This window comes from Mus musculus, chromosome 5 (assembly GCF_000001635.26).
Source record: "Mus musculus strain C57BL/6J chromosome 5, GRCm38.p6 C57BL/6J".
Lineage (NCBI taxonomy): Eukaryota > Metazoa > Chordata > Mammalia > Rodentia > Muridae > Mus > Mus musculus.
Window position 1 is genome coordinate 108,723,986 of NC_000071.6, and position 118,745 is coordinate 108,842,730.

The 118,745-nt window shown below is 40.1% G+C and overlaps 3 protein-coding genes, 1 long non-coding RNA gene and 2 pseudogenes across 7 annotated transcripts; 3 read left to right on the top strand and 3 right to left on the bottom strand.

Annotated features, from left to right (window-relative positions):
- Nucleotides 1-4,119: 4,119 nt before the first annotated feature.
- On the bottom strand, nt 4,120-51,082 carry Rnf212 (ring finger protein 212). Of its 3 annotated transcripts, XM_006535331.4 has the most exons (13): nt 50,889-51,082; nt 46,566-46,627; nt 36,026-36,100; nt 33,078-33,134; nt 31,839-31,897; nt 25,412-25,464; nt 25,258-25,309; nt 23,430-23,472; nt 21,676-21,739; nt 7,680-7,752; nt 5,829-5,992; nt 5,384-5,492; nt 4,120-4,995 (listed from the first exon to the last, which is right to left on the bottom strand). In XM_006535331.4, the coding sequence occupies exons 1-13, from the start codon at nt 50,995-50,997 to the stop codon at nt 4,968-4,970; spliced, it is 948 nt and encodes a 315-aa protein (XP_006535394.1). In that variant the 5' UTR covers nt 50,998-51,082; the 3' UTR covers nt 4,120-4,967. The 3 variants fall into 3 exon arrangements, with proteins under 3 accessions (XP_006535394.1, XP_006535395.1, NP_001349816.1); NM_001362887.1 differs by lacking the exon at nt 4,120-4,995 and having other exon boundaries at nt 5,317-5,492; nt 50,889-51,042; XM_006535332.3 differs by lacking the exons at nt 31,839-31,897; nt 33,078-33,134; nt 36,026-36,100; nt 46,566-46,627; nt 50,889-51,082 and adding an exon at nt 26,573-27,018 and having other exon boundaries at nt 4,325-4,995.
- Gm46931 lies at nt 36,203-39,225 on the top strand (annotated as a pseudogene).
- 1700047L14Rik (RIKEN cDNA 1700047L14 gene) lies at nt 39,857-44,933 on the top strand. The gene is made up of 3 exons (NR_040691.1): nt 39,857-39,947; nt 43,017-43,150; nt 44,644-44,933. It is a non-coding gene; the product is annotated as an RIKEN cDNA 1700047L14 gene (long non-coding RNA).
- Nucleotides 51,083-53,249: 2,167 nt separating the features above from the next.
- Tmed11 (transmembrane p24 trafficking protein 11) lies at nt 53,250-71,378 on the bottom strand. Its single transcript, NM_026109.2, has 5 exons — nt 71,202-71,378; nt 62,119-62,219; nt 55,831-55,956; nt 54,922-55,068; nt 53,250-53,461 (listed from the first exon to the last, which is right to left on the bottom strand). The coding sequence occupies exons 1-5, from the start codon at nt 71,323-71,325 to the stop codon at nt 53,312-53,314; spliced, it is 648 nt and encodes a 215-aa protein (NP_080385.2). The 5' UTR covers nt 71,326-71,378; the 3' UTR covers nt 53,250-53,311.
- Nucleotides 71,379-73,207: 1,829 nt separating this feature from the next.
- Vmn2r8 (vomeronasal 2, receptor 8) lies at nt 73,208-84,769 on the bottom strand. Of its 2 annotated transcripts, NM_001104620.1 has the most exons (6): nt 84,567-84,769; nt 79,110-79,389; nt 77,705-78,511; nt 76,521-76,745; nt 75,261-75,384; nt 73,208-74,115 (listed from the first exon to the last, which is right to left on the bottom strand). In NM_001104620.1, exons 1-6 carry the CDS (start codon nt 84,767-84,769, stop codon nt 73,208-73,210), a joined length of 2,547 nt encoding a protein of 848 aa, NP_001098090.1. The 2 variants fall into 2 exon arrangements, with proteins under 2 accessions (NP_001098090.1, XP_017176546.1); XM_017321057.1 differs by lacking the exons at nt 75,261-75,384; nt 76,521-76,745 and having other exon boundaries at nt 74,095-74,115.
- On the top strand, nt 97,736-99,138 carry Gm18594 (predicted gene, 18594; annotated as a pseudogene).

A 118,745-nucleotide genomic window follows, 5' to 3' on the forward strand; every position in this document is an offset into this window, starting at 1 on the left:
GAATTTCCTCTTAGTCTGAAAAGAAAACTTGTTCAAAACATCCCTTTGTATTTACAATTGCTTGGGTTTGAAAGAACTTCTGTCCTGTTCAGAGAGGCCACAGCTTTTTAAGTGTTCGTGAGGAACAGGTTTGACACTTCAGGCTGTCTAGCTATCACGGTGATGTCCTAGGAGGCTGGCTAGAGGCCCAGGGTTCCTCTGGGCCTGACCAGGAGAAACACTACTGCTTGGAGAGCCAACTAAGAATGACTCAGACTCAAGGGGGAGTGTCTTGTGGTGACAGGTCAGCAGAGGTGGCTGGAGCAGAGGGCTTTGGGTTATTTGGCTAGAGCCTTATGTTCATCTACTTTCTGAGCTTGAGTCCTGGGTCTTCCTGTCTCTTTTGGGGCTTCTGGATTATTCTTTTAATAAAGTTCTTAGCTTGTGGGTGGGAAGATATATGGGTCCCTACACTGTTATTCTTCATAGTCTGGACTTATGATTTTCTCAATGATAGACCTACAACAGGAACTGCCTGAGTGCTATGGTCAGGAAAAGGCACAAGTTTAGCTAAGGATAAGCACTCTGGTCTCTCCAGAAGCATGCCATTAGTAGTAGATTCTGTGTGCTACTAGGAAACAGTGCTCAGATGTACCACTCATTTTTGAAAGCACACTGTAAGGCAATACCCAACTTTACAGTTTATCCCCAGAATATTTACAGCTAAAAATACACTCTCTGCCAGATGGCAGGCAATTTTGACTCTTAGAGATGGAAAGCCAAGAAAGGGGGAGGTTGAGATTGGACTCAGGATCTGGTCAACTCTGCAAGGGCACATGAGAAGGGACAGTGCTGGTACCATTGGAGAACAGGAATTCTGATATGGGAGCTGGGAGGTTTATGTCCAGAGAGAGTGTCATCTCTAGGATGCCTTTGAGATATGTTTGGGGAAGAAAGTGGGATAGGGCAGTGGAATTAAAGCATCACGGAAGTTCAGAATTATGTACTACTCAGGGAAATGTGAAAGAGGCACAGTATGTGCTGTTTGCAAGGGACATACTTGGATGCTGGTTGTAGTCAATGTGTGCAAGTGCTGCATCCTTTCAAGAGCCTTCTATGGAGACAGACGGGATGGGAACAGACAACTGGCAAAGATGGAGAAACAAACCACAGAGAACCAGTTAGGCCCAGAGAGGGAGAGGGAACCAATGAAAACTAAAGTAGAGGTTAGAGGTCTTAGAAGTTTTTAGTAGGTAGATCTGACTTCAAAACCAAGCATGTGTATTCTAAGCAGACTTAGATGGCAAAACAGTCCTGAGTGCTGCCTGCATGTTCATGTGGAGGCATGTCTACACAAGGTCTCCTACAAGAGTACCTAGAGAAAGCTGCTGGTATGGGAAGGGGACAGAGATGTGATCGGTCACCTACCCGCTGGGCTTGGCCCCTCAGCTGACTCCTTAGTGTAGGTGTGGAGGACTCTTTTGTAGCAGGGCTTTTCTTCACCAAGTCTGGCCACAGCTCTCAACAAGATGGTCTCCCTTGATATTTAGAGAGGCCAGCAGACTGGCGTCATGTCACTGCCTGTCAGCCTTCCCTCTGAACCTTCCTTAGAATCATGTGCTCAGCCCACAGCTCTGCAGCTACTCTTGCCCTCCTGAGCCATTCTCAGCTGGGTGCTCAGGTTCCCCTTGGGTTCCTGCCCACATTTAGGGATGTTATCCATCATAGCCAGCCAGCCTAGCCAGTGGCTCTTACATGGATTGCTGCTCCTCCTCCATACTCAGAACTTCTTTGGCCACTTATTGTTGGCTTTGTTCCCATTGTGCAGAGGTGACAGAGACCCATATCTCTACTGAGTCTGTAGCTGGGTCATCCTAGCCTGTCCTATGTTAAAAGGACACTGTGTAAGCCCTGATCACTCTCTTGTTCGCTATATACCTATGAAATACTTCCTATCTTCTGGGCCTGCTTGTGTGCTCTGCTGCTCCCTCTCCTTCTGTGTGATAGGATCTTACTATGTAGCCTAGACCTCCAAATTGCCCTGCCTCAGACACCTGAGTATTGGGATTAAGGCATGTGCTATTAAGCTTGATTGGAACAGATTATAAAAAAGGTCCACTTATTTTTATTTTATGTGTATAGGTATTTTATGTATGTCTGTACCACACACATGGAGTTCCAGCAGAGGCCAGAAGAAGAGGTAGGATCTCTTGGTACTGGAGTTACAGACTGTTGTGATCTAGCATATGGGTGCTGGGGACCAAACCTGGGGGCTCTGCAACAGCAGCAAGTGCTTTTAACTGAGGCTCCATCTCTCCAGCACCTGGGGCAGATTCTTAATAGGACTATTGCTTGTGACCTGTGGGGGTTCAGCTGTGCCCCCTGCATGCTTGGTAACTTGTTCTCATATGTGCAATGCTGCTCCATATGGTTATGGAAGACAAGCTATTAAGGTGATATCTTTGAATTAAAGCTATATAAACAGCCATGGTGGTACACACATCCTGGGTTACACAGCAAGATCCTGTTTCAAATAACAAACAACAAGGAGGGTGATGTGGAGTATGAACTCAAGCAGAAGGAGGACAATGAAGAAAAGAAGACAGACAGTTATAGTGGGTAAGGGTAAAATATTCACTGAACCTACTGAGTGTGCTATAGTTAAGGAGATATGAGATACAATGCTATTATAAGGCTGATTACCTATTAAATAAGAATCCAGTGTAGAGTATCTAAGGCTGTGGGGACTCTGCTCCATCCCTGAATGTTGAGTTATAGTCTTTAAGGCTCACTGTCCTGCTCTTGCACGTAGAACACTCCTCAGATAGCCCCTAGCTTTTAGGAACACACTTGTTCCCAGTGTGTGCCCCTGGTGTCATTAATAAACTTGGTTCACTTGGGTTTGCCGGTTACTAACACTGGCGAGTAACTGGGGAGCCTTTGCATCTGACCTCATCATTTTCCCCTGTGTGAGTTTTTTCAGTTGCCTGAACCTTTCCCAGTTCTACACTGAATAGACCACTTGTTTTTCTGTGAAATGAATCCAACAGGGACTCAGGGCAGCTCCAGCTTGTGTGGCCCAGCGCCCTCTAGTGCTCACTTCACCCACCACCACTGGCCTCTGACTTCCAAACACCTTGCATCTGAATAACCCACATCTCTACGCTGCCATTGGGAGATGAATGTGGGCTTTTAGTATTGACTAGTGACACCCAGGAGCCCCATCCTGGAGTGCCACAACCTGTGTAAGTAGTAGAATTTGGGCAACTACCTACATGTTTACTTAAGTGAAGGTTACAGGAAAAGAACAACTGGTGTTAATGATAAGAGCTGATGAAAGCACCGACAAGGGTAAACATCTAAACTCCACCAAATGTGCCCTGGAATTAAATGGCTCCCAAAAGCTCAATTGTGACGAAATAAAAATAGTGTCAAATGCTAAAAACCATGGTATCAAAATTTATGTGTGTAATCCAAAGCAATGGAAGAGTTTTAAAATTTTAAAATTGCATCTGAATAATCAGACCTTGTGACCAAGAGCTCCTCTGAGGGAAGAGTGGAGTGGGGTGAGATGGTGGTCTGGCTGCATCTGTTGAGGGAAGAGTGGAGTGGGGTGAGATGGTGGTATGGCTGCATCTGCTGAATTCCTTGGCATGGCTTTCAACACTGAGCAGCACTACGGCCATGAGTGTGCAGCTCCATCTGCTGTGCCCTTTGCACATGTCCACCTGCCCTGTGGGCTATGGTTGGTTCAAGGTTCACACTGAGGTATCATAAACACAGAAGGTTATTTACATTTCACTTTTATCCAACATCTTAGCATTTAGTCATCAGGTATTTATTATATGACAGAGAACATTTGTGTCATAAATATTGGCTTTATAACATTTTATAAATTTCTGGGAGGCACAGAAATGGCTCAGTGATAAGAGTGCTTACTAGCTGGGTATAGTGTGGCCCATGCCTTTAATCCTAGCACTAGGAAAGAAGAGGCAGGCATATCTCTGTGAGTTCCAGGCCAGCCTGGTATACATAGTGAGTTTCAGGATAGCCAGGGCTATGGGAGAGACTCCGTCTAAAAACAAAAACAAAAACAAAAACAAAAATAAAATAAAAAACCAACTAAGCAACCAATCAAACAAACCAATACCCCGCCCCTCAACTATACCAAATAACTAGAAAAAGAATGCTTTTAGCTCAATCATGAGGGGCAGAGCTCAGATGCCAGCATCCATGTTAGGCTGTTCATAAATGTGTATAACTCCACCTCTAAGGGACCCGATGCCCTCTTCTAGACTTGTCAGAGTCCTATTCTTTACACGTACAGATACTCATACAGATACTCATATAAATGAAGTAAACGAATGTAAATATTTTTAAAGGAGAAGAGTATGTGGTATGATCAAAATATATTGCATGAAGTTCACAAAGATTTTATTACAGTATTTTTACAATCAAATTGTGAATGAAAACAACTTAGAACAGGTATGTTACTACAAGATTTCTGAACACTCATCACATATTTCTGGGATCAAGTACATTCCTGGGGGACAACCATGCCTGGGTCATATACACTTCCTGGGACAGCAGAAATGAGGCTTATCCCTGCTCAGCAGCCCAAGCATCATTTCCTGAGGACTGGGAAGATGCAATTCTAGCAACAGCATCCACAGAGGTCACATACCACTGGAGTAGTCCAGTGGGCAGCCTGCCTGCACCTTAGCCTAGCTGCAGAGTGGAAAGTTACTTCTTTCTGCTGTTAATGTCTTCTACAGAACCAGACAAGTTCTCTGACAAACTACAGGCAAATAGAAAGTAAAGAAGTAGAGTGAGCACCACAACCCCCTTCTTAGTTCCTGTGGTGTTGAACTCTGAGAGATGCAAGGACTAGGATTGAGGCACATGCCACTTACCTATGAGTGCCAAATGCCTCCCATAGGAAGGGCCCACTCTCCAACAGAGCAACAGGTCTCATCTGCAACTTGACTTCAGGGCAGAACACAGCTCTGCAGAGATCTGTCCATGATACACAACACCACATAGTAGCTGGCACAAACCCTAAGTGACCAAACTATGCCACTGGAGACTCACAGCACAAGGAAGAAATGGAGATACCCTGAAGTATTGGCTCTCTATGGGGGATGTTATGTGTACCTACATTATGCTGTGGGCACAAGCCCGGCAGATGTGAATACCAGAGAGCTGCATCTTGGGATCCCTGATAGTGAGCCCCAGGTGGCTGCTCACTTTGGTTCCACACCCACATTTAGGAGAGTTTTAAAGTATCAGGAAGGATACAACAGCCAAAAAAACTCCACAAGGCTATCCAGACAGCTGCTTTATCAGAAAGCTACTTTATTTAGTTACATCATCTCTCTAGAGTGAACTCTACCGTGATATTTACCGATGAACGCATGCATGCCAGGGGCTGGCTACAGAGCGTAGATTTGTAGGTGTGGAAGGCAAGAATGGGCTCATCTTCTCAGTATCCATCCCCCTAGGGGATGCTGATCCTGTGGGAAGCATTAAGAGATGTAAAGAGATGTGAGCTTTGACATGACTTCTATACTGCTGAAGAAAACAAGAGTGCAAATATCAAGTAAGAAAAATAAGTTGAAAAAAAAAAAGAGTTCACTGATTTACGTATGTGTTTTTAAAAATTTCATGTCAGGTTAGTTTTTTTCAGAGTACCACTGACTAATGTAAAAATCTGTCATAAAGACAGGAGCCAGTACTGGCAGGAGTGTGAGGTTTCATGTTTGCCCTCACCACATGTATCTACACAAACATCTCATATGTGCACTTTTCTGAGCGAAGTCTTGGGATCAAAAAGCCGACTGAGCACTTGCCTGCACACTGTCTCTGCAGCAGGCCTGAGATACTGATGGGCTGCCGAGGTGGTCCTGTCCATGAACTGCTGACACTGGGGGAAGGCCCTTGTGTTGCTCTGCTGGATAGCTGTGATGCTGGAGGTGGTGACAGCTCCTTGTAGGGCATCTGCAATGGTGGGACTCTAACAAATTAAACAAAAACAAAGTCATAAATGTTGTTTATATCTCTGGAAACATGCTTATCCAAGCACTTACTACTGTGTGGCCTTAAAGGTCATGTGTTGATGAAAAACATGTTCTGAGTACTCAGAATGAATGAGGCCTGCTCTAGGCTGAGGTGGTGGTGAACAGGACCAGTCAGGAGGCTGCTTTTGTTCTGTCAGTGAACTCAGGGCCTTGCTATACAGATGTTGACCAAAGTCTTGCTCTATTATTGCAGCACGCTTCAGCATGTATCTACCTGTTTCTGGAAGCCACCTCACTCCACTTTCCCCAATCACTTCCAACAATTCTAGGCAGCTCTAGCACCTTCTCACTATGTGGTACCATCCTGCTTCTTTAGGCTACCCTGTAGCTCCTCCTCTGCTTCTCTAGTCTCCAAGGGCTACAGGTTCCATTCTTAGCATTCTGAAGGTTCTGGAAACTTCCTTGGCAAGCTTGTCTGGATAATGTTTTTGACTATGGTCTCCAGAAAGATGAGTCTTGACTCATGTGTGCTGCTCCTTCATCCCTGTTGTCCCTTTTTCAAATTCACACATACCAACTTTTCTCTTGCCTATGCATTCTAGATGAGCATGGACTGCAGTAAGCCCAGAGTCCACAGGGTTATTCAGAATAAACCATCAATATTTCTTGCCTTCCACAGAAAACACAAGTCCATGCTTACTTTTCTGTCCTTTCTGTAACAATCTCTAGATAACCACCTCTATTGCTATCTTACCACAGGAGATTCAAACAGAGCCTAGATACTCAGCAACATACTTGCTCTGTGTGTATAACCACACAGTCCAGAGGAGCCAGAAACTGGGTACTAGGATTACAGTAACAACACAATATACTACCAACCAGGGGATACAAAAGCCAGTAGAGCATGAGGTAAGCTTGGTGATTCAAGTTGAGCCAGCATCAAGTGAGGGAGAAAGTTCTCAGGGTAGGCAAAGACTTCTTATTGGGTACATCAAGCAACAGACAAATGCAAATGACCCCAGGACCTAAGGTGCACATATGGCTACATGGTCTAAACAATGTGCCTAGTACTGAAACTGGGGTAGCTGGAGGTGGGCAACAAAATGCATACTTGATCATGGCATTGTAGGATGCTCAAAGGCCTATGAAGCAGCTGAAAGAGGAGGGCTTGCCTTAGGGAAACTGGCCTTTGATGCTCCAAATGTGTGTGAGAGACACAGGGAATTTCCTACCTGTCCATGGAAAAAGGTGTGGCTGAGAGAAAGATATGTCATTAGAATTGGTACACCACAGCTATGGGCCAAACCAGTCTGTGTCTGCTTCTGTGAAGTGTTTTATGGGGATGCAGTCAGTCTGCTAGCTTCTACTCCTCCAGCCACCCTTCTCATTCAAAGGCAAAGCTGAGAAGCTGCATGAAAATTAAGATTATTTACATCTTGGCTTTTACAGGAAACATCTGTGACCCTAGCCTACTCATTGAAAGAGCTACTGTGCATCTATCTATTCACTACTTCTTTTTGAGGTCTCTAAGTCATACCTTGGATTAAAAACACAATCTATAAAGTGCAACATATAATAAAACCTTCTCCAAATATGGACATACAGGATTAAGAGACAACTTGTCAGTTTCAATACTGGCTAGAGGTTTTGTTTGGCTTGTGTTTTGCCCCAATGGGGACTTACCTGCTAGCCTTTGTCATGCTTGCATGGCTGGGTGTCAAGCTAAGATGCTGGGGTCCCCTGCAGGTGACGCTGCCTGTGGAGGGGATAAAGCACACTGTATAGTATTAGTGTGTCACAGTACCAGATCATACCTTCTGGTGCTTCTCTAAAGGCATGGCCATGTTTCCATTGTGAGACCAGTATCAAGTGGCACATGCAACCACAAATCTGTGACTCTAGGCAGTTTTCTGAGTGTGACTATGGTCCATTAAGTACCCCAAGCCCATTTGAGTGCTACAGAAGGGACATGCATCTTTTGTTCTGTCTTTGTACTTATGCCCTTTTCAACAATTCAAATAAATTGGAAGGTTGATGTCAGTTGTTGGGACCAGAACCAATCAGGCCAGCAGAGTTTTAGTCTCACGAAGTTGCCCCTGAGTCATGGTGTCTGTTCTGCTGGCCAGTGGTTGGTCAGGGAGGGCCAGCATGAATACCTGTGGTACATAGGTGATCAGTAAATACTGGAGAGTCACATATGAAGGCCTGGAAAGTACCTCCAGAAGAATGCCCCCTTTGCACTTTAGAAGAATGTACACTCTTCTACTGTCAGGTGATTCTGGTATATGACTTTTTATAAGTTAATTTGGCTAAATTATTCGAGTCTTCCAACTTCTTAGCAATTGCATATTTAGTGTTTTACCAATTATAGGGAATAGAATATTGAAATACCCAAACTGTAGTTGTTAGATTTCTCTTTAATTCATTATATATTTGGGTTTGTTGTTTCTACACAGTAATTGTTTTATCTTCCTATTATAGTAAGCATTTGGCATTATAAAATGTCCCTTTGCTACTAGTAATATTGTTATTTTAAAATTTAGTTTGTCTATTAATAAAAACTACTCTAGTTTCTTTCTGGATGCTGTTTGTATGATGTCTGCTCTGTCAGTTTTCCTTCACCTATTTTTCCTTTGAATTGAATATATTTCTTATAGACAGAATATAAGCAGGATTTTTATGCTAGTCTGACAATTTCTGATTTTTCCCTGGAGCATTTAGTCTATGCCACTGCAGGTAATTTTTGCTGTAGTTAGTGTGTTACGTTGTTTTGTTCTTATTCCTTTGATCTCTTTCCTTGTCAGCTGTTGTTGGAGAAGACAAGCCTCGGAAGGACAGCCTGACAGCTTCTTACAAAGCTAAGCGTGTTCTTTCTATACGACCACCATAACTAGAACCCTTTGTATTTACTTCATAGAGCTATAAAATCCATGCTTACACAATAGCTATAGTAGACAATATCAGCCTTTTAATAGTTGGCAAATTTGAAAACATTCAGGATGTCATTAAGTAAGTAAACGAGAAACTATGATATATATGTATAATGAAATATTATTAAACACTACAAAAATTAGTTGTCAGGTCCTGAAAAGACACAGGAGAACCATAGTGTATAATAGGAAGTCAAAGAAGCCTGTCTGAAAAGACTGCATTCTCGATAACTCTAACTGAATGGATTATGGAAAAGGCAAATCACACACACAGCAAAGCACACTGGGAATACAGATGCTGACAGATGTGCTGGTGTCAACACCTGGCTTTTTAATGGGTGGTGGGGATCAAACTGAGGCTCTCATGCTTCTACAGCAAGCATTCTCACCACTAAACGATTTCTCTAGCCACTGATGCTTATTGTTCTTAGAAATAAGCTAAGATACTGAGAGATGGGAAAATTTTACTATTTGATTAAGACTCTTTCCTGGATATCCTGGCCCACAACTTTGGAGGTGCAAGCCCTCTGCTCCACCAGAGGCCACATCAGCTGCCAGAACCTCAGGTAAGCCCCATCCCTGCCACCCATGGACTACTCCCACTCCCCCATTGTCTGCACAGCCTACCCCAACCACCTCTTTTCTCATCAACATACACCACTCACAACTCCAGTATCAGCTCCCTGTCCCACCAGAGGCCATGCCAGCCACCAGACTCCAATGCCTACCACACACTGCCCCTCCCCCTCCTTGTCAAGAGTATTCTGTCCAACAGTCTTGCTGGTTACAGAGTCCTTATAACTTATTATATGCCATCCTTTCACATGGCTTGGATAGAGATTTATATTGCAGCTTGGTTATACAGTCCAAATTAATTTAAGGAGGACAGAGTTCTCTCACCTACTCAATCAGAGAGCAAAGAATCATTTTTTTTTAGAGTTTAATTACTTTAATTTCTTCAATTTTCTTACAAATTAAAGGTCAAAGTTTAATATACAAGATAATACAGACACATCATGAAACAAATATCTAATGATCCAACCTATTGTGATTTTTTAATTAGGTATTTTCTTCATTTACATTTCCAATGCTATCTCAAAAGTCCCCCATACCCTCCCCCGCCACTCCCCTACCCACCCACTCCCACTTCTTGGCCCTGGTGTTCCCCTGTACTGAGGCATATAAAGTTTGCAAGACCAATGGGCCTCTCTTCCCAATGATGGCCGACTAGGCCATCTTCTGATACATATGCAGCTAGAGATATGAGCTCTGGGGGTTACTGGTTAGTTCATATTGTTGTTCCATCTATAGGGTTGCAGATCCCTTCAGCTCCTTGGGTACTTTCTCTAGTTCCTCCATTAGGGGCCCTGTGATCCATCCAATAGCTGACTGTGAGCATCCACTTCTGTGTTTGCTAGGCCCCGGCATAGCCTCACAAGAGACAGCTATATCTGGGTCCTTTCAGCTAAATCTTGCTAGTGTATGCAATGGTGTCAGCGTTTGGAAGCTGATTATGGATGGATCCCTGGATATGGCAGTCTCTACATGGTCCATCCTTTCGTCTCAGCTCCAAACTTTGTCTCAAAGAATCATTTTTAACTGACTTGTGCACATTCCATACATATACTAATACAGAAACATGTATTACCCCTGAAATCTTTATGTTCACAGAGGAAAAACAACCAGAAAAACAGCTATGACAAGATTCACCCTCAAAGATAGAGGTCTAATGTCCAATGTACACAAAGAACTCAAGAAGTTAGACCCCAGAGAATAAAATAACCCTATTAAAAATGGGGTACAGACTAAACAAAGAATTCTCAACCTAGGAATCTTGAATGGCTGAGGAGCATCTAAAAAAATGTTCATCAGGGAGCATTAGTCACCAGGGAAATGCAAATCGAAACAACCCTGAGATTCCACCTCATACCAGTCTGAGTGGCTAAGATCAAAAACTCAGGTGACAGCAGATTCTGGCAAGGATGTGGAGAAAGAGGAACACTCTTCCATTGTTGGTGGGATTAGAAGTTGGTACAATCACTCTGGAAATCAGTCTGGTGGTTCCTCAGAAAACTGGACATAGTATTACTTGAGGATCCAGCTAAACCACCCCTGGGCATATATCCAGAAGATGCTCTAACATGTAATAAGGACACATGCTTCACTATGTTCATAGCAGCCTTATTTATAATAGCCAGATGCTGGAAAGAACCCAGATGTCGTTCAACAGAAGAATGGATACAGAAGATGTAGTACATTTACACAATGGGGTATGTACTGGCTAGCTTTGTGTCAACTTGACACAGCTGGAGTTATCACAGAGAAAGGAGCTTCAGTTGAGGAAATGCCTCCATGAGATCCAACTGTAAGGCATTTTCTCAATTAGTGATCAAGGGGGAAAGGCCCCTTGTGGGTGGGACCATCTCAGGGCTGGTAGTCTTAGTTCTATAAGAGAGCAGGCTGAGCAAGCCAGGTTAGGCAAGCCAGTACAGAACATCCCTCCATGGCCTCTGCATCAGCTCCTGCTTTCTGACCTGCTTGAGTTCCAGTCCTGACTTCCTTTGGCGATGAACAGTAGCATGGAAGTGTAAGCCAAATAAACCCTTTCCTCCCCAACTTGCTTCTTGGTCATGATGTTTGTGCAGGAATAGAAACCCTGACTAAGACAAATTGGTACCAGCAGAGTGGGGTATTCCTGTGACAACCTGACCATGTTTTGGGGAGGACTGTGGAAGGACTTTGGAACTTTGGGCCAGAAGATCCATTCGGTGTTAAGAACTCTGTCGAATGTTGTGTAGGAGCTTGGAAGATAATGTTGAGAACAGTGCAGAGGATGGAGGCCTGGGTTGTGAAATTTCAGAGGGAAGATTAAAGACTCTTTTCAGAACCATTGCTGTTTTGATTGTGAAGATTCTGTAGTTCTGGTTAGCTGGGGCTGAAGAATCAGCTGTGATTAACAAGATACCAGAACTACCAAAGCAAAAACTTTGCATTACTGGGACTATTGATGCTGGTTAGCTGGAGCTAAGAAATTAGCGGTGATTAAGAAGAGACCAGCATCATTGAGGTGACATCTTCTGGGAAGTGTTTTCTGAAAGCACAAACAGGCTGTGTTCCAGAGATGGCCAAGGTTGTACTCCTGCTGCAGCGGGACTTGGTAATATGTAAGGGTCACCCAGGTGGTACTGGTTTTGAAGGCATGAAAGGGTCACGCAAAGCAGCTGAGGCTCGGCACTGTGAGAGGCCATGGAAGGTCATTGGTGAAGGTGCAGCCTCAGTTGCAATTGAAGGCCCAGGACTGAAGGGGTCATGCAGTATTTTGGAGATGCCAGTACCATGAGATGACCACCAAGAGCAGCAGCAGCAGTGGAGTACAGGCATCTGGAGCCTAGAGGATGACACATGTGCTACAAAGGGCCTGGCTGGAGAAGTGACCCAAGCCCTTGGAGGAGCCCAGAAGATCGTGAGTTGGATCCCAGACATTGGACGGTTAGAGATTGACTTTTGCTTTTGATTGTGACTGTGCCCTGATATTTTCCCTCTTGAAGGAAGAAACTGTTTTAGTGGAGCCCACAGTTAAGAGACTTTTAATTGTAAAAAGACATTGGATTTTAAAAGAGATGGATATTTTAAAGAGATTGAAATTTTAAGCATATGTAAAGACTGTGGGACTTTTAAAGTTATTTAGAATGGGGATGAATAAGATTGTAAGGGTTGAGGCTTACTAGTGATGTGTTTGTGTGTCAAGTTGACAAGGGGTCAATTGTACTGGCTAGCTTTGTGTCAACTTGACACAGCTGGAGTTATCACAGAGAAAGGAGCTTCAGTTGAGGAAATGCCTCCATGAGATCCAACTGTAAGGCATTTTCTCAATTAGTGATCAAGGGGGAAAGGCCCCTTGTGGGTGGGACCATCTCAGGGCTGGTAGTCTTAGTTCTATAAGAGAGCAGGCTGAGCAAGCCAGGTTAGGCAAGCCAGTACAGAACATCCCTCCATGGCCTCTGCATCAGCTCCTGCTTTCTGACCTGCTTGAGTTCCAGTCCTGACTTCCTTTGGCGATGAACAGTAGCATGGAAGTGTAAGCCAAATAAACCCTTTCCTCCCCAACTTGCTTCTTGGTCATGATGTTTGTGCAGGAATAGAAACCCTGACTAAGACAGGGTACTACTCAGCTATTAAAAAAAATGAATTCATGAAGTTCTTAGGCAAATGGATGGAACTAGAAAATATCATCCTGAGTGAGGTAACCCAATCACAAAAGAACACACACAGTATGCACTCACTGATAAGTGGATATTAGCCCAGAAGTTCGGAATACCTAAGATACAATTCACAGACCACATGAAGCTCAAGAAGAAGGAAGACCACAGTGTGGATACTTTAGTCCTTCTTAGATGGGGGAACAGAATGCCCATTGGAGGAAATATAGAGACAAATTTTGAGACAGAAACTGAAGGAAAGGCCATCCAGTGACTGTCCCACTTGGGGATCCATTCCAAATTCAGTTTCTAAACCCATACACTACTGTGGATGCCAACAAGTGCTTACTGAACAGGAGCCTGATATAGCTCTTTCCTGAGAGGCTCTGCCAGTGCCTGACAAATACAGAAGTGGATGCTCACAGCCATCCATTGGACTGAGCACAGGGCCCCCAATGGAGGAGCTAGAGAAAGGACACAAGGAGCTGAAGGGGTTTGCAGCCCCTAAGAGTAACAACAATATGAACCAACCAGTACCCCCAGATTCCCAGGGACTAAACCACCAACCAAAGGGTAAACATGGAGGGACCCAGTCTCCAGCGGCATATATAGCAGAGGACTGCCTTGTAGGACATCAATGAGAGGAGAGGCCCTTGGTCTTGTGAAGGCTTGATGTCCCAGTGTAGGGGGAATGCCAGGATAGGGAAATAGGAGTGGGTGAGTTAGTGAGCAAAGGGAGCGGGGAAGGGATAGGGTAGTTTTCAGAGGGGAAATGAGGAAAGGGGATAAAGTTTGCAATGTAAATAAAGAAAACATCTAAAAAAATTAATCCAGAATTATTCCTGTCTAAAGGAAATGCAGGGACAAAAAGTCGAGTAGAGACTGAAGAAAAGGCCATCCAGAGACTGCCCCACCTAGGGATCCATCCAGAGACTGCCCCACCTAGGGATCCATCCCATATGCAGACATCAAACCCAGACACTATTGATGATGCCAAAGAAGCACTTGCAGATAGGAGCCAGGTGTAGCTGTCCCCTGAGAAGCTCTGCCAGAGCCTGATCAATATAGATGCAGATACAGCCAACCATTATACTGAACATGGGGGCCCCAATGGAGGAGTTAGGGGAAGGACTGAAGGAACTGAAGAGGTTTGCAACCCCATAGGAAGAACAACAATATCAACCAACCAGACTCCCCAGAGCTCCCAGGGATTAAACCACCAACCAAAGAGTACACATGGTGGGACCCATGGCTCCAGCTGCATATGTAGCAGAGGATGGCCTTATCTGACATTAATGGGAGGGGAGGCCCTTGGTCCTGTGGACAAATGGGAGGGCCATGAGGTGGGAGTGTGGGGGGAAGACCCTCATAGAAGCAGGGGGGAAGGGGTGGGGTAGAGAGTTTGTGGAGGGGAAACTGGGAAGTGGGATAACATTTTGAAATATAAATAAATAAAATAACCAATACAAGAAACAGAAGGCAAGATTACCTGCCCTCCCCCCCCCAAAAAAAAAGAAAAAAAAAAAAAAAAGAAAATCAGTGTAATCCACCATATAAACAAACTGAAAGAAACAAAACACATGGTCATTTTATTAGATGCTAGAAAAAGCCCTTGAAAAACTCCAACACCCCTTTATGATAAAAGTCTTAGAGAGATTAGGGATAAAAGGGACATACCTAAACACATAATTACAGCAAGCCACTGGCCAACATCAAATTAAATAGAGAGAAACAATTTTTTACTAAAACCAGGAACAAAACAAGGCTGTCTACTCTCTCCATATCTATTCAATATAGTACTTGAAGTTCTAGTTAGAGCAATAAGATAACTGAAAGAGATCAAGGGGATACAAATTGAAAAGAAAGAAGCCAAAGTATCATTATTTGCAGATATGACAGCATACATAAGTAATCCCCGAAATTCTACCAGGGAACTCCTCCAGCTGATAAACACCTTCAATTCAGTGCCTGGATACAAGATCAACTAAAAAAAAAAAAAATCAGTAGATCTCCTGTACACAAATGGCAAATGGGTTGAGAAAGAAATGGGGGAAACAATATCCTTCACAACTGAAAGAAAAAGTATTGGCTCAGGACCCACAAGACCAAGTCCTTAGCACAAAGGAGATTTATTTGCCCCAGAGGGACAGAGAGACAAAGACAGGAGATAGGGAATGAGGGAGAAGAGGAGGGAACCAGGGAGGAGGGGTATTTGTTTTGGAGGGCGTCTGCCTCTGGATACAGAGGAGATAGACAAGGCGCATAGGAAAATGGAAGTTTATAAAGGTACAGAGGGAAACCCAATGTTTGTATGAGGTGTTTAATTTTAATTGGTCATGTTTATTAGGTGAGCCAAAGGGGGATTTTTATTGCTAGACTTTAATACTTTTATAGCTGGATCTTGGTAGTCAGCATCAGGCAGAGGAAGTAGTTATATAACGGAATAGACCTTGGTGGCTAGCTTTAGGAATGTAATCTAATGGTTTTTAGCAAGGCAGAGTGAATGGGAGAGAAGGGCAAGGCCTGCTAGAGCCATTCTTGGTACCTATGAGCTGTTGCATGAGTATTCATGCAACAACAGCCATAAATAATATAAGTATCTTGTGATAAGTATCTAAGCAAGTGAAAGACTTGTATGACAAAAACTTCTCTGAAGAAAGAAATTGAAGATATCAGAAGATGGAATGATCTCCCATGCTCATGGATCAATAGGATTAACATAGTAAAAATGGCTATTTTACCAAGAGCAGTCTGTTTGGATGGAACCCCTGCTAACCCTCCCCATCCTCACAAGCTGGGGAGCTCCATCTGCTGTCCTTCCCTCAACCCTGCCTGTAGGGAGAAAACTCTAGGCTAACACATCTTCACACCATGCCTCTGCATTTCCAGCAACCCACCCAAGAATGCCCACCCAGGAATTTAGCTTTTGACTGTATATGGGCACAATCCCAGCTGACACATTATTACTCCTTGCCTAAGACCTATAAAATCCCCTTGCATTAGCCCAGGTGCTCAATTTCCCCAGCCCCATTCCTTGGGACTGGTGAACCGGCTCAGAAGCTGCATCTAATAAACACACCTTTACCTACTTTTAATCTGGTCTATACTACATAGGTGGAAAACATAAATCTACAGATTAAATGTAATTCCCATCAAAATTCCAACACGATTCTTTATAGATCTTAAAAGGATAATACTCAACTTCACATAGAAAAACAAAACAAAATCCAGCATAGCTAAAACAATCCTGTACAATAATAGAACTCCTGGAGGTACCACCATCCATGGCTTCAAGCTGTACTACAGAGCTATAGCAATAAAAACTGCGTGGTACTGGCATGAAAAAGACAGGCTGATAAATGAAATCGAGTAGAAGATCCAGACTTAAGTCCACACTCCTATGAGTACCTGAATTTTGATAAAGAAGCTAGAAATACATAATGGAAAAAGGAAAGCATCTTCCACAAATGGTGCTGGTCTATCTCGATGTTAGCACATAGAAAAATGTGAATAGATCCACATCTATCACCCTGCACAAAACGCAAGTCCAAGTGGATCAAAGACTTCAACATAAAACAAGTACACTAAACCTAATAGAAGAGAAAGTGGGGAATAGCCTTGAATGCACTGACACAGGAAACAACATCCTGAACAGAGCACTGACAGTGCAGCCTCTAAGATCAACAATTAATAAACGGGACCTCATAAAACTGAAAAGCTTCTGTTAGGCAAAGGACACTGTCAATAGGACAAAACAGCAGCCTATAGAATGGGAAAGATTTCCACCAACTCCACACCTGACAGAGGGCTAATATCCAAAAGAAATAAAGAACTCAAGAAACTAGACATCAACAAATCAAACAACCATGTTTAAAAATATGGGGTATAGATCTAGATAGAGAATTCTCAACAGAGGAATCTCAAATGGCTGAGAGATTATTACAGAAGTCTTCAACATCCTTAGCCATCAGGAAATGAAAATCAAAACTACTTTGAGATTCCATCTTACACCTGTCAGAATGGCTAAGATGAAAACCACAAGTGACAGCTCACGCTGGTAGGATGTGGAGCAAGAGGAACACTCCTCCATTGCTGCTGGGAGGACAAACTTGTACAGCCATGAAAATCACTATGGCAGTTTCCCAGAAAATTGAGACTCGATCTACCTCAAGACCCTTGGGCATATACCCAAATGACACTCTGTCTTACCATATGGACACTTACTTGCTATGTTCACAACAGCTTTATTCATAAGAACCTGGAAACAACCTTGCCTCATGGAAGAATGGATAAAGAAAATATGGTACATTTATATAATGGAGTATTACTCAGCTATTTAAAACAGTAACATTATGAAATTTGCAGGCAAAGGGATAGAATTAGAAAAAAGATCATTTTGAGTGAAGTAACCCAGGCCCAAAAGTATAAACATAATATGTACTCATTTGTAAATGGACATTAGCTGTTAAATAAGGTTACTCATGCTACAGTCCACAGACCTAGAGAGGGTGAGTAACAAGGAGGGCTCAATTGTGGATGCATAGATCTCTCTGAGAAGGGAAAAGAGAATAGGTTTTGTGGATGGTCTGGGGTAGGTGGAGATGGGAACAGGAGGAATCAGGTAGGGTGAGTGGAAGGCATAGAGGGAGACAGTTCTGGGAGAGACAACTGGAACTGGGGGCATTTGGAGGGTGGTGTGGAAACCTAGTAGAATGGAAACTTCCTGAAATCTATGAGAGTGATCCTAGCAAAAACTCTTAGTAATGGGGGATACAGAGCCTGAGCTAGCCATCCTCTAAAACCCGGCAAGACAGTGGGATTGAGACACCAACCTGGCCACAAAACATTTGACCTACAATCTGTCCCACTTGCAAGCTATGCTGTGGTAATGGTGACTCAGAACTTGTGGGAGTGGCCAACCTATGACTGGTCCAACTTAAGGCCTGTGCCATGAGAGGAAGCTCACACGTGACACTGCCTGGATGACCAGGAATCAGAGGCTAGATAGCCCAGAGGCCTAGGATAGAACCAAATACAATTGGCCAAAATGAATGAATGAATGAATGACATAATTCCTAATGATATTTTTCTATATTCATAGATTGGTGCCTAGCCCAATTATCATCAGAGAGGCATCATCCATCAACTGATGGGAGCAGATGCAAAGACCTGTAGACAAACACTAGTGGAGCCAGAGGAACTCCACAGAAGAGGTTGGGGAAAGAATGCAGGAGCCAGAGGGAACAAGGACACCATGAGAATACTGCCCACAGAATCAATGAAGCAGGGCTCATAGAGGATCACTGAGGCTGAAGCAACAATCATGGACTCTGTGTAGGTCTGAGTTAGGTACTTATGGACTCCTAACAGTAGAATAAGATATAGTGAGAGTTTTGGTTTCTTGAAAAATTCAGTCTTCGTATATTAATATGTTTTTGTTTTTATCCTAGGTGTGGGATATGGGGCTGCTTCAGTTTGTCCAGAGCCATTAACCATGATTGTCTCAAGCTCTAGAAGGGGCATGATTTTTGCCAGCTGCAGATAGTTTTGGGGACTCTGGAGAGTACATGAATGCCAAGGCCTCCAGAGGTGTGATAGGCACGCTGAAGAATAAGGAAGCTGCTGGTGGTCCCTGCTGCTCCTGGTTGTGTTGCTGTAGTTTGACGAGAAGAAGTTGGAGATATCTTGATGATGAAGACTGGACTGGCCCCAAGAAACACAATGTCCCTAATCAGCAGGCAGTAGTCAAAAGAGATCTACATATCCTTTCCCCTCTAACCTTTCTCTTTTACCTAGTGTAGGGATTTGGAAGGGATTAGGGTGAAATAAAGGTTGGAAGGGAGATAAAGGAAAAAAAAAGAGTCCTCCCTGGTCTCACAGCTGCCTTGAATGAAGAACTGCCAGTCAAGCAGCCAGTTGGATGGCCCTTATGTCAGCACTGACTGTTCTAAGCATTTCATGGATGCCTCGTAGAAAATATATGGAAACTATAGCTGCTTGCTGCTGAAGCACAGATCCAACTCTTGAATGCATATCATTGACACAATGATTTCAAACAGCTGTACTAGAGTCTGCTATCACAAATTTCAGTGAAGTTTTCACCCAAGCCAGAGGGAAGCATATTCCCTGGTGACTTAATGGAGGGACTGTGACTATATAAAATGGACAATGCCATAACTGGTGAATGCAGCAGGCTATTTACATGACAGTGGCTGTTATTGTTGCAAACCCCTTTGTGACTATATAAGCAGGTTGTTCAACTCACTTTGGAATCAGCCTGGACATGTTTTTATGCTGTATCTGGGTGTTGAAACATTAGGCCCAATTAGTCTTCCCTCAAGTATTATTCTTGCCTACTTTAGATCTTCATAATTAATATAGCAGGGTGAGCTGGTTAACATTAGAAGGACAAGACAGCAGTGGAACAATAAAGAACAATAACCCAATAAAATAGCTAAAAAACCACACCAACAGTATAAGTAGGACAGAAGAGAATGGTAACTGTGGAAGCAATTTCAGTGGGAGCCATAGGAGCAACTGATAGTAATGGCCAGAGTCATGGCAACAGTGACAGCGACAGTGCTGATAGTGGCAAGAACCATAGCAATACCTATAATGTAAACAGGAGCAACAGCAGAGGCAGCAGAAATGTCATCAACTACTGTCTACAGGCCTTCCAGGAAGCCCTGCTCTGCTTTGCCCCAAAATAAAGGGGCTGGTGGCCATGGGCATCAAGGGATGGTCCTTCCACCTGGTGTATACTGATGCCTGGTTGTTTGATCTGCAAACACAAATCCATTATATGGGAAACATTAATACTGACTACAGCTTGTGGTTCATGTCTGACATGTGTTCTACTTTTGCTATGTGACTGTAACTCTGCTCTGAGAACTCGGCCTTGTGCCCCCTAGTGTCTAGTGGTATCAGTGACAGTGGCAACAGCAATGAGAGGCAATTGAAGTGTTGTGGATACTGGCCAAGCCCCAAGGCTCTCAAACATCCTAGGCCTGAAATCTGGCCTAGAAATCTGGCATCCTAGACACTGAAGCTGTAATAGCAGCCACTGTCAAGGGCTGGGGAATACCAAATTTATAGGTCTACATAATCACTATAACATCTGTCACCTAATACCGATAACAAAGCCTGAGTCCTGCACTTAAATCATAATACTACAGAATGCCACCTGCTCCTGCCTTCAGCTTTGGTGAAGAAGTCAAGGGTTATAAAAGCTCTCAAAGATCAGCACCAGTAGAGTTTCTCACTTACCCACCATTCCCTGACCAGGTAGAGCAAAGGACGCAGAACTGGCTGGTAACGTTTTATGAACCATGTAAATTGCTTTTCTCTGTGTGTATGTACCTAGAGCCCAGAGACCTAATGCTAGGTATCTTCCTATATCATTCTCTATTTCAGTCTTTGAGATATGAATCTTCCCAAGTGGCCAAATCTGAAACTTTACAACTAAGCTGGGCTGGCCGGCTAGTGCGCTCTAGGGATCCCTCTCCCTGCTCCCTCAGTACCAGGCTGTGCACTGTTGTGCCTGGTTTTCATGTGGGTACCTGGGGAACGGAACTTAGGTCCTCATGCTTCTACAGCAAGCACTTGATTCACTGAGATTTCTCTCTACTCACGTAAGTCATTTTTCTATTGTTCCACCTATACAAGGATAGAACAGGGGAGAACTGTGAGGAAAGGCAGTATGTTTTGAACTTTGACCCATTAGGTAATGAGAGCTCCCACACCCAGACAGGAGGAGGGCTGAGTATATTAGAGGACCCATATGAGGAGAACTAGGGTCTGGAAAGATCACTAGACAAGACCCGTCAGGGCAATGGACTAGCAATCTAAGTCAATTACCAGTAAAGAAAGAGACAAGACAACTTTTGGCTAAACCACAGGAGACAGGAAAACAAGGGCAGTTTTTCCCATGGTGCATTATCTTAAGAGTCTCTCCTAAAATGGTTCATAGTACCTCTGCTGAGGCGAACCAAACTCTCAGCCAACCAGTTGTTGTGGATTGCCCTGATGCTAATTCTGCATACCTAAGAGGGGCTGCCTAGGACAGGAGTGAGGAGTGAGTCGCTTACTCAGGTGACTTCTTGTGACCTTTTCCCTATTTTAACTTGTAAAATAAAGGTTAGAGCCGGTGATTGGGCAATGGAAGGGAAGGTGTAGCTGAAAAGTTTTAGGGAGAAGGTGGAGAGAAGAGGAGAGGATAATAGAGGAAGAGGAGGTGGAAGGAAAATGGAGCAGAAGCACGTGGCCTGGAGAAACTGCAGGTTATAAGGGATCTCCTAGCTGGGGAATAGAGTAGTGTAGAGGCAGATCTGCCCAATCTAGGTGCACAGCTTGTATTCATATTCTGTATTCATACTAATTGCATTGTGTTTTCTTTGCACAGGCTTATTTGGGTTGGAGATTTACCACAACAATTAGTGGAGGGCAGCCCTTAAGTAGGTAAGCAATGACAGCTTTGGTGAAATATGACTTTCAGGGAATATATTCGAGTTTGTGCATAAATGTAAAGTAGGCACAGGGACTTTTACTTACCCATGCGTCCATCCTGAGGTGGACTAATCACAGAGATTCTTGAAGGGCCTGCTGACATCTCAGGCTATATATGCAAAGGAAAACAACCAGTAAAATTTCCAAACTGCCACTTGTGAGAGTCCAGTTCTATTTGTAAGGACTCGTCCTGGAGCTCTAGCTCTGAAGTCCTGTCACTTCTAATAAAACCCCCTGCTCCTGGATGATAGCCAGCCCTATAGGCTGAGATAGAACAGGGCAGGGCAGGGCAAAGGATCACCTCTTCTCTCCCAGGCCATGAAATAGTAAACGATTGGGGACTCCACTACATTCTGTTAGAATTATCAGCAGAGGAAAGGACAAGTAATCTCCTGAATGATCTTGGTTGGAGCTGCCTGGCTGAATCCTGCTCAGGTCCCCTTTTCCCAGAGACACCAGGAGCACAGGTAATATCACCGTCTTTGCTTGACCCAGAGAAGACCTTCTGCCTTGCAAAGTTTAAAATGTTTATCTGCCCCTTTTCAGATGTCTGCCATTATGTAGCATGACACTTAGGTTTTAAGTTTCACTCATTGAATTATGATTTTCCAGCTGTAAGGGATCAGCTGTGACTGTTATCTTCAATATCTCTAGCTCACTTCAACAGCTCAGTTGCTAAGAAAGACTGAAACTGAATGACCTGACAAAGAGTCCTTCTTCACCATTAACATGGGAATCTGGAGGACCACAAGTACATGTAAAACCATGAAACAAGACCTCAGATAGAGAGGTAGAAGCAAGTGTCCAGTGTCCAAGGAACTAATACATGTGGCAGGGATCTGTGAACTTCTGGGAGGCCTGAGGTAAGGAGTAGGGGACTAGGGTGGTGCCCAGTGTAGAGTAGGTAGACACTGGAGAAAGTGAGCATATACAAGAGGCAAGCTGAACAGAGGTGCAGTTTATCTTTGTGCCAATGTCCAAGGACCTGAAGCATCTCCTCCTCAAGGCATGGATGCTTCATTCCCTGTTAAACTCCTATTTACTCTGGAATCTATACTCCATCATAAGCAGGTTCAGGCGACTCCCTTAGAAGTGGACATAACTCCTGATGAACAAGTGCACACGTTCGTAGCTACCTTGGATGGCTATTAGAAGAATGGTCTTCATTTACAAAGCTCTTAGAGCAGAGTTAGTTTGGAGGTATATCTATTAAAGGTCCTAGAAGTAACGCACAATAATGAACTCACACCACAGAAAAAGTGCCATCACAGTGCATGTGGTCTCCCTCCTTTGCGCTATCCTACTGTTTACAGCCCACTTGGTAATGACCTAGCCTTGTGAAAGAGTTCTGAGGGCCTCATGTTTGAACAATATGGAATGCACAGAATCAATTTCTGCCTCAATTGGGAAGGTGACCCTTATGGTGCATTCCCAGGTTTGGGTTTCATTTCTTCTGTTCTTGTTTCTCTCCAATTTATAATTGTGGTTTTGTTCTTTGGGTCTACTATTTCTGGCTCACTTATTTTTATGGGCTGATAGGGTTCAGTTTATAGTAAGCAATTATTTCTTTTTAGATTGTGGTCAAGGGAAGGTGAAGCATAGGGTTATGAGCCCTGCCACTTTTGCTTAACTATACAAGGGACCCTGCTGCCCTTCCCATAGGCCTGGCGATGATGATGGAAAGGAATGTTCTTATTTCTAGCTACAACCCACCCATTCACCCTAGGGTCAACACAGTAAACAGCTTTGCTAGACACCACAATGTGCCTTGAGCAATTTGATAGCCCAGGCATACGTACCTTTCTTGCTGGAGGAGTCAGGTCAATGTCCATTGACTCTATTCTGTAAATAGTGCAATATACTGATGAGACTGAAAAATTTACTATAATTTATAAACATCAGTTTAAACATCCCTGCATGTAATAACTCAAAGAGTGAATTTCCCAGCCCTTTCTTGGGGTTGTTAGGGTGTGGTTGGTTATAGGTCTGCTACTTCCTGTGTATTCTACTGGCTGCTCCCTAACTGTAAATTAGGCATAACTTCTCCAGAGCAGAGCTACAGTCCTACCCTCAGTTTGTCTCTTAGTTCTTCAACTCCTGCCTAGTCCCACTGACTAGATACCTATGAACAGGAACATTCCCTTACTGCTGTTAACATACATCACTAGCCCACACATTACAGAATTCATTAGTCAAAAAGCAGACAGGGAAACATCAGCTGGATTTATTTTCAACATGGCTCTCCCCTAGCCTGGCTACCTGATGGTTGCAAACTCAGAGGGAAGAAACACCCTTTCTGAGTTGCTCCAATTTAAATTTGGTTTTCCTGGACTGAGATGTTACTTCAACAGCTTCCAGATTCCTTCCTTCCTCTTGGTCTTCAGTGTCTTCAATACAGATATCTACTCTACATAATATTCTCAATACAGATATCTACTCTACATAATATTCTCAATACAGATATCTACTCTACATAATATTCTCAATACAGATATCTACTCTACATAATATTCTCAATACAGATATCTACTCTACATAATATTCTCAATACAGATATCTACTCTACATAATATTCTCAATACAGATATCTACTCTACATAATATTCTCAATACAGATATCTACTCTACATAATATTCTCAATACAGATATCTACTCTACATAATATTCTCAATACAGATATCTACTCTACATAATATTCTCAATACAGATATCTACTCTACATAATATTCTCAATACATATATCTACTCTACATAATAGTCTCAATACATATATCTACTCTACATAATATTCTCAATACATATATCTACTCTACATAATATTCTCAATACAGATATCTACTCTACATAATATTCTCTTGGTGGTAGCTCCCTCTGTGGCAGCTAGAGACAGTCTGCTTGACTGGCTTGATGATTCTACACCCAACAAGAAAGCATGGATGTGCTATAGTGAACATTTTCCAATCATAAGATGGAACCCACACCAGCCTGCTGCAGACCCATAAACTAAACTCATAGAAAAAGCCTGTTCATAGAACATCCTGAGCCCCACTAAAGGCACAGGCCCATGATGATCTTCTTATTTCTGACTCATGAGAACTAAGGATAGAGACTGCCTTCCAAAATCAGGTCTTAGGACTCTAATGATATGATGAATGTACACTTTCTAAGGAATAGCCAGAGTTTCCCAAGGCTGAGTTGTCCCAAAGGTACTCAGTGACACAAGTTAGCACTCTCAGAGTAGAATGGTATATGAGGCGGAAGAACCATACCATTATACTCACAGACACCAGCCTTCAATTTTAGGCAGGGCAGGGCTTTCTGGGTGGCTCACAGACACATGATCATTCATACTCAACTAATTGTTATGGCTGCAGACTATAACATGGAGTACTATGATTGTCCAGTGAAGATCTAAGTCCTAACTCTGGGACCCAAGCTTCACACTAACGTAAGCTAAGTACCCAGGGTAGCTGGACATGCAATGAACTACCAGGCACTTAGTAGGTGTGATTTGGTGATTTTGAAGGAGAACCACATAGGAGAAGAAATGTACATGTGTCCATAGGTAGAAGTATGGGTTACTCAATTTTTACAAATTCTTACACCATCCCACCAGGCCCACATACCTGTCAGGGAGTGAAGAGTTGGGTGGTAGAAAGAGATATCCATTTGGCTTTGCTAAAGGAAGAAATGATTAAAAAATAGTCTTCACATTAGTGCCTACTTTTTGTGGCTTACCATCAGGTATCTTTGTATTCTTTGTTATATTACTTCACTTACTTGAAACTGAATTTTTGATTTTGTTGAAAGCTGGTTGTTGTGATGATCTCATACTAAATAGATGGAATAAAGGTAGTAGATTAATTAATGAAATTGATTTCTCCTTCACTCATCCCAAAGTATATAAAGGTTTGGAAATAGTTAATTGCATGATTTTCTGCATGTTCTCTTGGCCTACTGCTTTGTTCATTCCCAACTGGAAAGCAAAGTAATACAAATACTGGCCACCATGTACATAACTGGCACTTCTGGTCACAACTATAATAATAATAGGCCATTGGCAAGCTATTTTTTAATTTTATGAAATTCAAACGTGACAGTGAGGGATATTAACCCATTCAGTTTTAACAGCTAAAGGAGAAACGGAGACAAGTAAATGAGGGTTATATTTTTTCCCCAGCAAAGCAAGCCCTGAGTTTCTATGACAGAAGCAACAGAGACAACCTTGTCTGAGGTCTTATGTCTAATATCCCTGCTTACTGTCTGCTGCATGTTAAGTTGTCTGTTCATAGTAGGATGCACCCTGGCTGCCCCAACCTGCTTGACCTAGTCTGGTCAATATGGAACGTTTATGTGAATTTAGAACAAAGCATGTCTGTTTCCATAGTCTTGTAAGACATGTATGAACAATGCAGATGAGATACTGCAGCCTACACACTGGTCTGAAGATTAAGATAGTCTGTGCTTGCAACCAGTCCAATCAGACCAAATAAGCTAAGAATGAACATTAATCAACAACTGTGACTTGGACTTCTGTTCTAAAGTCATATCCTGGAACCTGCAATAGTGTTCATTTCTCTCACCTAGTACCATTTATCTTAATAGCACATGTCCCTGTCTAATATATAACTCCATTTACTGCCTGCCCTCAATCAGAAGCTTCTGGGCACAAGCAGTTAACATGTTTGGCTCACATGAACTTCAGATGTCAAGAATGGTGCCTTTTGTTTTTTCTTTTTTCTTGGATATTTTCTTTACTTACATTCCAAATGTTATCCTCTTTCCAGGTCCCCCAAGCCCTCAGAAACCCCCATCGCATCCCCCATCCCTCTGCTTCTATGAGGGTGTTCCTCCACCCACCTATCCCCTCCCTCCTCCCCTCCCTCAACCCTACACTGGGGCATCGAGCCTTCACATGACCAAGATACCTCCCATTGATACCTGACAAGGCCATCCTCTGCTACATTATGTGGCTGGAGCCCTGGGTCCTTCCATGTGTACTCTTTGGTTGCTGGTTTATTTCCTGGGAACTCTGGTTGGTTGATATTGTTGTTCTTCCTTTGGGGTTACAAACCCGTTCAGCTCCTTCAGTCCTTTCTCTAACTCCTCAAGCATCTGCCTTTGTATTTGTCAGGCTCTGCCAGAGCCTCTCAGGAAAGAGCTATATCAGGCTCCTGTCAGCAAGCACTTCTTGGCATCCACATTAGGGTATGGATTTTGTGACTGTATATGGGATGGATCTCCAGGCGGGGCAGTCACTGGATGGCCTTTCCTTCAGACTCTGCTCCGTATTTGCTCCCCTGAGTATTTTGTTCCCCTTTTGAAGAAGGATGAAAGCACTTACACTTTGGTCTGCTTCTTGAGCTTCATGTGGTCCATGAGTTGTATCTTGGGTATTCCAGGCTAACATTCACTTATCAGTGAGTGAACACTGTGTGTGTTCTTTTGTGATTAGGTTATCTCACTCAGGATGATATTTTCTTTCTTTTTTCCCCCAACTTTTTATTAGATATTTTCTTCACTTACATTTCAAATGCTATCCCAAAAGTCCCCTATACCACCCCCCCACTCCCCTACCCACCCACTCCCACTTCATGGCTCTAGTGACCCCTGTATTGGGGCATATAAAGTTTGCAAGACCAAGGGGCCTCTCTTCCCAACGATGGCCGACTAGGCCATCTTCTGATACATATGCAGCTAGAGACACAAGCTCTGGGGGGTACTGGTTAGTTCATACTGTTGTTCTACCTATATGGTTGCAGACCCCTTCAGCTCCTTGGGTACTTTCTCTAGCGCCTCCATTGGGGACCCTGTGTTCCATCCAGTAGCTGACTGTGAGCATCCACTTCTGTGTTTGCCAGGCACTGGCCTAGCCTCACATGAGACAGCTATATCAGGGTCCTTGCAGCAAAATCTTGCTGACATATGCAATAGTGTCTGTGTTTGGTGGCTGATTATGGGATGGATCCCCGGGTGGGGCAGTCTCTGGATGGTCCATCCTTTTGTCTCAGTTCCAAACTTTGCCTCTGTAACTCCTTCCATGGGTATTTTGTTCCCTGTTCTAAGGAGAAATGAAGTATCCACACTTAGGTCTTCCTTCTTTTTCACTTTCTTGTGTTTTTCAAATTGTATCTTGGATATTCTAAGTTTCTGGACTAATATCCACTTAGCAGTAGGTGCATATCAAGTGAGTTCTTTTGTGATTGGGGTTACCTCACTCAGGATGATACCCTCCAGATCCATCCATTTGCCTAAGAATTTCATGAATTCATTGTTTTTAATTGCTGAGTAGTACTCCATTGTGTAAATGTACCACATTTTCTGTTATCTATTCCTCTGTTGAGGGACATCTGGGTTCTTTCCAGCTTCTGGCTATTATAAATAAGGCTGCTATGAACATAGTGGAACATGAGTCTTTATTACAAGTTGGAACATCTTCTGGATATATGCCCAGGAGAGGAATTGCTGGATCTTCCAGTGGTACTATGTCCAATTTTCTGAGGAACTGTCAGACTGATTTCCAGAGTGGTTGCACCAGCTTGCAATCCCACCAACAATGGAGGAGTGTCCCTCTTTCTCCACATCCTTTCCAGCATCTGCTGTCATCTGAATTTTTGATCTTAGCCATTCTGACTGGTGTGAGGTAGAATCTCAGGGCTGTTTTGATTTGCATTTCTCTGATGATTAAGATGTTGAACATTTTTTCAGGTGCTTCTCAGCCTTTCGGTATTCTTCAGTTGAGAATTCTTTGTTTAGCTCTGTACCCCATTTTTTAATATAGGGTTGTTTGATTCTTTGGAGTCTAACTTCTTGAGTTCTTTGTATACATTGGATATATTAGCCCTCTATCAGATGTAGGTTTGGTAAAGATCTTTTCCAAATCTGTTGGTTGCCATCTTGTCCTATTGACTTTGCCTTACAGAAGCTTTGCAAATGTATGCGATCCCATTTGTCAATTCTTGATCTTAGAGCATAAGCCATTGATGCTTTGTTCAGGAAATTTTCTCCTGTGCCCATGTGCTGGAGGTTTTTCCTCACTTTCTCTTCTATTAGGTTCAATGTGTCTGATTTTATGTGAAGGTCCTTGATCAACTTTGAGTTGAGCTTTGTACAAGGATATAAGAATGTTTCAATTGCATTCTTCTACATAGTGCCTTTCAGATGCCCATGGTGGTTTGAAGAGAGTACTGGATTTCCCAGAACTGGAGTTACAGACAGTTGTAAGCTACTTGATGTGGATTTGGGAACCAAACTATGGCCCACTGAAACAGCCAGCACATGTTCTTAACTTCTGAGCTATCTCCCCCAGTCCCCATTTTTTGAAAATAAGGATAGAGAAAAGAGGTATTTTCTTCAAGATGGAGACAGAGAACTTGGTCAGGAGCTATGATAAGTACTAACACCTGCCTTCCAGTCCCATTCTCAGGCCCAACATGGCCATGCCTTCAGGCCAACTTCAGGTGCTTGGTTGGTTAGGCCATTTGGTGTTCACACACACAAGTAACCAGTGAGGAAACATCAAAGTAACTATTCTACATATAAAAGCTTCATAGGAAATTGCACCATTATCTTAGAAAAACATAGCTACCACTGAATAAAACATGCACCAAGTCTTGTACCATTGTGTTGACTAAACTATGGTGTTATGGATTCCATATCTCATGGACATTAAGTGCAAACAGAGAGTTTCATAACTGGAGTATTACTGAGGCATTTACTAAAACAGACAAGAAATGAAAATTTTAATGTTTGTTATTTTCTAGATGGTTATATACTTCCAGAATGTTATATACTTTTGGTCAGTTGTAGCACTTTGGGTTGTGCTCCATTATGATGCATGTGTGGTTCATCTTAATTGCTAACTTAATAGGATTTAGAATCACCTAATCCTTTGGCATGTCAGTGAGCAAGTTTCTAGACTGGTTACCTGAGTTGGGACAACTCATTCTGAATGTGGGTGTGGTAGCATCCAGTGAGCTAAGAGGGTCTTGGACTGAAAGGAGAAAGCAAGCTGGTCACCAGGATTTACCTGTTTTCTGACTGCAGAAGCAATATGACCAGGTACTACTACCCCCATGCTTTCCTACTGTGAAGGACTGCCACTTCATAATGTGGATAAAAATAAACTTATTTCCTTAAGTAGTATATGCTCACAGCCATGAGAAAAAGAATTAATATTGAAAATTGGTATTGAGAAGTAGAACTGTTACTGTGATAAAGTTGATCATGTGGCTCTTAGGCCTTTAAAACCAGTTTTTAGGGAGAATGTGAAGAGTCTAGAATTTAGGGTTAGAAACTTCTTAGATTATCACAAGCAGAGGTTAATGGGCTAGTCTTCTGGGCCCCAATGGTGGGGAATTGGAAGAAAAAGAACACTGACAGAAATGTAGATAGTGGAGCTCAGTTCATGAGGGCTCAGAGGAGGAGGGCTAGAGGTCATTTGTGTTATGTTCTGGCAAAATGGCTGTATTCTAGCTATGTTCTAAGAACTTCAGTGAGGCTGAATTAAAAGGAATAGACTAATTTGTTTGTGGAGGAAATTCCAAGACAGACTAGTTCCCAGGCTGTGCCATGGTTACTGCTTACTGCTCTTATCTTTTACCCAGGTCTACAGGAAGAAAAGAGCAAGAGTGAAACCAATATAGAAATAAATTGGCCTTTAGCAGGAAAAAGAAGTAGTTTAAAGTTATAGATTGACAAGGTGTGAGTGATGAGAAAGTAGCTGTAATTTTTAAAGAGATTAACATCATTAAAGAGAAAACTTAAACTTTGCACTGAGAAAATGGGACAAGAACTCTGAGGCAAGACTTCCACCATCAAAGGTTCCATTTTGTGAAAGTCAACTACGTCCGAGGGAAGAGTTTCCTTAGGATCACCCTGTAAGGTACCTAGAGGCTGATGCAACTATGGTCCAAGGGGCCAGGCTCAAGCTGGCAGCACAGTTTGTCAGCCTTGTACATGTGGTATTAGTTGTAAGAAATGAAAGATGTATCAATAAGGAAACCACTGAGGATTACGTTAAGATTACAAAAAGTCATTGAGACCAAGCAATGTGTAGTACAGTTGGATTCTATGCAAGGAGGCCATGAGGGGCTACTGTGTGAAGATGTGAAGCTGAAGCACAATGGAGACCCCAGAATGTTGGAGATGCCAGGGTCATGGTACATCAGCAAGGAAAGCTGTAGGCATGGAGTAGAGCCATCCTAAAAGAAGAGCTTTGTGCACTGGCATGGTGGGTTAACAAAGTCCTTTGGAGCTCAGACAAGTCTAACATGATGATTCTAGCTCTGCATAGTGGACATGGACCAATACAATTTGGTATTTTCCTTTCTGGGTATTGGTCTTATTTTTCTTTGCTTTACCCTCATTATTTTCTTCTGGAAAACAAATGTTTAATTTGTGCACTGTATGTATAAGCACATGGTTTATTTTGTAGAGTCTCACAGTTAAGACATGAACTATGACTCAGAAGAGACTCTACACTGATACTTTTGAATAGTGTTGGAACCATTAAAAATTATGCAGACTTTTAAAATTAGATAGTATTTTGCATTATCAGATGGTCATGGTAGAAAGTTATGGCTTTAAAATGATATGTTTAGTTATGAAGTTGACAAAAGGTAGACTAGTGATGTCTAATATTATCAACTTTACAGAATCTATAATTTAATAGGAAACAATCCTCTGACATATCTCTGAGAGAATTTGTAGGTTGAATTAAATGAGGTGGAAAGACCTTAAATTTGGGTAGTACTATTCCATGCGCTGAGGTTTTAGATTTGATAAAAGGGAGAAAGGGAGCTGAGTATTAGCACTCATCTTTCTCTGCATTCTGAATGTAGATATGATATGATCAGCTGCCTCAAGCTATTGTTGTCATGCCTCTCCGACCATGATGTACTGCTGTACCCTTAAATTGGGAGACAAAAATAAACCCTTCCTTTCTCAAGTTGCTATTGCCACAAAAAGGAAAATAAAGCCTACTACAATGGACTCATTCCATGGAAATGTCTTGAAGAACACATGCCATGTCAAGCTCATCCTCCATAGGTGGCTGCCCTGCCATGCACAAAAGAGAATGCAGGCAGCCACCATCTGCATTATGGCCACTGTTTTTACTGGCCCCTTACCAATGCCTCAGGAATCATTTGGAAGCCTCCATAGGAACTCTTCATCTCTGAGGACTGTTCCCATGAGGCACTCTTACCTTTGTAGTTGCTTGATTTGTAGTACTGACTTTCTGAGGGACTCCTCCAACTGAGAAATCTTAATATAAATAAAAAAATAAATAAACTGCATTATTAGACAACTATTCCAAGAGGCAGTTCAGACAACATACTTGATTTGTTTACATTTATAAAATGTGACATTGCAGTAAGTCTGGCTCATCAGGACCTTTGTACAGAGCTGAGTCATGTCAGATCTCTAGAGAAACCAAGCTCTGTCTCTACAAGGCAGTGGATCTAAGCTAGCCAGTAGGAGCCTAGAGCATGTAAGCTCTGCTTGGCGCTCTTTAGAGATTCTGATGTAAAGTTTGAGACATGTCCTCCTAAAGGACATAAAATATCTACACAGAGTTCAGAATGCAGTCTACAACATGTCAGGGTTTAGATCTGGTCTTGTCACAAGGAAATAGGAAACCTCCAGGGGTAGGTTTAAAGTCTCCAATTTTAGAGTGGTGTATGCAAAACCTCTCATTTGCTGAGAGGTTTAAGAAGGTAATACACACCAAATGTCTAACCAAGACTTGAGTGGAGGTAAGAATCCTCAAGGCTGGATTCTGGGTAGCTGTTAGGGTAATGTAGGAGTACTATGGATAGAGTGCTGGTTAACAGAGTGAGGTCAGTGAGTGCACAGAACCTGGGGACCCTACCTGCCTGTCCCATCTATGTACCACGGCAGTGGACTAAACTTGATTGACAGGTTTACAGAATGCTATGGCTTTATAAATAGGCTCATTTGTCAGATAACCTTTGGAGTTTTAAAAAAAGGCTTTTATGTAAAAAACAAGAGGGATGAGCAGAGAAGCCTCTGCACTGCTCTCATGCCCCTGTGGCCCTAGTATGGGCCAGTGTAGCTGAGGGAGCCCAAGTTGCCAGAGTAAGTTGCTTCATGAAGGTTGCCCAAAGCAGTGGAACTCTTTGATCGGTCAGGCAAACAGACTGATGGTCATAAGAAAAAACCACCCCCTCAACTGGAAATGTAAAGGAAAACAAACCTCCCAGGTGCTGGTAAACCCTATTCAGCCTGGACTAAAAGTTGGTCATAGTGGTACATGCTTTTAATCTCTGTACTCAGGAGGCAGAAGCAGGTAAATCCCGGAGTTTGAGGGCAGCCTGGTCTACACAGTGAGGCCTTGTTGAGAGGGGGAGGGCGGGGAACTGAACTATAATATGATACTGAAATTATAAGATCAAACAATTAAAAATTCAGAGTTTGAATTTACCTTTTCTTGATAGAAAGCTACTAACCTCCTCCTGTGTTTTTCTTGAAATTCTGAAATCTGAGAAGACAACATATTTCAGTTGTAGAGGACACAGGGTCATGGCACATTTCTTGTGGAAATAAAAGGCTGTAAGGAACTTTAAGTGCGGGTCACAGCATGTTCTACTTTACATGTACTCCCCCAGTAGACCTGCCATCTCCTCCCACAGGGACAGTCACAGATTCCCTGGGTTTACTGGTGGTTAATGTCTGACAAGACTGAGAAATAGCCTAGATGTTCTGGGAAGAAAAGAATGCCAGAAGGCTGTCAAAAGCAAGGGCAGGTGGGCTTATCCAATACGAACTCTAAACAATAAGGCTCTTTGCCTTCCTGGCTGCCTCCAGTGGTATGCTTACTCTTGAGAACACATGGTCTCATTCTGATAGTAGTGATTACTTGAGGAAGGCCTCCTGCCTGGTGAGTAACCTTAATACTTAGACTAGGGCAGGGTTAAAGAGGTAGAAAGAGTTGAAACAAGGAAACCCAGCATGGTGGTTAGAGCTGGCAGATACCAAGACAGTCCTGTACAGATTGCTAGAGCCAGCTATTTCTGAAGCCACTATCATCCCAGTCTTCACACTCACAGGGAGCCTCATGTACCTTATGTAATTTGAATTGGGTTTTTGAGAATGGCAATGTGAACAAGTGAGCAGTGTTCTGAGGCTAACTCAAAGAGAGCTGGTAGACGGTTTGAAAAAAATGGTATCAACTTTGCTGAGACACCAAACTGTTACTCCCTCATCTAACTCTTCCACCACTAAGTGCTAGTTCCACAGGTACAGGGTGATTGTAGATAAATGATATTTTAAGGTTCTATATATCCCTCTAGGTAACAGCACAGACAAAAGGGCGGTCTTCATTCACCAAACAACTCTCCTTGGACCATAGCTGCATTAGCGTCTGTATCTTCCCCTACATTCTGTTGTGGAAAGCAATAACTCACCACAGAGTGTGCATTTTATCTACTATGAGAGGCTACTTCTAGAGATAGGACCATGTATAGCATGAATCTTCAGGTCAGCAGTGGCAATATCTTCCCTAGACCTGAGCTCTGGCTCTATATTTTTCATGTGGCCCAAGTCTTTGAGTCTCCAAAAGGAACTTTAGCTTTCTGAGACAAAACAGAGACCACAGAATAACTGCTGCGCACATAGACAAGTATAGACTCTTTTGAGGTCATCCTTGCGAGAATCTTCACTGAAGAAACAGTTAATATCCTCCTTCAACTGTGAAAGAAGCTTTTGCCCCTCAAAGTCCATCTTCAAGGGCCTTGTCATGAACCCTCTCCTTGCCTGCCGTAATAGTCCTGATCTTCCAGCTCCTAACACTCATGGGAGAGACTTAGTGATAAACCCTCCTTCCCTGACTTCGGAAACCTGCAGGTGTCATGTTTGAACAGGACAAGGCTATATCTGGGGAATTTGCTTTCTTTTAATCTCTTTCATATGTGTAAGGGACACTGTATTATCCATGTTATAGCTCCATCTAGGGGCCGGGTGGAGCTGGGAATTCTGGCAGTAGACTGATGTTACCAGTTGCTGTTGGCAACTAGAAACCTAACTGCCTGCCTCCTGCCTCCTGCCTTCTTCCTCAGTATACCCTGCACTGGTTCCATGTACTAAGCCACTCCCTCAGAGGCCCAGATTTCTGTAGCATTGTATCCACACCAATCAGGGTGTGGGCTTCCAATGGAGTGGACACTGGAGCCTAGCAAGGCCTGTTGATGGGAAATGCTACCCTTACCAAGACATGGTGATTTTTATATAAGGGCTTTGGTATGAGCACCCTGCAGGCCCATGAATGACTGTCCAGTCTCCACAGTTGCTGATTTGGCAGACACAGTTGTCCCAAGGATAGAGGCAAATGGAAAATAGCACTGTAACCCAGATTTTTGTCATAGAAATGGGCTAAGGCTTCTTAGAGAGACAGACTGGCACTGTCTCTAGATGAGACTAGTCCTGTCTAACAGCCTCTTGTGAGAATAGGAACAAGCTGGACTCTAAGCATCTGTGTCACTGGGTCTTCTGTCTGCCTGGACTTTCCCTGTCTAGGAGTTTTTCTGGTTTATGCTCTAGGGGCTACATTCTAGAGACTGGAGTTCTAGCAGTGGACTCACAAAGGAGACTTTATTAGTAAAACAAAGTAAAAAGGGACTGTGAAAACTGGGAATGGTGGCACACAACTGTACTCCAGCACCTGGGAGGATGAGGTAGCAGAGTTATGAGTTTAAAATAAGCTTGGGTTGTATAGCAATTTCTATGTTAACTTACAACAAATGACACACACACACAAACATACACACACAGAGGGACAGAGAGACATAGAAAAAGAGAACACAAAGGAATTATAAATCTTTAACTTGCATTGAGACTGCAGAAAAGGCCAACACCGAGGACGAGAAAGCCCTATGCTAGACCAGGCCTGCTCAGAGCCAAGAGCAGCACAGCTAAGAAAGAAAGAACAGGAAAATGGGATGAGGGGCAGGGAAGGACAACTTCCCTTCATGTTGAGTATATTGCAGGTAATCCAGGGAATCAAGTCAAATGACATGGAACTTTGGGCTCGGCATAGGGGACACTGACACATGAAGTCAAGTGAGAGTGTCACTGACTGCAGGCAGTAGCATATAGCAAGTGTGTCAATAGGGAGAAGAGTAGGAAGAAAGAGAAAGGCAAGTGTCACAGGAGCACAAACAACACAGATAAGACAGAGAATGTCAGCACTGAAACCTTCTTATGCTCAAATATTTTACAAGTAAGATAGTAAAAAAAAAAAAAACCTCAGAGAGGCAGAAGATATTTTCATACTCACCTCTGCAAGAGACTGGCCCCTAGAATACTTACATCACAGGGTCTCTGGACTAATGTGCTCTGGGCATCACCAACTCAAGCCTCAAACTTCTAACTCACCTGAGAGGTCTCCTGGGAATACTTCTTACATAGACCATCTATGCCCAGAAAGAATGTCTGGATATTGGAGTTTGTCTGAAGAGGAAGCAAATGATTATGTCGAAACTTCTTTTATGATCTACAATTAACTATAAATCTATACATAGCACAAGCAAACAGCAATTCACCCCTGTGAAGATGACCACACCTCTAGGGAACATGCAGGGCAATGGCACATGGCAGCTATTGAGCAACTCTGGACCACATGCCCCTCTATATCCAGTGAAAATATGCTTCAAAACAAAGGCAAAAGGGTGAGTTTTTTTTTTCCCAGACAAATAAAATCCAAAGTAATTCCTTGGGTAGGGAATGATCATTGACAGACAACAGAGTCTGTGAGGCGGTAAAGAGCAAGAGAAGAGGAAGTGTGGGGAGATCCAGGCAAGCATTAGCCATGTGTAGTAGTGTTGTGTTGTCAACTTAGCACAAAGTAAGAGCCACTATTCTAGCTGGGAAGGGAAAGGATGCTGAAAAGGTCAATGGACTGAAACTACCTGAAGTCTTTCCATTGACAGAAAAAAAATCTAACTTAGATGGATCTTTTAAAAAAGATTTTATTTTTAATTTAATTATGTGTATAATGTGTGTGTGTGTAGGTATGTTCATGTGAGAAGATCAACAGAGCCAAACATTAGCTTTCTGAAAATGCTTGTTCATATTTCTCAATACACATTTGGCAAGGCTGTTCAATAAAAAAGAACTCACAATAGCTACTTTCAAAATTAGGGAGAAAAAAAAAAACAGTGGGTGTGGTGACACATGACTTTAATCCCAGCACTCAGTAGGCAGAGGCAGGCAGATCTCTGAGACTTTGAAGCTGGGTCTAAACACTGAGTTACAGAGCAGTCAGAACTGCATAGAAACACTGTCTCAAAAAACCCAAAATCAATAAATAAAGCAAAACAAAACAAACAAATCAAATCAAATACCATTATAGATATTATGAACTGGTTTGTGATAAGTACATAAAAAATGTAATTATACTGAAAATGTAAAACTCTAAGAAAAGCTCCATGGTTTTCAAATTTTAACTATAGAAAATTCATTTAGCCATACTAGTAGACATGGAAGACAGTGATGCTGAGGGTGATTTGAACTGCGAGTGGGGTGCTGCCTCAAGAGTCCCATAGAGTTTGGGACTGGGCAAGTGTTTCAATGACTATGTTAATCTATGTAATGTGCTTATATTTGTGAATTCATTACAACAAACTTACACACACACACACACACACACACACACACACACACACACACACACACACACACACTGTTCTGGATCTTGCTATATAGACAAGACTGGCCTAGAATTCCAGTCTCTGCCTCCAGAGTGCTGAGATTAAAGGTATTGGCTTCTACTCTGTACTCTAAGACCTTTTATGAAGCTATTAACTAAGATTTATTATTACATATTAACTATGAAAAGAAACTTTCAACTTCAGCTTGTATATGAACATGGGTGCAAAAAATCCCAAGAGAAACAATAGCAAATTGAATCTATCTGAAAAAGCTGTAGTATGACACCACAACTTGCCATTATTCCTGGAATCTTTTTTTTTCCATTTTTTTATTAGGTATTTAGCTCATTTACATTTCCAATGCTATACCAAAAGTCCCCCATACCCACCCACCCCCACTCCACTACCCACCCACTCCCCCTTTTTGGCCCTGGCGTTCCCCTGTACTGGGGCATATAAAGTTTGCGTGTCCAATGGGCCTTTCTTTCCAGTGATGGCCGACTAGGCCATCTTTTGATACATATGCAGCTAGAGTCAAGAGCTCCGGGGTACTGGTTAGTTCATAATGTTGTTCCACCTATAGGGTTGCAGATCCCTTTAGCTCCTTTGGTACTTTCTCTAGCTCCTCCATTGGGAGCCCTGTGATCCATCCATTAGCTGACTGTGAGCATCCACTTCTGTGTTTGCTAGGCCCCGGCATAGTCTCACAAGAGACAGCTACATCTGGGTCCTTTCGATAAAATCTTGCTAGTGTATGCAATGGTGTCAGCGTTTGGAAGCTGATTATGGGGTGGATCCCTGGATATGGCAGTCTCTACATGGTCCATCCTTTCATCTCAGCTCCAAACTTTGTCTTTGTAACTTCTTCCATGGGTGTTTTGTTCCCAATTCTAAGGAGGGGCATAGTGTCCACACTTCAGTCTTCATTCTTCTTGAGTTTCATGTGTTTAGCAAATTGTATCTTTATTCCTGGAATCTTATGTGGGTTTTTAGATTTAAAAGTAAATGAAGGGTCAGAGAGTTGGGCACCCATGTTTGGCAGTTCACAAATACCTGTAACTCCTACTCCAGGGAATCCAATTATCTCTGACCACTGTACAGACACATAATTTTTTTTTCAAAAAGGCGAATGTATTCTCCACTACATAATCAAAATATGGTAAAAGAGTATTATCAAGAATTAATCAATATAGTTATGTTGATTATATGCTATTCATGATTTTAAAAATACACTTAGCAAACTAGTATATGCATATTTAGTGAAAGACTAAAACCCTCTCTTTCTAGCCAGCGCTCAGCCATGAGCATCTCCTGGGAGAAGCGGCACCATAAGACTGGGGTGCTGCCTTATGAGATGGGGCTACCACAGTTTGCAGTTTACCACAGAAGCTTAAGTATGAGCTGGGATGGCCTGCTGCCACCACTAAGATTGGCCCTCGCTGCATATACAGTCTGAGTTGGAGGAGGCAATAAGAAGTACTATGCCCTGAGATTGGACGTGGGGAACTTATCCTGGGACTCTGAGTGTTATACTTGCAAAGCAAGGGTCATTGGTGTTGTCTACAACACATTCAATAATGAGCTTGTCCACACCAAGACCCTGGTGAAGAACTGCATTGTGCTTATTGACAGCACACTGTACCGGCAGTGATACAAGTCCTGGGCCACAAGAAGGGGGCCAAGCTGACTCTTGAGGAGGAAGAGATTTTAAACAAAAAATGAGCAAAGAAGATTCAAAAGAAATACGATGAAAGGAAAAAGAATGCCAAAATCAGCAGTCTCTTAGAGGAGCAGTTCTAGCAGGGCAAACTTCTCTTCCGTATTGCCTCAAGACAAGGCCAGTGTGGCAGAGCAGATGGCTATGTGCTAGAAGGCAAGGAGCTGGAGATCTATCTGAGGAAGATCAAAGCCCAGAAAGGCAAATAAACCATCATTCATAGCTCGTGTAAAAAAAAAAAAGACTAAAATTCTGACCATGAAGTTAAGAGAGAAATAAGGGTGCTTGCTGTAGTCTGCATTTCTAAACAGCACTACACAGAGTTCCTGCCAGTGACTGCAGACATTACTTGTGGTTTGAATAGGTTTGGGCTCCACAGATTCATGTGTTTGAATGCTTAGCCCATAGGGAAGGGCACTATTAGGAGGTGTGGCCTTGTTGGAGGAAGTATATCATTGTGGGGGTAGGCTTTGAGGTCTCCTATATTCAAGCTCTACCCAATGTTAATCCAGTCTCCTCCTTGATGTGTTAAAATCATGGCTCAAATCTGAACAGGTCCCTGGTTTGATCCCAGGTTTCAGCACCAAAATGATGTGTTAAAATAGTGGCTCATGGCTGAACACAGCACACTGGGCCCAAGCAGTTCCATGTGTGAGAGGTTTATTGAGGAGGTGGGGAGAGGGTGGTGGCAGAAAGAGAAGGGGAAAAGAGAGAGAGAGGGAGGGGTGTTTTCCTTATTTACATGGAAAATGTGGGAGGTGAGTCAAGCGGATTCTGGGAATAGGGCAGCTGTTGTCTTGGTAACAGGTCTGTAGGTTGCCCTGTCACCTATGTGATGTCATAGGTTTGGGAGGTCCTGATGCCAACACTCCTGCTACCTTCAGATCAAGATGTAGAATTGTCAGTTCCTTCTCCAACACCACATCTGCCTGTATGTTGCCATGCTTCCTGTCTTAATGAGAATAGACCAAACCTCTAAAACTATAAGCCAGCCCAATCAAATATTTGTCTTTATAAGACATGCCTTGGTCATGGTGTCTCTTCACAGTAATAAAACCCAAACTAAGATACTACTGCATAAGCAAATATTCTAGAAGAATAGGACATTTAGCAAAGTCAATGATGTAACACATTTTTACATACTAATAATGAGTGTTTAGATGATATTCAAAGCTGATGTAGTAGCTCTCTAAACCAGCCATCACCTAAAGACAGGGCTATCACAGCTTACAGACCTCCAAGGAGAAACACTTGCAATTTACTGAGAGGTGTGAGAGCACTTGAACAAAACACACACTACATTCATGAGCTAAAATAGTCAATGCTGGGTAGATGTCAATTGTCCCTTAATTTTTATTTATTTTTATTTTTATTTTTGGTACTAAGTACAAATAAAACTGCTAATGAGGGAGGGGAAGGGAAACACATTTTCATAATGAGATTATTTGAAGTAGGAAAACCTACCCTAAATTTTGGCCATATCTTCTAATGGCAGCCCAGATAAAAGAACACAGAAGAAGGAAACTGCTTTTTGCATCCTGGAAAATTCATCTATTATGTTGGTAAGACATTTCTTCACCAGTCCTAGAAGCAGGTTTTTCAGGATTTCTACATAGACTGTTGGCCAGTGTCTCCTCAGGAATCCACCAGGACTATAGAATCAGATTTGGACTGCTGAGAAATCCAGCCTTGTAGACTGAATAACTACCAGATTCTAAGCCTTTCTATTGTGAGATAGCCATTGTTGGAGGCTACTTTTTTTTTCTCCATTTTTTATTAGGTATTTAGCTCATTTACATTTCCAATGCTATACCAAAAGTCCCCCATACCCACCCACCCCCACTCCACTACCCACCCACTCCCCCTTTTTGGCCCTGGCGTTCCCCTGTACTGGGGCATATAAAGTTTGCGTGTCCAATGGGCCTCTCTTTCCAGTGATGGCCAACTAGGCCATCTTTTGATACATATGCAGCTAAAGACAAGAGCTCCGGGGTACTGGTTAGTTCATAATGTTGTTCCACCTATAGGGTTGCAGATCCCTTTAGCTCCTTTGGTACTTTCTCTAGCTCCTCCATTGGGAGCCCTGTGATCCATCCATTAGCTGACTGTGAGCATCCACTTCTGTATTTGCTAGGCCCCGGCATAGTCTCACAAGAGACAGCTACATCTGGGTCCTTTCGATAAAATCTTGCTAGTGAATGCAATGGTGTCAGCGTTTGGAAGCTGATTATGGGGTGGATCCCTGGATATGGCAGTCTCTACATGGTCCATCCTTTCGTCTCAGCTCCAAACTTTGTCTCTGTAACTCCTTCCATGGGTGTTTTGTTCCCACTTCTAAGGAGGGGCATAGTGTCCACACTTCAGTCTTCATTTTTCTTGAGTTTCATGTGTTTAGCAAATTGTATCTTATATCTTGGGTATCCTAGGTTTTGGGCTAATATCCACTTATCAGTGAGTACATATTGTGTGAGTTCCTTTGTGAATGTGTTACCTCACTCAGGATGATGCCCTCCAGGTCCATCCATTTGCCTAGGAATTTCATAAATTCATTCTTTTTAATAGCTGAGTAGTACTCCATTGTGCAGATGTACCACATTTTCTGTATCCATTCCTCTGTTGAGGGGCATCTGGGTTCTTTCCAGCTTCTGGCTATTATAAATAAGGCTGCTATGAACATAGTGGAGCATGTGTCCTTCTTACCAGTTGGGGCATCTTCTGGATATATGCCCAGGAGAGGTATTGCTGGATCCTCCGGTAGTACTATGTCCAATTTTCTGAGGAACCTCCAGACTGATTTCCAGAGTGGTTGTACAAGCCTGCAATCCCACCAACAATGGAGGAGTGTTGTTGGAGGCTACTTTTGACCACAGCTTTCACAGCAAAGCATTCCACCAGTGGAACACTCTGACTGCCACTGTTACTACATCACTGCATAGGTTCCCAGGCAACATCTGGTCCTTTTTTTTTTTTTTCCAAGTCTTGATATGATCTGGAACCTATGAACTAGGAACATAAGGAACATTTTTGGGCCCTCATCATGGTACAATATACAATAGGACCTAGGTAAGACACTGAAGAAATGTTCAGTGGCACAGATACAAAGAACACAGCCTCAGGGGCTCATCTTCAGAAGATCTTTGCTAGACCCTCATTGATGTTTGATGTACTTTTGCCTCTTTATTTTCAGCCATGTTTCTGCCTCTTCTGAAGTTCTGCAAGGTGAAGGAGCACAAGGAGTTTGCCTTACTTTGGTCTTTATCATTACAGACATGACTATATTACCTGGAGTCTAAAAGCCAGAGATTTTCCAATATCATTAAGCATCTACCTCCTTAGAGTTAGTTGCTCTTTTCCACCTCTGCTTGAAAGCCAGTTACACTTCACTTGAAATTCATTATTCCTTGTGGTCCTGCAGGGAGGCAAATGTCAAACAAACACATCCTTCTGCTTTGATATGAGGTCACCAGAGGGTGTCCTCCTAGAGGCCCAGTTGTCCCCCACCCCCTGCATCTCGCAAGCATCTAATACTGCACTGGTATTGTATTTCATGTGTAAACTAGTAATGGTCCATTTTAATGACAAACAAATTTATACATGAATATATATCTGCTTAAAGAGTATCCAGGGTCACCTCTTGAATAGTCTGGCATATTGCTAGAGAAAAATCTGCTTATATAAGAGACTTGAAGAAACCAACTAAACTAGAGACCATCGGAGGGTAGTTCCCTGAAGCTCACTTCCTAGACTTAAGTCTAGGTACAAATGATACACACTGAGTGTTTTACAGAGGCCTTCCCACTGCAGTCCTTGCATTTGTTGAGCATAGTTACACATGTTCAATCAGGGGTAGAATTGCTTGGTCTCTGGTGTATGCTCAAAAAGGAATTTTGGTGGTTGAGTGAAAAGCAGTCTGAAGTGAGAACAATAGAGATGAGAGTTACAGAGAGCTAACCTGAATGCTGTGGGTGAGAGACCATAGCCATCTGAAATATCATTCCAGGCAAAAGTAACAGAAAGACCAGACATGAGATGGAGTTATCCTGCTACAGAGATGCTGACCTGGAGACCAGGAGGTCCCAGAGGTATAGCCACAAGAGTCTTTTAACTTTTTCCTAAACAGTGAGACTTATAAAGGTAAGATATCCCCTAGACACAAGTAGATCACTGGCTACAGAATGGAAAGCAGGAATGATTAGTGCCTGTGGTGGCATATAGCCATGGGCAAAATCATGGGTTCACAAAAGACTGCTGAAGGAGGAGCCCACATTTATGGCTTGGGATGTGATGTGTGGAAGAAAGGCAGAAGGAATCTCTCAACAGTTTGGGCAGCTTCACTGGTTCATTTGCTTGTTTTCTCTTACATAGAACAAAGAAGATACGCTTTCTACAAACAGCCACAGAATAGTCATAATTAGCATGTATTATAACATAATGAAAGGGGCAGAAGAGATGGCTTGTTGGTAAAGAGAACTGGGTGATCTTCCAGAGGACTCAAGTTCAATTCCTGGTACCTCCAGTATGGCTTACAACCCTCTATAATTTCAGTTCTGAGAGATCTGACACCATCTTCTGGCTTCTGTGGGCACCAGGCACATATGTGGTACACAGACATAAGTACAACAACCATACACATAAAATAAGAAAATCAGTAAAAAATAAACCACAATGAAAATCCTGATTAACTTAAAAAAAAATACCCCAACACCAAAGACGCTGGTCACAGTGCTATAACATAAAATTTAAGCATAAAGGTGATGGTGGAGCTAAAGTCTAATCACTTAGAAATTAAAAATATTCCTATCTTGCTTCCTTCACCTCTTCTCCCTGTTACTTCCTTTATTTCACTGTGGCCCAAGCTGATTTTGAACCCACAGCAATCTTCCTGCCTCAGCCCAAGTGTTGATAGCATGCCCAACTCTAAAACTATTCTTTGAAGCAATTTTTTGAGTTAAAATAGAAATAAAGAAAGTCCAGGAAAGGTGGGATTAATTGCTTTTTAAAATCTTTTTTTTTATTAAAGATTAAATGCTCTGGAGGCAGAAGCAGGCAGATATCTGTGAGCTCAAGGCTAGCCTGTTTTACCCAGAGAGATTCTGTCTCAAACACACAAACGTAACAAGGGCACATCACATTCAAGAAACATGACTATTTGATATGAGTGACATCCAAGCAGATCCACTTTAATTCTATTTATAAAATATCTCAGGCTAACTTATTCTTTGGTATAAACTTTCCAATGGTTCCAGGAAAGCAGTCCTTAAGACATCAAAGAGTATAGTGCACAGAAGGAACAAACAGCTTAAATATATTTACTGGTGTGATGAAACACCATGACCAAAAAGCAATTTAGGGATGAAAGGGGTTATTTTGCTTACATTTCCAGGTAACAGTCCATCACTGAGGGAAGTTAGGGCAGGAACTCAAATAGGCAGGAATCTGGAGGCAGGAACTGATGCAGAGGTCATGGAGGGATGGTTACTGAAATGCTTATTATGGCTTGCTCAGTCTGCTTTCTTTTAGAACCCAGGGTCACTATCCTAGGAGCTGTGCCCTCCCCAACAACTGCTAATTAAGAAAATGTACAACAGGTCGTCCTACAGCCTGATCTTATGAAGGCATTTTTTCAGTTTAGGTTCCCTCCTCTCTGAAGACTTACTTGTGTCAAGCTGATATAAACTAGCCAGCACAACTAAGAAAGAAGATACAACTGGTTTAAACATTCAACCCAGAAAGCTGGAGAAAGGTCAGAGGTTCTCTTTCCAGCCTGACCCTGGCCTTTTGTCAGGGAAGGAGTGCTGCAGAGGTTTGTAAACAGTACGATATGACATTTAGTAACCAGTATGTAAGCAGTAGAATACGAAACTGATGTATTTGGAGAAAAATAAGGTACTCCTTATTAAAATTTTAAACAGCTAAATATTTCTCCTTACTTTTCTACCTTTAGGAAGTTATGCTTATTAAAAACTCTTGCAATTGTGGGCAGAAATTGGTAAAAATAATGAGTGTAAGGCAAACAAACAAACAAATGAACAAACAAACATACAAACAAACAAACAAAAAACCAGGAAAAAAAAACCCTCAACAGGCTTTTGGAAAGGATAACAGAGTATCTATCATTAATAGTGTCAGGGATTGGTGCTTGTCCATGGGATGTGTTTCAGTTGGGGCAAGGATTGTAAGCCCTGAAGGAGATAAGAAGTCCACAAGAAGACAGACAGTCAAATAACCTGGACCCTTGGGGCTCTCCGAGACTGAACTACCAACCAAAGAGCATACACAGGTTGGACCTAGGCTTCCTCCCCTAACACACAAATATGTAGCAGATGTTCAGCTTTGTCTTCATGTGGATCCCAAACAACTGGAGCGAGAGGCTATCCCAAAAGTTGTTGCCTGTCTGTGGGATATGCTCTTCTAGCTGGGCTGCCTTGTCTGGCCTCAATGGGAGAGGATGTTCCTACCCTGCAGAGACTTGATGTGCCAGGCTGGGGGGATACCCAGGTGAAGGGTCTCTACCCTCTCAGAGGAGAAGGAGATGGGGAGAAGGATTTTGGGAGGAGATGACTGGGAAGAAGGGCAGTGAGCAGTGTGTAAAATGTATAAAAAACAAAACAAAAACCAGTAAGATATTATGCAGTCCTGTAAAAATATGTACCACAAACAAGATATTATTTGGGAAAAAATCCATAAAAAGAAAATGAAAGACATAAGAAACATAAACTAGGTGCCAACTCCTACATGTTTTCATCTTTGGAACAGGATCTGGGAATTGCCACATTGTCTGTTATGACTTTCTATATTGTCTGAGTTGTTGGATAACTCTGTTGTATTTTTTTTAAATTGTGATGTTTAAAAACAGCAGTTCAAATATACATCTGGAAAACAGACATAGAAGAGACAAATCACTTGATAAGAAGTTTATACCAAGAAATAAATTAATGTGACCTATTTTATAGGTAGAACTAAAGGCACTGGTTTAAGCCCATGGAGCAAATAACTGACTTTAACCTCTATTATGAACAACCCTCTTAATTATTTACCATGACTTTTATGAAAAACCAAATTTGCCTGACTAGGAATTCAGTGTTGTACTAAGTAAATCTAACCTATTTTCATTTCTAATAACATAGTGCAATCCAATTAACTGTGCATAAGGCCAACCTATGGCTAAGAAGGAAAGTATAATGAGGGTTTAAAAGCAAATCCTGATGGTATGGAGGCTCATGCCTGTAATGCCAGCACTCAGTAGGCTAAGGCAGAAGGATATTGTATTTAGGGACATCTTGGATAACACAATAATAAATGCATTTTAATTTCCTTAGCAAAATTAAAAAGAAACAAAAAAAATACAAACAGTAATCAACCAAAACCAAACAACAATAAAACCAAATACAGAACAACAAAACCAAATCCTATTACGCTTTATTACTTACAAGTGCTAATCTAGCAAAAATCAATGAAAATTTTAGATACTAGTTACTAAGAGTTGAATCCCAAATTAAAAGGAAGTAATATTATGATGAATATTCAGATTCTAGAGATTCCAGCTTACATGTTTTGAGAGTAGAACTGTCTGACAAGGAGCTTGACAGATTACGCATTCATTCTTTGTACCTATCAGAGAGAAGCAAATGGTTAGTTACATTACACTGACCAGTGTTGTGAACTATGTATGAACACAGACTTCGTGTTACAATGCAGGATTACACATTGTATAAATGTTTTCATGTTCTCAAATAATGAAGCTGTGGATTCATGAAAAAATTTATACAATAATTTATTTTCCTGCTGTGTAAATGTGTTCCCAAAGAGTGATACACAAGTGTCAGCAATACTTAGATTTTACAATGGAATCCTTTCTTTCTCACCCCACATCCAGGGCATTCAGGTATGAGAATGTATATGTGTTTTCTTCATGCAGGGACTCACATACACTGTGTTCTACTATTAAATGTTAGCAACAGTCCCTAAAAAAACTTTCTTTTTGAGGCTGGGCATGGTGGTATACACCTTTAATCCCAGCACTTGAGAGGCAGAGGCAGAAGGAGCTCTTTGAGATCCTGGTCTATGCAGTGAGCTCCAGAACAACCAAGACTATATACTTTGTCTTCAAAAACAAACAAACAAAAAACCAACCAAACAACAAAAAAACCTTTCTGAGACGGGCTTTTTTAGTTGCCCTGGAGGGTTTTGAACACAATCCTCTTGTTTCTGCCTCTCAACTAGTACAAAGCACACACAACCATCTGGTTTTGTGACATATTAATTTAAAACTTTTAACAATTTAAGATGAAAATAACTATTTTAAGCCTCTATAATACCACTCAAGGTTACCTTTACATCACCACTGAGTTTCTGTTACCTAGAGCCAGTCTCAGCTGAGACCTGTCTACCAGCTAGCATATAACTAATTTGCCTGCTTACACTCTAGTTTTTTGCTGATGATCTAGAAGACTTGCCCATATTTCACTATCTTCCCCCCCATAAAACTGACCACCATCTTGGCTTGAATCTGTGAACTCATTGGCTGGCTCTCAGCACCAAGCAGTCTTGTTATCCCATCATTCATGTGGACCACATCTTGGGTCCCTTAACAGCATTTCTGTTGCTACTAAGCCCTGGACCTCGTTAGTACCCTATGTAAAAATGCAGAATTGTCATAAGAATTTCTTACGATTAAACTTCCTATCTCATACACCACACACACACACACACACAAACACACACACACACACACAAACACACACACACACACACACACACACACACACACACACACACACAGAGCAGGGGGTGTTGAGGGTGACCAAATGTAAGTATGGCAAGGTCAGAAGTCACTTCCAAGAGTCAGCTCTTATAGTAGGTTCTGGGGATTAAACTCAGGTTATCAGGCTCAGCAGCAAAGACTGTTGACTGCTGACACATCATTGCCAGCCTCTCCTTTCTTCTTATAAAGGCATTCAAATACCATTCAAATACCCTCTTCCCCTGCATGTTCCTATGTTACCTTTCTTACTGCATGTTGCTTTATTGTACTATCTTAAATAGGAGCTGCACAGTAAAAGATTACAGAACAGATTCATTAAAACACAAGTATTAGCCAGATGTTGGGGGCGGGGTGTGGGGTGGCATATCCCTTTAATCCCAGCACTTCCAAGGCAGAGGCAGGCAGATATCTAATGAGTTTGAGGCCAGCCTTTTCTACAAAACAAGTTCCAGGACAGCCGGGGCTGCTACATAGAAACCTCATCTCAAACAAAACAAAACAAAACAAAACAAAACAAAACAAAACAAAACAAAAACCCCAAACAACAATACAAAACAAAAACCAAACTGCAAGCATTGTGCTGGGGAAGACTGAGAGGGGGCAGAGAGGAAATCCCTTGTAGTTCACTGCCAAATGGCTCATATTTAATATATACCTGCTTACACATCAACTAAAAATAAATACTACACTGAAAGAGAGGACCTGAATGAACAATCAGCAAAAAGAAAAGAGCCAAAATAAGTGTCTTTCAGTAGGGATTGAAATAATTTATGGCATAGTAACTGAAGGATATTTACAGCCTTAGAAATAAAAGATTATTTGTGTGTATTTGTTTTTTGTTGTTGTCATTTTGTTTCTTGAGACATGGTTTCTTGATGTCTTACAACTCAATATGTAAACCAGTCTGGCCTAGAACTCAGGGATCTCCCGTGTATGGGTCCCAAGAGCTGGGATTAACAGCAAAGGTAGTTTGTGCCCTAGTAAGCAATAAAAAGTTTACTAAATAGTATACATACAATATCATTTTTTGTTTTTAAAATCTGGACTACCACAGGCCAGCAAATTGGCTCATCTTTGGTAAAGACATTTGCTACTAAGTATGATGACATGAGTTCAATCTATGTAACCCATATGGTGGAGGGAGAGAAACAACTCCTACAGACAGTCCTTTGACATCCCCCACAGTGTGTGTGTGTGTGTGTGTGTGTGTGTGTGTGTGTGAGAGAGAGAGAGAGAGAGAGAGAGAGAAATTGCCATCAAGAGCCAGAGAGATGACTCAGCAGTTAAGAACTAGTTGTTCTTTTAGAGGACCTGAGTTCAACTCTCAGGATCCATATGGTAGCTCACAACCTTCTGTATCTCCAATCCTAGGAGAGTCAATGACCTTGCGGATACCTGGCACAAACATGGTGTACAAACATACATGGAAGCAAAACACCCATATGTATAAAAATAAGGAAAGATTTAAGAAATTTGTGTTACCTGAAAAAGTCTGGAAGATACACCAGAGTTTAGCAAGACTGTATGAACATGGATCTAACATGAGCTAAGTTAAGATTCTGTCTAGAACTCCCTATCCTTTTCCTCTGACTTCTTTTGTGTGTCTCTGGTGTTGACATACTTTCTACATGCAGTAACTGTGGTTTTGGAAGAATAACTTCAGGGTACTGGAACCTATGTTGACCTCATGATTCAAGGACCAGAAACACCTGGCTGTGTACCACCCAAAGCCTCAAACTAGTCACACAGAACAGTGTTGGGGGCTTTGTAATTTACAACCATGAAGGTATATATCTTTACTATTCTAACTTTAGGTTATTTTAAGTCATTGGTGACTTCTACCACTGACCCAGTAGATATTTTCAAACACCAATTCTTTGACCTTAGGGGAAAATCTAGGTCATCAAGACCTTTACTTCCTTCTTAATCCAACATCTTTCTTCTGTCTCCTTGCCACCTATAAAATACATTTCCCAAGGAGGTAGTATTTTCCAATTGCCTAATCATTTGGCATTTACTTACATGCTACTGATTCACCATTAATATTCCTGACTCTTTTGAATTCCAGATTTCCCATTCAGGACTACCTCCTGTTTCTTCTCTAGAGAGCTCAAACAAAACAGGGTCTAAGGTGTCAATTCTCAACCTGTGGGTAGTGACCCCTCTGGGGTTACCTAAGACCATATGAAAACACAGATATTTACATTATGGTTCATTGCAGGACTCTAACCCTGAAATAGCAACAAAAATAATTTTATGGTTGGGGATTACAACATGAGGAACTGTATTAAAGGGCTGTAGCATTAGGAAGATTTAAAACTACTGGTCTAAAATGAGCTTACCAGTTTACCCTGGCTGATCTCTGTTCCAGCATCCACCAGCAAAAGAGTTCAGCTCCTTGCTTCCTTGAATTAAGCCCATTTCACCTACCTCTTCTTTCCCAAACCACTTCCTCTTAGAGTATACACCAGAAACCCAGACATTCTACCCCTGGTTGCACACGTGTACCTACACTCAACAAATACATAGCCAGAGTTTTCATAGTAGCAGCATTTGCTACTTACAAATCTGGAAACCACTTATGTTAGCTCAACTAATGAATGAATAAGTTGGCGTGTGATCACACAGTAGAGTTCCATATAAATGTGGCACCTACGTGTACAAAGGTCATACTAAATAATATACATAAAGTCCTAGAGAATTAAGATAAGGCTGGACAACAAAATGAAACCGCAGTCTACAAGAATTTTCCGAGGGCTGGTGGTGTACCTGTCCCTTTACTCGCCAAATTAAATAGGTCGGTCACTTCCCACTGCTTTGTACGCATGCGGCCCCCGGCTCTCTCCCCCCACCCCCCAGGCTTTACTTCAACAACAATATTCACATCTGGTTAACTGACTGCTGCAAACTAGCTTCCCACCAGATGCGAAATATGCAGCTGGCTTTCTGGAGTTCCTGCTTCGTCTCCCTGCAGGGGTTTGGTGGTCATGGAGTTGCACAGACCCACTGAGGTCCCTCGCCTCTGTCCCACCCACGGGAGTGAAGCCACGCTGTGAGCCCGGCCAGCGAGCCTTTTTGGCCCATTTCGCCCGCCCGGAATACGCGGACCTTTGAGGAGGCAGGAGTGGCAGTACACGTGCCCGCAGCTGGTCAGGCTGAAGGACGACTTCCTGTGCGGCGACTGGAAACAGCGATTACAGAACACCCAGCTGGCCATGACCGAGGACCCACGTGAGACTCGCGCGAGGCCAGCGAGGCCACTGAAGTAGGAACGCACGGCTCAGCTTAGAAAGGCAGCTCTGCGCCTGCGTTCATTCCAGCGCATGCGTACAAGGCCGCGCCTTCCCGCCCAAACCGATACAGAACCAATCCTGTGGGGAAGCCAGGGCCAAAAGTACGGAGGCAAAGAAAGGCCGTCGTCTTGGTGGCGGAGGAAAGCTTGGCGATGTGGGGCAAGGACAGTGGCTTGTTGCCCACCACGAAGAAGTTTGTTGCTAAGGAAGCTGGGTGAAGCTGGGTTAGGGTAGTGGATATTGAGGGAGTCTGGTTGGATCAGGCCTCACGGTAGAGACAGGCCCAGGGACATTTGTACACACCATAATGGAGAGGAGAGAAAACCGGGGAACCACAAAAATCAAGAAGAACCATAGGTTCCTAGCAGGGTAGGAGGAAAGGACCACCAGGAGGATGGAGGTGGGCTAGGGGAACTAGAAGTACCCAGGGAACAATGAATGCTTGGGAGGGATTGCATTTGGACATGGGACAGAAGTGTGTCAGAGCAGGACAGAGATTCCTGGTTGTTACTATGTTCACAAGAAAGGGTTTACTTTAGGGAGGGTCATTCTCCCCCCACCCCCCATTTAAAACAACAGATAGTGGAAGGGGCTAATTTTTGGTGATAATTTTATTTCAAAATTAAAATTACTTTAATAGTTGTGTTTCTTACATAATTTTGGATATCTTTTCTCCCTTCTTCGTAAGTGTGCATGGATATGTAGAGGTTGTGTGAGAAAATTCCTGGGCTATTTACTTGTATGGAGAAAAGTTTACTGTCTTTCAAGGAATTAGGAAAAAGTAGAGATTCAGGTGAATGTTTCTTAATGAAATAATTTGAGGAAAGGATGTATTTGATCTGTGCAGTACTGCAGTTGTGCGTTTCATCAGGCCCTTAAAAAATTAGAGGTCCAAATTATGCTGTGGGCATAGCATAGAACCCAGGTTTACAAACTTAGTATGACTAATAAGATACAAAATATCTTCTTTTTATTGAGTGTACATTAAAGTTAGTTTTGTTTCTTTGTGTTGTACTGTCATGTTTATGAGAAAGGGTCTCTGAAGTGGTTTGAGTAAGAATAGTCTCCATAGGCTCATATATTTAAATGCTTAGTCAAGAGGGAGTGGCACTATTTGAAAGGATTATAAGAATTAGGAGGTGTGTGGACACCTCTACCACTTTCAAAAGCCCATGTCAGATCCAGTTCCCCCACCCTTCCAACCCCCACCCCTACCTCCGCCCCACCTATGGATCAAGATATAACTCTCAGCTACTGCTCCTGCCTGCATGCCGCCATGCTCCCCAACATGATGATAATAGATTAAACCTATGTACACAAACTCCCAATTAAATGTGTTCTTTTATAAGAGTTGCCTTGTTCATGGTCTCTTCACATCAATAGAACAGTGACTAACACAGTCTGCTGTCAGTCTGGTCTCTACTTGGGGGCTCTAGGGATCCTCCTGCTTCAGCTTCCTTAGGAGTAGCAGTAGAGGCCCATGTCACATGCTCTGCCTGATAGTATTTTGATATGTCACATTAACTATATAATATATGCCATACATTTATATTTATATATATATTCCTTGTCCCCACCCCCTTTTTGGGGAAAGGTCTTTTGTGTAGTCCTGGAAGTTCTGAAACTTACTCTGTAGACTCACCTGGCCTTGAAATCAGAGATCCACCTGTCTCTGCCTCCCAAGTGATGGGATTATAGGCATTGCCAGCAGCACCACCGCCACCTGGCTCCACAAGGGTTGAAATTGTTACCTTTTGTAAGATCCTTTTTTTTTTTTTCAATATTAAAGGCAGATTTATTGGGAAGCTGGGAAGCTGTTCACTGGCCCCAAGGACTGAGGCCAGGGAAGTTGTCATGGGGATAAGGGGGCAAGGGGAAGAGAAAAAGAGAAGGACCCACTTGCAGAAAGAGAGATAGAGATAGATAGAGAGAGAGAGATAAAGAATATATGTAAAATCCTTTTTAAATGTGTGATGTGACCAAATAACTTCAAATTGCATCTGTAGCTTATTGGTTGTTGCTGATTTATATCAAGTTTAACTTAAAGTGATATGTTTATTTTTACCACATCCAAAAACTACATTATTAAAGTAACATTAAAAAAACCCAGGAATTCCATTTTATAATGTTAACTTCAATATCTAATATCTTTTAAATAAGAAAATAACACATTTATACACGTATTTTGGTTTATTAACTCAAATATTGTACAAGTTATTTGCTTTCACTTACAGTATTTTAAACAAGCTTCTTAGCTATGAAGAAATCTTTAAGGTGTTTCATTTGAAAAATTCCAACTGAGATAAAGATCAATATTTGTGCAAAAGCCCACCATAAAACATTTCTATTGGTATCTTCACTGGTTATACGGAAATTTTCTTCACGGTCCTATTCAGAAAAGGGATAAAAAGTTTAAGTTTCTTAAAGTACTTTGTGTGTGATTTTTGAGGTGAAGATTCCCGAATGTGTTCTTGGTATTTAATTTTATCCATTTGCTATAAAAAGTAGAATATCATTTTCTAAGATGCAATATATTATTTAGCCAATTGTAAGACAATTTAACTAAATATATTCTTTTATTTTGGTGTCCATTGCAGGAATTTGATCTATTACTTTTTATAGTTTTTACCATCAAGGAAAATGAGCTCTATGCCACACACACTTGCCTTATTGAATTACCACACCTCATCATTTTTCAGATAAAGAAACTAAGACTTGGTTATGGCAAAGTAAGTGAGTGGATTTGTATCCATATCTGGCTAGCATCTAGTGAGCACAGAGACTCAGAAAACACTTGATGTCATAAGATTGAAACTGTGAGCCTGATAAGTGGATATTAGCCCAGAAACCTAGAATACCCAAGATACAATTTTCAAAACACACAAAATCAAGAAGAAGGAAGACCAACGTGTGGATACTTCATTCCTCCCTAGAATAGGGAATAAAATATCCATGGAAGGAGTTGCAGAGACAAAGTTTGGAGCTAAGATGAAAGGATGGACCATCCAGAGACCGCCCCACCCGGGGATCCATCCCATAATCAGCCACCAAATGCAGACACTATTGCATACGCCAGCAAGATTTTGCTGAAAGGACCCTGATATAGCTGTCTCCTGTGAGGCTTTGCCAGTGCCTGGCAAATACAGAAGTGGATGCTCACAGTCACTTATAGGATGGAACACAGGGCCCCCTGGAGGAGCTAGAGAAAGTACCCAAGGAGCTGAAGGGGTCTGCAACCCTATAGGTGGAACAACAATAAGAACTAACCAGTACCCCTAGAGCTCATGTCTCTAGCTGCATATGTAGCAGAAGATGGCCTAGTCGGCCATCATTGGGAAGAGAGGCCCCTTGGTCTAGCAAACTTTATATGCCCCAGTACAGGGGAACTCCAGGACCAAGAAGTGGGAGTGGGTGGGTAGGGGAGCGGGGTGGGGGAAAGGTATAGGAGACTTTTGGGATAGCATTTGAAATGTAAATGAAGAAAATATCTAATAAAAAGAAGCTGTGATCCTGAATGTGCACATACTTGGGTCTCTACAAGTGAATGGGACATGTCTGGAAGCATTCCTTTGTTTTATAAACACACATCCTTTGTTATTGGGTGAATGCTTGGCTAGTAACTTTGGAGGACGAAGAGGCAAATGAGCCTCAATTCCCTTTTCTAAAGGAACTTATGGGCCAGCAGAGTGAAGAAAGGTGACTCTCTCTCTAATCCCTTCACATCCACACAGTTCTAGCTTAGAAAGACTGAGGGCAGGCAGTTTGTTCTATCCTTGGTTCAAAGATTTTGTGTTGAGAAATGAAGTTTTGACAAGAAGAGATAAACTAAGTTGAATAGACAGACTGACCCTTTGATAGTCTTGTTCTTTGAGTATTTGCTCCACTTGTTCAATTAGATGTTGAAGCTTGAAGGTTACTTCATTAACTTTATCCTTTGCTTGAACAATAGCTGCATCAAGGTCATGTTCTCCAACTCGAATATCTAAGTGGATGCGCTGTACAAACAGTAAAAAGGGGGGAAACAAACCCTTGCATGTTTGAATTAAATTAGCTGTAGTCTTTTCCTTTCCTTTCTCTTTGTGTTATTGTTTTCTCGGTTTCTCTCACTTACTCCCTTTCATGACTGAGGTTCCACACCATCTTGAGTTTTTATTATTTTTGCCTACACTATCACTCTATTTCTTACTCTACTCTACTCTACTCTACTCTACTCTACTCTACTCTATTCTACTGTACTCAACAGTCTTTCTCATAATAACATTTATTTTTGTTATTTTTGTAACCCATTGACCTTAACATATATTTAAACCTTCATGAACATTAAATGTATTGTTATGTAATACCTCTGTTGTTGAGAAAAAAATTATTATTGTTCTATGGAAGTTTCTCTTTACATAGAGCTGATTTTTGTATACTGACATTTAGAAAATAGTGAATCACCCCTGTACTGTGTAAGAGTTTTCGTTATTAGAATTCCATTATTAATTCTCTCTTCAGCCCTCACTTGTTTTCAAGCCTGAGTAATCACAGCTCTTTGAACCTTCCCTCACAACAATTACTTTTCAAACCCTTTAATCAACTTCATGGTTCCCTTTGAACACCTTCCAATCTCTCCAGCTCCCTCTTTGGTTGTTGTACCAAGATCTGTACACATATCTTTATTAAGTTCCCAGTCAGTCTGAGTGACTCTGCAAACCTATGCCATACTTGAATAGTGATTTTGTGTTCAATAACAGAATATATAGGCAGATACTCACCAGCTTACTTCCTCCAAATGACACAAACTGTGTAGAATTAGATTCTAAGCAAATGATGTGTTCACCAGATGAATGAGAAGTAAAATAGAATGTTCCTTGTGCACCATATAACTTGGATAATAATACCTAGGGTTGAGAGTGTCAACAGTTTATTATTCTCTATTTTTACCTTTATTTTAATAGGTGTATTAAAATTATACAGTCTTGATGAAAAACAAAATGGTTAATAAACATGAAAACTACTCAGCCTTACAAGTAACAAAAATTCAAATTATAGCAAAACGTCCCTTGTTTATCCTGAGGTTTGGAAGGATTTTAAAATTCTTGGGTGGTATGGAAGAATAAATAGTTTCCAAAGAGTGTTGGAAGGACCGAGCAACTAAACTGTTTTGGACAGCAGTTAAGCAATGTGTGTTAAAACTTACAAAATATATAATCATTAAATCAGCAACCCTACCTATAGAAGAGTATTTTATTAACATGTAGAAGTTACAAAGTTACACAGAAGATAATATTTACTGTGCTACTTGTGATAGCAAGATTGTCACTTTGAAATAAAGAAACATTAACTAAGGAATAGTATGTAACAGTAAAGAAAAATATATGTCCTTTCTCTCTCTCTCTCTCTCTCTCTCTCTCTCTCTCTGGTTTTTTGAGTCAGGGTTTCTCTGTGTAGCCCTGGCTGTCCTGGAACTCACTCTGTAGACCAGGCTGGCCTCAAATTCAGAAATCCACCTGCCTCTGCCTCCCAAGTGCTGGGATTAAAGGCATGCACCACCACTGCCCTGCATATGTGTGTCTCTTACTATTTTAGGATGTCTTCAAACTCTTAATCTACCTATCTCTATCTCTGGAGTATTGAGATTACAGATGCACCACCACATCTGACTCTTTATGCTAATTTATAGAAGAAATCTTGGATATTATTCTTATAAAAAGCATTGTTTGTAAAAGTACCCCCCTCTCTCTGTGTGTGTGTTTGTGATATCTGTTATAACAAGCAAAATCTTAGTAAACTGAAAACCCCAGTTTTTAGATGGATTAGATAATTGAATTCACATGATAAACATTTCCATGGAATTGGAGAGATAGACAGATGGATACAAAGAATTACAACTCACTAGAGCAAAAATGCACAAGTAAAAAAAAAATCTATGGAAGCTGGTACTAGATTCCTTGTACCAGGTACATCATATCATATTTATATCTACATATATTATCTGTATATTATATATACATCTCTCTATATATCTATGTATGTTATAATGAAAGGTGAAAATCATGCATGAAGAGAGTACAGCATAAATGCAAGGATATTAGAATCAAGGATATTAGAACTGCCAGAGCAAGAATTTTTCTGCTAAAGGATTACCAGGCCAGGAAGTTTTGTAAAATATGTGCCAAAGAATATAATGGGAAAAGTAGACAACCCAAAAGAAAATGTGGGTCATATGAATAGAGAAACTCTAAGAAAATAAATGATGAGACAGAATATACTGTAAAAAGAAATAAAGGCTGTTTTTAGGGTATTTATTAGTGGTTGGCTGTTACTGAAAATAGATTTTTTAAAATCTGAGAATAGACTGACTTCCAAAACCAAAAAACAAAAGGAAAACTAAGTGGGACAAAATATCCAAGAACGTGGAGGAAACTACAAAAACTTAATATCCATACTGGTGGTATCAGCAAGAGAGAGAGAGAGAGAGAGAGAGAGAGAGAGAGAGAGAGAGAGAGAGAGAGAGAGAGAGAGAGAGAGAGAAAGAAAAATGAGAAACATTTAAAGTAGCATGGACAAACCTGAAGCAAACTTTGGAGAGTATTTGAAATAAAAATAAAAATTTCATGTTAATGTCAGATAGATACCAGATGTGGTTGTAAAGAATTCAGGAAACACCATGCAGGGTTAATGCCAAAGCAAAACAAAGAGTCACAACAAAACTCCACCTACGTATATCATATTACACTGAAGGGGACATTTACCTATAGAAGAGTCAAGATGCCTGACTTTTTGTTAACTATACAAGAGGAAAGTGAAGGTAATATCTAGTATGTCAGGAGAGAAGAACCTACCAACTTAGGTCTTTGCAAAATCGTCCTTAAGAGTTGACCACAGATACTGTATTGGAAAAATGAGAGTTGGGAGAATGTGTCAGCAGAACTACCTTCTCTGAAATGTTAAAGGAAGTTCTCCAATAAGAACAGTGATGACATAGACATAGAAGCTAAAATCTGCATAAAGAAAAGTGAGTATTAGAGAATGGATCAGTGGAGGCAAAATTAAAAATTTATTGCTCTTAATTTATTTAACATAACAGTTTGTCCAAATTTTAGCAACAGTTTACCTAATGATACCTTGTGTATAAGTGAGATTATATAAAACCAGGATAATTAAGAATTCTTAGCTCATAAGCATTTCCACATGATCTATAAACAAATTAATATTTGAAGTAGACTTATGTTTTTTTTATTGCCAATTCTAGGACAACTTGGGAAAAATGAAAAATGTTCTGTTATTGATAGGCTTCAAAAGGGAGAGGAAGGACTAAAGAGATGGATTAACTGTTAAGAGCACTAATGGTTGTTTCAGAGGATCCAGATTCCCTTTCCATACCCACATAGTAGCTCACAACCATCTACAACTCCTGTTTCAAGGGATTTGATAACCTCTTCTTTCCTCCAAAGGCATGAGGCATACAAGCAGATAAAATACCCATGCACATTAATAAGCTAAAATTAAAAAAGAGAGGGGCTGACAACTGGTCAAAGAGCAGAGAATAAATGTGAGTGGAATGCTCAGTCACAAATGGGACATCCCTTCCCCTCAAGACTCAGTGAGCCTCAACCGAAGAGTGGATAAAGAAAATGTGGTACATTTACACAGTGGAGTACTAGTCAGCTGTTAGGACAAATGACATTATTGTATTTACAGCCAAATGGTGACACTAGAATCATCCTGAGGAAGGCAACTCAGACTTATAAAGACAAACATAATATGTACTCACAAGTGGATATTAGCTGTTAAGTAAAGGATAATCATACTACATTCACAGACCCAGAGAGGCTAAGTAACAAGGAGGGTTCAGGGGGGAGACACATGAATCCTCTTGGGAAGGGGAAATAGAATAGATTTTGCAGATGGACTTGGGGCAGGTGGGCATGGGAATAGGAGGGAATCAAGTGGGAGAGGAAAGGATGGCTGTAATAGGTGGGCATTTAGGGGGCATTGTGGGAATCTAGAGCAATGAGAACTTCCTGGAACCTATGAGGGTTACCCTTGCAAAGACTCCTAGTAATGGAGCCTGAATTGGCCATCTTTTGTAACCATGTAAAGCTCCCAGTAATGGGTCTGGGACACCAACACAGCCACAAAACCTTTGACCCACACATGTCCTGCCTGCAAGATGTGCTGGGGCAATGGTAATTCAGATCTCAATGGGAACAGATTCAGAGATCCACACCCAAACACTCGGCAGAGCTTGGGAAACCCCACAGAAGAGAGGGAGGAAGGATTATAGGAACCAGAGGGGTTGAGAACATCAGGAGAACAAGGCCCACATAATCAACTAAGCAGAGTTCGTAGGGTCTTGTAGAAAACTGAAATGGCAGTCACAGAACCTGCATACATACTGTGGTTGTTTAGCTTTGGCTTTTTGTGGGGCTCCTAACCATGGGAGAAGGGGTGTCTCTGACTCATTTGCTTGTTCTCAGGACCATTTCCTTTTACTGAGTTGTCTTTTCAGTCTTGATTATAGGGTTAGGGCCTAGTCTTATTGCTTCTTGTTTTGCCATAGTTGGTTGATATCCCTGAGAAGCATGCTCTTTTCTGAAGGGGAATAGAGTTGCAGTGAATCTGGGGGAGAGGGGAGCTGGTGAGGGGGGTGGAGGGAGGGGAGGCTGCAGTTGGGATGTATTGTATGGGAGAAGAATAAGTAAAAAGAAAACCGAAAAAATTATCACCCTTAAAATTCCCCAAACAAAAGCAAACACCAGCACCACCACCCACCGTCACCACCATTCTGCCAGCTGTCCTCCCCCTCCTCGAGAGGGATGATCATGGACGAGGAGACAGAAGTCAGGGATGAAAATGAGAAAACAATATTGTCTTGATATGGCAAAACTGTTTATTCATGAACTCACAGCAGCTGTGATTGCATACATAAGATCAGCACAATATCAAGCCAATTGACATTCTAGCATGGAGTGGGGCTCTTAATGGCTTTTGGGGGAGAGTCAGTTTTCTTTATTGATGCAGATAATCCTATACCCATTAGTATGTGGGCAGCACAAATTTCATTCATTGGGTTATAAAAGAAAGAAGGAGGGGGGAGGAGAGGAGGGAGGGGGAGGAAAAGGGAAAAAAGGAAAGGAAGGGAGGGAGAGAGGGAGAAAGGGAGAGGGAGAGGGAGAGAAAGGAAGAGAGAGGGGAAGAGAGGGAGATATAGGGAGAGAGAGAGGGAGAGGGAGGAAAAGAGATAGGGAGAGGGTGAGAGAGGGAGAGAGAGGATATCTTTTATCGCCTGTCAGTAAAGAGCTTATGGCCAATGAGATGAGGCAGGAAATAGGAGGTAGGAAATCCAGCAGGGATAGAGAAATTTCTGGGAAATAGGGGCTCAAGAGAGATTCAAAGGAGATGATGAGGAAGATATTGTGGAAGAAGCAGGAAGGACTGAAGGAGAGGAGGCTAGAATAAAGAAGAGATTAGGAAACACAGGTAAACTAGCATGCAGCTGAACTCAGGGGAGACTTCACCCCAGGAACTGTGAGGAGACAAAAATTTTTAAGAAGTCTCTGCTGAGTATAAAAACTGGTTCTCTAACTAGCACAGACCTATAGACAAGCACTTCCCAAAGCAGTTTCCTAGGCAGGTGGGAGACTAAAAGAAATCGAGGGAGACCCAAACTTAGGGGGTTTATGCTGGCCTGACATATGCTGGCTAGATACATGGTGGCAGCCTGAGGGGCCACCTCGCCTTGTGGATCCAAGAACAACTTCCTAGAGTGGGGGAGGGGTTGTGAGCTGGAGAGGTTATAGTAGAAGGCTGAAGCACCTCTCCTGGTGAACGATGAGACAGGGGTAGGGCAAATGAGGTCTGAGAGAAACAGAGAAGAGGAACTGAAAGAAGTTTTCAAGATACAGGTTTTATAGATTTTATAATAATTAATGGATCCTAGATCTAAATGTAAAACATGAAGCTTTAAAACTCATAAGAGTCAAGCTAAAACGGAGTTGACCTTGTGTTCTCATTAGCATTGTCAATTTGACACAGCCTAGAATCACCTTAAAAAGGGGTCTCAACTGAGCAATTGCCTTTTTTGGGTTGGTCTGTGGATATGTTTATGAGGGGTTTTCTTTTTTCAAATGTATATTTCATTTTTATTTATTCTTCTCTCATATATTACATCCTGACAAAATTTTCCCTTTCTCCTCTCCTCCCAGTCCCTTACCCCCAACCTCTCCTAGATCCACTCTTCCTCCTGTTCCCTTTGGAGAAGAGCAGGCCTCCCTGGGACAGCAACCAGACATGGCAGATCAAGTGACAATAAGCCTAGGCACACACCCTGGTATTAAGGCTGGATTAGGCAACTCAGTAGGAGAAAACAGGTTCTGAAACAGGCACAAATGTCAGAGACAGCCACTGTTCCATTAATAGGAGTCCTACAAGAAGAGCAAACTGCTCAACCATAACATATATGCAGAGGGCCTAGGTTAGGCCCATATGGTCTCCCTGATTGTCAATTGACTGGCTGTGAACCCTATAATCCTTGGTTAGTTGATTCTGTGAATTTTCTTGCAGTGTCCTTGACCCATGAGGGATTTTCTTGATCACTAGTTTATGTAGGGTTGCTCAGCTCACTATACATACTACACAAACATCACCATACATGTATGTATAAAATTCTGTTTTTAAATGTCTTCAAATTTTGATTTGATTGAAAAATTAAAGAATCTTGCCATGTGCTGTATTTCTCTTAATATACCATTAAAGGGGAATGTTTATCAACTAAACAGTCAAAAATGATATCTATCTATCTATCTATCTATCTATCTATCTATCTATCTATCATCTATGTATCATTCTATCTATTAACATATATCTATTTTTGTGGCATATGTGTGAAGTTCAGAGGACAATTGGCTTGGCAGCAAGTACCCTTTATCCACTGAGCTATCTCACAGGTCTGTTTTCTGCATTTTGTTCAGTTCCACGTAAAAGGCAGTAGTTTCTGATTGATGATCTTGTAGAGCTTTTACAACTAGAAATAGGGACAATGTAGAAGGGTATTTTACCTCATCATTGTAAGTTGTAACAGTCACAAACATTCCTAAGCCAGGAGCAGATTCAAGGAAGTCATGTCTGACTATGTCCCACTGCTGTACCTTGAATGTCCCTGTAACAAAATACAAAACACTTATTAGGAGGCACAGAAAATATTATAATTACCACTAAGTTAACCCTAGAAAAGCTATGAAACAACCAAAGACTAAAAAGTAAAGAAAGGCAGTGAACTGGTTCAGGACCTCAGGACTCAGCACAACTCAACAGATGTTGTGTTATTTCCCCATTCCTACATATTCTAGTCTGTATGTAAAAAATTTGTAATTTGTAAAGAGGGGGAGGTGTATCTCTGGAGAATGAAATCCCTTTGTTGCTACATGGCCTGGCTCAAAAGAGTTGTCTGAAAGAAATTGCATTCTGTATGCTGGCTGCTTCAGCTGTGAAGAGGTTGGGGTGGAGCCCACACTGAATAAACAACCTAGAGCAACTTCCTCTATGTAAAGAACTAGGAAGATTCGGAAGAGGAGAGAGTTAGAGGAAAAGCTCCAATCTGGGTTTTAGGCCATGACCATGCATTAGAATTGTCAAAACAATTAGATTCATATTTCTAATCAAGTTGTTAAGTAGGAATAAGAGTTATAGTATAATACTTAAATGCCCAAAGTATAACTCAGAGTTGCTCACCTTAGTGAAGAACAAGGAAAATTTCAACTTGATTAAGAGAAGACAATTCCCTAACACTAGTACTAGGATGACACAATTGTTTCAATAAGCTGACAAAAGAATTTTTTTAAAGCATCTGTCACAAAAATTTTCAAACAGCAGTATGAACAGTCATGAAATCAATTAAAACTAGAAGTTATGAGAACAAAATGAACACATTAGAACAGGAAAATACAGCATTTAGCATTTAAATTTAGGAAAAAAAGAAGACCCACCTTGCAGAAGAGCAAAGATGATTGGAAAGAACGTGAAGCAAAACTAATCAGTGGAAACAATTAAGCCTGAACAATTGAGGAGAATGGTGTTTTAACAGAGCTTCATGGACTGCAAAAACGTATAAAATTTGTGGAGTTCCAGGGCAAAAGGAAAAGAATGTTAGGCTAGAAAAAAATGGAGGAAATAATGACTAAAAACTCCTCAAATCTTGTAAAAGACATAAATGTAACACATTCAAGCTTATCACACCCCAGCAGGATAAACCTCTAAAAGAATCCATCTCCATGTACATCACAATCAATTTCAAAAGTTAAAGATCAGGAAAAAAAACTAAGAAATATTAGGAGAGAAGTAGTTCATGACTTACAGTCAGTGAGGATAAATGACATCAGGAGCAGAAACACCAGCAAGTGGTACCACATGCTTCAACACTGAAAGAATGCTAATCATAATCCTTTGTACAACAAAATGTCCTTGGGGATACTCTTAGATCAATGGAAATTTAAGATTAAGAAACTCAAGAATAGGGGCTGGAGAGATGGCTCAGAGGTTAAGAGCACTGACTGCTATCTAGAGGTCCTGAGTTCAAATCCCAGCAACCACATGGTGGCTCACAACCATCTGTAATGGGATCTGATGCCCTCTTCTGGTGTATCTGAAGGCAGCTACAGTGTACTCATCAAATTTATCAAATAAATATGTATAAGTAAATATAAGTTTAAAAAAAGAACCTCAAGAATAGAGGTAAAAGAATAATAGAAACCATCTAGGAAAAACTATGGCAAGTAAATGAGTTTCTTGGAGATGGCTTGGTGTTTGTACGACTGCAATGGGTGCATTCTGGAGAGGCACAGCCCCAGAGACTTTATCCTAGGATAGCTTCTCACTGCTGACAAGCCCTTCCTGCCATTATTACAAAGCCTAATGATTCCTGGGCATCAGCCCATGCTATTGGACAAACTTCCTGCAGATCAACATGAAAATGAACTTTATAGAATTCCTGATTTTATTCAAATAATTTTTGGAAGAAAGTTTAAGAAGATGGTTTTAGTTGTCTTGCCAGAAAGATGTAATGCAGTTAGAATAGAATCTGCCCCCTAGGCTTCAAAATAAGGAATACAATGATCTTTTACGAATTTCACTGTGAGGAGAAACAGGCTTGGGACAAATTTGTGATCAAGGAAAAAGATTTATTTTAGGTCATGTCCAAGGATGAGGTCACAGGTGTGCATTGTGATAAAACAAGGTCACATGAAACCTTTGCTTTGAACTTATAATGAACTTATATAGTGAAACACTGCTTCAAACATACTACCAACATCTTTTTATAACTCCTCTTTTAACATTTTACCTATGAGGTAATTTTATAAAGAACTTTTGTCTGAGAATGTATAAAAATTCTAAGAGAAAAAATAAAGTGTGGTTGTTAGGGCTCTGCTCCACCAAATTTGTATTTGTATGTGTGTATATGTAGTCTGTCATATGTATGTGTATACATATGTATGTAGCTATATGTTTGTCTATAAGCATGCATGTGAACTTGTGAAATTGATGAAAAAAATGGTCCTCCCTCCCTCCCCCGTTCCTCCCTCCCTCCCTTCCTTCCTTCCTTCCTTCCTTCCTTCCTTCCTTCCTTCCTTCCTTCCTTCCTTCCTCCCTCTCTATCCTTCTTCTTCTTCTCTCTCTCTCTCTGAAATTGCCAAGATTCATCACCATTTTGCCTCAGCTTCTCATGTCCAGAACAGTAAGAGGGTGTTAAAGGTCAGAGGCCATCAGTCTTTGGCCTTGATTGGATGCTGTTAACCACCTCAGTACCTGACCTTGTTGGGGCAAGATCCCCAGCAAAAGAAATCTTCACCAGGCATGGTAGTCTGCACCTTTAATCCCGTGGTCTCACTATGTATCTTTGGCTGTCTTGAATACACTATGTAGGTTAGGCCATCCTCACAGAATTCTGCCTGCCTCTGCCTCCTGAGTGCTAGGCCCACACCATCACACCTGCAATTTTTTTTACAGTGATAGTTTAAAGGGGCTAACATTTGAAAGCAAAAATTTTAACACTGTTGTGCCTCTCAGTGTATGTGGAAATAATATTGAAGACAATTACAAGTGGTAGAGCTAAGGTTTTATGTTCCTCTTAAAATGGTAAAGAAAGTCATTCTAGGAGATAATAATAAATAATAAAACTATATAGTGGAAAACACTATAGATTAAGTGGAATAAAATATAAAACATCCAAAGAATTCACAGGTAGATGGGAAATGGAAACCAAAATGCAAAAGAGAATGTGAGAGTAATGAAGTATAAGGCATAACTTCTGCTATTAATAATTACATGGTAGGCAATATCATCTAAACAAGGGTAGACAAAGATTGTAGGAATGAACTTTAAAAATCCAATGATAATGCAGTTTAGGAGAAAATAAGTTTGAGCATAGTGTTATTGGTAATTTAAGAAGTAAAAGGCCATTCTGACATGATTTAATAGAGGCTTGAATAGCTCAGATAAAGTGGATGTTAGAGCAAATAACTCACTAGATACATCAAGTAAGACATCAAGGGACATAACCTTCATAAGTTCACCAAATGATAGTGCATCCAAACACACGGGATAAAGAAAACAAAACCTAAATATGAACTAAGCAAATCTTTGTCATTGATGCTTCCAGATGGCTCTAGGTATCTTTTATGACTGGACATAAAATCAACAAGGATATAGAAGCACTGCAGCACCAACAGTCTCCTGACTTGTGTGGACCACTGTGTGATACAACAGCAGAACACATTAGTTTTCATGTACATTGGAACATTGGACATTTTGGGCAGTAGAGCAGAAAAGGTGACAAAGCACTTCTGCTGAGGTATTTGAAGGCACTTGGAAAAAACAAACTCATTTATTGAATGAGGACAATAACTTTCCAAATACATGACCACAGGAAATTTGTTGTGTTTTGCCATTCTCTGAAACAACTGGTTCTTGATGCATCTTTCCTGCTGAGTTTCTCCCAGGGCCTTGCTGTGTAAGGAATAAGTGTTAACATTTTTTTCTACCACCAAATCCTGTCCCCTTGAGGCTTGCTGGGATGGTTAGAGTGCCACTGCTCTGTCAGTGGCCACAACTTATTTTTGTAGAACTTTTAAATTTTCATTCCAACAACAGCTCCCATGGAATTGCCCTTGTCAGTATGTTTCCTTTTGTGCTTGCGTTTTGGTAACAAAATTTGCATTAATCTACATCCTTTGAAGTGCCATAGATCAAGAGACATTTTATTCTTCTTTTTGCCTAGAAATAATATAATAATAGAATACATCTTAGCTACGTGGTTGATGTTCACTAAAGTGTATGCTAAATTCGGGATTTTGAGTTGACGAATGCCAGTGTGATCCTCATTTTAAAATCCCAGCATTACAGTAATATTGCATTACCAGAAGTGGAGGGTACCTTCTGCTTGCCTTTGTCCAGATTCCTCTATCCCTAACTACATGCCACTCCTCTCCATGCCTCAGGCAAGCAGGAAAAAAGAAGGGAGGTGTCATGCTCTGTTTGGCCAGCAGATGTCAGAAGGGAAGCATTGGTTATGGGAGGAGTAAATTTGGGAGAGGGGTCAGTCCAGACTGAGCAAACAACTCCTGGGACAGAGGTTTTCACACACTTTCACCTGTGGGACAAGGTGCTTTGCCACTATTCTCACAGCATGGCAAGAGCTTCCATACACATGGGGTAAAAGAAACTTTTCCATAGCTCTTACACTTTTTTTCTGATCTCACATTCCTTTTGTGTTTGAGGTCTGTTCTACTTTGGTAATATAGCCTCCTTTACTAATCTCTTCTTGCTGTTTTCTATGGAATCCACTCCATGTGTTACAAGTTTCAGATATTGTGATTCCCAGCTTTGTATGCATATTTGTTTTCTAAAGATTCCAATAGTCAAAATTCTTAATTATGTCCATGCATTTACCTATCTTCTTCTATGACTATTGACTGTTGCTGTGAACAATGGCACCTAAGGTTCTGTGTGGGTTATAAATTAGGAGTGGAATTTCTGGGTCAGAGGTCAGAGGTTATCCCATGTTCCTATGCTCCCCCAAGATTTCAGGATGGGTGTTAGTGGATCTGAGTTTGCTTCTCAGTGTCTGCCCTTCTGTCTGCGAGCCTTTCCTCAGCAAATCACTGATATTTGAATCCTTGAATCAGGCTCAACTTCAGAGAGCTCCAAATCCAGGGCACTGCTGGGTGCAGAGAGATCTCCAGTAGAGTCTGGAATGAGGTATGTCTTACTGGAGATTGAGTAATATTTATTTATTATGTCACTTTTCTTTTGTACTTAAAAGCCACGCTGTACTTATGCAGAGGGATCAGATACTATCAGAACCCCTTTCAAAGGAAGGCAATACTCATGTGTTCTCCATGCCCTGTAGTATTTTTTCTTTAGTTGTCTGTTTTTCTGAATGATCACCAGTCTTCACAACAAATCTTCTTGTCTCCCAGTCTTTCCTTGTTGCAAGTCACTACCTGCCTCATTTTTAGAAAATGAAAGGAAGGATGAAAAGAGAGGTGAGCGAGAAGGCTCCGTGGTTGAGCTCTTGCTTGCCTTTCCAGAGTAATGGAGTTTACTGCCCAGCACCTACATCAGGTGGCTTACAACTGAGTGTAATTGCTGCTCCTCATGATCTGATACCTTCTTCAGGCCACAGCAGTGAGCCACAGCTATGCGTATATACTGCTCCCTCCAATATATACAGAGAAACCAAACCAAACCAACCAACCAACCAACCAACCAACCAACCAACCAACCAAACAGACAGACAGACAGACAAAATACCATTTTTATTTTAAAGAGGAAAAACAAATGAGAAGAGATCTCCAAGGAACTCACTAGGCCAGAGGAATACCCTGGCCTCCTATGTACCATTAAAGTTGTCTTCAGTTTCTTCCCACACAGAACTACCTCTAATTTATTGTTAAGGAACACTGTTAAGTAAAACTAAGGGAAACAACTTGGAATACACAGAATGTGTCATAAGGGTTTCCAGGCAAGGCTTTCTTATGCTGAGCTTGCTGTAGTTCCTTTAGTTGTCAAGTCCTGTATTGTCCCTCTCTCCACTTCCAGCGTAGGCCTGTGCTCCTCAAACATCTTTCCATTCCTTAAGGGATTAGAGCTGAAGGCATGCCTACTTGTCCATCACACTTAGAGCAGGAACTCAGAAGCCATGTTTGTTACATTAGAGACAAAGTTCAGGAAGTGGGAACCAACCTTGACAAAACACCTGCAGCAAGTCAGGGACACACCAGGTGCTGTTTTTGTCCAGGGACACTTTGTCCCCTGATAACTGAAATGGCTCAGATTCACCAGCTATTAGACAGTCGAAGTGACTTTAAAGTATTTTCTCTGTATGTAAAGTCGTAGATTTTGCAGTATCTTTGTGTTCTGTGTTTAGCCTTAATGAGAAAAACATCTTTTGATGCCTGGCTCTGAGGTCATCTCCTGAACTTTCTGAATAGGTGCATTTCCATGAGACCACCAGTGTTAAGATATGGAAGGAGGCACAGCACACAGCTCATATGTGCTTTTGCTGTATCTATGGGATATTGGGGCATAGTGGAAGGTTTTAGATTCCACGTCATTTTAGATGTCCATTTGGATTTTATGATTAACTTCAACATTAAGATTGAAGTATATTTTTGATCATCACTTCTTTCCATGGTGTATTTGATATGGCCTTTGTGATCATGTATACACTATCGAAAGCTCAGGAACTAAAGCAATGGAACTAAAGCCAGACTTGGTGTTGAACAGAATTTAAAGGAGCTCATAGCATTTTATAATGAAAAATTAGCATACAATAAAATCTTATCATTAAGGGGATTTTAAAGAATAAATGTTAAGAATGATATTAGTATATTATCTGGAATATCCATAAATGCAGTGGTGATTAAAGAGGAGGCTCTGGTGTTGGTCCTTTAGCACTGGGATTGTGGTGCCCTGGGCGTGGCTTCCCACATCACTCTCCTCTGAACACAGGAAGACCTTTCAGTTTCATCAGTTCCCACACCTTTTTTCATAGTGCATCTATTACTTTTGTCTTTGCATGTGGGCTTCAGGTATAGGAATGCTCATCTGCCTGGCTCCTCCATGTCTCTCACAGTCTTTTCTGGTCTTTCATTACTTTTTCTGTCGAGGTCTCCTCTACTTTGGTAACCCAGTCTCCTTCACTTCTTCAATTCTGTTCAATACATCCTATGAGTTCTTAGTTTCAATTCTTTGAGTTTCTGATTGTTATGTGTACATTTGTGTATGTGTGCTTTTAAAAGATTCCAATAGTTAAAACCCCCATTATTTTCATTTGTTTCTCTATTTTCTTTCAAAAATTAAATTATTTAAGTCCCTTTCTGAATTGTCTGTGGATGTCTTTCTATTGCCTGTTTGTCTTTGGGGTTTTAGTAATTTGATATTTTTCAAAACATGCCACCTGACATATTTAAAAATTTCCTATATTCCTATATCAGTTTTAGAAACTGACCTTAGGTGCCTGTGGAGATGGTTCAGTGGTTAAGAGTACTGACTGCTCTTCCAGAGGTCCTGAGTTCAATTCCCAGCAGCCACAAATTGGCTCACAACCTTCTGTAATGGGATCTGATGTTCTATTCAGGTGTGTATGAAGACAGTGACAGTGTACTCACATATACAAAATAAATAAATCTTAAAGAAAAAACACTATTAAGATATAGAAACTGAAGTTAGTCTGGATAGCTTTGTGGAGTGATCCTGCAGGCACCATAGTTGGGAAATGAGAGGTTTGAAGGTAATGGAAGTGAGTTCAGTTAGAGCTTGAAAAGAGCCTTGGGACCCGTCCTCATGCATCTGTAAGAGCACTGTACTGTCATACTGGTCTTCCTTCTTAAACAACTCCAGGGACCCAGTGGTTTTTCAGCTCCATGCCACCAATATACAGATCATATGTCTCTCCTATTTCTCTATTGCTCCTTGACTTGTAAGTTTGAAAATTCAAGAGTTACCAGGAAAATCCTCATCTGTACTAGGATTTACCCAGGTATCCAGGTACTCACTGAGGACACACTGAGCAGACACTGTTGTCTCCTGTGTGCTAGGTCCATATCCTCATAATCCAAAGGCGTGTGTTCTGTTATATCATCTCCATTGTTTTCACAAGCACAGCAAGAGAGGTAGAGCTAGAAGGCTTGTGTGAGGTATCAGGGCTCAGGTCTTAATTCAGGATGTTTTTCAACACTCCAGACTCCAAAACAACTTCCTCCCTCAGTGACTGAAGGCTGCAGTACTACTCAGTTTCTTACTCTTCTACATATAGATTCTATAATTTAACTTTCCATTTTGCTTACTGCAAACTCTTCCTTACATGCTCGTTAATTTCTTTAAAATTTTCAAAACAGATTATTATTCTTGAAATTAGAACACTGAATAATAGTCAAGATGAACAGAAATGATTCAATATTAATCAATGAAAGACATAAGCAGTATTAGTGATGAATCATGATACATTTAGCTTCTAATTTCTCCTTGCATTAAAAATTAGAAAATTTTATATTGATTCTTATATACATGTTAGAAAAATTGTAGGACTTTGAATATGATGGTGAAATTACTGAGTGCTTACATCTTTCTCAGAAGATGGGTGAAGCTCACTTATGTAGCAATGTGTTTCTATCATGGAGCATAAGGAAATTGATGTGGTGACAGTGTGGTAAGCATAGACAAGTTCTGTAGGTAGGACACCCTCATGGTCCTCCCTCCCCACAGTTTCATTGAGTTCAGGAAATTTGATGTATTTAGACTCAGGCTGTGTGTCCTGGTTTATTAGAGTTGTCAGAAATCTTCACACAGGCTTTGCATAATTAATTTGCTAAGTGACCTCAGAGATTTTCTACTTGAGGAAATAAAACAAATCAAGGTTATATTCTGAGGTGTCAAACATAGGCTCCCTGTTCTATAAATTATAAATTGCAACCTCAAGGAAAATTTCATGTGAGTTTTAATTAACATAAAGCATATCAGAGAAAAAGTTATTTAGCATTATAATCACTGCTGAATAATGCAGACCTCTGGAGATTAATTAGCATTACAACATAAAACGACATTGTTCCTCAAAAATGTCAGTAGAAAAATCTGTCTTACCCACCTGTTATCAATGTATCACTTGGAATGTCTTCAATTATACATTTCTCCTCTCGCTCTCCAGCATGGAAATAAAAAGCAGCTGAAAATGAAAAGCTAAAACATAAAAGAATTGTCTGAATTTGCATCTCTACAGCATTAGCTACCCCGAGGTCTCTTCCTTGAATAGGAGCAGTTAAAGGTGACTGTTTCCTAGGTGTTTGCACTTCACTGAAGTTTTCTAAAATTGATTTTTGTGAGAATTGACATTTGGTGCCTACACCCAGGCAGATAAGTTTAATGAACCACATTAAACAAAACAAAACAAAACAAAACAAAACAAAACAAAACAAAACAAAACAAAACAAAAAGAAACCACTTAGATTTTGGGGTATTTCCTGAGATAATGAAGACTTCTTTTTGATCTTGTTTTTAAAGATGTTGTGATAGAGTGATAGTTATTGCCCGGGCATTCAGTTGGAGGAAACAATTCAATGTATCCTCTTAGAAAATATTCCCTCATCCAAGGCTCAGGGAATAGAAAAGAAGGTGGTGGGAAAGATCTTGTGAGTCAAAGATTGAGGAAACTGGTTGTGATTATAAATATTCTAGAAAGAGCATAGGTAGACCATGAAGTTTTACCAATATGACCCACAAAATATGATCTGAAGAAGGATTACCGTACTGTACATGGCAGCGTGGAAGGAAGAAAGCTTGCAAAGCTTCTAGCCTACACAATCACTTACAAGAGACTGTAAATCTCCTTTAAGGAATGGAGGAGGTTGTCATAGCCAGGGAAGGGAACAAATATTGGCCAGTTCGTACCAAATAATGAGCCATCAGAACATAAATACATGCAATTTTACATGGTTTCAACAGTTTATATTTTAAAATGTATTTGTATATACAAATACATATATGCACTCAGTAAGCATTAATGAAATAAGATGCCATGCACATTTTAGGAGTGTATGGAGGGGCTACAAGTGGTGTTCTGGACATAGGAAATATAAAGACAAAACAATTAAATTACACCATCAAAATAAACTACAAAATAACAGTTAAAAATAAAAGCAACAAACAATACTTTGAGAGAAAATGACACTGACTAACAACAACTGATGTTCAGAAATTATAATGTGTATGTGTTTGTATGTGGGTCTGTGTGTGTGTAATATTAAACCAAGTAATCCTTAGTTACTCCTATATTCATAACATTTATGATGTCATTCATCTAGAGTGATTTATATATTCACAGACTCCCCTGACCTTATTGTGATAAAGGTCTCATGTGTGACTTTTTTCCAGTACCAATTTTTATTGCTGAATTAAACACATTTATTTCATAATGAAATGGTGTGTTTTCATATAAAGTTCAAGAGCCTTATACGGCAGGCACAGTTTGAACCCCATAATCCTTTTCATATACTGTACTCTTCTTAGTATGTTATCTGCTATTCTGAATATTTTCATAGTACATTATAAAGCTATTATGAAAACTAGGGCTTCTGTGATGGCCATCAACAAAATGCAACACTGTAACTATGCTCCACACTCTACTAACATTCAATCCTGTTTCTCTTTTCAAAACCATGCCTTCTATTGCAACAGTAATCTGTCATATTCCAAATCCCAGCCAAAGCAGTTTAATATTTTGCTGATGTCTTAGATTCTGTTGCTATATCAAAACACAACGGTCAAAAGAACCATATGAGAAAAGTCTTATTTCCCTATGTACCATGGTCACAGTTAACTGAATGAAGTCAAGACAGGAACTTGGATGCAGACAGTCAATGAGAGCACATGGAATAATGTTGATTATTGACTTCATGTCTGTGCTCTTTATAGTCTTCTTTCTTATAGCTCCCATAACAATTTGCCTATATAATTGACATTATATTAGGCAGTGCTGTGCTGCCCTACATTATAAGTACTAACATGGTATTTCACTTAAAATTTTTGTATGATTTAGTAGTACTTTTGTTAAGACAAAGCAAAAGTATTATCTAACACTTTAAAATTACTGAAGATTCAAGAAGGCAATTTATCTTTGTACTTCTGCAGAAAATTTGAATCTAGTCTAACTAAGATAACACAACATTTTGGAAGAAAGATGCACCCTAGCAAGCCTGCACTAGAAGCCAAGATGGAGAAAACCTCCACAACCACCATGACCGTTCCCCTGGTGCTGTGGTAGACAGGGAGGAAGGTGATCCAGACACTGCAGAACACCAGCATGCTGAATGTTAGGAACTTGGCTTCATTGAATCTGTCAGGAAGGTTCCTAGCTAAGAAAGCCACTGTGAAGCTCCCCAGAGCCAAGGAGCCCAAGTATCCCAGAACAAAGTGGAAGGCAATGACTGAGCCTTTGTTACAAATAATGATGGTCTTTCCATATTCAGATTGTGTTTCTCTGTCAATAAAGGGAGGAGATGTTACTAACCAGATTCCACAGAGAAATAGTTGGATTAAGGTACAAATGGGAATGACCAAGTTAGGTGCCCCTGATGCCAGCATCCCTCTCATCCTTCTCCCTGGAGTAGTGAGCTTGAAAGCCATGAGCACAGTTATTGTTTTAGCCAACACTGTAGAAATAGCCACTGTGAAAAATACTCCAAATGTGGTCTGCTGCAGGATACAGGTGGCCTGGTTGGGATGTCCAATGAAGAGCAATGAGCAGAGAAAACAGAAGACTAGAGAGATGAGCAGGATGTAGCTGAGAATGCGGTTATTGGCCTTCACAATGGGAGTATCCTTGTACTTCACAAAAGTGACTAGTACTAGAACTGTGAGGGCAGAGAGGAACAGGGCCATGCATCCTAGAGCCATCCCCCATGGATCTTCATAAGCTAGGAATGACACAGCTCTTTGAAGGCAGTGGGTTTTCTCTAAGTTGGCATATTTATCATCTGGACACCTCACACACTGTTCCATATCTGCTGGCAAAGAACAATAAACCCTCATAAGATATCCTAATTATGTTGTTAATATTTGTGTGTTTGTGTTATTCAGTGATTATATCCACAAATATGTTGGTGTTGGACATCTATTCCATTCCTTTTTGCTGTAAGGACAACTAACTTAAGATTTCTGTCTATTAATCTATGCTTTGTGATAGAACAAAACACCATCATAGGGAATGGAACAGCAAAATTTATTTATTAAACAAAAATAATGAAAAAATGATGAATATTAGTAAGTATAATCTCAGATTATTTAATTCCTCAAACCATAAATTCATTACTCATTGACAAGTGTAGTGTGGAGACATAATTTTGATGCCAGTTGATGAAATACATTATGTACTTTGTTTTCTTTGAGAGTTGTGTCCTTTGTCTGTATGTACACATACACACCAAAACATACAATTTCTCATGCAAATATTTACATAAAGGAATATTTTCATTCTTGAAGCTGTATGCCTCATAGGCCTATGCATGTCTCTCTTTTTGTGGGAAGATCTCTTTCTTCCCAAGTGCATATTCCAAACTGTATGGTATGAAGTTTATGGATATTCACATTTATTCCTCTTTCCTTAGCTAGGCTGTGATAGATGATAAACACTCTCCCATCTCTGTTGCAGCCTTGAAATCTTCACTCTTGTTCTAATTCTTTGACAGGAATTGCTTAATCTTTTAAGCCATCTAAGCTCTTAAAATATATTTCACTAAACAACTGTTACGTTGAGCATCGGTTCTTTGTCAGGGACTAATCTGGGTGATGGAGGGAAAGATTGTGGACTGATCATGTAGTCCAGTTTCTGTGTACAAAGAATCAAAGAAAAATAAATAAACGCATAAATTATGCATAAAATTTTTATTTAAAATTAGTTACACATGTATGTCCCCCTAAATTTTTTCTGTATAATATAAAATCAGTAACTATATTATTGTGAAAGAAGTGAGGTTTGTAGAAGATATTGCAAGTTATTTGCTGGGTATAAAAGAAGTATTTAACTGATTAAGTTCTGAAACACGGAAATTTTAGGTGTCTAGTTTCCATCTAGGCCATATCATATCATATTTCTAGTATGGAAAGAGAAGGCAGTTGAACATCAATATTTCTTCTGCATGCAAGCATGTACCTGTTTCATTGGAAACCTCATTTTCTGGGCACTGATCACAATCAAAGCAGCAGTCTGCTGTTTCATTCTGATGAATTTTCCTGAATCCAGCAGTACATGTCACACTACACAGGGAGGAGGGAACCTGAGGCAATACATAAATATTATATAATATGTGTGTGTGTATAGTTCATGTATACATTGTACTTATAATGACCCATAGATTGATAATGAGACCTTAACAGATATGGCTATAAATATTCCTCTGATGACCAGTATTACTTAACAATTTCTGGCACATTGTTTTTTGTATTACCCTGCAATGTACTGAATGTCATATAATATTTACTACTTTATGTAGTATTTTATATGTAACATTCAGGTTGTAGGAATTTAAAAATTTTCCTTCTAAAACTAATCAATCCAAAAGTAATGTTTATGTGGCATCACTTTCTCTCTCATGATTTGTAAAAATAAAAATAAAAAAGAACACACAGTTGTATATAGAGAGAAGTTAGGGTAAATCAAGAAAGAGATGTTTAATGAATATGAGCAAAATATGTTATATAAGATTCTCATAAAATTAATGAAGTTTTCATAACTTAAAAGAAAACCTGGAATCCCCTAATCCACCCCCATATTCCCCTGCTTCTATGAGGGAGCTACCCCAATCACCTGCCCACTCCCCCCCTAGTACCCTAGCATTCTGTTATGCTGGGCCATCAAGTCTCCACAGGAACAGGGTCTTCCCTCCCAGTGATGCCAGATAAGGCAACCCTCCACAGAGGAGTGTAAACTGGGAAGAAGGATAACATTTGAAATGTAAGTAAGTAAAATAGCTAATAAAAATATATAAATTAAAAAAGATAACTGAATCTGGAGAAAGATTTCTGTTAATTAATACATGCTATACTTAATTAGACTGTAAATATATTCACAATGAATCAGAAAATTTCATGTTTTATATATAATTACACACACACACACACACACACACACACACACACACACACACACCGAGCTATAAATTTAATAAATATATTCCTGTATTGTGGGTGAATAGGCATGTGGGTGCTATTGAACTTTGAATCCAGAGGTCTTTGATCTCTATAACCAGATTTACATGAAGCTGAGAGTTATCAAATTTTGGTGGTTATAACTGAGGATGGTCTTTTGCAAGAGTAGCAGTTGGCCTTAGCCACAGAGCTATTACTTCAGTGCTATTACTTCATAATTTAGAATTAGATATTCTGAAAAAAATCAAAATTGTGGTATACCCACTGATGTTCCTCCTGTGGCCCACTCCAAATCTTCAGATATATGAAGTTGTTGGCTCTGTGAAAAACAATGTAAATAGCTTCCTATTTTCACTTTTAATCCAAGGCCTTGTGGAAAATTCCAAATGATGAAAATGTCATAGTCTGCACACTGATTTTCCCTATGCTTCATGTTCACCAGTTCTCCAATAGGGTTAGTAAATATCCTGGATTTCAGCATGGAAGCCACCTAAGTGAGATGCATCATTAGACGTTTACACATGCACATCAATAAAGGGAATGGGAAATTGAGAATTTTCCATAATTTCTTAATGAATTTCAGAAAGACAGCTGTAGTAATGTAATTCCTTGTAGTAAAATATGATATACCTCATGAATAATTAAAAATTAATATACTTCATATTAACACTCAATGGTAAAATGTGCTAGAAAAATTATTACTAGATAACAAGTAACATAATCTGTGTGTGTGTGCATGTTCATCAAAAGTAGTTTTTTAAAAAATGAAGCCATGTATGTGCAAAGGAAGGGAAGTCTGAATGTCTGTAAGTTGTGAAAATAAAGAATGGCTGTGGGTCTTTCATGTACATACTGCATACATATATGTGATATGCCTAAACTGAATAAAATGTGCAGTCCTAATCATTTATGGTTTTGTAAATATTTGTTAATTTAAATTTAACATCAGTTCATGTACCAATTCTTTTTTTTTTCCTGAGGAGGGTTTCTCTGTGTAGCCCTTGTTGTTCTGCAACTCACACGTTAGGCCACGCTGGCCTCGAACTCAGAAATTTGCCTTCAGCCTCCCAAGTGCTAGGATTAAAGGCATGTGGCACCACTGCCCAGTCCATGTACTAATTCTTGAGAAATTATTCTTAGAAAAATATCCTACTTTAGTCACTTTAGGATTTTATGATAAAACTCTTCGCTCCCATTTTAAAATTTGATGAAGTGTTGAGACACGTTTTCAAAAAATTCACTGATATTATATAAAAATGTATTGTCTCCTATCAAATGTGATCCTTGTGTATGGTATTTATCCAAGTTAAAGATTCATTATTGAGATTTGCAGTGTAGAAATCTTTCCGCTGAGAGAATAATTTCTAACAAATGTGCAGTTATTTCTCTGGGTCCGTTTAAAAGATCCCATTGATATATCTAAGCATAATGAAATGTAAGAAAATTTACCTGCTGACAGTCAGTGAATATTCCTTTGGGTACTTCTGTTTGCTGAGATTCTACTTGTAGAAGAATGAGTTCATGGTAGGTGTGGGCCACAGCATACACAGCATTATACAAATTGTAGCCTTCTTCACTCAGGACCATGTCAAAATTGTGCAGTGCTGTCCATTCCAATGTGTTGTTGAATGTAAGATGATCCATTTTGCTAAAGCTGTTCATTGAGGTTGAACAATTAAAGTAATTCCACCCCACTATAGACTGAGAAATGTTTACTGGGTATTTGTCAGTGTTCATTGTTTTCATAAAATTCTTAAATTTAGCAATCTCACTGTGGTGGTGTTCAAAAGTAACAGTCCCATGGAAGAAATCAAGGCTAAAATCATTTTTATTTGTGATAACGTCCCATTGTGATGTTGTGATCCAGATTCTCCTTACACCTAAATCTTCCCACCTTCTAAAGCTGACTTCTAGGGTAGAGTTCATTTCACCATAAATGATAACAACCTTTGCTGTTGATTCCATAATTTGTTTGTCATATATCGTAGCCCTTGTCATGTATATCTGCATGTTTTCTGGGATCATATTAACAAAAGCTAAACAGATTCCATGTCTTTGCATTTCTTCTCTCAAGTCTGATAGAAACTGAATACCCTGGTCATCATCTGAAATGACCAGTCCTATCCACATCCATCTAAAATGATGCATCAAGGAGACCATGGCATGGGACAAGTATGTGTCTTTGGTGGCTACCTGATGGACAAAGGGAAACTGGTCATGGTCCCTCAGGTCAGGATTAAATGGTCCAAAGAAAACCTACAGGATGTAGAAGAGAGGATGAAACACCCACATGAGGGATATGATTGTTAGAGTGTTTTGACTCATACACACATAATGTTATTCACTTTTCAGAACTCCCATTAAAGATCTTAAGATTATACTATAAATATCATGTATTATTCCTATTAGAGTCTAGAGTATCCCTGAGAAGTCTGAATGTTGTGGAATAGAAAACAGTTTTGCCTTTTTTCGCAGTACATCTATAATCTGATTATGTAACTCTTTATTATATATATATATATGTGTGTGTGTGTGTGTGTGTGTGTGTGTGTGTGCGCATTCATAAATGCATGCTGTCTAAGTTTTCTTTCAGGCACGTGTAAATGGAATTTAAAAGTTGCTCACTTGGGCTGGAGAGATGGCTCAGTGGTTAAGAGCACTGACTGCTATTTCAGAGGTCCTAAGTTCAATTCCCAGGGCCCACACAGTGGCTCACAACCATCTGTAATGGGATCTGATGCACCCTTCTAGTCTTTTTGAAGGTAGAGACAATGTACTCACACACATTAAATAAATAAATCTTTAAAAAAAAGTTTTTTTTTTAAAAAACTTATCCAGTGTCACAAATTCTTACCTTTGGTGTCCTAGACTGAATTGACATTTTTAACGATGTTTTCCATGATGGTCCTGTAAGGTCTATGTAACAGGCTGGTGATAAACAGTCATAATTAATAAATTTCACATTAATATTTTCTTGTGAATAATTTTTATGTAGAACTGACCATTCATCTCCACACTGACCACTAAGAAGCCAGACTATCAAAGACATGTTGGGTAAAAGATCAGGATTCTTGTTGATTTCATCAGTAGCAAAAAACAATACCAGAAAATACTCATATCTTCTTGCAGGTATTCTAAAACAAGGCATAATGATGATTAAGGGAGATGTTTGAAATAAAAATTTCAATTGTAGTGAAGTTTGTAATATAAGAGATGTTAGATTTCTGTCTAAATGTATTGGAATAAGCATCATAAATTAGAGAACTTCAGAGTTGAATACAATTTAAGAATTTGTAGACATAGGCACTATGATATGATAATTTTGGTATTTGTGAAAATCGATATTGTTTTATCTCTGAATGCTGACCTTGATCTAGATTTCAGTCCTATTGATGAGACCATTATAAAATAATTTTGGAGTTGTAATTCCACAGGTACATAAAAAAGCATTACTTAAACCACATGTGATGCACATAATACATTCTCCTTAAATTTTTTTATTTAAATGCCTTTTATACTAAGGAGAGCCAGAGTACTGCCATGTGAGCAGTGTGTATTGCCAAGGTCAGAAAGTAGTAGCCAAGACCATGAGAGCAGTGTGTGTAGCCAAGGCCTTGAGGGAAGGCAGTGTTTTCAGCCAAGAGGAACTCTTATCTATGTTTCCTCTGTACAGGAATTTTCTCAAGAAGAGGTTTGTTTGTTGAAGTGCTTATAAGTTGGAGCTGCAGAAATAAACGTTGAGCCTTGATCAGAACACTGTCTTTGCTCCATGCTTCTCTTTCCCCCAACTCTTTTCTTTTCCAGCCCTCCTTTTCAGGTGAGCTCTGCTCAGCTGTAAGCCGCTGGGTAGAGGTGGCACCCAAACAGGCACTCCTCCTGAACATGGAGGACTTGCTGAGAAAAGCTGCTTTTATTTTGAGCATCCAAGGAACAAATTGAAAGTAAAAGGCAATTCAGAGTACAGGTAAGTAATTAATTATATGTGCTAATCGATGGGCTATTAAGAACTGTACTCCAAGGAAACAATTGGGCTTGATGGTGCTTATCCAAAGCCACTCACCTAGGATAGTAGCAGCCAATAGGTACAGGGCAGTACAAAGAAAGGGTTCATTTGCAGCCTGAAAGAGCTGCTTCAAGCAAGAGGAGCAGGGTTTAAAAAACAGACATTGGAAAAAATTTTAGTCCAGGTGGACTCATGCTGTCCATAGTTCCCAGAAGAAGAGAATTTAGATAAGGATACCTGGGAGAAAGTTGGAGAAGTCCTAAGGACCACCTAGGCAAATCCCATTACCCTTTGCCTCTGTACGCTTATAAAAGATGCCATTGACGACAATAAGGACAGGGAAAGTTCACAAGCACTGGCCTTTACCCAAGAACAGTTGGTGGAACTTAGTGAAAGAATTAATTAGACAAGCTGAGGAGGAATTGGGGAAGTTAAAAAAGCAGGGCGCTGGGGAGCAACCATAGGTAGCTGCCACTGTGCCTCCTCTCCCTTCTCTAGGAAGAAGGAGAGGAAGCCTTAGACCTTAAACAGGAGAGAAAGAATGGGTTTCAGAAAAGCAGCAGTCCCTCCTTTCTGGGACGCTTTAGCAAAAGAGAAGGAAAATGAACATAAGCTATTTCAGAGCTCCTGGGGTCAGGAGGAAGTCAGGAGACATCCCGCTTCCTCTCTGGCTCCTACTGGAGAAATCCTTAGTTCTGGTTCTGGTTCTCTTAGGTAGGATATCCCTTTGGTGGCACATTTAGTTCTCTTCCCTCACCATTTTGTCCTTAATATGCCAATATGTCCATGTCTGTCACTTTGTGTTTTAATTTTTTTGCTTGCTTGTTTCTCTGTTTCATGTTGAAAGGAAAAATGGTTAAAACTTTATCTGCTGGCTGTCTACCCCTTGATTTAGTTTTAAATTGTTAAAAAAAAGCAGTCTCACTTTGCACAACAAAAACAGATAAGTTACCCCGCACCTGTAGTTGGGAATCAGGCACAGCTAAAGAAGCCCTGCTATGGGCTGATTGCCTGCACTAGTTGCTCTGAAGGGGGCTAGAAGCTCTTCAGCCTTTATGGTAAGAAAGCCTTTGGCTGATTTTCCTAGAAAAATCTCTGTGATTGTGTTTATTGGGTTTAGGAGGTGACAAGGTGATCCTCTGTTGAAATTACAGGTAGAAAAATAAGAAATGTTTATCTAGTCTAAATATATAGGTGTAGCCACTTTATTTTTTTCTTCCTGACTGGTTTTAAAAATATAAACATGTTCTGCATGTCTTGGTTATAAAATATTGGCTTATAAGTTATTGGGTATGATTAAAAGTTTCTAACATGGCGGTTTCTCAGAAAATTGGACATAGTACTACCGGAGGACCCCGCAATACCTCTCCTGGGCATATATCCAGAAGATGTCCCAACCAGTAAGAAGAACACATGCTCCACTATGTTCCTAGCAGCCTTATTTATAATAGCCAGAAGCTGGAAAGAACCCAGATGCCCCTCAACAGAGGAATGGATACAGAAAATGTGGTACATGTACACAATGGAATACTACTCAGCTATTAAAAAATGAATTTATGAAATTCCTAGGCAAATGGATTGACCTGGAGGGTATCATCCTGAGTGAAGTAACCCAATCACAAAGGAACTCGCACAATATGTACTCACTGATAAGTGGATATTAGCCCAGAAACTTAGGATACCCAAGATATAAGATACAACTTGCCAAATGCATGAAATTCAAGAAGAACGAAGACCAAAGTGTGGACACTTTACCCTTTCTTAGAAATGGGAACAAAACACCCATAGAAGGAGTTACAGAGACAAAATTTGGAGCTGTGACAAAAGGATGGACCATCTAGTGATTGCCATATGCAGGGATCCATCCCATAATCAGCTTCCAAATGCTGACACCATTGCACACACTAGCAAGATTTTGCTGAAAGGACCCAGATATAGCTCTCTTGTGAGACTATGCCGGGACCTAGCAAACACAGAAGTGGATGATCACAGTCAGCTATTGGATGGGTCACACGGCCCCTAATGGAGGAGCTAGAGAAATTACCCAAGGAGCTAAAGGGAACTGCAACCCTATAGGTGGAACAACAATATGAACTAACCAGTACCCGGGATCTCTTTTCTTTAGCTGCTTATGTATCAAAAGATGGCCTAGTCGGTCATCACTGCAAAGAGAGGCCCACTGGACTTGCAAACTTTATATGCCCCAGTACAGGAGAACGCCAGGGCCAAAAAGGGGCAGTGGGTGGGTAGGGGATTGGGGGGGGGGTGGGTATGGGGCACCTTTGGGATAGCATTGAAAATGTAAACGAGGAAAATACCTAATTAAAAAAAATCTAAGCCTAAAAAAAAAAAGTTAAAAAAAAAAGTTTCTAACACTGGTAACAGAAAGTTAGTTTAAAACGGGTAACTCAAGGTTGGAGTCATTCTAAACAACAACTCGTGTTGGGATAATAGTTTATGTAATTCTTATCCTAGAAACTAGGGTTATAAAAGATAGGATTTAAAACAATGTCTCTTTAATGAAGTCTTAAAATCTGCACCATTATATATTCATACATAAGATGTATTTTGTTTAAATTTATTTATCCATTTCAAAATATACAAAATGATACAATATACCATATAATCAGAATATTATCTTTTTGGCTCTTTTACACATCATTTTAATGTTACCTTTTAGTGTGTTGTTACTATGTCAATTTCATAAAAATGGTTTCAAATTTCTCTTAACATTTCAGTCTTCCTAATTCTTTGAGATCCTTTAAGTGATGTCTGAGTACAATATCTTCTCTCCATACGAAATGTGCTCATCTGCCCCAGCACAGTTGGCACTTTACCTGTTACTATTAGCAGTTACCTCTCATTAGGAGTAAAAATACCCAATGTGCTCATTTGTATTTTTCATTTGAGAGTTTGGAGCTAAGGTTTTCTTTCTAAATCTGAAACATGTATTGAAACAGTTCACATATTTGTAATTATAAACTTTATTATGGCTTATAAAAGGCTCACCAATGAGAATTTCCACTATTTTTCAATGAGGTGTGGGATAATACAGGATACATCAGAAATGAAATTCCCACTGATCTAACACAGAAGTATCATAATGTGAAGCCACCATCACTATCCAAGTGTACACAGTTTACTGTGCCTAACAATTGGAAAATGTATTCTTTAAATCCCAAAGACCTGAAAACTGAATGAGAGATGGAATGAGAGTGAGAGACAGAAAAGCACAGGAAACTTTGATTCATGAAAAAAGGAAGTCCCAGGCACATTGACTAATTCAAATGTGCGTGATTTCAACACTCCTTCCCTCATGATCTGCAGTCACCAATGATGACATCTCTCACTTGGGATCTCAGAACTAAGGAGCCACCTCGAGAACAGCTTCTCATCCACAGGAAGTCCATTTGTTCTCCTAGATTTTCTCTCATGGTATTTCAATATTTATTCAATAATTAATAGAAATATTGACCACCTATGGCTAATAATAGAAATAGAAATAATAATAATAGAAGTAATAATAAATAATATAATAGAAATAATAATAGAAACATTGACCATAATAAACCTAACATGTGACTGGTCATTTGTACAATTGGACAAAAAGGTTATTCTGGTAACAGAATATGAAGCCTGGCAGTTTTTTTCTACACTCAGTGTCAACTCCAAAATGGCAGGAGGGGCAGGGCTCATTTAAACACCATTTTAAAAAGCAAAGTATATGTATATCCACAAATATATATATGTATATATATGTACACACACACACACATATATATATACATACATGTGTACAATATAATGTTATACATGTAATCAGCTATAGTAGACCCCCCCACACACAAATACTGCAATGTATGAATTTATGCCCTACCACTTTGGAGGCCAAAATTAGGTACCCTTTTCATGACAGCATTTAGATGCATGTTCATACTGGAATCGTTGGCAGACAATAGAATACAGGCAGTGATGCAGTCTCTTTATTTATAGCTTTTGCCAAAGGTGTGAATTGTGAATTCAAGGCAGATGAAGAGACAGCTTTCACCATATGATATCCACAAATACTCAACAGTTAGACTCCAGTCTCTCTCATTGTCTGGCATTGTGAACTGGAATCCATTGTAGTAAAGCTAAACTAAACTGTGACACATTTTAAAGTATTAAAGTAGTGATTGATATTATAATTAATTTTCAGTGGTTAATAAAGTACACGAGGAAGAACAGGACAGAACCTCACAGTTGTTGTACACAGCTAAATATTTATAATACATAACATTGAAATAGGAACTAAAGTTAATGACTTACCTAAAATCAACAATATTATAAAAATTGAATTCAGTACTTTCATAGTCTGTCCAAAGGAGAAAATTACAGTCACTTCTCAAATCTCCATCATTTTCTTCATTATTCTTTATCCTCCAAAAGCAAATGGGATCAGTTACATGGCATAAGATGAGAGAAAACTTCAGGAGCAAAAAGGAAATAGTGAAAGTACGCAGCTTCTTCATGTCTGCTAGGATCTAAGATGGAGTAGTTGTGAAATCCGTTTCTTCTGCAGACAAACATCACACACACACACATATACCTGTGTGTCTCTTTTAAGGCTACTGCTCTCTGGAGATCCACTTAGTCATATTCAACAGTTCCTTTCCATTCATTCTATGTCATCGGGAAAATTCTGGCCTCAAGCTCTACATCTGAGATCTGAAAACTTTTGATCAAAACTTTTTTGAAAACATGTTGTGAAGATCATGTTTTCCATCCTCAGGTGCCATGATTTCATTCATATCCATGACATAATTCTTCCCAGGGATAATCTTCCCCTGGACAGCTTGGACCAAACCATGTCAACAGCCATATGTATAAACACAATGGATTTTATCAGAGCTTCCACAGTAAGACAAGAGTTGAGAAGATCATAAATGTTCCATATTATTCAGACTTTGAGTTGAATCATGGGACATCATGTCTTCCATTGTCTAGTGTAGGGAAGGGCAGTCTGACATACAGCATTGAGCCAGGAGTGAGCATTCTTTCTCTTGTTCATATAGTATTGTATGCTAGTCATATTTATAAAATCTCCTTAAACTTCCTGTGATTCTAGTCATCCGGAGAAAATGTCATTATGCTAAATCCAAAAATGCCTGGAATTGTAGAGATTCAACACCCATCCTGTCCAATATCAGTACTTGTGCAGACATTCACTCAGTTACTATGCTGATCTCTTACCTGTAATCAGTTCCTGGCACTCAGTGCCATTTGATGAAACATTTCTTTAGTTGATGTTTGTTCTTACTTCATTAATATGATTGAGAACAATTTTGTGCATTTACTCAAAGGAATGAAATAATTTAAATGTCATTTAGGAGAGAGAATTTTATTGCTAATGATAGTATATACCTTACATTTTTTTTATTCATGTCTAGTTGGTATTTGTTTTGAAATAGTTCTGTCTTGGATTACATTGTAAGAACACAGATGTATGTCTGTTATATTAATTTTTGTAACTTGGTTAGATTACAGTGGGTGACACAGATGGAGTATTGGATTTGGTTTGTATTTTTTGAACTACCTTGTATTTTTGCCCATACTATCCACACTGAATTAACTGGAGTCTTTAACTCCATTGTTTGAATGATTGTTATGTCACTAGCTTATAATAAAATCTTGCTATGGAGTGTATTGTACTCTCTTAGTTACTGTGAATAAGAATTTGTTTCATACTTTGGTTGAATTATGATTTTGTCAGTTTAAATAATTTTCAGTAGTTTTGCAGACCTATGGATTAAGTAAGTTGAGTGTCTTCTTGAGATAGGCTCTACTTTTTGCATACTTGGTGGTAACACGCACCTCCATCTGATTTATGGCTCCTGAAACATACAGAACTGGAGGTCTGGAAACAGACATCCTAAGGATACCCATCAGATTTCCTGGATTGCTGAGTCACGGAACAGTAAGAGGATGTACACCTGAGACTCAAGGCTAGGGGGCAGGGGTGAATATTCTCCTGACCTTGGTGGAAAGAGTAGAGACTTTTAAGTCGAGAAGAAATGTCTTATGTACATTTTAGCAAATTGTTTCTGTTAGCTGTGTCTTTGTTTACCAAGATTCTGTGAAGTATGTAAAGCCTAAGAGAATTAAACTCGAGGAAGCCACAGTATTGACTGGAAAACCCTCTCTGATTTCTAACAGTGTTTCTGAGTTTTCCTTTCTATCTTTCTTATAGTCATTCTAATTGCCCCTTAGAGAACTGCTTGACTTAGTACCAACAGGGCCAGTATATATCATACATTTTTAGCATGTACAGAGTGAAATGTAAGTTTTGACTACAGGAAATGAGGTCATCACTGATGACATTAAAGTGACAGCAAGGCTGGGCAGTGGTGGCACATGCCTTTAATCCCAGCACTTTGGAGGCAGAGGCAGGTGGATTTCTTAGTTTGAGGCCAGCCTGGTCTACAGAGTGAGTTCCAGGACAGCCAGGGCTACACAGAGAAACCCTGTTTTGAAAAACAAAACAAAACAAAACAAAACAAAACAAACAAGACAAAAACAAACAAAAAACAAAACAAAAAACCCCACAAAAAACCAAAACCAAACCAAAACCAAAAATAGAGTGATAAGAAAGCATGATATAAAGGCCCATCACACAGAGACAATGCTGTCAATATCTCTTTCCAAATAAATTTGATACATTCACAGTATAAACAAGACAGTTACAAATAATTAGGGGATGAAATGAATGGCATTGTGGAAGAAGGCTGCTTAGGACTGCATACTGTTCTATAGGGACATTTTTTTTTAGCTGTTTTTTTTTTTATTAGATATTTTCTTTTTCCTTTTTTTTTGCTTTAATTTTTTTAAATTTATTTTTTATTAGGTATTTCCTTTATATACATTTCAAATGCTATCCCGAAAGTTCTCTATACCCTCCCCCAGCCATGCTCCCCTACCCACTCTCACTTCTTGGCCCTGGCATTCCCCTGTACTGGGGCATATAAAGTTTGCAATACAAAGTGGCCTCTCTTCCCAATGATGGCTGATAGCAATCCTGTGCTACATATGCAGCTAGAGACACGAGCTCTGGGGGTACTGGTTAGTTCATATTGTTGTTCCACCTATAGGGTTACAGACTCCTTCAGCTCCTTGGATGCTCTTTCTAGCTTCTCCATTGGGGGCCCTGTGTTCCATCTTATAGATGACTGTGAGCATCCACTTCTGTATTTGCCAGGCACTGGCATAGCCTCATATGAGACAGCTATACCAGGGTTCCTTCAGCAATATCTTGCTGGAATATGCAATAGTGTCTGAGTTTGGTGGCTGATTATGGGATGGATCCCTGGGTGTGGTAGTCTCTGGATAGTCTATCCTTTTGTCTTAGCTCCAAACTATGTCTCTGTAACTCCTTTCATGGGTATTTTATTCCCTATTCTAGGGAGGAATGAAATATCCACCCAATGGTCTTCCCTCTTCTTGATTTTCTTATGTTTTGAAAATTGTATCTTGGGTGTTCTACGTTTCTGGGCTAATATCCACTTATCAGTGAGTGCATATCTAATGACTTCTTTTGTGATTGGGTTACCTCACTCAGGATGATATCCTCCAGATACATCCATTTGTCCACGAATTTCATAAATTCATTGTTTTTAGTAGCTGAGTAGTACTCCATTGTGTAAGTGTATCACATTTTCTGTATCCATTCTTCTATTGAGTGACATTTGGTTTCTTTCCAGCTTCTGGCTGTTATAAATAAGGCTGCTTTGAACATAGTGGAGCATGTGTTCTTATTATCAGTTGGAACTTCTTCTGGGTATATGCCCAGGAGAGGTATTGTTGGATCATCTGGTAGTATTTTGTCCAATTTTCTGAGGAACCTCCATACTGACTTCCAGAGTGGTTGTACAAGCTTGCAATCCCACCAGCAATGGAGGAGTGTTTGTCTTTCTCCACATCCTTTCCAGCATCTGCTGTCAACTGATTTTTGATCTTAGCCATTCTGGCTGGTGTGAGGTGGAGTCTCAGGGTCAATTTTATTTGCATTTCCCTTATTATTAAGGATGTTGAACATTTTTTTAGGTACTTCTCATTCATTCGGTATTCCTCAGTTGAGAATTCTTTGTTTATCTTGTACCCCATTTTTTATTGGGTTTATTTGAATTTCTAGAGTCCAGTTACTTGAGCTCTTTGTATATATTGGATATTAGTCCCCTATCAGATTTGGGATTGGTAACAATCCTTTCCCAATCTGTTGGTGGCCTTTTTTTCTTATTGACAGTGCCTTTTGCCTTATAGAAGCTTTGCAATTTTATGAGGTCCCATTTGTCAATTCTTGATCTTACAGCACAAACCATTGCTGTTCTGTTTAGGAATTTTCCCCCTGTGCCCATATCTTCGAGGCTTTCCCCTATTTTCTCCACTATAAATTTCAGTGTCTCTGGTTTTATATGGTGGTCTTTGATTCACTTAGAATTGATCTTTGTACAAGGAGATAAGAACTGGCTTTGTCTGAGCTGTGCTATTTGCATGTTTTATAATTTCAGTTCTACTTGTTCTATGTGGCAGCTCTCAAGAATTCTCTCCAATACATGTGAAGGTGAAAAATAAAGTTAAAACAAAGTTAAAATGTCCACAAATGAGCATTCACCAAGCCTTTCAGATTTAAAGGATGGGAATGGATAACATAGGCTGAATTTCATTTGAGAAGCTGAAAATGTCATGTGTAGTGGTAGGATTTAATACATTGTGTTTCTTATAGGAAATGAATAAAAACATTGCTTTATTTGATATTCAGTATCTCTTAACTTCTGTGATTCTATTTAGAAAGGGGCACCATGAGAACATGAACTTAGCTTGAAAATGTTACCAAAAATGGAGTCATGATTAGTCATAATAGAGCAACTTAGCCAGGCATGTGGAAAATGCATGTGATCAAGACTGAAGGAAGATGCTGAGACAGCTGGATTTTAGGTTCAATTCTTTCAATTGCTCTCTATGATATCCTGTCTTAGTTTGAATTAGTCTTTTCTTTAATGATAAATGTAACTTAGCTTGTTGGCACATTCCTTTATCTTCAGTAATCAGAAGGCAAGACAGGGGTTATTTGTGAGTTCGAGGGACAATCCTGTCTACCTATCAAGTTCTATGCAATCCAAAGTTCCAAAACAGACTCTTTCTCAATGGCTTTGCGTATGAAAATTGAGTATTTATGTGTCAACACATCTAAGTTGTCAACTCGAGACTTCACATGAGATATTAAGTTACTTACGTGATATAGCAACATATTACCAAAAAATTAGCCAAAGTTATTAATAGTGGATTGTAATCTGAAGTCGACTTTATATGTTTGAAAATTACCATAAGAAAAGAGTCAGAGCAAGCAAGTAAGTCAGAAAGAGATGAGGGACCAGCTTGCCAGTTCAGAAAATCATTTTCTTCGGAAAATGGATTCTAAAGCTTATATGCAGATATAATTCTGTCATGTTTATAGAAAAAGAACATTGATAATAGGAGTAGATGAGAATGAAGGTTTTCAACTGAAAGGACCAGCAAATATCTTCAACAAAATTATAGAAGAAAACTTCCCAAACCTCTAGAAAGAGATGCCCATGAACATACAAGAAGCCTACAGAACTCCAAATAGACTGGAGCAGAAAAGAAATTCCTCCCAACACATAATAATCAGAACAACAAATGCACTAAATAATGATAGAATATTAAAATCAGTAAGGGAAAAAGGTCAAGTAACATATAAAGGCAAGCCTATCAGAATTACACCAGATTTTTCACCAGAGACTATGAAAGCCAGAAGAGCCTGGACAGATGTTATACAGACTATAAGAGAACACAAATGCTATAGTTTGGCTACTATACCCAGCCAAACTCTCAATTACCATAGATGGAGAAACCAAAGTATTCCACGACAAAACCAAATTCACACATTATCTTTCCAGGAATCCAGCCCTTCAAAGGATAATAACAGAAAAAAAAAAAAAACAATTCAAGGACAGAAACCACATCCTAGAAAAAGCAAGAAGGTAATCCCTCAACAAACCAAAAAGAAGACAGCCACAAGAACAGAATGCCAACTTTAACAACAAAATAACAGGAAACAACAATTACTTTTCCTTAATATCTTTTAATATCAATGGACTAAACTCCCCAATAAAAAGACATAGACTAACAGACTGGCTACAAAAACAGGACCCAACATTTTGTTGCTTACAGAAAACTCGTCTCAGAGAAAAAGATAGACACTACCTCAGAATGAAAGGCTGGAAAACAATTTACCAAGCAAATGGTCTGAAGAAACAAGCTGGAGTAGCCATTCTAATATCGAATAAAATCAACTTCCAACCCAAAGTCATCAAAAAAGACAAGGAGGGGCACTTCATACTCATCAAAGGTAAAATCCTCCAAGAGGAACTCTCAATTCTGAATATATATGCTCCAAATACAAGGGCAGCCCCATTCATTAAAGAAACTTTAGTAAAGCTCAAAGCACACATTGCACCTCACACAATAATAGTGGGAGACTTCAACACACCACTTTCACCAATGGACAGATCATGGAAACAGAAACTAAACAGGGACACAGTGAAACTAACAGAAGTTATGAAACAAATGGACCTAACAGGTATCTACAGAACATTTTATCCTAAAGCAAAAGGATATACCTTCTTCTCAGCACCTCATGGTACCTTCTCCCAAATTGACCACATAATTGGTCACAAAATATGCCTCATCATATACAAAAATATTGAAATTGTCCCATGCATCCTATCAGATCACCATGCACTAAGGCTGATCTTCAATAACAAAATAAATAATAGAAAGCCAACATTCACGTGGAAACTGAACAACACTCTTCTCAATGATACCCTGGTCAAGGAAGGAATAAAGAAAGAAATTAAGGACTTTTTGGAGTTTAATGAAAATGAAGCCACAACATACCCAAACTTATGGGACACAATGAAAGCATTTCTATGAGAAAAACTCATAGCTCTGAGTGCCTCCTAAAAGAAATTAGAGAGAGCACACATTAGCAGCTTGACAACACACCTAAAAGCTCTAGAACAAAAGGAAGCAAATTCACCCAAGAGGAGTAGAGGGCAGGAAATAATCAAATTCAGGGGCGAAATCCACCACGTGGAAACAAGAACTATTCAAAGAATCAACCAAACGAGGAGCTGGTTCTTTGAGAATATCAACCAGATAGCTAAACCCTTAGCAGGATTCACTAGAGGGCACAGGGAAAGCATTGTAATAAACAAAATCAGAAATTAGGTGGCTACTCCAGCTTGTTTCTTCATACCATTTGCTTGGAAAATTGTTTTCCAGCCTTTCATTCTGAGGTAGTGTCTATCTTTTTCTCTGAGATGAGTTTCCTGTAAGCAGCAAAATGTTGGGTCTTGTTTGTGTAGCTAGTTTGTTAGTCTATGTCTTTTTATTGGGGAGTTGAGACCATTGATACTAAGAGATATTAAGGAAAAGTAATTGTTGCTTCCTGTTATTTTTGTTGTTAAAGTTGGCATTCTGTTCTTGTGGCTGTCTTCTTTTAGGTTTGTTGAGGGATTACCTTCTTGTTTTTTCTAGGGCATTGTTCTCGTTCTTGTGTTGGTTTTTTCTGTTATTATCTTTTGAAGGGCTGGATTCGTGGAGAGATAATGGGTGAATTTAGTTTTGTGGTGGAATACTTTGGTTTCTCCATCTATGGTAATTGAGAGTTTGGCTGGGTATAGTAGCCTGGGCTGTAATTTGTGTTCTCTTAGTGTCTGTACAACATCTGTCCAGGCTCTTCTGGCTTTCATAGTCTCTGGTGAAAAATCTGGTGTAATTCTGATAGGCTTGCCTTTATATGTTATGTGACCTTTTTCCCTTACTGCTTTTAGTATTCTATCTTTATTTAGTGCATGTGTTGTTCTGATTATTATGTGTCGGGAGGAATTTCTTTTCTGGTCCAGTCTATTTGGAGTTCTGTAGGCTTCTTTTATGTTCATGGGCATCTCTTTCTTTAGATTTGGGAAGTTTTCTTCAATAATTTTGTTGAAGATGTTTGCTGGTCCTTTGAGTTGAAAATCTTCATTCTAATCCACTCCTATTATCTGTAGGTTTGGTCTTCTCATTGTGTCCTGGATTTCCTGGATATTTTGAGTTAGGATCTTTTTGCATTTTCCATTTTCTTTGACTGTTGTGCCGATGTTCTCTATGGAATCTTCTGCACCTGAGATTCTCTCTTCCATCTCTTGTATTCTGTTGCTGATGCTCGAATCTATGGTTCCAGATTTCTTTCCTAGGGTTTCTATCTCCAGTGTTGCCTCACTTTGAGTTTTCTTTATTGTGTCTACTTCTATTTTTAGGTCTAGTATGGCTTTGTTCATTTCCATATCCTGTTTGGATGTGTTTTCCTGTTTTTCTATAAGGGCTTCTACCTGTTTGGTTGTGTTTTCCTGTTTTTCTTTAAGGACTTGTAACTCTTTAGCAGTGTTCTCCTGTATTTCTTTAAGTGAGTTATTAAAGTCCTTCTTGATGTCCTCTACCATTATCATGAGATATGCTTTTTAAATCTGGGTCTAGGTTTTCGGGTGTGTTGGGGTGCCCTGGACTGGGCAAATTGGGAGTGCTGGGTTCTGATGATGGTGAGTGGGCTTGGTTCCTGTTAGTAAGATTCCTACGTTTACCTTTCTCCATCTGGTAATCTCTGGAGTTAGTTGTTATAGTTGACTCTGTTTAGAGTTCTTCTGGTGATTCTGTTACCGTCTATCAGCAGACCTGGGAGACAGACTCTCTCCTCTGAGTTTCAGTGCTCAGAGCACTCTCTGCTGGCAAGCTCTCTTACAGGGAAGGTGCGCAGATATCTTGTGTTTGGGCCTCCTCCTGGCCGAAGAAGAAGGCCCAAAACAGGACCTTTCTCAGGAGCTGTGTTGCTTTGGCAGGTCCCAGAAGCTGTCAGCTTCTGTGGTGCAGACTCTCACCTGTGCAGACTAAATTCCTAAGTTTGGTGGAGTCCCGGAACCAAGTTGGCGCCCGCTGCTCCTGAGGCTGAGGCCTTCCGAGCCAGGCAGATACCTGTCCTCTGGTCCGGATGGTGGCTGTCTGTCTGCGGCCCGCAAAGGGTGCTGCCTCAGCGGCTCTGTGCCTCCGCCTGTCCCAGAAGCTGTCCGGTTCTGTGGTGCACCCTCTCACCTGTTCAGACTAAATTTCGGTGGAGTCCCGGAACTACAAATGCAATCTTAACACAATAAAACAGAAGCACTCATTTAAATTATAATCCTTCTTCCTGCAACTGATTGCATGGTAGTCTTAGAAAATATTTACAAATAGCTTCCTCTTCTGCCCACTCTGTATTTTCTCCACCCTTTTTAAGCACCTCACCAGGTCTTGGATCTTTTCGTGGAGGAGTAACCCTTCACTCCTGATGGGTCTTTTTACTTTGTATTCTGCTTAGATTATGCTGATGCAGGGTGCTATTGACTTTAGTCACTGGACATGGTAGTATGAAGAGACACCCCGAAAGGTTTCCTGTACTCCAGACACAATCCTACAAAAGGGAATTGGCCCAGTGTACTAAACCAGCCACTACAGTTCTAGCTGGTCATCTTGAGAAATGGTGCCATATGTGGGGCCCAGTGTTTGTCTCCGATATTGACAGATTCAGGAATAGCTGTTGACAGGTCAGCTTTGGGTCAGTGAAAGTCTATGTTGTTGAGCCCATTCATAGCTCCAATATCTGCCAACATATCCACTTTGTTTATGTGTCCATTGGTAAGTGAGAGGAATCCCTGGGGAAAGAGGACCACTGTCCACAGAATGGGTCAGCCTATTTACTTGATTATTGAACTCCTCCTTGGCAGAAGGCACCATTCACATGGGACATAAATATCTTTGTATTTTTTGCACCATTGGAGAAATCTATCCACATACTTCCCCAGATGTCTTTCTGACCATTTCTCTCTAATAATGATATTTCCATATCCTGAATATCCACCCAATCAATTAGATAAAGACCAAATCCAGTGACTAATACATCTGGCAATTTCTTCTTCCAAAGAAACTTATACCATGTTTACTGCCCAAAGTTCTGCCTAAGGTGAAAATGTCTATTTACAGTATCTTTAAGGTCTATCTCAGAAAGAGGTTGTAATGATGCTGTCTACTTCTGAGTGAAGCCTGTAAATGTGCAGAACCATCAGTAAACAATATCATAATCTTCTCTTCCTCAGTCAACTTCTCATATAGGACACACCATGAGCTATATGTGCATGATTGGTAGCAGACGTCAGAACAGGAGTAGAAACAATAGGCATTTATTTGGGCAAATTCTTTATGCAACTTGCTTGTGCCTTCTGTACCTGCTCAGTTCAAGTATATACCACTTGCATTTGGTGATAGTTTGCTGTTGTGCATACTTTTGTTCATGACTTTGTGAGTCCAATAACACCCAGCTCCTGATGGGCAGTTCAGGTCAAATGGTAACTTGGTTGCCTATAGTCAAATATTCAGTTTTCTCTAAGGCCTCATAGCATGCCAAGAGCTGTCTTTCAAAAGGAGAACAGTTGTCAGCTGCCATGGAAGAGCTTTGCTACAAACCCCAAAGCACTCATCTGTAAATCAGTGTTTTCAGTCCTGCCAAAGACTCCAAACAGGATTCCTATCTGCCACTGATACCTCAAGTACCTTCAGGTATGCTAAATTCTGTGGTACAAGTGGTAGATCAGCCTTCCCAGAGGTATGGATGATTTTTTCCATTATTTTACTTATTTATTCATTTTACATCTGAATATTAGTCCTTCTCCTCCCAACCCCTACTCACACAACTCCTCCTACCTAACCTTTATCTTCTCAGAGAGGAAGGAATTGAAGCTCCTGGGATCCATCCCACCATCACACATCAAATCACTGACAGTAGGCATGCCCTCCCTCATTGACATCAGACAAGGTGGCACAGATAGGGGAATGCATCTACAGGCCAGAAACACATTCTATGACACCTGTTGGGGGATCCAGTTTTTAGGGGACCCACATGAAAACCAAGCTACTCATCTGCTACATATGTGTAGGGCCCATAAATCCAGCCAATGATTACTCTTTTGTTCGTGGTTCAGTTCTGGTAATCCTCAAGTTCCAGAGATATTCGACTGTATTTGTCTTTGTATGGAGCCTCTATTCTTTTTTCAGTCCCTCAGTCATTCACCAAGTCTTCCACAAATCTCTCCATGGTCCATCTAATGTTTGGCTGTGGCTCTCTGTATCAGTTTCCATTGGCTGCTGAATAGAGCTTCTCATAGGACAATTATACTATGTTCCTGCCTGTAAGCATAACAGAGAATCATTAATAGTGTCAAAGATTGGTTCTTTCATGGAAGGTATGTCTCAATTAAGGCCAGTCATTGGTTGATTATTCCCTCAGTCTCTGCTTCATCTTCGACCCTACACATCTTGTAGGCAGGATGTATTTTGGGTCAAAGGTCATGGGCCACCCCAAACTTTTGAAGATGGGAGTAAGGGGAAAACTCCTCCATTACTGGTGTGAGGACAAAATTGTATAAACACGCTTAAATTCAATTTTATGGTTTCTAAGAGAATTGGGAATAGTTCTACCTCAAAACTCAGCTATACAACTTCTGGTCATATATCCAAAAAAATGCTCCACCATCCCATATGGACAGTTGCTCAACTGTTCATAGCAGCACGTTTTGTAATAGCCAGAAATTGGAAACATCCCAGATGCCTCTCAAATGAATAATGGACAAAGAAAGTGTAGTTCATTTACACAACAGAATGCTACTTAGCTATTAAAAACAAGAACTTCATGAATTTTGCAAGCAAATGGATGAAATTAAAAATATCACCTGAGTGAGGTAATCCAGTCCCAAAAGGACATGCCTGGTATGTACTCACTTATAAAAGGCTGTTAGCTATAAAGTACAGAATAAACACACTGTCATCCACCGACACAATGTAACTAAGTAACAAGAAGGACCCAAGGGAGGATGCCTGAATATTTCTCAGTAGGAGAAATAAAATAGATATTGGAGGTGGATGGAGGGATGGAACTGGGTAAGGGAGGTGATGGGGAAGTGACAGAAGCAATCCAGAAAAGGCTAAGGCAAGAGAGATTGTTCCCTGTTTTACATTTGGGGATGGATGTGCTTTGAGAGGCAAGGATCCCATAGATTTCATCTCAGGATTGCTTCTTGCTGTTAATATGCTATTCCTCACACTATTACATAGTGTGTTACATTACATTAATTTTCCTGGGCATCAGCTCATCCTATTGGGCAAATTTCCTCCAGATCAACATGAAGATGTGATTTCATGTAGTAATGCTGTTTAGACAAATGGGTGACTTCATAATTGCTGATAATAATTTTATAGAACTCCTAAATTGATACAAGTAATTTCAAACACCTTGTAGAATAAAACTGACTTTGTAAACCTTCATGGGTCACCAGCTAATTGCACTAAGAAAAGAAAACATTTTTGGAACAAGTTTAAAATAAAGGAAAACAATCCTACTAAGATAGGAATGAGGCCACTATCTGATAACTAAAGGTCATAAAGAGAAAAAAAGGATGACTAATTTATCTATACCAAATTTCAAAACAACAAGGAAGATGATTTTCTCTTGAAAAAAGTTTGCTCACTTGTGACACAAAAAGTATTGGTTTAAATTTAAAATAATTTGTGAAGCTAGAAAGTAGATATGAAATATTTAGTCAGTTATTAGTTTGAGTGGGAAAACATGTAAACAATTCTATGGTAACTCCTTAAACCTTATTGACCTGTGACATCAACTATAGCTTTAAACTTACTATAAACTTACAGAATTTTTGAAAAACCATGTAATCAAATATCCAACTAGAATGATTTTTACAGTTTTCTCAACCAGAGGCCGAGTGTGACATATAAAATTTAGCAGGTCTGTGAACTCCCAACTGGGCTCAAAGACTGGGCACTCTGGCGGGGGCACAAACTCCTGAGCATAGCCCTGCCCCTATTCCACTCTTCCCATGGTACACAAGCAGAAAAAGGCGGCTGAGGGTCACCAAGCCCTCTCATGTCTCCTCACCAATGCCACAGAGCATCTTCTTAGGAGAGAACTATTCCTCACAGAAGACCCAGAAGCACTTCCTCAGGTCTTTTGTTATTGTTTCTTTCAGGGCTTTCCCTCTCAAGGATAGGATGCTTCCAGAAGTTAACACTCTGCTAAATCAGTCCTCCACCACAGGAAACAAAATCCCACTGCTTCCAGGTGTAGTCCAGTCTTCTTTCCTTCCTCCCTTCCATGACAGCTGGCCATGTGCCTTTTCTCTCAGTTTGTCAAAGTTCTGCATTCTCTGTCCAGCTGGGTGCATGGCCCCTGAAGGACCCATGATCTGTCCTCTAGGAGAGGTGAGGGAAAAGCTATCCAACAAGGTGGAACACTCTTTTCTGGCGTGCAGAGGAATGTGTAATGACTCAGAGAGCAGAGGCACTGCTTCTGAATAACAGTTGCCTCGAAACTTGGTGCTGGCTCTGGCTTTGCTGATACCAAAAGTTGGAAGAAAATGGCAGACTCAGTGGACTCAACTCCCCTGCCTGTAATCGAGGATCATCTGGCTGTCCTTTGCCCTTCTCAGGAGCTTCTGGAGTATTATCAGAAGAAGGTGGCTAACTGTGAGGTAGAGAATGAAGACCTGCTGAAGAAGTTAGAGCTCTAGAGAGAAACTTGGGAAGAGCAGCATAAACTCAAGTGTAACTTGCAGCAGAGGGTGGAAGATTGCTGAATAGAAGAAAGCCCTAAGTGATATGCAGGTCTCCTTCTTCCTGGAAAGGGAACATGTTTTAAGACTCTACTCAGGAAATGACTAAGAATCAGAGAACTGGAAGACAAGAAAAAGATTCAGAATATGTAAGCTCTTGTGGGAACAGACACCAGGGAAGTGACCTATTGTCATTAGGAACCTCCTCACAAAGTCAGCATTCTCCAGACGACTATCCAGCTTCCAAAGTAGATCCTGGAGTAAGCAAAAGATGAGTAAGGATAAAGGACAGAGAAGACTTTTCTGAGCACTACCAGAAGGACATAGAGACACTCTTCCTGCAAGTGGAAGCACTTCAGACCCAACTGGGAGAGCAGACTAAGTTTTCTAGAGATCATGTTGAATGACTCATGGAGGACAGACGGAACCCGAATTGAGGAGATCTAAGTTCAGCACCAGAGAAATCAAGAGAAAAATCAAGGAGCTGACTAAGAATCTCCATCAAACCCAAAAACTGCTCTACCAGAGTACCAAAGACTTTCTATAACTAAAACTTGAAAACCAAAATAAAGAGAAGGTATTTTTTGCTTGAGAAAGATCACCTGATGTCAAAGATTAAACAGTATGAAGTACTTTGCAAGAAGAAAGAAGATAAACTTGGAAAAATAGTTCCCATTTTTCATGAAAGTCATCCTTCTCAAAATGAATATATTAAGTCTCCTAAGGATAAGCTAATACAAGAGAAAAAGCTGTCCAACATATACCAAGAACAGTGCATCTCCCTAGAAGAAGAACTTCCTCTTCGTAAGGAGGAAGAAGGAGTGAGGAGAGAGATCTTCACGAATCACTCCAACAAGATGGGCAAGTGGTCACATATAATGACAAAACACTATCAGGCCTTGGAGCATTGAAAATCCTGGGAGTAGAAGGTTTCAAGATAGACATTAAGGTTCTCTGACAGAAGTTGAAAGACCTGGACAAATGTTCTATAAGGCAACCATGAACACTCATGGAAATCAGGACCTGACCATGCTATGTGAAGTCCAGATAGCAATAGAAGAACCCATAAGATACAAGGAGAACTGAAGAACCTCAACTCTAAAGTGTTTGGTCTGCAGAATGAGCTTAGGCTGTGTGGATGTCTCCTTTCAGGGTTGGCTTCCGGAAATCTGAGGCAAAGTCACCTCTTCCAGGAAAGTAGACATGGAGTTTTCCAGAGTAGTGGCATCAATTTTATTAATGATGGTGTTAAGGGCGTGATAGCTCACACCTGTAATCACAGCACTTGGGAATCTGAGGCAGTAGGACTGCCACAAATTCATGGTCTCTCTGTGATTCATGGCCACCCTGGCCTTCAATAGTGACTTCTAGACCATCCAAGGCTACTTAATGAGGCCCTGTCTCCCACAAAGCAAAAATAAAACATCAAAACTGAGAGGAAAGAAGAAAAACAGTGGCAAATCTGGCACTGGGAAAGCTGCCCTGGCAGACAGCCATCTCACTGTTCCATTAGCCTTGCTGGGGCATTGGAACTGTAGCCTGAGTTACTTGGAGACTTTCCAACTTTTCTTCTGTATATTGACAGGCATTTCTGTCTTTAAAAGTCAGGGATGGGATGTAGCTTATCTGGAGAAGTGCTTCTCGAGCATACAGAAAGCCCTGGGTTCTATCGATAACAACCCCTAAAGCCAGGTTTGGTGTCTCACCTGTAATCAGCACTGGAGAGACATTTACCCTTGGCTATATAGTGAGCTCCAAGCTAGCCTAGGCTACATAAAGCCATGTCTAAAAATGAAAAAAAGAAACAAACAAGAAGATAAACACTCAGGGAGAGCTGTTTTGCTGAGCTTGGCTAAGTGTCAGCAGGAGAATGTGTTTCCTGGAGGACTAAAGTCATTCACTGAAGTGCATTCCTACTCAGCAATTACATACACATGGGCAGATTCACAGCCTTATCTGTGTTCCAAGTGACTTATCACTATGGGGCAGCACAGCGATTGCTCTTACGTAAAATTGGTCATCAAGAAAAGGGTGCTACTTTACCTACAGTAAGCAAAACCAAAATGATAATTTATGTGATAAAGTTTGACATTTTATCAATATTTTAAAAATTATTCAAATTAAATATATTCAGTGAAATGTGAGGTTAAAAACAAAAACAAAGAAACAAAACAAAAAGAAAGAAGGAAGGAAAGAAAGAATAAAAGGAAGAAAGGAAGAAAAGAAGAAAGGAAGAAAGGACGGAAGGAAGGAAGAAAGGAAGAAAGAAAGAAAGAAAGGAAGAAAGAAAGAAAGAAAGAAAGAAAGAAAATGCTGTCTTTCTTCATTGTCTGGTTTTGGCTTGTTTGTCAAAGATCAAGTGACCATAGTTGGGTGGGTTTATTACTGAGTCTTCAAGTCTATTCTACTGATCTACCTGCCTGTCTCTGTACCACTACCATGCAGGTTCTTTTGTTTATCACTTTTGCTCTATAGTACAGCTTGAGGTCAGGAATGGTGATTCCCCCAGAACTTCTTTTATTGTTGAGTATAGTTTTGGTATCTTGGATTTTTCTTATTCCATATGAATGTGAGAACTGCTCTTTCTCTCTGTGAAAAATTGAGTTAGAATTTTCATGGGTATTGCATTGAATCTGTAGATGGCCATTTTTTTTTTCCTATTTTTTTATTAAATGTTTTCTTCATTTACATTTCAAATGCTATCCCCTTTCCTAGTTTCCTCTCTGAAAATCCCCTATAGCCACCAATCTCCCCCTGGTCCCAACCTACCCACTCCCACTTTCTGGGCCAAGCATTCCCCTATTCTGAGGCATAGAATCTTCTCAAGACCAAGGGCCTCTTCTCCCATTGATGGCCAACTAGGCCATCCTCTGCTACATTTGCAGATAAGAGATAAGAGTTCAGGGGGTAATGGTTAGTTCCTATTGTGGTTCCTACTGTAGGGCTGTAGACCCCTTCAGCTCCTTGGGTACTTTCTCTAGCTACTTCATTGGGGGACATGTGTTGCACCCAATAGATGACTGTGAGCATCCACTTCTGTATTTGCTAGGCATGGCATAGCCTAACAGGAGACAGCTATATAAGGGTTCTTTCAGCAAAATCTTTTTGGTATATGCAATAGTGTCTGGTTTTGGTGGTTTTTATGGGATGGATCCCCAGGTGGGGCAGTCTCTGGATGGTTTTTCCTTCAGTCTCAGCTCCAAACTTTGTCTCTATAATTCCTTTCATGTGTATTTTGTTTCCCCTTCTTCTTTTTTATTTTTTATACACTTTAAGAAACTGTGATCTTTCTTCTTCTTGAGTTTCATGTATTTTGCAAATTGTATCTTGGGTATTCTAAGTTCCTAGGCTAATATCCACTTATCAGTGAGTGTATATCATGTGAGTTCTTTTGTGATTGGGTTACCTCACTCAGGATGATAGCCTCCAGATCCATCCATTTGCCTAAGAATTTTATAAATTCATTGTTTTTAATGAGTAGTACTCCACTGTATAAATGTACCACATTTTCTGTATCCATTCCTCTGTTGAGGGACATCTGGTTTCTTTCCTGCTTCTGGCTATTATAAATAAAGCTGCTATGAACATAGTGGATCATGTGTCCTTATTGCAAGCTGTAACATCTTCTGGGTATATGCCCAGGAGAGGAATTGCTGGATTTTCCAGTAGTACTATGTCCAATTTACTGAGGAACTGCCAAATTGATTTCCAGAGTTTTTGTACCAGTTTGCAATCCCACCAACAGTGGAGGAGTGTTTCTCTTTCTCCACATCTTCACCAGCATCTGCTGTCACCTGAATTTTTGATCTTAGCCATTCTGACTGGTGTGAGGTGCAATCTCAGGGTTGTTTTGATTTGCATTTCTCTGATGATTAAGGATGTTGAACATTTTTTCAGGTGATTTTCAGCCATTCAGTATTCCTCAGTTAAGAATTCTTTGTTTAGCTCTGTATCCCATTTTTTTAATGGGGTCATTGGATGTTTTGGAGTCCAGCTTCTTGAGTTCTTCGTATAGTTTGGATATTAGTGCCCTATCGGATTTAGAATTGGTAAAGATCCTTTCCCAATCTGTTGGTAGTCTTTTTGTTTTATTGACAGTGTCCTTTGCCTTACAGAAGCTTTGCAATTTTATGAGGTCCGATTTGTCGATTCTCAATCTTACAGCACAAGCCATTGCTTTTCTGTTCAGGAATCTTTCTGCTGTGCCCATATCTTTGAGGCTCTTTCCACCTTTCTCCTCTATAAGTTTTAGTGTCTCTGATTTTATGTGGAGTTCTTTGATCCACTTACACTTGAGCTCTGTACAAGGAGATAAAATGGATCAATTCGCATTCTTCTACATGACAACTACCAGTTGTGCCAGCACCATTTGTTGAAAATACTATCTTTTTTCCACTGGATGATTTTAGCTCCCTTGTCAAAGATCAAGTGACCATAGGTGGATTCATTTCTGGGTCATCAATTCTATTCCATTGATCTACCTGTCTGTCGATTACCAGTTCCATGCAGTTTTTTTATCACATTTGCACTGTAGTACAGTTTGAGGTTGAGGATGGTGATTCCACCAGAGATTCTTTTATCCTTGAGAAGAGTTTTTGCTATCTTAGATTTTTTTATTCCAGATGAATTTGCAAATTGCCTTTTCTAACTTAGTAAAGAATTGAGTTGGAATTTTGATGGGGATTGCATTGAATCTGTAGATTTCTTTTGGCAAGATAGCCATTTTTACTGTATTGATCCTGCCAATCCATGAGCATGGGAGATCTTTCCATCTTCTGAGTTCTCTTTGATTTCTTTCTTCAGAGACTTGAAGTTCTTATCATACAGATCTCTCAGTTCGTTAGTTAGAGTCACACCAAGGTATTTTATATTATTTGTGACTATTGTGGAGGGTGTTGTTTCCATAATTTCTTTCTCAGCCTGTTTATCCTTTGTGTAGGGAAAGGCCATTGATTTCTTTGAGTTAATTTTATATCCAGCTACTTCACTGAAGCTGTTTATCAGGTTTAGGAGTTCTGTGGTGGAATTTTTAGGATCACTTATATATACTATCATATCACGTGCAAATAGTGATATTTTGACTTCTTCCTTTCCAATTTCTATCCCCTTGACCTCTTTTTGTTGTCTAGTTGCTCTGGCTAGGACTTCGAGTACTATATTGAATAGGTAGGGAGAAAGTGGGCAGCCTTGTTTACTCTCTGATTTTAGTGGGATTGCTTCCAGTTTCTCACCATTCAGTTTAATGTTGGCTACTGGTTTGCTGTTTGTTGCTTTTATTCTGTTTAGGTGTGGGCCTTGAATTTCTGATGTTTCCAAGACTTTTATCATGAATGGGTGTTGGATTTTGTCAAATGCTTTTTTAGCATCTAATGAGATGATCTTGTGTTTTTTGTCTTTGAGTTTGTTTATACAGTGGATTACGTTCATGGATTTCTGTATATTAAACCATCCCTGCATCCTTGGAATGAAGCCTATTTGATCATGATGGATGATTGTTTTGATGTCTTCTTGGATTCGGTTAGCCAGAATTTTATTGAGTATTTTTGCATCAATATTCATAAGGGAAATTGGTCTGAAGTTCTCTATCTTTGTTGGGTCTTTTTGTGATTTAGGTATCAGAGTAATTGTGGCTTCATAGAATGAGTTGGTTAGAGTACCTTCTGTTTCTATTTTGTGGAATAGTTTGAGGAGAACTGGAATTAGGTCTTCTTTGAAGGTCTGATAGAATTTGCACTAAACCCATCTGGTTCTGTGCTTTTTTTGGTTGGGAGAGTATTAATGATCGCTTCTATTTATTTAGGGGATATGGGATTGTTTAGGTCATTAATCTGATCCTGATTTAACTTTGGTAATTGGTATCTTTCTAGAAATTTGTTCATTTCATCCAGGTTTTCCAGCTTTGTTGAGTATAGGCTTTTGTAGTAGGATCTGATGATGTTTTGAATTTCTTCAGGATCTGTTCTTATGTCTTCCTTTTCATTTCTGATTTTGTTAATTAGGATGCTGTCCCTGTGCCCTCTAGTTAGTCTGGCTAAAGGTTTATCTATCCTCTTGATTTTCTCAAAGAACTCCCTTCTCCTTTGGTTGATTCTTTCAATAGTTCCTTTCGTTTCCACTTGGTTGATTTCAGCCCTGAGTTTGATTATTTCCTGCCTTCTGTGTCTCTTGGGTGAATCTGCTTACTTTTGTTCTAGAGCTTTTAGGTGTGCTGTCAAGCTGCTAGTGTATGCTCTCTCTAGTTTCTTTTTGGAGGCACTCAGAGTTATGAGTTTTCCTCTTAGGACTGCTTTCATTGTGTCCCATAAGTTTGGGTATGTTGTGGATTCATTTTCATTAAACTCTAAACAGTCTTTAATTTCTTTCTTTATTTCTTCCTTGACCAAAGTATCATTGAGTAGAGTGTTGTTCAGTTTCCAGGTGAATGTTGGCTTTCTATTATTTATATTTTTATTGAAATCAGTCTTAGTCCGAGGTGATCTGATTGGATGATGGGATTTTTTCAATATTTTTTATCTGTTGAGGCCTGTTTTGTGACCAATTATTTGGTTGATTTTTGGAGAAGGTGCCAGGAGATGCTGAGAAGAAGGTATATCCTTTAGTTTTAGGATAAAATTTTCTGTAGATATCTGTTAAATCCATTTGTTTCATAAATTCTGTTATTTTCACTGTGTCTCTATTTAGTTTCTGTTTCCAGGATCTGTCCATCTGTCATCAGAGTGGGGTGTTAAAGTCTCCCACTATTATTGTGTGAGGTGCAATGTGTGCTTTGAGTTTTAGTATAGTTTCTTTAATGAATGTGGCTGCCCTTGCATTTGGAGCATAGATATTCAGAATTGATAGTTCTTCTTGGAAGGTTTTACCTTTGATGAATATGAAGTGCCTTACCTCGTCTTTTTTGATAACTTTGGGTTGGAAGTTGATTTTTTAAAATTTATTTTTATTTTTTATTACGTATTTTCCTCAATTACATTTCCAATGCTATCCCAAAAGTCCCCCACACCCTACCCCCCCCCACTCCCCTACCCACCCATTCCCATTTTTTTGGCCCTGGCAATCCCCTGTACTGGGGCATATAAAGTTTGTGTGTCCAATGGGCCTCTCTTTCCAGTGATGGTCGACTAGGCCATCTTTTGATACATATGCAGCTAGAGTCAAGAGCTCCGGGGTACTGGTTAGTTCATAATGTTGCACCTACAGGGTTGCAGATCTCTTTAGCTCCTTGGATACTTTCTCTAGCTCCTCCATTGGGGGCCCTGTTATCCATCGAATAGCTGACTGTGAGCATCCACTTATGTGTTTGCTAGGCCCCGGCCTAGTCTCACAAGAGACAGCTATATCACGGTCCTTGCAACAAACGCTTGCTAGTGTATGCAATGGTGTCATCGTTTGGAGGCTAATTATGGGATGGATCCTCAGATATGGCAGTCTCTAGATGGTCCACCCTTATGTCTCAGCTCCAAACTTTGTCTCTGTAACTCCTTCCATGGGTGATTGTTTCCAATTCTAAGAAGGGGCAAAGTGTCCACACTTTGGTCTTCATTCTTCTTCAGTTTCATGTGTTTTGCAAATTGTACTTTATATCTCGCTATACTAAGTTTTTGGGCTAATATCCACTTATCAGTGAGTACATATCATTTGAGTTCTTTTGTGATTGTTTACCTCACTCAGGATGATGCCCTCCAGATCAAACCATTTGCCTAGGAATTTCATAAATTCATTCTTTTTAATAGCTGAGTAGTACTCCATTGTGTAAATGTACCACATTTTTGTATCCATTCCTCTGTTGAGGGGTATCTGGGTTCTTTCTAGCTTCTGGCTATTATAAATAAGGCTGCTATGAACATAGTGGAGAATGTGTTCTTCTTACCTGTTGGGACATCTTCTGGATATATGTCCAGGAGAGGTATTGCTGGATCCTCCAGTAGTACTATGTCCAATTTTCTAAGGAATCGACAGACTGATTTCCAGAGTGGTTGTACAAGCTTGCAATCCCACCAACAATGGAGGAGTGTTCCTCTTTCTCCACATCCTTGCCAGCATCTGCTACCACCTTAATTTTTGATCTTAGCCATTCTGACTGGTGTGAGATGGAATCTCAGGGTTGTTTTGATTTGCATTTCTCTGATGATTAAGGATGTTGAACATTTTTTCAGGTGCTTCTCAGCCATTCGGAAGTTGATTTTATTCGCTATTAGAATGGCTACTCCAGCTTTTTTCTTTGGACAATTTGCTTGGAAAATTGTTTTTCAGCCTTTTACCCTGAGGTAGTGTCTGTCTTTTTCCCTTAGGTGGGTTTCCTGTAAGCAACAAAATGTTGGGTCCTATTTGTGTAGCCAGTCTGTTATTCTATGTCTCTTTATTGGGTAATTGAGTTCATTGATATTAAGAGATATTAAGGGAAAGTAATTGTTGCTTTCTGTTATTTTTGTTGTTAAAGTTGGGATTCTGTTCTTGAGGCTGTCTTCATTTAGGTTTGCTGAAGGATTACTTTTTTGCTTTTTCTAGGGCATAGGTTCTGTCCTGTTGTTGGTATTTTCCCATTATTATCTTCTGAACAATGGAAAGATACTGTGTGAATTTTGTTTTGTCATGGAATACTTTGGTTTCTCCATCTATGGTAATTGAGAGTTTTACTGGGTATAGTAGTTTAGGCTGGCATTTGTGTTCTCTTAGTGTCTGTATAACATCTGTCCAGGATCGTCTGGCTTTCATAGTCTCTGGTGAGAAGTCTGGAGTCATTCTAATATGTCTGCCTTTATATGTTACTTGATATTTTCCCCTTACTGCTTTTAATATTCTATCTTTATTTAGTGCATTTGTTGTTCTGATTATTATGTGTCAGGAGGAATTTCTTTTCTGTTCCAGTCTATTTGGAGTTCTGTATGCTTCTTGTATGTTCATGGTCATCTCTTTCTTTATTTTATGGAAGTTTTCTTCTTTAATTTTGTTGAAGATATTTACTGGCCCTTTAGGTTAAAAATCTTCATTCTCATCTATATCTATTATCTGTAGGTTTGGTCTTCTCATTGTGTCCTGGACTTCCTGGATGTTTTGGTTTAGGATCTTGTTGCATTTTCCGTTTTCTTTGATTGTTATGTCCATGTTCTCTATGGAATCTTCTGCACCTGAGAGTCTCTCTTCCATCTCTTGTATTCTGTTGCTGATGCTTGCATCTAAGGTCCCTGGTTTCTTTCCTAGTGTTTCTATCTCCAGAGTTGTCTCCCTTTGGGTTTTCACCATTGTTCCTACTTCCATTTTTAGCTCTTGGAAAGTTTTGTTCAATTCCATCACCTGTTTCATTGTGTTTTCCTGTAATTGTTTAAGGTATTTTTGTGTTTCCTCTTTAAGTTCTTCTACCTCTTTAGCAGTGTTTTCCTGTAATTCCTTGAGGGATTTTTGTGCTTCCTCTTTAAGAGCTTCTACCTGTTTAGCAGTGTTCTCCTGTATTTCTTTAAGTGAGTTATTACTGCCCTTATTAAATTCCTCTACCAGTATCCTGAGATATGATTTAAATCCGAATCTTGTTTTTCAGGTGTGTTGGGGTATCCAGGACTGGCTGAGGTGGGAGTGCTGGGTTATGATGATGGTGAGCTATCTTGGTTTCTGTTAGTAAGATTCTTTCATTTGCCTTTTACCATCTGGTAATGTCTGGTGTGATATGTTCTAACTGTGTCTGGCTGGAGTTTGTTCCTCCTGTGATTCTTCAGCCTCTCAGCATTCCTGGGAGACCAACTCTCTCTTGTGTCCCAGTGGTCAGAACACTCTCTGCAGGGAAGCTCTCCTCTTTCAGGGAAGGTGCACAGAAGTCAGGAGCTCAGATCCACATCCTGATTCCTGGGGTCTGAGCCCTCCCTGGAGGCTGACTCTCCTCTGGCAGGGAAGGTGTCCAGGGGTCTGGGTCTCAGCTCTGTCTACTGGCTGAGGATGAAGGCCTGAAGGGACCTTGTCCAATAAGCTCTGTTGCTTCTGCTGCCCATATGCTCTCCTGTGTAGACTGGTCTCAGTGATCCCAATATTCTGGGGGTGCTAGGTCCTGGCTTTGTCCTGTGACCCTGTTGCTGCTAGCACAAGACCCTCTGGGCTTTTTTGAACCGCTGTTGTGTTCCACTCACAAGTGATCTCAAGATCCCGGGTGTCCTAGAGTGACTGCAGCTTGGAGAGCCTCTGGGGACCTTGGGGCCCTCCACTGAGATTGTGCAGAAGATGGGGTGAGGCGTGTGTTTCTCTCTCTCTTTTTCTCACTTTCTTTCTCTCTCTCTTTCTTTCTTTCTTTCTTTCTTTCTTTCTTTCTTTCTTTCTTTCTTTCTAGTTTTTTTTCTTTTTTTTATATAATATTTTTTTTATTACGTATTTTCCTCATTTACATTTCCAAATGCTGTCCCAAAAGTCCCCCCATACCCCCCCCCCCACTCTCCTACCCACCCACTCTCACTTTTTGGCCCTGATGTTCCCCGGTACTGGGGCATATAAAGTTTGCAAGTCCAATGGGCCTCTCTTTCCAGTGATGGCCGACTAGGCCATCTTTTGATACATATGTAGCTAGAGTCAAGAGCTCCGGGGTACTGGTTAATTCATAATGTTGTTGCACCTACAGGGTTGCAGATCTCTTTAGCTCCTTGGATACTTTCTCTAGCTCCTCCATTGGGGGCCCTGTTATCCATCGAATAGCTGACTGTGAGCATCCACTTATGTGTTTGCTAGGCCCCGGCCTAGTCTTACAAGAGACAGTTATCTCTGGGTCCTTTCAGCAAAATCTAGCTAGTGTATGCAATGGTGTCAGCGTTTGAAGCTGATTATGGGGTGGATCCCTAGATAAGGCAGTCTCTAGATGGTCTATCCTTTTGTCGCAGCTCCAAACTTTGTCTCTGTAACTCCTTCCATGGGTGTTTTGTTCCCAATTCTAAGAAGGGGCACAGTGTCCACACTTTGGTCTTCATTTTTTTAGAGTTTCATGCATTTGGCAAATTGTATCTTATATCTTGGGTATCCTAAGTTTTGGGCTAATATCCACTTATCAATGAGTACATATTGTGTGAGTTCCTTTGTGATTGGGTTACCTCGCTCAGGATGATGCCCTCCAGGTCCATCCATTTGGCTAGGAATTTCATAAATTCATTCTTTTTAATAGCTGAGTAGTACTCCATTGTGTAAATGTACCACATTTTCTGGATCCATTCCTCTGTTGAGGGGCATCTGGGTTCTTTCCAGCTTCTGGCTATTATAAATAAAGCTGCTATGAACATAGTGGGGCATGTGTCCTTCATACCGGTTGGGACATCTGGATATATGCCCAGAAGAGGTATTGCTGGATCCTCCGGTAGTACTATGTCCAATTTTCTAAGGAACCACCAGACTGATTTCCAGAGTGGTTGTACAAGCTTGCAATCCCACCAACAATGGAGGAGTGTTCCTCTTTCTCCACATCCTTGCCAGCATCTGCTGTAACCTGGATTTTTGATTTTAGCCATTCTGACTGGTGTGAGATGGAATCTCAGGGTTGTTTTGATTTGCATTTCCCTGATAATTAAGGATGTTGAACATTTTTTCTGGTGCTTCTCTGCCATTCGGTATTCCTCAGGTCAGAATTTTTTGTTCAATTCTGAGCCCCATTTTTTAATGGGGTTATTTGATTTTCTGGAGTCCACCCTCTTCAGTATTTTATATATAATGGATATTAGTCCCCTATCTGATTTAGAATAGGTAAGGATCCTTTCCCAATCTGTTGGTGGTCTTTTTGTCTTATTGACAGTATCTTTTGCCTTGCAGAAGCTTTGCAGTTTCATTAGGTCCCATTTGTCAATCCTCGATCTTACAGCACAAGCCATTGCTGTTCTATTCAGGAATTTTTCCCCTATGCCCATATCTTTAAGGCTTTTCCCCACTTTCTCCTCTATAAGTTTCAGTGTCTCTGGTTTTATGTGAAGATCCTTGATCCACTTAGATTTGACCTTAGTACAAGGAGATAGAAATGGATCGATTCTCATTCTTCTACATGATAACAACCAGTTGTGCCAGCACCATTTGTTGAAAATGCTGTCTTTCTTCCACTGGATGGTTTTAGCTCCCTTGTCGAAGATCAAGTGGCCATAGGTGTGTGGGTTCATTTCTGGGTCTTCAATTCTATTCCATTGGTCTACTTGTCTGTCACTATACCAGTAACATGCAGTTTTGATCACAATTGCTCTGTAGTAAAGCTTTAGGTCAGGCATGGTGATTCCACCAGAGGTTCTTTTATCCTTGAGAAAAGTTTTTGCTATCCTAGGTTTTTTGTTATTCCAGATGAATTTGCAGATTGCTCTTTCTAATTCGTTGAAGAATTGAGTTGGAATTTTGATGGGGATTGCATTGAATCTGTAGATTGCTTTTGGCAAGATAACCATTTTTACCATGTTGATCCTGCCAATCCATGAGCATGGGAGATCTTTCCATCTTCTGAGATCTTCTTTAATTTCTTTCTTCAGAGACTTGAAATTCTTATCATACAGATCTTTCAATTCCTTAGTTAGAGTCACGCCAAGATATTTTATATTATTTGAGACTATTGAGAAGGGTGTTGTTTCCCTAATTTCTTTCTCAGCCTGTTTATTCTTTGTGTAGAGAAAGGCCATTGAATTCTTTGAGTTAATTTTATATCCAGCTACTTCACCGAAGCTGTTTATCAGTTTTAGGAGTTCTCTGGTGGAATTTTTAGGGTCACTTATATATACTATCATATCATCCGCAAAAAGTGATATTTTGACTTCCTCTTTTCCAATTTGTATGCCCTTGATCTCCTTTTGTTTTCGAATGGCTCTGGCTAGGACTTCAAGTACTATGTTGAATAGGTAGGGAGAGAGTGGACAGCCTTGTCTAGTCCCTGATTTTAGTGAGATTGCTTCAAGATTCTCACCATTTACTTTGATGTTGGCTACTGGTTTGCTGTAGGTTGCTTTTATCATGGTTAGGTATGGGCCTTGAATTTCTGATCTTTCCAAGACTTTTATCATGAATGGGTGTTGGATCTTGTCAAATGCTTTTTCCGCATCTAACGAGATGATCATGTGGTTTTTGTCTTTGAGTTTGTTTATATAAAGGATTATGTTGATGGATTATAATCATTATAATCATTACAATCATTGATGGATTATTTCATTATAACTTATAATGAAAACCATTATAGATAAATGGAATAAAATATAAAACATCCAAACAAACCACAGGTAGATAGGAGATGGAAACTAAAAGACAAAAAAACAAAAAAACAAAAAAAAAACAGGAAACTAATGAAGAGTCAGGCATAAATTTGCTATTAATAAGTATATGGTATGTAATATAGTCTAAACAAGGATTAGACAAAGACTGTAGGAATGGACTTTAAAAACCCAATTATAATGCAGTCAAGGAGAAAATAATCTTGAGCATAATGTTCCTGGTAAGTTAAGAAATAAAAGATAGGTCATTCTGGCATGTTTTAATAAAGGCTTGACTAGCTCAGATAAAGTGGATAAAATCAACAAGGATATAGAAACACTGCAGCATTAACCGTTTGCTGATATGTGTGGACCGCTGTGAGATACAACAGCAGAACACATTATTTTTCAAGTACATTGGAACATTAGACAATTTAGGTAGTAGCTCCCTAAGGGCGACAAAGCACTTCTGCTGAGGTATTTGAAGGCTCCTGGACAAAACAAACTCATTTATTGAACGAGGACAATAACTTTCCAAATACATGACCACTAGAAATTTGTTGTGTGTTTGCCATTCTCAGGAACAACTGGTTCTTGCTGCATCTTTCATGCTGAGGTTCTCCCAGGGCCTTGCTGTGTAAGGAATAAGGGTTAAATTTTTTTCTACCACCAAACCCTGCCCCCTTGAGGCTTGCTGGGATGTTTAGAGTGCCACTGCTCTGTCAGTGGCTACAACTTATTTTTGTAGATCTTTAAAATTTTCATTTTAACAACGGCTCAGATAGAACTGCTCTTGTCAGTATGTTTGCTTTTGTGCATGCATTTTAGTAACAAAATTTGCATTGATCTACGCCCTTTGAGGTGCCATAGAACAAGAGACATTTTATTCCTCTTTTTGCCTAGAGCCAATATAATAAGCCTAAAATACTGCTGAGCTACATGGTTGAGGTTAACTAAAGTGCACGCTAAATTCGCTATTTTAGTTGACAAATGCCAGTGTGATCCTCATTTTAAAATCCCAGCATTACAGTAATGTTGCATTACCAGAAGTGGAGGGCAGTTTCTTCTTGCCTTTGTTCAGATTCCTTTATCCCTAACTATATGCCACTCCACTCAATGCCTCAGGCAAGCAGGAAAAAAGAAGGGAGCTGTCATGCTCTGTTTGGCCAGCAGATGTCAGAAGGGAAACATTGGTTATGGGAGGAGTAAATTTGGGGGAGGGGTCAGTCTAGACTGAGCAAACAACTCCTGGGACAGAGGTTTCCACACACTTTCACCTGTGGGACAAGGTGCTTTGCCACAATTCTTTCAGCATGGCAAGAGCTCCCGTACACATGGAGTAAAAGAAACACTTTTCCATAGCTCTTACACCTTTTTTCTGATCTCACATTCCTTTTGTGTGTGAGGGCTATTCTACTTTCGTAATACAGTCTCTTTTACTAATCTCTTCTTGTTGTTTTCTATGGAATCAATTCCATGTGTTACTAGTTTCAGATATTGTGCTTCCAGTTTCGTATGCATATTTGTTTTTTAAAGATTCCAATAGACAAAAATTTTAATTTTGTCCATGCATTTACCTATCTTATATTTTGAATATTAAATGTTCCTGTGAAGAAAGGCATCAAAGGTTCTATGTACAGCCCTCTTTCAGTTCTCTGGGTTATAAAGTTAGAAGTGGTCATTGGTTCACCCAAGTTCCTATGTCCCCCAAGATTTCAGGATGGGTGTCAGTGTATCTGAGTTTGCTTCTCAGTGTCTGCCTTTCTGTCTGGGAGCCTGTCCTCAGCAAATCACTGATATTTGAATCCTTGAATCAGGCTTCTGGCCCAGAGAGCTCTAAATCCAGGGCATTGCTGGGTGCAGAAAGATCTGCAGTAGAGTCTGGAATGAGGCCTGTCCTACTGGAGTTTTAGCAATATTTATTTAATATGCCACTTTTCTCTTGTTTCATGGTCTATAATAAGATTTGTACTTAAAAGCCATGCTGTACTTATGCAGACAGATCAGATGCTATCAGAACCCCTTTCAAAGGAAGGCAGTACTCATGTGTTCTCCATGCCTTGCAGTATTTTTTCTTTAGTTATCTGTTTTTATGAATGATCACCAGTCTTCCCAACAAGTCTTCTTGTCTCCCAGAATTTCCTTGTTACAAGGGACTACCAGCCTCATTTTTAGAAAATGAAAGGAAGAATGAAAAGCAAAGTAGGCAAGAGAGAAGTCTCTGTGGATATGAGCTCTTGCCTTTTTAGAGTAATGGAGATTACTGCCCAGCACCTACATCAAGAGGCTTTCGGCTGCCTGTAATTGCTGCTTCTCATGATCTGATACCTTCTCTGGCCACAGCAGGGAGCCACAGCTATGCGTGTATACTGCTCCCTCCAATATATACAGAGAAACAAAACCAAACCAGTTGAATAAACAGACAAACAAACAAACAAACAAACAACCCTTTTTATTTCAAAGAGGAAAAAGAAATGAGAAAAGATCTCCAAGGAACTCACTAGGCCAGAGGAATACCCTGTCCTCCCTATGTACCATTAAAGATGTCTTCAGTTTCTTCCCACACAGAACTACCTCTAATTTATTGTTAAGGAGCACTGTTAAGTAAAACTAAGGGAAACAACTTGGAATACACAGAATGTATCATAGGAGTCTCCAGGCAAGGCTTTCCTATGCTGAGCTTGCTGTAGTTCCTTTAGTTGTCAAGTCCTGTATTGTCCCTCTCTCCACTTCCAGCATAGGCCTGTGCTCCTCAAACACCTTTCCATTCCTTAAGGGATTAGAGCTGAAGGCACGCCTCCTTGTCCATCACACTTAGAGCAGGAACTCAGGAGCCATGTTTGTTACATTAGAGACAAAGTCAGGAAGTGGGAACCAACCTTGACAAAACACCTGCAGCAAGTCAGTGACATACCAGGTGCTTTTTTTGTCCAGGGACACTTTGTCCCCTGATAACTGAAATGGCTCAGATTCACCAGCTATTAGACAGTTGAAGTGACTTTAAAGTATTTTCTCTGTCTGTAAAGTGGTAGATTTTGCAGTATCTTTGTGGTCTGTGTTTAGCCTTAATGAGAAAAACATCCTTCGATGCCTGGCTCTGAGGTCATCTCCTCAACTTTCTGAATGGATACATTTTTATGAGTCTACCAGTGATAAGATATGGAAGGAGACACAGCACACAGTTCATATGTGCTCTTGTTGTATCTATGGGACCTTGGACATAATCAAGTTTTCACAGATTCCAGGTCATTTTAGGTCCATTTGCATTTTAGGATTAACTTCAACATTAGGATGGGAGTATATTTTGATAATCACTTTTTTCCATGGTGTGTTTAATACTGCCTTCATGATCATATATACACTATGGAAAGCTCAGGAACTAAAGCAAATAGAACTAAAGTCAGACTTGGTGTTGAACAGAATTTAAAGGAGTGCATAGCATTTTATAATGAAAAATTAGCATACAATAAAATCTTATCATTAAGGGGATTTTAAAGAATAAATGTTAAGAATTATATTAGTATATTATCTGGAATATCCAGAAATGCAGTGGTGATTAAAGAGGAGGCTCTGCTGTTGGTCCTTTAGCACTGGGATTGTGGTGCCCTGGGCGTGGCTTCCCACATCACTCTCCTCTGAACACAGGAAGATCTTTCAGTTTCATCAGTTTCCACACCTTTTTTCATAGTGCATCTATTACTTTTGTCTTTGCATGTGGGCTTCAGGTATAGGAATGCTCACCTGCTTGGTCCCTCCATGTCTCTCACAGTCTTTTCTAGTCTTTCATTACTTCTTCTGTCGAGGTCTCCTCTACTTTGGTAACCCAGTTTCCTTCACTTACTTTTTCAATTCTGTTCAATTCATTCCATGAGTTCCTAGTTTCATATTTTTTAGTTTTTGATTGTTATGTGTACATTTGTGTATGTGTGATTTTAATGATTCCAATAGTTAAAATCCCCATTATTTTCATTTGTTTCTCTATTTTCTTTCAAAAATTAAAATTATTTATATTCCTTTCTGAATTGTTTGCGGATGTCTTTCTATTGCCTGTTCTTGTTTGGGGTTTTAGTATTTTGATATTTTTCAAAACATGCCACCTGACATATTTAAAAATTTCCTATATTGAATTTGAGTTTTAGAAACTGAACTTAAGAGCCTGTGAAGATGGCTCAGCTGTTAAGAGTACTGACTCCTCTTCCAGAGGTCCTGAGTTCAGTTCCTAGCAACCACACGATGGTTAACAACCATCTGTAATGGGATCTGATGCTCTATTCAGGTGTGTGTGAACAGTGACAGTGTACTCACATATACAATATAAATAAATATCAAATAAATAAACACTATTAAGATATAGAAACTGAAGTTAGTCTGCATTGCTTCGTAGTGTGATGCCTGCAGGCACAATCCTTGGGAAATGAGAGTTTTGATGGTAATTGAGGTGAGTTCAGCTAGAGCTTGAGAAGAGCTGTGGGACCTCTACTCATGCATCTGTAAGAGCACTGTGCAGTCATAATAAGCTTTCTTCTTTCACAACTCTAGTGTCCCAGTGGTTTTTCAGCTCCATGCCACCAATATACAGATCATATGTCTCTCCTATTTTTCTATTGCTCCTTGACTTGTAAGTTTGAAAATTCAAGAGTAACCAGGAAAATCCTCATCTGTACTAGGATTTACCCAGGTATCCAGGTACTCACTGAGGACACACTGAGCAGACACTGGTGTCTCCTGTGTGCTAGGTCCATATCCTCATAATCCAAAGGAGTGTGTTCTGTTATATCATCTCCATTGTTTTCAGAAGCAGAGCAACAAAGGTAGAGCTAGAAGGCTTGTGTGAGGTATCAGGGCTCAGATCTTAATTCAGGATGTTTTTCAACACTACAGACTCCAAAACAACTTCCTCCCTCAGTGACTGACAGCACAGAGGGCTGCAGTACTACTCAGTTTCTTACTCTTCTACATATAGATTCTATAATTTAACTTTCCATTTTGCTTACTGCAAACTCTTCCTTACATGCTTGTTTAATTTCTTTAAAATTTTCAAACCAGATTATTATTCTTGAAATTAGAACACCGAATAATAGTCAAATGAACAGAAATGATTCGATATTAATCAATGAAAGACATAATTAGTATTAGTGATGAATCATGATACATTTAGCTTCTAATTTTTCTTTGCATTAAAATTAGAAAATTTGATATTGATTCTGATGTTAGAAAAATTGTAGGACTTTGAATATGATGGTGAAATTACTGAGTGCTTACATCTTTCTCAGAAGATGGGTGAAGCTCACCTATGTAGCAATGTGTTTCTATCCTGGAGCATAAAGAAATCGATGTGGTGACAGTGTGGTGAACATAGACAAGTTCTGTAGGTAGGACACCCTCATGGTCCTCACTCCCCACAGATTCATTGAGTTTAGGAAATTTGATGTATTTAGACTCAGGCTGTGTGTCCTGATTTATTAGAGTTGTCAGAAATCTTCACACAGGGTCTGCACAGTTAATTTGCTAGGTGACCTCAGAGATTTTCTACTTGAGGAAATATGACAGCCCTAAAACAAATCAAGGTTATATTCTGAGGTGTCAAACAGGCTCCCTGTTCTATAAATTATAAATTGCAACCTCAAGGAAAATTTCATGTGAGTTTTACTTAACATAAAACATATCAGAGAAAAAGTTATTTAGCATTATAATCACTGCTGAATAATGCAGACCTCTGGAGATTAGCATTACAACATAAAACGACATTGTTCCTCAAAAATGTCAGTAGAAAAATCTGTCTTACCCACCTGTTATCAATGTGTCACTTGGAATGTCTTCAATTATACATTTCTCCTCTCGTTCTCCAGCATGGAAATAAAAAGCAGCTGAAAGTTAAAAGCTAAAACATAAAAGAATTGTCTGAATTTGCATCTCCACATCATTAGCTACCCCGAGGTCTCTTCCTTGAAATGGAGCAGTTAAAGGTGACTGTTTCCTAGGTGTTTGCACTTCCCTGATGTTTTCTAAAATTGATTTTTGTGAGAATTGACATTTGATGCCTACACCCAGTCAGATAAGTGCAGCAAACTCCTATGAACCAGATTAAAACAAAACAAAACAAAACAAAAAAAAACAAAACAAAAAGAATCCACTTAGATTTTGGAGTATTTCCTGTGATAATGAAGAGTTCATTTTGATCTTGTTTTTAAAGATGTTGTGATAGAGTGATAGTTATTGCATGCGCATTCAGGTGGAGGAAACAATTCAATGTATTCTCTTAGAAAATATTCCCTCATCCAAGGCTCAGGGAATAGTAAAGAAGATGGTGGGAAAGATCTTGTGAGTCAAAGAATGAGGAAACTGGTTGTGAATATAAATATTCTAGAAAGAGCATAGGTAGACCATGACGTTTTACCAATATGACACACAAAATATGATCTGAAGAAGGATTACTGCACTGTGCATGGCAGCATGGAAGGAAGAAAGCTTGAAAAGCTTCTACCCTACACAACCGTTTACAGAAGACTGTAAATCTCCTGTAAAGAATGGAAGATGAGTTATAACCAGGGAAGGAAACAAATATTGGCCAGTTCGTACCAAATAATGAGCCATCAGAACATAAATACATGCAATTTTACATGGTCTCTACAGTTTATATTTTAAAATGTATATGTATATACAAATATATATATATATGCGCTCAGTAAGCATTAATGAAATAAGATGCCATGCACATTTTAGGAGTGTATGGAGGGGTACAAGTGGTGTTCTGGACATAGGAAATATAAAGACAAAACAATTAAATTACACCATCAAAATAAACTACAAAATAACAGTTAAAAATAAAAGCAACAAACAATACTTTGAGAGAAAATGACACTGACTTTCAACAACTGATGTTCAGAAATTATAATGTGTATGTGTTTGTATGTGTGTCTGTGTGTGTGTAATATTAAACCAAGTAATCCTTAGTTACTACTATATTCATAACATTTATGATGTCGTTCATCTAGAGTGATTTATATATTCACAGACTACTCTGACCTTATTGTGATAAAGGTCGTGTGTGACTTTTTTCTACTACCGATTTTTATCCCTGAATGAAACACATTCATTTTGTAAGGAAATGGTGTGTTTTCGTATAAAGTTCAAGAGCCTTATACAGTAGGCACAGTTTGAAGCCCATAATCTTTTTCATATACTGTACTTTTCTTAGTATGTTATCTGCTATTCTGAATATTTTCACAGTACATTATAAAGCTATTATGAAATCTAGGGCTTCTGTGATGGCCATCAACAACATGCAACACTGTAACTACGCTCCACACTCTACTAACATTCAATCTTCTTTCTATTTTCAAAACCGTGCCTTCTATTGCAACAGTAATCTGTGATATTCCAAATCCCAACCAAAGCTGTTTAATAGTTTGCTGATGTCTTAGATTCTGTTGCTGTATCAAAACACAATGGTGAAAAGACCCATGTGAGAAGAGCCTTATTCCCCTATGTACCATATTCACAGTTAACTGAATGAAGTCAAGACAAGAACTTGGATGCAGACAGTCAATGAGAGCACATGGAATAATGCTGAT

What these genes read in the sequence shown, in the direction of transcription:
- Rnf212 (XM_006535331.4), bottom strand. Translation starts at nt 50,997, where the DNA reads ATGGCCAGCTGGGTGTTCTGTAATCGCTGTTTCCAGTCGCCGCACAGG. An exon ending in CCACTCCTGCCTCCTCAAAG is followed by an intron (nt 46,628 to 50,888) that starts GTCCGCGTATTC and finishes TCTCTCTGATAG; the next exon opens with GTACAAAGAATGAATGCGTA. An exon ending in TGGCATGCATGCGTTCATCG is followed by an intron (nt 4,996 to 5,383) that starts GTAAATATCACG and finishes TATCATGGACAG; the next exon opens with ATCTCTGCAGAGCTGTGTTC.
- Tmed11 (NM_026109.2), bottom strand. Translation starts at nt 71,325, where the DNA reads ATGCAAATTCAGACAATTCTTTTATGTTTTAGCTTTTCATTTTCAGCT. An exon ending in AAGTGATACATTGATAACAG is followed by an intron (nt 62,220 to 71,201) that starts GTGGGTAAGACA and finishes ATTTTGTTACAG; the next exon opens with GGACATTCAAGGTACAGCAG. An exon ending in TTACAACTTACAATGATGAG is followed by an intron (nt 55,957 to 62,118) that starts GTAAAATACCCT and finishes TCTCAACCCTAG; the next exon opens with GTATTATTATCCAAGTTATA.
- Vmn2r8 (NM_001104620.1), bottom strand. Translation starts at nt 84,769, where the DNA reads ATGAAGAAGCTGCGTACTTTCACTATTTCCTTTTTGCTCCTGAAGTTT. An exon ending in TATTCACTGACTGTCAGCAG is followed by an intron (nt 76,746 to 77,704) that starts GTAAATTTTCTT and finishes CATCTCACTTAG; the next exon opens with GTGGCTTCCATGCTGAAATC. An exon ending in GGGCCACAGGAGGAACATCA is followed by an intron (nt 75,385 to 76,520) that starts GTGGGTATACCA and finishes GTATTGCCTCAG; the next exon opens with GTTCCCTCCTCCCTGTGTAG.